Source organism: Pseudonaja textilis, chromosome 3, assembly GCF_049901715.1.
Source record: "Pseudonaja textilis isolate UNSWEBS1 chromosome 3, rPseTex1.2, whole genome shotgun sequence".
NCBI classification, from domain to species: Eukaryota; Metazoa; Chordata; class Lepidosauria; order Squamata; family Elapidae; genus Pseudonaja; species Pseudonaja textilis.
In genome coordinates, this window is record NC_141992.1 from 155,949,859 (window position 1) to 156,094,037 (window position 144,179).

The 144,179-nt window shown below is 37.2% G+C and overlaps 1 protein-coding gene across 12 annotated transcripts; it reads right to left on the reverse strand.

Moving 5' to 3' along the window:
* Positions 1-2,935: 2,935 nt before the first annotated feature.
* On the reverse strand, positions 2,936-94,470 carry KCTD1 (potassium channel tetramerization domain containing 1). Of its 12 annotated transcripts, none has more exons than XM_087931190.1 (6): positions 75,726-75,743; positions 36,267-36,364; positions 35,621-35,799; positions 11,447-11,591; positions 8,284-8,589; positions 2,936-7,276 (listed from the first exon to the last, which is right to left on the reverse strand). In XM_087931190.1, the coding sequence occupies exons 1-6, from the start codon at positions 75,733-75,735 to the stop codon at positions 7,118-7,120; spliced, it is 897 nt and encodes a 298-aa protein (XP_087787316.1). In that variant the 5' UTR covers positions 75,736-75,743; the 3' UTR covers positions 2,936-7,117. The 12 variants fall into 12 exon arrangements, with proteins under 12 accessions (XP_087787316.1, XP_026555050.1, XP_087787319.1 ...); XM_026699265.2 differs by lacking the exon at positions 75,726-75,743 and adding an exon at positions 59,772-60,229; XM_087931193.1 differs by lacking the exon at positions 75,726-75,743 and adding an exon at positions 59,772-60,229 and having other exon boundaries at positions 36,267-36,389.
* Positions 94,471-144,179: the final 49,709 nt, after the last annotated feature.

Here is a 144,179-nt window from a genome sequence, read left to right on the forward strand (position 1 = left end):
AAAAACAGCAAATATTGTTTTTAATAGTAAACACAATTTGAAAGGGCTGTTTTAGCAGTGGCCACACTAAGTTTACTCACAAATCTATGATACAAAATGATAGTGAAAATGTAGTGATTTTGATACCATATGTAAAATATTTCTGCCCCCTTTAATGATTCCTTAAGAGCAGCAAGGATATCCCATTACAAACTTTTTTCTGTTCCTAAGCCTAAATGTCCATGATATAGTTATTGCATTTCCATCTACTGTACACATTTCAAATATAATTTCATATATATAATCTATATATAGATTAATATAAAATTAATCCAGATTACATGAAAAATGTTGACCTTGTTCTTTATATTAAATACTTTTCTACCGATTTACCTACAAAATACTGAGAATCCACTATTCATGCATAGCTTCAGGCAAATACATGGCAGGAAAAATAAGTGCTTGAGGTCTTGAATCACAAGTACCCTCAACATCCATACTTTCCCAGTTGAAAGTATGTCAGCAATACAATCTGAATTATATGTTCACTTTCAACCCTCCCCTCTCATAGTTACCTTAGGACAAAATTATACTCTTCCAATTACAGGGGCAGTTCAAATCGATACAAAGGTGGGAGAAAACAGATCATTTTTCTTATGGAACTGTTTTCATTAATTTTTCATTAGACCTGCTTCGGTTTTACTATCCATCACTAGCAGAGCTGCTGTGCAGTAGATTACATTTCAGTTATCTTCCATGCTTCCAGGATTTAGTAGATATTGCTTGATAATGCTGCAAGCATTGTGGCTTTAACTTTTAATGATCAATAATGTTCCAGGAAAAGTTACAGTACTATTTTTCTAGTAGCACCAGTTAGAATTGTCTCACTTCTCTAAGTCAAAATGGTTTGTCGTCTGAGTAATTCTGGAATAGACTTTGAACATGGATTACATAAACTGCTCCTTCACATACTTTTAAAAAATAAACTTATGAAAATTAACTGAGGATGTTAGTTAAGCTTGTTGCTGTATAAACCAATGAGAGAAGTAGGTTTTTTTTTCAGTCATCAGAGCAAGAGTGATTATTTTAAACAAGGATTAAGATAGTTATTAAAATATATGGATTCTATTGCCACAACAAAAGCATTATGCTTTGAACATCTACAGTATACATAATATTAAGCCACATAATTACTACCTTGTAACTATAGGGCTTAATATTAGTCAAACTTAACAAGAAAGTTTAATGCAACTGTACATCACACAATCCATCTAATAAAAAATATTCAACTTTGTAACTATGTGTTTGAAATAATTACTTGTTTCATATTTATTGATAATATCCAATGAAAATACAAAATATTCATTGAAACTAATCTTTGCAAACTACTACCAGATGTCCAGTCTCATCAAATAAACTAATTAGCCTCACAAACAAATCTTCCTAAAAGATATGGCTCACTCCTGAAAGTACTAATAATTAGAATAGCTGTATCAATAAACAAGATGGGAAAAACTACCAAGTCAAGCTAGCTTAATGCTAATGCTAAACACATGTGAAGTGTGTTAGACTTAAATTAACTTAAACTTAACTTAAACTTCTGTATAGCTATAAATCATAGGCTGCTGGAACCAAAAACTAGGCCAAGCCAGAGATCTCATAAGGAGTATTTTCCCCTGGAAAGGCAACACTGACAAAATAAAACCTCGTTATATATTTGAATTATGAAGGTATGCAGTTGTTGTGATCAACTGCAGCTCAAGCCAGAGACAGTAGTACCATGCCTCCCATTCCACTCTCCACCCATAAATTAAGATAAAATCTTAACTGTAGTTACCCATTGGTTGGTATTTCCAGCCAATATGGTAATTGGCATTAATAAAGCTTCAAGATTAAATTTTTATTACTGTATGATTCCCTCACTAGAAACATGCTCTCTTAGTAATTTAGCAATAACTCAGAGATCCTAAGCCCACTGAGATTCTTTTGGGACCTGTATGTTGATAAGTTTCTAATCAGATATTGACTTATGATTTTCCCCTTTTGGGGGATGCAATGAGGTTCAGATATCATACAGGACAAATTAATTGTATGGAAATCTCAAGAAAATATACAGTAGAACTAGAAATCATAAAGATTATGGGCTGCTAGCTGGAAAATGGCAATTCAATTTCCCTTTCTTCCTTTGATGTCTAGCACAATGTATTCTTTGTTTTAACATTAGTATAATTCCCTGACAGTTATAACCAGTAATAGAGAACAGAAACAGAAATAGGCCACTGTCAGTGTTTAGAAAAAGAGCCGTTTATAGATAGGAAAAGGGAAATTTACAGAGAGTAATTTTTCAGCATCAACTGGGACTTGTTTTTAAATGGTAGTTTATTTATAAGTTAGAAATGCTAAATTGGGCTCTTCATAATTCTTTAATGCTAAACTTAACAATCAATAATTCATGTCTATTGTATATGTGAGCTCAGATGAAATAAAGAAAATGCAAATTAAAATTATAACCTATATAGTTTGAGTTGTTTCACATTTCTGAACTACCATGTCTCTCAGAGGGACTCTGTTGCTCTTACCTTTTGTACCCATTTATAAAAATGACTGCAGATGTGTAATAGTTTTTATATTGAATGTCTATTGTTAAATTGGAAAGTGGTCAGTATGATATAAAAGAAAGGGATCAACACTTTTGTAGAGAGAAAAAAATCATTTTTTTCCTTTTAGAAATAAATTGATAAATAAAACAAAAATATCCAACTTTCCAATATAATTTTGAATTAAAAATACAAAATTGTGAGATAGAGAACATGTGATCTAACATGTCAATTTTTTCTTAGGTGTAGGTAATCAAATCAGTGAGGAAATAGCCAAAGATGACAAGAAACTTTAATGCAAAGTATTGATCTTACTCCTGGTGATCTCTTACTCTCGCAAGAAATAATAAAGCACTCACATTGAAGTCTGAAATATTTAAGTGGCCCGAGGGGCTTGGAGCTTTCTTGGTTTCATTTCCACTGTAAATAAACCTCAGGCTGCAGGAATGTCTGTATTCAAATGCCACTTGTCCAATGGAAGTATTTCCTAATAGAGAATTTTGAAGGACAAGAATGACAGAATAATTGGTTTTTAGTTTCTAAAGAAATAATTAAAAAAGAACAATGGTCAATATTATTGCAGAGTTTTAAAAAATCTATTTCCCTCCCTGATGTCAGTTTAGTTTATCCTTTCTCTTTGGCAAAATGGTGATCAAAGTAAGACAAGCATGTTGATAAAAAAAAATACAGAATTTAGGTAAGCATGCTCCTAAATATTTATTCTACTTGTAAAGTTCAAATTCAGATTCCAAAGCTTAAAGAAGAAGTGTAATTGGAATCCCTTTAATAGACAAACCTGCATTTGTTCTATTTGATAATACTTCAGTCATGCTCAACAGGAAGTTGCACTATGTGGAAAGTAAATTCCTTATTGCTATTTGTCCTATACATTGGACAAAAACCGGTGGTCTCTCTTACTTCTAGAGCTTTAAAACTAATATTAAAAATTGTATCATTCCCTTCATCTGTCTACTTTCAACTTGATTTTTCTGTTTCTGCGTCAAGCACTTGGAGCATTTCTCAATGAATGGTTCTATGGTATAAGCTGTTCTCCCTGGGGGCTGCAGCTATTTTGTATATTATGTGCTCTCTTGCTTTGTATACCAGTTTTGGAAACACTCTGTTCAGTTAAGATTATTAAATAAGAAACAAATCTCTACAAATTTTATTGATTAGACTCATTTCGAGTGGTCTAAGTACGTTTTAAAGAAATAATCAGATCAACCGTCAGAGAACCACAAAGAGGCATTTGTACTGGTTAAAAATGCATTCAAAATCAATATAAGCAACAATGATCAATTTGCCGTCAGAAATTTGTTTCATTCGCAACTCCAGCCACATTATTCTGAGGAAGTCATATTGTACGCTCTTTTCAGTATATGTACCCAGCAGACCCTTTGGTACCACTTAAATCATGTTGAAAGAATACATAATCTTGGCAGCTGATGTTCCATTTTTTATGAGTTACAGCAATATATAGCATCCACTGGTGAAATAAAATGTAGGTTTTTTTTTTAAAAAAAAGCTAAATTATAATCACGTTTCAGAAATTATTACCTTGTAAAAAGAGAGCTGCTCATTTTTTCTTATTTAATATATTTATTGCTCGTTATCTACCAATCTGATTTAACAAATGACATTTAACAGACTGTTCAAGATTCTGCTCCCTTTGTATATAGCTAATCAGGCTTACCAAGAAGTCTACATTTTGTTACCCCTGTATCATGTTCATTCAGCTCATAACCTCGGATTCCATGACTGATCTAGAATGTAATGTCATTGATATTCCAGTCCTCCAAAATCTGTAATTCAATTCATAACATTCAGTGAAGAAATGTTTATCTGACTAATAAAATTAGAAAGGAACGTGCTACAATGTCTATTTCAGACAACTGAACAAGAACAAATTGCCAACAAAGATTCCATATCCCATCGAACACAAAAAACACAGTAATTTCAGCTGCACCATTTGTAAGTGGGAAAAACAACTTTCAACAACACATATGTGCTGTCATTTTTCTATCAAATATCCTGTATAAGAGTTTTAACCATGTAAAGACTATTGGTTCCTATGAACGACAGTGTGCTACATATAGAATATGATAAAATTTCCCTATCATCTCATTCTTAAAATTCAGTGTCTGGACCATCTACTTTAAAAAAGGAGGGATTGTGTATAATGTTAAATGTAACTACAGACAGTGTTATTGAATTTTATTTTTCTTATACGTTTGTAGATTTTTCTGATTAAAAAGGAATATTTTTCCAACTTTTCTGTTCCTTCCATTTTACCATAGTGCAAAATAAGAAAAAAAATGCACATCCATTAAAACTAATTCCCATTAAAAATAAGCATATAACAATAATCCAAATACAGCAATGCAGTATTACTGCTATTGTCCAAATTTACAGATTTGGGAACACAAATTCAGTATACCTTCTCAAAGAAACTGTATGTTAATATTATTGCCATCCATCATTTTTACCTTAACTGCTTATGATACATATGACATTGGATAAATGAGAGTATATTAATTTTACAAGCTTTCACTTCTGGAATAGCACAAGATTACTTGTGTCCATCAACATATTTTAGGAATTTATTTGTTCAGTTGTGGAATGTAATTAGGTTATTTCAAATTAAAAAAAACCCTAACTGATAATGCTTTTAGCTTTTATTGTTTAGAGCTATGTTGGATGGATGTTAGATTGTATATAGATTCTTTGTGGGAAAGGATACTGTAATAGCGTTGAAGAGTTTGGGGCTTCTGCAGTATAATTTGTAATATCTTCCAAACCCACTTAGTTAATATAACTTGGACAAAAAAGGGGGAACTATGTCATTCCTTGAGAAGAGGAACTTTAAACATGTAACATAAAACTCTTATTCAGACCAACTTAAGCAATGTGCTATTTCTTAAATTTTTATAGATTCATGCTCCTATTTTTTCATTCTTTTTTAAAGTCATCAATTTTTTTCCAAACTTCACATTAAAAAACAGGTAAAGAAAAAAGATAAAACAACTGCAACTGCAATATATCCCAATATTATAAAGCAGTACAAATTTTGCCTACTAATAAAAGTTTTCTCAGTCAGTTTTCTACTCATATTGGGAAAAAAGAACTAATAGCCAATAATTATTCTTATGGGTCCAGACAATATGGTATTTCTCATTTTAATAAAAGTGTAGATTAAACATAGATGACTTCAGATACCAAAGTAACAAAGTAATGCATTATTTCTTTGTAACTCCCGGTAACTTCATGAATGTGTCCACATGTATCAAAGAGGTTTACTAATGGCTTCCTTTATTACTGAATTAGTACAAAGTGAATGAAATCCCAGTAACTGATGACGATAGTGGTAGGCAACCATCTTTCCTGTTTTGAGAAAGGCAAAACAATGCAGAATAGAAGCATACTTTGTAAAAAAAAATTAATGTAAGATTTAAGAGGACAAATCTAAAAACACTGATGAAGCTATACCGAGATGTTAGGTGTAAATCTCCAATTAACTGTTTTACCAAATCTTAAAAAAAAAAATCTATAAAATTCTAGGACTAACATTGGGATTTTATCATAAAGCCACCTTTTCAAACAAGGCTAAAATCAGTGAAGAGAAAGTAGCACCATAAAGCGCAATGGATTTTCTTTTGCTAGAATGGATTAGATACCTTTTTTTACTAACTTCTTCGTGCCTTCATATTTTTTCCAAACAGAATTCATTGTTTACAGTGCAGTTCTATACGTATCTCCTGAGATCAGTAAGACTGATTCTCAGACATTGTATATGGCATTGCACTCTATAAATGCATAAAATGCATAACAGTGAATTAAAGGTTATGTTTTAAAAAGATTGTCTTGTTATTTAATGCCAATTTTAATAGTTCCTTTTAAGTGAATTTATTGTACTTCATATATTATTAAGTTAAAAAAACACTTCTGAACTCATTACTCAAACCAGGGCAATTCTACTGTATAATAATAAATTCTAGATCCTTTTTAGAAAGAGAAAAATGTTCACATCTGTCAGGTGGGCAGAAGTATATGACTTCTGTACAAGCTACATTTTTAAATCCTTGCTTATGACCTTTTATTATGCAATGGATGAAGAAAACTCTTCTGGAGTTCTGTTCAGTCACTTCCAAAGCAGGCATCTGTAAACTTGATTCAAGGTGTATACACTGAAAAGCTGACTGCCATTTAATAATGGAAAACAGAAAAGAGATGTTAGCTTCCAGTAATGGCAATGGTTTCTTCATGGTCAATCAGGCCTTACTGAGGCCTAGGAGACTTAATGGCCATCACAGCACCAACCTCACTTACCCATTTTTATTTTCTTTTGCAAACATAATGTTTCACATATACATATTTTACACCTTGAAGTTATTATTACTATTCCAATGCTCTCATCTGAATACAGGCATGGTCTCTATATTTGATATAAACATATCTTTATTCAACTTTTCATTCTAAAGCTGTTTGGTGTCCCAACTGCACATGAAAAAGGTTCCCCTTGTGTTGCATAAGAAAAAGTGTCCTTAGTCCAGAGGTTCTTGTTTTATTCGAATGACTGAAGATGAACGAGATGTCCTTCTGAGTTCTCGCTTAAGTACGTATTCACTGAATTGGGAAGAGTCCACTCCTCCCCCACATGAGCCAACAATTTCAAATCCTCTTTGTTGCAATCTCTCAAGTACCTACGAAACATAAAAAGTACAAGCAGATGCCTAAGTGCAAAAAATGTCATTCAGAAATAATAAATTAATCCATTCCATCATTATTAAAATGTATCTCTGAAATGTTTCTCTGTAGCTGGTATTCAAAACATGATACAATTATTTATACAACTGCATAATAATTCTGAATGAGTTTTCTGAATTTTAACAGAAGGTAAGATAAAGTGATGATGCCGTTAGCCTTATTTTTAACTAAGTATTCACATATATCATTTTTAATTTTTTTAAACCTAAAACATAGAATCAAAGTAACAGAAATTCTGTTTTATAGAAATAAATACAATATGTAGAGATAAATGCAATACACCTGAGAAGAAAGGCAACTCAAATGGACAATACTGAGAATACATGGGCTTGGTAATGTTTCTGTAAAAACATTTTGTTTGATCAAGCACTACCTTATACAGTGCTCATTTCTGGGCTACTCACTTTAAGGAAATTCATGACTAGACAAGGTTAAGAGAAAGATGGTAAGGAAACAGGAAAGAAAGACCTATGAAGAAAGGTTAAAAGTACAGATACTTATATGAATACTTGAAAGAATGCCACATAACAATTCAGGACCTGTTTTCTCTTGTTCCCGAATGCAAAACTTGAAATAACGTATTTAAGTCACAAGAAATATGATTCTGATATATAGTTAAAAAACAAGAAAGGCCCTTTACCATGAAATTACTAGATGATAAGCTCTCCTTCATTGCATATATTCGAGAGGAGGTTATACAGCTGTCTGTCTGCAGTTCACTATTTTAATTCCTGTATTGCTTTTCTCTGTCCAAGTCTTTTCATCTATTGTTTCGAAGTCTCATCTCTTTTCATACAAACGGTATTCCAAATGCCTAAATCTGCCTTGCTCTGTATGTGTGATATAGAAGGCAACTATTCCTGCTTCCATCTAGTTAAACAGTATTATGAATATAGATTAAAATGGAAAAAAGAAAAAAAAAGCTAATACACTGATTACATACCTGAACTGAATTGAGGTGACAATATCCATTCAATGGAAATCTGATGACATGCGTCGAGTCATGATTCCAACCTGCATTGACTGAATTGCACATCACGTCACCAATTTCTGGGAAAACCTCTTCTATTAAAGATTTATCTCCACTCAAAGTAATTCTTTCTCCAAGATCCGGAGCAACACGTACAACCAAGCACTCACAAGATTTTGAAAACCGGCCTGTCTCTCGATCCTGTTTCCATCTTTCCATTTCCCCTAGCATGGGCTGAAGCTGAAAATACTTTGCTTCTTCATATAACAAACTGTAATCCTGAAAGATATATGATATTTAGTACCACAGTAAAAAAAATCTCATTAGGTAGTATCTGAATAGTTATTATTTAAGTATAGTAGGCTAAAGGCTAACAGCAATTTATGGAGAACTCTACATTAACGGAAGTCTCTTTTTTTCCCCACCTAATAAGACCTTACGGATATTTTCACATTAAGAGAGACAGGCTGCTGTGCTGTTTTGCATTTTTATTCTCTTCTATGTGTAAGACACATACTATGTTATTACTCACAACATTATGTTACATTATACATACATATACATTTACATATTTTATTGTGATTTATCACACAGCTTTACATTTTATCAAATGAAGAGAAAGAAAATATTGTAGATATTGGAATGAAGAGTCCAACAGTAGGATAATGCCGTTAATTACTATTGGGATTATTTTTACACGACTTCCATACAGTTCTGTTCATAATGCATATATGCAAAAGAGAATCAAGTGTAAGAAAATACATATAATAAATATTAATAAATGTTGACATACAATTATTATCCAGTTTAGAAACATTAATATGTGAAACCTTAGAAATAGATTGTGGACAGCAAGATTGTGAGACTCATTTTGAAATTATTAAAATGAAGCATATTAATTGAGAACAGGTGCCATAAATTGTTAAAAATAAGATTATGGTTGGAGAGAATTCCCTTGATGTGTTTTTTTTGTGTTTTTTTGTTGTGGTCTCAGTAAATATTTTTCTGTACCTGGTATGTAATGTGGTGCGATATTCTAAGCAAGCTAATCACAAACAAACATATTCAGGCCTACCTGGAAATAAAGTTAAGTGAGTTCAATGAAACCCACAAATAAAATTAAATAGGACCTGCATTAACAATTACAAAATATTAACACATATTTAATGTATCTAAAAAAAGGTTTCCAATATCAATCATTCAACTTGTTAAATGTTTATGGAGAATCTCAGTCATCCAGGTCAGGGATCTCCAACCTCGGCAACTTTAAGCCTGGAGGACTTCAACTCCCTGGTTGGGGAATTCTGGGAGTTGAAGTCCTCTAAGCTTAAAGTTGCTGAAGTTGGAGACCCCTGATCCAGGTAATGCTTGTCCTAAAGGTACTTTTTCAAAAGGCAACTGGACTTTCTTGGTTTTTTCTTGAAGATGTTTCGCTTCTCATCCAAGCTGAAGACATTCAACTTGTTCTATTTCTACTATTAAGACTTTTATTATAATAAATCTTTATTTTTTAATATAATAAACATTTACACATGTGTGGTTTCAAATTTTAAGTAGTTTAGTAATAGTGCTGTATTGGTGTCCCTATATACGCACATTAAACTTTATACATTTAACATGATGTGCTTTGGTATGTCACAACTGGAAAACTAAAAAGGATCTAAACCCAAAGTTAAGAACAATAGGAAGTGCTCTTCTGAGGCAGACTCATAGTGTTATAATAATCTGTAGATTATTGCTCAAGAATTTTTATTTATCAAAATTTGAAATATTTAAAAGTCTTAACTAGAAATAAAGCTAAATATTATTTTTTAAAAAAATATAAGCGGAAATTAACAGTAAATTACTAATTGAGCAGAATCAGTTTGGTGTAGTAGTTAAGGCACTAGGCTACAAAACAGGAGTTTTTGAGTTGTAGTTTTATCCTAGACACAAAGCTACCTGAGTGATCTTCAGCCACTCTCTGAACCCTAGGAAGGATAGTATCCAGGAGTCATTTTTTTTCATCTCCGTGTTTCAGAAGATGCTGGATAGTTCAATTTTATTTTAATTAATTACATGAAATATTGAGTTTAGGATTGGATTTGATAGCTTAAACATTCCCTTTCAACTCTAGGATTTTAAGTGTAAGATTGTGATTTGTACTTTAATAATTTTTTCTATCTTTGGAAGGACTTGAATCACGCATGTAGTTCCTTCAGATTAGATTCAAAATCTGAAGAACCTCCTGATCAGATCATAAGAATGTTGTGAAGATAAACTATGGAAGGGCAAAGAACATCATATGCCGATTTCACTATTTGAAGAAAAGTTGGGTAAAAATACATACATTTATGATTTCCTGAATCATGTTATAATATTGATTCAAATACAGTAAGTCACATTAATAAACAAGCCACATATATGGTTTAAATAAAGCACATATATTAAAATTGAATTACATGAAACATAAGTTGCATAAAAGGTTAACTGGTTCATATCAAGGACTCATTTTACTCTGCATTTTGTTTCCAGTAATACCCCCAAGAAGACTGTAAGGTGATAAATATGAAAACAGCAGCTTGTTTTTTCCATTAATGTCCACTAGAAGTTGGTTTTCAGAAGCAAGCTGATAATAAAAAGTATTAAGTTCCCAAAGCAAACATGGTTTAGCAAGAGATAATCCAGGCTGCATCTTCTTCAGCCTTTCCTCCTCCGCTGCCAGCACCCCTGCCCCTCAATGCTATCAGCAACTTGCCTTCCTTTGCTTATCCTTTCCTCCCCTCAGGTGCCAACACCTTGGATTTTTCTCTACCATCTTCAAGTGAATGTGCCCCAAAAGAAACAATCCCATCTTGTGCTACGTATAAAGAAAAACAGCCCTGTTTAAGGACAGACCAAGACTTCTGAAGCAGGCATGTTTGAGTTGAGGCACAGCTACCTAAAGGCAGCATACATTTGGCACTACCATACTTTTAAAATTAGAAGTGGAATATTGCTTTGCTAATTTCAAATAGCTATTTTAATCATCTATACTTTGCCAAAACCAATCAAAGAAATTATTCCCCAAGTGTTTTATAATTGTTAACTAGTGTTACTCAAACAATTGCTTCATAATCCTTCTGTTATTATGAAGATGACAATAAATATAATTCACCTTGAAATCATCTGGTATGAGTAGTTTTGAAGTTCGTAGAAAATTCAAAATATATCTGAACATTTGGCCATCTCTATCGATGAAGTAGTGCTGCTTCAGGCTATCCAAAACAATGGGCTCTGTGCCATCAAATAGCCTCCCAATTCTGAAAATAAAAGAGAAATCAAGACTAACATAAATTTGCCATCAGCACACATAGCCATTAGTAAGAAATAAATCCTATTATCCTAATGGCTTGATTTCAGTGTTTCAATGTCTAATCAGCTAGTTACAATGAAAACAGAGCAACAAGGGTATCATCTCTCTTTCTATAGTTTCTTAAAGCAGATCTGGGAATAAACCAATTGAGCTAAGTGAAGGTTTTGTTTGGCAAAATATGCATAGGATTGTACAATAAAACATTTGCTATTACTCGATGAAGACCTATCAATTTTAAGGACCTATAACCATTTCCTTTAGTTAAAGTATCTTACAACATAAATATCCAGGACAGAGATTACAATAGTCTTCTCTGTATCTCCTGAAATTATTTTTGTTATACTCAAAGTACCGTATATACTCGAGTATAAGTCGACCCGAATATAAGCCGAGGCACCTAATTTTGCCACAAAAAACTGGGAAAACTTATTGACTCAAGTATAAGCTGAGTTTTTCAGCACATTTTTTGTGCTGAAAAAAAACCCCTCGGCTTATACTCAAGTGAGATTCCCTCTGAAAAAAAAAATGGTGTGGAGCTCCAGAGTTAAATGGTGTGGGCAGCCGCTTCCCTGCTTCTGTGTTTCCTTTGCAACTTGTAAGCATGGGGGTAATCGGAAGCAGAAAAGTTCTTGCATGAGGATATATTGTTTTTTCTTTATTTAACTGTTTTTAAGGGGGGAAAAAAACCCACCATCATGTGAGAATGCTCAGACACGAAATCTATCCGCCTGAAAATAAGTGTGTGTGTGGGGGGGATTTTAACAGAGGGAAGACATAGGAAGAAGGCAAAAGCGACGGAAGTTCCTTCAGAGGAAACTGAGGGGGAGACTCACCCTTGGTCCAGATGAGCCCCCTTCCCCGCCCCTAAGGAAGCAGAGGCAGCCAGCAAGGGCAGGCAAGCCCCGCTTCGTGGACTCCGTCCGTCCTCGCTCCCTCACACCCACCCAAAGCCACGAAGTCCCCCAATCGCGCAGCCCAGAATCGCCCTCCCCTCAGGGGGCAGCAACGACACCCGGTGTTTCCTGAAACAAGAAGCTCCGCCGTGCAATGAAAGCGCCCTAGCTCTAGGCTCAGAAAACAACGCGAGCCGAGGTGGCTTCGTTTCCTCAGCCCTAGCTGCTTTCAGTCCACTCGGGAGGAGGAGGGGGAGGAGGAGGTGGTGGCAGCGGCTTGCGTTATTTTCTGAGCTCTAGGCTCGCGATCTCAGAAAGCAACGCGAGCTGAGGTGGCTTCGTTTCCTCAGCTCTAGCTGCTTTCAGTCAACTCGGGAGGAGGAGGGGGAGGAGGAGGTGGTGGCAGCGGCTCACGTTATTTTCTGAGCTCTAGGCTCGCGATCTCAGAAAGCAACGCGAACCGAGGTGGCTTCGTTTCCTCAGCCCTAGCTGCTTTCAGTCCGCTCGGGAGGAGGAGGGGGAGGAGGCGGCGGCGGCAGGCGTTGTTTTCCTTAGGGGCAGGGAAGGGGGCTCATCTGGACCAAGGGTGAGTCTCCCCCTCAGTTTCCCCTGAAGGATCTTCTGTCGCTTTTGCCTTCTCCCTATGTCTTCCCTCTGTTAAAATCCCCCCCACACACACACACTTATTTTCAGGCGGATAGATTTCGTATCTGAGCATTCTCACATGATGGTGGGACTTCGCCCCCTCTAAAAACAGTTAAATAAAGAAAAAACAATATATCCTCATGCAAGAACTTTTCTGCTTCCGATTACCCCCATGCTTACAAGTTGCAAAGGAAACACAGAAGCAGGGAAGCGGCTGCCCACACCATTTAACTCTGGAGCTCCACACCATTTTTTTTTTTTTCAGAGGGAATCTCACTTGAGTATAAGCCGAGGGGTTTTTTTTCAGCACAAAAAATGTGCTGAAAAACTCGGCTTATACTCAAGTCAATAAGTTTTCCCAGTTTTTTGTGGCAAAATTAGGTGCCTCAGCTTATATTCGGGTCGACTTATACTCGAGTATATACGGTACTTTGAGTATAACAAAAATAATTTCAGGAGATACAGAGAAGACTATTGTAATCTCTGTCCTGGATATTTATGTTGTAAGATACTTTAACTAAAGGAAATGGTTATAGGTCCTTAAAATTGATAGGTCTTCATCGAGTAATAGCAAATGTTTTATTGTACAATCCTATGCATATTTACAAGTTACAAGTTGCAAAGGAAACACGGAAGCAGGGAAACGGCTGCCCAGCTCTGGAGCTCCACACCATTTTTTTTTTTCAGAGGGAATCTGACTCGAGTATAAGCCGAGGGGGTTTTTTTCAGCACAAAAAATGTGCTGAAAAACTCGGCTTATACTCGAGTATATACGGTATTTATTTGTTCATTCTTAAAATGTCAGAAAACTTCAAAAGCTTAATTCAAAGACTCTAAATAAATTGCCATAAGATAAGATAGTTCCTTTTTTTGGTTACTAACCGCTAACAAAGAATAGGAATAAATAAGGAGAAAGTCTACCTATAAGGTTGCTAGAAGCAACCATGAGCTGTGGTGGCAGAGTGGCCAAAATGCAGTACTGCAGGCTAACTCTGCTCACATTGCCAGGAGTTCAATTCCTTCCATCCTAACCAGCTCCAGGTTGACTCAGCCTTCCATCCTTCCGAGGTCAGTAAAATGAGGACCCAGATTGTTGGGGGTAATATACTGACTCTGTAAACTGCTTAGAGAGGGCTGTAAAGCACTGTGAAGCGGTATATAGCGTATTTTTCAGAGTATAAGACACACCTAGTTTTGGGGGAGGAAAACAAGGGAAAAAAATCTGCCTCTGACTCCGTGCAATTTGCCTCCTTGCAGCAAACAGCCTGGTCAGCTTCAGCACAGCCTGATTAGCATAATCAGCTCATTGTTGGTTGGATCGACCTCCCGATGATCAGCTGTTTCAGGCTGCAGGGATTGCCATTGCTATTGCACGCTCCATTTTCAACCTCCGCACATCCCATTTTAAGTCTCTGTGCACCCCATTTTCCACCTGTTCAGGTCCCCCTGCCCAGAAAGGGCCGAAAATGGGGCCTGCGAAGGCCGAAAACAGGGCCTGTGGAAGCCAAAAATGGGATGTGGACCCTGAAAATGGGGCATGTGGAGGCACCAATAGGCGATGGCAATCCCTGCAGCCTGAAACAGCTGATCGCTGGGAGGCCAATCCAAGCGACAATCAGCTGCTTGTGCTAATCAGACTGTCCTGAAGCTGACCAGGCTGTTTGCTGCTAGGAGGCAAATTGCTGGGAGGTAGAGGCCGAAGGGTGGGGGCTGGCAGGTGAGCGGGGCTTCAGCAACATTCACTGTATAACACGCACAGACATTTCCACCCACTTTTGGGTGTGTGTGTGTGTTAGGAATGTAAGTCACCTAACAGCTATTTAGGTTGGACAATATATGTCAGGATAGACATTTTAATACTGCCTCTTTAAGGGAATGCTAAAAGTGTAATTGGGTGTCATTTCTCAAATGGCCATAAGATGGAGCCAGAAACCTGGGTTGTTTAATCTTAGTTTCAGAAGAGAGTGTGTCTCAGTGACTCTGTTTTCTTTCTGTTGGAGAGTATTGCCGTTCCTCCTAATTGACTGCTATTCTTGGATTTGATGTAAGTCTGTTACTGAACTGTTTTTGATACTGGACTTTGTTACTGGATTATCCCTGGACTGAAAACTGACTGATTTTACCTGTGAATGACTTTGGACTGCTTATTTTGAACTTTGCTTAAACGTTTAGGGAAGTAAAAACCTACATTTACTGTACAATGTATCTGTGTGCTGTGTGTGTATTATTCAAACACTACTCTCACTACGTCTCCCTGTATGTCCTCATTCTCCTAACGGAGAATTACCTCAACATATGGCCCAGGCCATACCAGGTTCAGATAACTGAGAGTTAGTGTGAATGCACAGTACTGTATACAGACAGCTGTTTACTGTTTAATTGTGGGTTACTATCTTGGTAAAGATGGCACAAGTCACTTCAACAAGTCTATCACTGATAACCCTGTTGGATGGAACAAACCTGGTCTATGAAGTGCAGTCTACTTCTGCGTAGAGAAGGTTTATGGAATGTAGTTCAAAACCCACCGGATGTAAATGCTTGGGATCCAAATGAGGATGATGCCAAGAAGCTTGCTGACTTTAAACAGAACAACGAACGAGCTCTTTGTATAATTGGACTAACACTGAGTGACCAGCAGTTAGTCCATATTTGTGGAGAAGAGTCTGCTGCTAGGTATTGGGGAGAATTTGAGGAAGATTTATGTTCATGACAGTGTAGGTGCACACATACATCTTACAAGTAAACTGTTTAGAGCACATCTTCTGAAACGTGGAGATATGTTAGTTCATTTAAACTTAATGAAAAGAACTTTTCAAGAGCTACATGAAAAGGAACTGATATTTTCAGAGCTGCATCAAGTTTACATCATTCTTTCCTCATTGGATGAAAGTTATGATGATTATGTATCTTCACTGGAAGTCCTGCCCAGAGATAAACTGACATTGACTGACATAACTGGAAGGTTGTTAGAAGAGGCAAAAAGATGGCTGGATAGGGACCAACTGAGGAAGGAACAACCACAAGAAGAGGATTTGTCTTCAACTGTCTATGCTGTTAGGAAATGTTTTTCTTGTGGGGCTAGGGGACATATAGCTAGATTCTGTAAGAAAGGAAAACAACAGAATACTGATAATCACCAGAAGACCAGGAGGAATGTTAGTTTAGCTATGTCTAGCAATTCAACTGTAAACCATGATTTGTGGGTTGTTAATAGTGGAGCATTGTAATGTATTACTAAAGATAGAAAAAGGTTTGTAAAGATATTTATGAGTAGGCAACATGTATCATTGGCAAACAGATGGAAGTTGAAAGGATCCGGTGAAGGTACTGCATATTGTTCTTGTATAAATGAACATTTAACTATGTTATATGTACCTAAACTGAAATTTAATTTGTTATCAGTAAAGGCTTTAGTTAATCTTGGTTATGTAGTAACCTTTAGGGGAGATAACTGTATAATAGAGAAAGAGGGTAAAAGTGTTACTCCTACTTTAGAGAACAATTTATACATGATACATGATGACCAGTTGAAGATGGCTAACTCAGTTTATAACAATGTTAAGCCACATGATGAATGTATACATTTATTACATAGATGTCTGGGGCACATTAATTTCAAAATGCTCAAACTGTTAAATTATCAGAGGGAGTAAAATTGAAACCCTGTAGCAAGTATTTAAACTGTAATGCTTGTAGCCAAGATAAAAGCAAGGTTATTTCAGCAAACAGACTTAACGGATTTAAGACCAAAGAACCTTTAGAGGTTGTGTTTGCTGACATATTTGGTCCTAAGAAACCTAATTTGGGAGGTGCCTGCTATATTTTGAGTATTATGGACCATTACTCACGATATGGTTTCTGCTAACAAAACAAAAACATTCCAACATTTATTTAACTGGCTAAGGTTTGCTGAGAGAAAAATGAAAAATAAAGTAATTACTTTAGTTACTGATAATGGGACTGAATTTGTTAACAAAAGATTCCAAACTATGTTGAAATTGGCTGGTGTTGAGCATAAACGTTCTGCACCATACAGACCACAACATAACTTGTTTGTAGAATGAAGAGGGCAAACATTACAAGCCATGGCTCGCACTATGTTATCTGATTCAGGTTTGCCTGAAACACTGTGGGGTGAGGCCATAATGTATAGTAACCATGTTTTAAACAATGTAGTTAACACAACAACTGGTGAATTGCCATTCACTTGTTGGCATGGCATAAAGCCAAATTTAAGTTACCTACACACATTTGGAGCTTCAGCATGGGTGCATATTTCCTCATAAGTAAGACTGAAAGGGCAACATAGAGCTAAGAAGTTATTTTTTGTAGGTTATGAGGCAACCATAGATCGTTTAGAATCTGGGATCAAGGCATAGCTCATGTTAATTGTAGTGCTAATGCAAAATTTCTTGAGCATATTGGGTGGAATAAACTGGAACAGGAATCCAGCAATGATATTATTATTGACACCAAAGTAGTCCCTAAAGATAAAATAAGTAAACCACAAATAGCCATTAAAGAGGAAGCACGGGAGGAAGTAGGAGAACAGGCACAGGAGGAGGTAGAAGAACAGGAGCAGGTGGCACAGGTGAGTCCACTAGTAAGCCCTGTATTACCAAGACATTCAACCCGTGTAACACAATCACCTGATAGATATCAGGCTAGTGTTGTATGCCAAGTGAATACAGTTCCAAGTAATTATAGTGAACTAAAACTGTATCCTGCTAAGGATCAGGCTGCTTGGCAGAAAGCAATGGATAAGGAACTGGAATCATTAAAAAAACTGGAGGTATATGAAAATGTTAGGTTACCACCAGGTAAACCTGCCATAGGATGTAAATGGATTTATAAACTGAAGACAGGTGTGGATGGGACTGTTACCCATAAAGCCAGGTTAGTAGTACAAGGGTTCAGACAGTAAATGACTACAATGAGATGTTTGCACCTAGTCTGAAGGCTACTACATTAAGGGCAGCATTAGTGTGGGCAGCTAAGGAAAAATACATTATAAATCATTTGGATGTAGAAATGGCATATCTACATGCACCGTTGCAACACACTATATATTTAAAGAAACCTTTAGGTATTAAAAATGATAACACAACTGATTGCTGGAGATTGAAAAAGAGTCTTTATGGTTTGAAGCAATCAGGATATGAGTGGAACCAATGTATAGTTAAAGAATTAACTAGGATAGGCTTTGGAGTTGGCATGGCTGATCCATGTTTGTTTAAAAAAGAAAGTAATGGTGTAATTTCATTGTTGCTATTATTTACTGATGACATAGCATTAATCACCAAAACTGAACAAGAAGCTACTAAAATAATCTCACTGTTAGAGAAGAAATTTAAGATAAAACAGTTAGGAGAAATCAAACAAAATCTTGGTTTAAAGATAGATAGAACTCGGGGAGGATATTAGATCTCACAGGCAGATAAAATTAACCAATTACTAAAAAGTTTTAAAATGGAACTTTGTACGCCGGCTAAGACATCAGTGAGCCAGGCGTTTAGCCATAGTGATGTTCAAAGTCCTATTTTTGATAAGAAAATTTATCAGTCTTTGATTGGTAGTATATCTTATCTCAGTAATTGGACAAGGCCAGATATCACATACAGTGTTAATCAATTAGCGAGATTTAACACAGAGCCAACTGAAAGGCACTGGCAAGCTGCTAAATGTGTGTGAAGATATCTAAAACAAACAATGCATTATGCATTGTATTTGGAGCCTAAAGATGAACTGAGTTTAATTGCATATGCTGATGCAAGTTTTGCTACAGACATAAATACACAAAAATCTACATCAGGAACTGTAATATTATTGGGAAAAGTGTTAATTGGATGGAGGTCTATTAGAAACATCCAAGTTTGTCAACAATGGAGGTTGAATTCTCATGTTTGTATTTACTATGTACAGATTTAGTTTTGTATAAACAATTACTAATTGACATGGGAATTGATGTAACAGATTCTATTGTTGTTTATGAAGACAACCAATCAGCAATACAGATGGCTTCAAATATTGCTGTTAAAACAAGAACGAAACACACAGATTTAAGATATTTAAATGTGAGACAATGTGTGCAAAGTAAGATAATTAAGCTGAAATACCCTATGTCAGAAAACAATATAGCAAATCATTTTACAAAGGCCCAAGGCTCTATAAAGCATAAGGCTTGCTGTGAAGATTATGGACTTAGAATGTAAGGTTGTATATACTGTCTTACCCAAAAGGGGAGAATGTTAGGAATGTAAGTCACCTAACAGCTATTTGGGTTGGACAATATATAAACCAGGATAGACATTTTAATACTGCCTCTTTAAGGGAATGCTAAAAGTGTAATTGGGTATGGTTTCTCAAATGGCCATAAGATGGAGCCTGAAACCTGGGTTGTTTAGTCTTTGTCTCAGAAGAGAGTGTGTCTCAGTGACTCTCTCTGTTTTCCTTCTGTTGGAAAGTACTGCCGTTCCTCCTAAATGACTGCTATTCTTGGATTTGATGTAAGTCTGTTACTGAACTGTTTTTGATACTGGACTTCATTATTGAATTATCCCTGGACTGAAAGCTGACTGATTTAACCTGTGAATGACTTTAGACTGCTTATTTTGAACTTTACTTAAACGTTTAGGGAAGCAAAAACCTATATTTACTGTACAGTGTATCTGTGTGCTGTGTGTGTGTATTATTCAAACACTACTCTCAATAAGTCTCCCTCTATACACTCATTCTCCTAACAGGGAATTACCTCAACAGGGAGTGCGTCTTATACATCAAAAACTACTGTAAGTCTAAGTGCTATTGCTACAAGGCATGGCATATAATCAAGCAATCAAATCTCAATGGAAAGGAATAAAAGGTTGAGTCCCCCAATTTATCGCTAATTTAACTTGTCATAAATGTCCTTGACTTGGGAATTAGTCAATTTGGTCAACTTTGTGTGATCTGACACTAATATTCAGGATGCTAAAGTACAAAAATAATTATGAAGGATACCGATATACTGGTGAACAATTTAGGAAATGATATAGTTCAATTTAAGTAAATATAAAATGATATACTCTGAGGCAAAAGAACTTAATTTCACATCTCAATTGCCAAGCTCTGATGTAACTGTAATTAACGAATAGATATTTTGGCTTAGTTTATGATAGCTATGAAAAAGGCAAAATATAATTGGGAAAAATAAATATTTTAATATTTTAAATATAGTAAATTAAATATTAAATTCAATATTTTTTAAAATCAACATTAGGAACAGGTTTAAAATTAAAATGAGCTCAGAGATATCTATGACACATTTGCAATCTTAATATTGTGTACTGTTCTAATTGCCAGATTTGAGAAAGGATATAACAGAACTGGTAAAAGTAAAGGCTTTCTGGACTTCATTTTCTATTATGTCTACCTAATCAGGTATAAAAACATAACTAGTAACTTGTAAAGGGGACATATTTTCCTGCACTAAAGGATTTTTATCCTCCCATGCCCAGAACCATCAATGACCTCTGCTTCATAAGAAAATGTTTAAAAATACATTAAACAATTTAGCCTAATTTATAATTTTAAGTTTCATGTTGTTTTTAGTCAACAAATTTGCTATTTTAAAAGAATGCAATATAATTCAAAGAAATTGACTGCCACGAATTATTGCATAATAATTATGCAATGGATATACCTTGATAAACCCATGTAACACTACTCCATAAACTTCACTGGCAGTTTCCAGGTAGAATTCAAAGATTTGATTGTCTCCTCTAAATTTGTCTTTCATATTACAAAATCAAACTGTTGATATTGTTCCCTGCTCTGTTCTCTAACATCAAGGATAGATTATCCCTGTATCTTTGCTAAGTGTATGAACACATTTATAAACATAAACAAACCTCCATTATTCCCCCCCCCCTCCAAAAATAGATATGTGAAACCTAGGAGAATTCTTGGAAATAAAGATGATTCTCAATCTAGTGATTTGCTACATGTCACTGTCACATTTTATTTTTTTAATTAAATATTTGAAAAAAGAGTGAAATGGGAAAATGTACAGGCATCTCAAAAGGTATCAGTTCAGTAGCATCCTTCTGCATGTTGAATGTAATTTGAACTGAGAATATAACAGTTTGGGCAAAAGTAAAATGTATGAATCTATTTGTTTTCTATACATATCAAACGGTTTTTTATATTTGTTTTTTTTACAAAAAGGTCATATACCATGTCTCTGTTGCTGCTGCTTCTCTTATAAACCACTCCCCCACTTTTAGAACATAACATTATCCAATGTCCTGACCCGTGTATGTGCTTCTTCAGGCAATATCTATGTATACTTCTCATTTAGGTCATTTTCAGTAGTAATCAACTAAAGTAAGGAGAAGTAGTAGAAAATGTAAAGTAAGTGACTATATTTTCAAACCATCTGTCTTTACTTTGTAAAATCACTGACCTTCTATTGAACTTCCTGAACATCTATTTTGATTTTATGCTAGAAAGGCTGCAACCAGAAAATACTAAATGGTAAGTAGAATGGATTTATTTAAAAGGTTCAATTTAATTATTTAAAATACAGCATAAAAACTTAGTAAGACTTTAGTAACTACTGTACTACTAATCGTAGTAAAAGTGCTTTTTTGGTTTGATTATAAAAAATAAATTTACTTCATTTTGTTTCATTTTTGAAGGCAATTACTGTATACATAAGAACTCTAGTCAGTGACCATGATAAATTCTGTCTATTATATAAGAAAATGTATTCTAGTTTTTAAAATGAATTTGAAGTCAACATTTGATCAACTTCAGTGTATATGTGTTATATAGAGCAGTACAGTAATATATTGTATATTACTGTTATTACTGAAATATATATACGTAATAGTATATTTAAAATTGACTATAATCCTTGACTTATGACCAAAATCGGGACAGCAATCTTGGTTGTTGATCTTAGAAGTTATTATGGGAGACTTCATGTAACTGCTCTGATTAATTACTACAGCCCCAGCACTCCAGTTGTGGTCATTAAATGATAACACAGGTTAAATGGATGAAACCCCAGGTAAGGAGCAGGGAGTTTCTCAGGGGGATTAGGAAGATCCAGGGGCTGAAAATCCTTCCTGCTGAAATCCAAGGATTTTCAGCCCCTAATCAAAAAGTGGCCTATGCTGGGGGTTCCAGGGGCTCCCCGACCTTTTTATGGACCCCCCACTCTTTGCCTTGTTGCCCTGACTTCCTACTTGGCTTTCGGCTGTCTCTCATCACTGGGGGTTAGCTGAAAGAGTTGCCTGCTGAAAGAGTTTGCTGTTCTCCAAGCACAGAAAAGAACACCTTCAGTGGATGCAGGAATGATGTGAATATCTTTAGACTTTAGTACCACATTGAAGGGGTTAACCACAGCAGCAAACAGGAACAAAGCTGAAATCTTCAGGATTTGGGTTCTGTTTTTACAAACTGCCAAAGGATTTCAGTTCCTCTCAGGAGGCAGTTCTTTCAGCCATCCTCAAGATGAGAGTTTTCTTAGCAAGGAACAGCAGCCTACAACTTTACCTGTTTGTTTCCCCATTTCTGAGAAAATTGCAAATGATCAACACAGAGTGCCCACGTCTGGTTGGAACTGGGCAGCCTGCCTCAAACCTACTGATTCTCCACTCTGCCTTGAGAAGAATTCAGAAATATGAGCCTTGCTCTCCAACTTTCTTGGAGCTTAATTAAAACACGTCGTTATGAGATCAAGACTGAGTCAAAAACTGGGGACCGTTGGAAAGGAGGCATGGCCACACAGGTTTTTGACAGATGCAGTCAACAAGCTATGAGATGGAGTTAACCCTTTCTTGGATTCTTGTAGCAGCACAATGGAGAACAGGCCCTTTGTCTCTCAAGCAAATCCCTCACAGAAAGAACTCATTAGCTTTGAGGAATTGGTCAGACCAGTATTGGAGATTGTAGTTCTTAAGTATCCTGATCCTAAGCCTTTTAAAAGCTTTAAATACCATCAACTTCAATTTGAACTGGGCCTGAAGTAAACTACCAGTCAGATCAGTGTAATAGGGTCCTGTTTTTCAATGTCAAAGCTGCTTTTTCAAGCATTATCTGAAGGTGCCCAGAAAGCAGTCCTACATAGAACATCCTGAATTAACTCCCCTCATAGTTACCAGGGAAAGGTCAAGTGGAAAAGGAGCTAATTTGGGCCAATAGTGAATATGGTCATCCATACTCTGTTCTCCACTTTCATGAAGCCTGTCTCTACCGGTAATCTCAGGGTGACATGAGAGACACATTTTGGAACCTGAAAGGCTGACCTTAGAAATTTGAACACATTTTAATGATGCAAAGTTGGAAAAGGAGCCCAGCTGGGCAATGTACTTAAGTTCTGCTATTGGCTTTGCTTCAAATAATTGGAGAGTGTTGTCTTGAGGAATTTGAGAATGGCAGTTGAGCTCCTCTGCATTTTCAGTAACATTGTCCCCATGGAGTTTCCTGCTGTTAGCAGAGTAAATGGCTACTAGAAAATAGTAGACCTGCTCAATCTTGTTGCCATTTATCCTCCAGGAGTGGCAAAGACCATGCTTTTGGTTTTCTGACAATTGAGTACTAGCTGGGCTTCTCTGTAGTACTGTGCTAATGTTCTCAATGCTCTTTTAAGGCCAACAGATGTTCCTGAAAATACTGTTGCATCATCTGCATAAAACAGAGATATGTCTTTTAGCATGTTTTGGTGAGGTAAAGGTTTGTGTTGAGGAAAAACCATCTGCACCCATTCCTGGATTGGGAGGCCCCACTTGCAGTCACTCATGTGCTGTATTTAGCACAAAACACACACACACACACTGTAGAAACATGCAACATTTTACCATACATCATAATGTCCAGCCTGTGTTATTTATCCAAGCCTATGCTAAACTGTAGAGAATAAAACTATCTATAATGGTGATAGCATTTGTTGATAACAAAGATATTTTATTCAATATTTTCACATATAGAAAATTGTTATTGTTAGGTTCAATTATGTTGTCCAACTTTTTCTACATTCCAGGACCATGTGAAAATAGTTCTTTCATTTATAAAGTCTCTTCATTCTTAAATTATGCTTTAATACTTCTTCCCCTCTTTGTACCTCATCCTCCTTTCTCAAAAGGTCACTTTCTCACACTTCCTCACATTTGTTTAACATTTGTTTCTGAACTTCTAAGCAGATACATGATGAAATTGATAATTTTTGTCAGCTTCACTGTGGCTCAAGGCAGAAAACAGCTATACAGTTATAGGAAAATAAACTATTCACAAAATTAACAAGATTGAAGATTAGAAAAGTTGTTTTTATAGCAAGCACATGAACAACTAATGAATTTAAAAATGAAATAAATGGATTGGTCCCACTGACATTCTTTTGCATCCTAGATGTTTCAAAACAAGGACACATTTTGCCCCAAATAATGATTTATATCAAATATGACTGAAAATATGAGTAATAATAGAAAAAATGTTGAATTCCACTATGAATTTCACTCTGAACCTACTGAATGGCTGTTTCTACTAAGCAATTTTTACAACTATCAACAAGTCATGGAGAAAGGTTATCAGATCAGCTGCTAATAGGACCCAAGAATAAGAACTAAGGAGATTATCATGCCTCTTAATCCAGAATTTTAAAGAAAGGGGCCTAGGGATAGAACATTCGAGCACTTTATTTTAGTTTTTTAGCATCTTCTTTTGGTCCACTGAAGTCATTCCAAAAACCTGAAACACACCTTAGAATAATATTTTAACTATTCAATTTTGTTGCACTGAATAAGAAGCATTCCAGACTTCACTATTAAATAATCTGCAAATCTCATTAGATCTAACAATCAGAACAATTCAGATTAGACAAGCATGTTTCACTTTTGTATTGAAACATATTTTTCTGAAATATATATATATATAGTATTCAGCTTTGTTCGGGTATTTTCCCACGTCATTATAGTTGTGCTTTTAAAGTTGTAGCAACGTTTCGGCAGAATCTCATCTGCCATCATCAGGCTTCATGGCAGATGAGATTCTGCCGAAACGTTGCTACAACTTTAAAAGCACAACTATAATGACGTGGGAAAATACCCGAACAAAGCTGAATACCATACATGTAAGTACCTGCGAAAACTTTGTCTAGTGACGGTTATCAAAACCACAATGTGGTGAAAGGAACCATAGCAGCAACACATGACTATCTGCTGTTTTTGTGACTGCTGTGCATTAAGATTAGTCTGATGCAGAAGCAAGTGAGTGTTTAAAAATGAAGTTTGAGAGAGATAAAAAATGTGACATAACAACAAAAAAATTACAGGGAAAGCACCTGTTAGATTACTGTTATCAGGCCTGCAGAAACAAAGTTCTCTCACCATTCTATGCTGCCTGGCCTGATTACCCAAGTAGAGAAAATGATTGGTTTCTCAAACTAGAAAGTTTTCCTCAGGAGGAAATAAAGAGAACCAGTGACTATACAGGTAAAAATCTACTTATATACCGACACCTGAGGCTGGAAACTGTTGCTTGAGAGCACTGGAGAGCAACTCCAAATTGCTGCTAAAGAAGAGTTTACCTCCTTGGTTATGTGTTTTATTTTGAATGTTATTTTGAGTTCATAATTTGGATTCCTGACCTCAAAGAATCTGCTTTTGCTTTCAAACGCTGCTCCTGAATGTTCAAGAGATTGGGGAGCATCAGCTTTCAGCAAGTTCTTTTCACTTTTGGAGAGTCCTGTATTTGATTTTTGTTACTCGCTAGCCAGATTTCTACTGTTCAGTTTACAAAGGTCTTCGATATGCATCTAAAGATGCAAGCAGCCTCTCATTCACAGAATTATCAGGCTTCCAGCTCCTTCCACTATAAAAACAAAATGAAAACAGAAAGAGAATTTTGCCCCTAAACATTGTCTATAAAAGATGCCTCATTTGAAAATAGATTATTTGCTAAACTTCTTGTGCTATCACTTTACTCTTTCTTCCAATAAATGTTATTCACGAGTTCATGGGATAATTTTTTTCCTGTCCATATTGCTAGAAGGAACTTCCAACAGATTTTTAAAGTTGCCTGTTTTCTACAGGTTTGTTTAAACTTTTTGATATATTAATAATGTCATAGCTGTAATGTCTGCGTTTCATTTTATAAAGCAAATGGACAGGAAAACAGAATTCTCATGATTCATGAAAGACTAAATCACTAACACTAAAAAGCCATATGATGGAGTGGTTATAACTCTGGATTAAATCTGGAGATACTAGACCTACTATAAACCATGAAAATTTTATTCAATCACTTTCTCAGCCCATCTTTTTGTGTTGAATTCTTGTGAAGCTATAATAAGCCATTATATACATTTCCTTGAACTTTGGAAGAAAGATGGCATGTAAGTGTCAAAAATGAATTAAATAAATAGCTAAGAAAAATAGTTTAACACTAATACAATCATGTTAAAATTAAAACAAAAAATACTATTTTGTTTAAATGTGCCCTTGGAATATCAAGGCATTCCTAATAAAAGGTAGGCAATTTAGGGACGGAAAGCATACCTGCAATTACCCATTCCTTCACTTCCTTTTCAGAAAATAACTGCTATGTAACCTTCTTTAACAGAAACCTATTTCCAAAAGAAATAGTTGACGTTTTCCTCCAAACAATATTTTTGTAAAATGTTTTATATTTTACTTATGAACACTTTATAAGGTTGCAACATAAAACTCTTTGCTTGTGTTTAAAATATGATGTATGCACAATCCCAAACATTTTAGTTTAGCGTGTACTCTGGCTAATGGTAGTTTACCCCAATGTTTGTAATTCTTTCCTTACAAAGCTAAGACTGAAATGGGAAGTTATCCAATTTTCACCTTATTTCTTTTTTCTGAAATGAATCATTAAGATAGTGATACTTTTGATGAATTATCTACCACAAGGGCCTGAAGAAAATAGATTCAATAGATATACTTAAAGGATCATTTGTCAATTTAGTATTGACTATTTGGGGTGCTCTAAGACAAGAAGAGAATTCATTTTTTTAATATAAGTTGTGAAGCCTGAAGCGTCATCTTAAGCTATTTAAAAAGAAATCAATTTTCAGATGGGTAAAAAAGCCTAGAAAAGTCTTGATGAACCTGAGTAAACCTGGATCTCATTCTAACTATATGGCCAGGAAAATTTAGAATCTACTTTTCAAGAGGCTTTGTAGGCGGAAAATGTTTGTTGCTACTATTTAGAATTTGTGGTTATAGCTCCTTAACTGAAGCCATAAATTACTGTCACTCAAAACATAATGTCTACTTGCACAAGAATATAAATTAATTACTACCTTTAATAAGAATAAGAAGAAAAGCAGTAGTGCAAATTAGATCTTTATGTTTATGTATGAGGGAGGAAAATATTGTATCTTGTGACCATGTATATATTGTCCCTATATTCGGATAACTTCACAAAACAGCCGTAACATTGTTCAGACTTTTTTCTTTTCAAATAATATTACAGCCTCTTTTAAATTATACCAGATGTGTACTTTGTGGCTATGGAAAGGGAGATTTTCCACTGACAGGAAAATCTGCCCAATATAAATGTCTTGAGGAAAACTGTAGCAGAAGGGACACAAATAACTTAAATGAACTCATGGCTCATCTCATATGGTGGATATAAATGAAGTCGAGGACCTTCTGCATCCGGGTTCCTAAATACATTTAAAGAAGCAATGCTTGGGCCACTTCTGAAGTAATCAAATCTGAACCACAACATTAGTTATGTTAATTTGCTATTGTTGAGTTTTTGTGTTTTTTTACCTTGGCTGCTGGTTTGTGTGTTGTTTTTTTATGTGACTCTGAATCATGAATAAGAGACAATAGCCATATAAATTGAATGAATAAACTAACTAAATAAATAAATAAACAGGCCTATAGCCAATATTTCCTTCTTTGGCAAGATACTTTAGTGGGTAGTGGTCATTCAAGGCCATTCTCTGTTGATAAAACTGATTTATTATTATTATTATTATCATCATCATCATCATCATTATTTAGATACGTCTCAGCACAATTTCAGGTTGGGATATGGGACAGAAACTGCCTTGGTCACGCTGTGAAAAGACCAAACATGACCCTGTTTGTCCATCTGCTTCTCTTAATGGCTTTCAATAAGATCAATCACAGTTTTCATCCTGGACAGGCTGTCAGAATGGGCACTGTATTACAGAGATTTAATTTCTATTTAGAAGATTGTTTCCAGAAACTGGTGCTAAAGTTTAAATTCTTCTTTATGACAGTTAGGTTATGGACTGGCCCAGGGCTCTGTTTATCCTCCATTCTTATACAAAATTACTGGGAGAAGTCATCCAACAATATGGATTGAGGTGCCATTAATATGCAGAGTACACCCAGCTTTGCCTTTTCTTTCATCTAACACGATTGAGACATTTAGTATTCTGAACTAGTGCTTGGACAGCAAATGGACTATATGTCGGCCAATAAATTGAGACACAATCCATGCAAGATGAAGCTACTATTTATGAGTGATGCATCTGTCCACTTGAGTCAAGCCTTGCCTGTCCTGGAGTGGTCCACACTCAACCTAAAGAAGCAGATTTGCAGTTTTTGGCAATGTTCCTAGATCCATCACTTGTAACAAGAGATCCAGATAGCCACAGTAACCTGAAGAGTCTTTTACTAGCTATGGTCAACTTACCAACTACAACCTTGCTAAGAAAGGGGTAGCTCCACAAGTTATTCATACCCTGGTAACTTTTTGGTTAGATTATTACATTGTGTTATAAGTGAGGCTGCCTTCAAAAGGTTCCAGAACTTCATTACTTCTAAAGAAAACAGTTTATAGCATAAGCTATTTCTTTACTATTTATACTGTCTGCTCAAGCCATTCAAGCTTACTATTAATAAACTACAGCCCATACTGGATAATGACGCTGTACTTTCTCAGGGACTGAGTGCCAGCTCCATACTTGCATATAGGCAATCACTCAACCTGAAGCTAGTTTTCACAAATAAAAAAGAAACAACATGCCAACATAGGAACCAGATCCTGCTACAAACCCAAACTCCTTATCTAATTCAAGAACATAATCACAGGCATCAATAGTACATACATACAGTATAAATGCTTTTCCTCAAAACAATCATCTGCAAGCAATGTCCTTCTGGATTCTACATAGGACAAAGGAAGCAAACTTTGCAAAAACAGCAATAACAATGGTCACAAGTTTAACATAGGGCTCAAAACTAGGAAGGAGAATGTTCGAACTTCCACAATGCTTCATTACAGATCTCAAAGTGACAAAAAATTTTTTAAAAAGAGACTTCAATAGCACAATTAAGCAAAGCATTGCTGCACTTACAAAGGTTTTGGACTATTTCAAAAGGTCTCAAGAAGCACAATGTTTTCTTATGGTGTTACAATTATTATAGATCCTATTTATAATCTGTCTCACATGTAATCTGCATATGGTCTTCCCTCAGCTTTCCCCGCAAGTCATCCCAATTTCAATTCTATGTCTATCATGCCACTCTATGCACCTGATGAAGTAAACAGCAGTTCACCAAAGCTTCTTCTTTCCAATAAAATTTGTTAATTGGAAAAAGGTGCTATTAGACTCCTCCTGATTTTTTGTAAAATCTTCAAGGAATTCAGTTCTTGTTTTCACAATTCATTCCTCAAATATAGATTTCAGAAAAACTTTAAAAAGTATTTGAATTGGTAAAAATATTTTCCTAGGATATTGAAACTGCAAGTTGAATTAAATTACATAAAGGAAGAAATTGTAGCACCAGGCTAGGAACTGGGAGGCGGGGAGTTCTATTCCTGCCTTAAGCACAAAACCAGGGGATGACCTTGGGCCAGTCACTCTCTCAGCCCTAGGAAGCAGGCAACAGCACAGCAGTCCTGAAATCTTGCCAAAAAAATAGCAGGACTTGTCCCAGCAATTGCTGGGAGGAAAAAATGACTAAAAGTTGAATAAAAATATAATGGATTGTTTACTAAATAAAATACGTTTTATGTGTCACACTTCAAAAGGCATATTTAATTGCATTATTAATATAGGGTTATAATATTTATCATCTTATCAGAGTTTTCAAAACGTTCTAACTTTTTCAAATGCCCTGCCGGCTCTTCTCTTCTAGTGACAATTTTTTTTCTTTTGATACAGCACCAAATCCACTCAGAGGATCTGGTTCAATTTCCTCCCTGTAATACAAAGGAAAGACTTATTTTATTCAATTGAAACAGTTCAGTTCCTTTATTATCCAAGAATATATCAGAGCTGAGAAGCTGAGATCAATAGGTAAATAATTTTCTGATTCACTGACTGCTAGACGGTTGACATCAGAAACTAAATATGACATTCAAATTACTTCCATTAGCAACTAACTTTCATTTACCACAGATTCTAGTTAATCAAACATTTAAGTAGGACTCCAAGATCTTTCATATAATCCAGTCTGCAATCAATTGCATTCAATTTTTAATCCAGTTTTTAAAAAATGCAATGCAGTTTTTCATTCTTTTTATTTCTTCTATTCTTTCTATTTTTTCCAACTAAACATTACTAAACTTCTGTCTACTTGCCTATTATTGGCTTGCTTTGTGACTAAAACTTTCCCTAATCAAGATATTCAATCTGACTTATCCCAATCTATGACATTTTTTCTCTTTTTAAAACTATCAGTAGAAAAGCATATATGTTCCAAGATCTATAGATGTTATCTCCCTAGCTTCTATTTTATTCTAAACTGAATACAGCAGCTTTTCCAAATCTGATGCTATATGGACCAACTCTCACATCCAAACTAGCATGGCCACTGCTAAAAACCCAAGGAATTAAATTTCATTTATTCTAAAGGTTATATTATTCATTAGTAGGAAAACTTGCCATGGCAATTAAAATTTTGATCACACTGAGTACTTTAAAAAAAACTTAACTCCTTCAGAATAATTGAGATGAAAATTTATATTAAATGGTGCTCTCAAAAATGCACTTATAGAATCTAGAGAATTGTGCTGTCCTGGACACATATATCGGCCTGCACCAGCAATCATATAAAAACCATGAAGGCCATAAAACAGTAGCAACAACAATAACAAAATCTTAAAAGAGGAGGTTACTGATATGTAATCATCAGCGCTACATATAATTAAATAAAGTTTTGATTGCTAAAATATCAGTTTGAAGAAAATGGCATTGAACCCAAAAGATCTTGATCTTTTCACAATCCACTTAACTAAGCACTTGTAAACAAATCTCTCAAAGGATAAACTTTTCCAAACACAAAGCAAACAAAAAGGTGGACTAGAGCCAGCCAGAAACATTCTGGAACTTGGCAGCTATATCCTGAAGCTTCAAACATGCCCTGTGGGTGGCCATGGGTGTTGGCTGCAAAGTTATGAATCTGTTTAATACTGCAATTATATAGACATTGTACATTAAATTACTTAGCAACTATATAGCAATTTAGGAAATACCTGCATAAGATTTTTCATTTTGAAATGTACTGGATGCAGTTTAGAAATATTTCTCAGAAGCAAATATTTAATTATTATGCTTCAAAATACTGAAGATTTATGGCCAAAATCTGTAAGTAGAAGGTATCCTGCTTATTGACAGTAGCCCTATAAATATCTGCTAGTCAATGCATAGGCCATATCTTTTATAGAAACTGCATTTTAAACGAAGCAGGAAAAAAGAAAAAGTATCCCACTTGTCCCAAAGGTCCTTTTTTTCAAGAGGCAACTGGACTTTCTGGTTTTTCTTCGACGATTTTTGCTTCTTATCCAAGAAGCTTCTGAAGAAGCGAAACATCTTCAAAGAAAAACCAGAAAGTCCAGTTGCTTCTTGAAAAAGCATCTTTAAGTTCTTTTAGTTATATCCTCTAAAATATTGGGATTGAAAGTCTGAGATACAGTGTATGTGCTGACTTCCTCACAATCAATGGCAAAGGAAGGGGAGAGCAGAATAATGAATGAGGAGCCATGAAGAAGCCAGAGTTGCCTTTTCTTCAGTTTTAAAAAAGCTCAGCATCTGAGGTAGAAGAATTGTGGGGACAAAACTGGAGATAAAAATATTATATAAATTGTTCTCAGCCTTTCTAAAGATCAAAAAATACAATAAATGAATAAATAATACATTGACAAAATAAAGTAAAATAATATTTGGAGCAGGAACAGGATAGAAACGTGATAACACATGATACCAAGTTCAGGAATATAAAAGTGAATACAATATGTAGCCAGGACACAACTCAATATGTCTTTATTCAGAAGCAACAGCATATGCCAGCTACAATTCAGAACTTTCACATATCATTAATATCTGAAAATACTCAGTCACTGCAATTCCCATCAGCAAAGCAGAACTTGTTATTTGAGTCAGTAATTGCTCTAGCCATTAGTTTCTGAGGAGGCATTATAACTAGTTCTTGGTTAATGACTACCTATTTTAGTAACCATTCAAATTTATGATGGCTCTGAAAAAGTAATCCTCAAACTTATGATGGTTGTAGCAATCCTGCCTCACTGTGTGAGTTTTACAACTGGCTTCCGACGGGCAAAGTCAACTGAGAAGCAGACAACAAATTTTAAGTCATGGTCACTATTCTATATAGTGTAAAGTAATTCACTTAACAACTGCAATAGAACAGATGTCATAAGTCTGCCATGTAATGATTTGCTTAACCATCTAAGCAACAGAATTGCTGATTCCAACAATTGCAGTTAAGTGAGAACTACCTGTATAATACTTACCCATTTTGCCATAGCTCTTCTCTATTAGTCATAGCTAAAATGACTTTTACAATAATTTAATGCTGAAGAATATAGAGCTAAAATCTTAAATTTCTCTGAAAAGGGCAGAGACCAATTGTGTAAACAGTGCAATAGCTTTTATTCCTGATTATAATAGTGATATTAATTTTAACAAGACAAATATAGATATTTCAAAGATCAAAAAAGAAATTTAAAACAAAATCACATTGTATAGTTTTTTTAATAAAAGTCATGTTAAATTGAATAATGCAACTAATGCTAGCAATTAAAATGTATGCTAACTACAAGAGGGCATATTTGATATACCCAGCTGGACTGTGAAGGTAAGATTAAATGAAAACAACTTATATTGTAAAGAACCCTTCCAAGATTTTGGTTGCAATAGGGTAGAAGAAATAGAAAACTAACATAGCAAAATAGCCAATAGGGTTTTCTTAGTGAGGAAAATCATTACATTTACCTTAACATTTATGCATATTTGTTAGTCAGAAAAAAGTCACTATATCCTTACATGTATTATTAAGCATTATATATTAGATTATGTAATCATATAATACATAGTATATATTCTGAATTTTTGTCAGACTGGATCACCCAAGAACGACATAATCCAGCTTGACAAAATTGGTGTTATTTTCAACTGTGTTATTTTCTGCTGTTGCTTTATTATGTCAAGTATTTCAGGGACTTTTACTATTTTTTGTTTCTTAATTATATTGTGCTCTCCCTACAAATTGTACAATTTTCATATTTTATAAAAGAAGTGGAAATAGTGAATTCCAAATCCAAATCCTAGAAATCTACAGTCCTTCCCCCAATCTGTCATCAACAGATTTAATAATGTTTTCTAAAAATAAACGATGCAATATTTCTGAAGAAAAGAAAACTGATGCAAGGAAATATATTAATATATTTGGTTACTTTACAATTTGCTTAAAGATTGCCTCATTTAGTGACTGCTTAGTTATGAAAATAATGAACTTTACACTATAGAACACTGCACACCAGAACAACTAGACACAAGTTCCCGAAAGCCATCACTCTGCTAAAGAAATAATTCCCTCAACCCTGTTCAACTATTACAAAATCTGCACTACTATTACTGTTAAATCTTGTCATCACTGCTTATCGCCCATCCCCTCCCACTTGTGACTGTATGACTGTAACTTTGTCACTTGTATACTTACAATTTATATTGTTTCCTAGTATTATTGATTGCTTATTGTAACCTATGACTATCATTAAGTGTCGTATCTTATGATTCTCGACTCCTGATGAGTGTATCTTTTCTTTTATGTATACTGAGAGTATTTACACCAAGACAAATTCCTTGTGTGTCCAATCACACTTGGCCAATAAAAGTATTCTATTCTATTCTACAACCAAACCTTGCATTTACGACCTTTGCAGATCTGTAAAGCAAAGGAAAACTGAAGTAAGTTTGTAAGCAATCACGGTTTCACTTAGCCATCAATTTGTGAGCTATTTGAGAATCTGATAAAATAAGCACTATTTAATTAATAATCTCTTTTGAATTATTATCTTTTGATTTTCAGAGACTATGAAAGTTTGTGCTGTTAGGCTAGAATAAGAGAGCTGTTCCTTTTTCTTTTTGCTATTTTTTCTTTTGCTGCATGATTGAATGATTTAAAAACTGTGTCCTGTTGGTATTACAAACTTGCTGCATACCAGATGCTTTTGTTTATTAATTTTATGGAGCTACACAGAAAAGTCTAGCAACTACCATAATTATTTTGAGGCAGCTTGGTCTAAGGAGCTTCCGGGATAAAATAGCTTCAAGGAAGTAACAGCATCTCTTTCTTGTTTTAACTGACTGGATACATTGATTTAGATAGTAAGAGGATGTTTTAGGGCAGACTCTTATTAATACATCTGTTGTCTGAAAAATGCAGACATCCATATGAAAAGAACAACAATGCAAAAGCCACTTTACTGTAAAGTATAATAATAAAATTATAGCAAATGACCAGATAGGTCATTTAGTCCAACCCATTGTTCAATGAAAAAATCCACTAGCATATCTGTAACAGATGATCATCCAGCCTTTGTCTGAAGACCTACTGTAAAAGAGAACTCACCATATCATGTGGCAGTCTGTTCCATTGACTGATAGCTTGTACAGTTGCAAAGTTCCTCCCAATGCCTAGTTGAGCTTACTTCCTTATAATTTTAATCCACTGGTTCTGGCACTGTCCTTTGAAAATGTGTCGACTCCCGCTTTTGTATATACACAGTGCTTAAGATATCTCCGTTTTTTTTTCAATACCCCAAAATACCATTTAGCTTTTTTAACAGTTGCATCATTAATTATGAAAAATATTAAGTAGTTTCCCATCAAAACATAATAGCGTAGAAACAACACAAGTTGTCAGGAGATGTGTTGAAAAATATAATACAAGATATCAACATGGAATGATGTAATTCAGGCATATGATGCAAATTAAGTGGCTCTTGAGCAAAGAAACATTGTTGGGTTTCCTTTAGTAAAAGGTTTTCTAACAACCAGTTTAAGGCACCCAGAAACTTGGGTCATACTTTTACATGAAAAGATTTAATACCAAATAAAGAGTTAGCATAAAAACTAAAAGAAAAAAGGGAGTAAGTTAACAGAGCTTCTGGAAAAATGCAATGTAGTCCTCAGAATTACCTTGATTCAGGATATTTAGTTAGTGTGGCCAAGCTGCTGGTGTACATGTGCCCACCCACGTCAATATGAACCGGTGCATTGGATTTTGTGAGTTGTGCTGGTGTGGGGATGCCTTGATTGTTCAAAGGAGATGCAGGGGACCTAGTGATCAGAGGTCTTGACATATTGGGCCGACTGTCCTGTAAAAAGACACAAAGCACGTTAGGAATCTGAGCTATTTTAGAAAAGCTAACAGTAATATAACAGTAATAATAACAGTAATGAATGAAAAGTAACAATAATTAAATACTAAACACTCACATTTAGGAGTGAATAAAGCAAAAAGATACCATTAATTTTTATATTTAAATATAATTTTAAGAATAATTTAGTTTTAAAAGCTGAAATTTAGTGTACTACAATTATAACGTCCAATAGATATTATGGTGTTTAAACCTACATGATGATGGTAAGGCAGTATTTTCAGACTTTTGGCTAAAAACAAAAACTGATCAATGCTTTATTTCAGAGGCTGGTTAAGTCATTAAAGTATACTGATTTAACACCTCAGTTCAAAAATATAGTTTCCAGGAAAGGGGAGAGGAAGCCGTTTGTTGTGCCCCAAACCCTTCTATCTCCTAAGCAGTTAGAATAGGTAAATACAAACCCTTAGCTCTTCCATTCTGCAACTCTTCTCTTGAATTTCCAAGTCACATATCACGCAAAGAGGAGAGGAAACACCTGGACTAGCCAACTGTTCATGTACTGTAAAACATGGGGCACCGAAAGCCTTTGAGAAAGACATTTTCCATGTAAATATTAAACAAGTTGTGACAGATGCCCCTCTCTGCCCAAGTGAGCCACTATTCCCAGCAGCTTCCCCAAGAAATCTCCAAAAAGGAGCACCACAAGCAAATGCAGATGAAACAAACACCTCAATCAAACTGGAAATGCAATGTCAGTAAAAAGCAAGCAGTAGACCTGTGCACAGTTAGGGTGGGGCAGAGCAAAAGGAAGCATTCTGCTGAAACCAGCAAGGCAGACCAGTTTCAAAATTATGGAATGTAAACAGATCTAAACCTGGTCACATTTATAAGACAGCTTTACTAACTCTTAACATGTATACTTAATGATGAACTTGGGATATGTTGACTGAGGATATCAGCTATACCCTAGAGTTTTCAGGAAAGAAAAGCACCATTTTACAGAAGGCATGCTGAAGTACAACATATTTTGTTCATGTTCCGATCCATTTAGTTTTACAAACCAATGTTAATAATTTAGTAACATTTAAGAGAAAAAAAATGAGTACTTCTTAAGTGATTTTGAGCATGTGGCTGTGTAGTCATATATGTATCCATTCAAAAATAGATTTACTGCATTCACAGTTAATTTAACTACTCCTGAAAGCAACTGTACATTTGTATTCATTCAGAGATCAGGATGAACACTATCTCAAAAGATTTACAGGAATTACAAAATGAGAATTATGAAACAGAACTTCTAGTTCTAAAAAGTGGAATATTAAAAGTAATTCAAAATCCTAAGATTTTTTTTTAAATGTCTCCCTCACAGCTGCAAATATTTTTTTTTGCTTAGAATTATGACGTATCACCTAAGTATATGATGTTGACCTGCATATTAGTTGGATCATTTCTGGTTAAAATAGACAAATCCTTCTATTGAACAAGTAATTTACTATAACTGATCATATAATACGATACTGCAAATAAGTAAATACATAAATAGAAAAAATACTTAATTTGTAACATTTTATATCATGTTCTTTGAAAACAAAAATAGCAATTTTATTCCATAACTGAATGTATGTTTAATGAGCCCAGATAAATAGCAATGTAACACTAAATCCAAATAATGAATTCCAAAGAGAGCAAACAAACAAATCTGTGTAAAGAAAAATATATTTTGTTATTTCTACTTATCCCTATTGACAGAGTACTATGAATACAGGATCTGGAAATGCTGGAAAAGTCTATCTGGAAATAAACTAGTTTATTTATCAAGCAATCATTGGTGTGGGAAGACTGTAACCAGCATGTAAGATGTGATTATATGCTTAGTATTAGGAATGGAAGATGACACTGATAAAGTGTAAAGTTTGACAATATTACAAAGTAAAATTAAATATATTTGGAGGAATTGAGAGATGATTTCATACAAAATGATCACTAGAAAAGAAAAAAATTGCCCTCTAGAATCAAAACATTATTTCCTTTATAAAACTTTTTTCTTCCAATAAACAGATCACAATTAAGCTTTGGATAACTACATCACAAAGTCTCCACTGTCATATTCCTCCATAACATATTTTCAATTTATCAGTAGAATATAAACCATGGTACAAATACCAGGGTTAAACTTATTCAGTTAGACAAAACTACCTAGTTGTAGTATATCCTTTTAATTAGTCATATAATATATCATTATCATTTTTATAAACCTTTATAAGAACTTAAAGCAAATTGTCACATGACCTGATCAAATTTTATGACAATTTGTAGCACAGTCTTTAAGATAGTCATGTGGATAAGTGAATCTTTTTTGGCACAGTTGTTAAGCAAATCACTGTTGTTAAGTGAATCACATGATTGTTAAGTGAATCTGGCTTCCCCCATTGACCTTGCCTGTCAAAAATCTGCTGAGGTTACAAATGGTGATCACAGTGCTGTGGATCTTCTGTATGGTCCCTCTGCAGTTGTGCTGTATGCTTCCACAAAATTCAATATTGTCCCCCATGCTATTTAATACTCCTATGAAACCACTGGGAAAAATCATTTAGAGGCTGAAGTGAAGTACCATTATTAAGGTGGTGACATACACTCTCTCAGATTACAGATTAACAGAGTTGGAAGGGACCTTATAGGTCAGGGATGTCTAACTCTTTTTACAGAAACTTTTATAGAAGACAATGTTGAAAAAGCACTACACAATCTAAAACCATCTCTATCTATTGGACCGGACAGAATATGTGCCTACTTCTTAAAAAAGCTATCCACTGCCATAACCAAACCTCTAAGCATAATCTTTAAAAAATCTTTCAGGACCAGCTCCTTGCCAAACCTATGGTCACTAGGCACGGTCATCCCCATCTTCAAAAAGGGAGACCCCAGCCTAGTGGAAAATTACAGACCAATCTCTTTATGCTGCGTCACCTATAAAGTCATGGAATCAATTATTAACCATCCATTATCTTCCACTTAGAGACAAACAACCTACTCTCTAGCAAACATTTTGGTTTCAGAAAAAAACTATCCTGTAATCTGCAATTCTTACACTGCAAAAACATATGGACTACACAACTCAATCAGGGCAAAGCAATAGACGCAATCTACATAGACTTCTGTAAAGCCTTTGATTCAGTGGTACACAACAAACTACTCCTAAAACTAAAATATTATGGTATCTCTGGACAACTGCATAACTGGATAGAAACATTCCTGTCAAACAGACAACAAATGGTCAAAAATGGGAGCGTCCTATCAAATCCTGTACCTGTCAACAGTGGTGTCCCCCAAGACACCACTTGGGGGACCAACTCTCTTCATGCTCTACAAAAATGATCTCTGTGATCATACTAAGAGCAACTGAGTTCTTTTTGCTAATGATGTAAAGCTATTCTGATGTAAAGCTAATACTGTAAAGCTAATGATGTAAAGCTAATACTGCTACCCTTCAAAAAGACCTTGACTATGTATCAGAATGGTCAACTTCAAATCTCAACAAATAAATGCTCTGTCTTACATATTGGCAAAAAAAAAATTTCAGAAAATAAAATACAAGCTGAATAGTCAAGACCTTGTTGATGACCCAAACTTTGTCAAGGACCTTGGAGTACTCATCTCAAATTATCAAAGTACTAGAGCTGTACTGTAACTACATAGCCAAAAAGGCATTAAGTGTTGTAAACCTATTCCTGCATAGCTTTTTCTCTGGTAATATCACTCTACTAACTAGAGCATACAAAACATTTGCTAGCCCAATACTTGAATATAGCTCATCAGTCTGGAACCCACATTACATATCTGATATTAATACAATTGAGAAAGTCCAGAAATATTAGAGGAGCTCTCTACTCCTCTATTCATAGCAGAATACCTTATGCCACCAGACTTGAAATTTTAGACCTAGACAACCTAGAACTACGCCACCTTCGATTCAATCTAAGTATAGTGCATAAAATTATATATTGCAATGTCCTACCTGTCAATGAATACTACAGCTTCAACCAAAACAATACAAGAGCACACAATAGAGATAAACTCAAGGTAAACCGCACCAAAGCTGATTGCAGGAAATACGACTTCAGCAACAGAGTGGTCAACGTCTGGAATACTCTACCTGACTGTGTTGTTTCTTCCCCAAACCCAAAAAACTTTAACCTTAAGACTGTCTACTATTGACCTCACCCCTTTGCTAAGAGGTCTGTAGGGGGCATGCATAAGCGCACCAATGTGCCTACCGTCCCTGTCCTATTGTTTCTTTTTTTTTCTTATTCATATCCATTTCATATATGTTTATACTTAGACCTGTTATCTAATAATAATTATTTATATAAAATAAATAAATAAAATAAATAAAACTCATGACCCATGGGCCAAATATGTCACACACTGGCCCCAGCCCTGCCCAGTTTAGCAAAGGGGGGGGGGAGTCCTGATACATCACGTAATGCCGCTGTGATGATGCGAGTTTGATACCCCTGTTGTAGATCATCTCGTCTCACTCCCTGTCCAAGCTGGAGATCCCATACCATTTCTGATAACTGGCAGTCCAATCTCTTCTTGAAAGACTCAAGTGATGAAGCTCCCGCAACTTCTGAAGGCAAGCTGTTCCATAGGTTGACTGTTCTCACTATCAGAAAATTTCTCCTTATTTCCAGGTTAAATCTCTTCTTGTTCAGTTTCCATCCATTATTCCTTGTCTGGCCTACAGGCGCCTTAGAAAATAGCTTGACCCCTTCCTCCCTGTGGCAGCCCTTCAAATATTGGAAGACCGCTATGTCTCCCCTGATCCTTCTCCTTACTAGACTAGCCAAGCCCAGTTCCTGCAACCATTCGTTGTATGTTTTAGCCTCCAGTCCCCTAATCATCCTGGTTGCTCTTCTCTGTACTTTTTCTAGAGTCTCAACATCTTTTTTATAATGTGGTGACCAAAACTGAATGCAATACTCTAGGTATGGTCTTACTAAGGCTTTATAAAATGGCATTAGTACTTCATTTGATCTTGATTGTATCCCTCTGTTATGCAACTTAGGACTGCATTGGCTTTTTTTGGCTGCTGCTGCACACTGCTGGCTCATATTTATCTGGTTGTCCACTAAGACTCCAAGATCTCAGTTACTGCTATTAAGCCTGGTGTCACCCAGTCTATAAATGTATTTTTGGTTTTTCTTGCCTAAGTGTAGGACTTTACTTCTCTCTACATTGAATTTCATTCATTAGATAGAGCCCAGTGTTCAAGTGTGTCAAGATCGATCTTGATCCTATGTTTTAGGGTGTTACCTATTCCTTCTAGCTTACTCTCATCTGCAAATTTGGTAAGTTCCCCTTCTATTCCCTCATCTAAGCTGTTTATGAAAATACTGAAGAGTATTGTGCCTAAGATGAAACCTTGTGGCACCCCACTGCTTATTTCCCTACATGTAGACTTAGATTCATTAAAGACTATTTGTTGAGTACAGTTTGTCAGCCAGTTGCAAATCCAACTGATAGTGATGCTACCCTATTTCCCCATGTATAAGCCACCCCTTTTTTCCAAAATTTTCCAGCCCAAAAAGTAGGGGGGTGGCATATACAAAGCAGGTACACTTTTTATACGTGAAAAATGCATAAAATAATAAAGTAGGAATAAACTGGTTTTCCAGCAGTATGCTATACTTTTTTGTAAAAATTGTACGTGATGATACGATTACGAGTGCGAGTACGCGATAGAAATGCATACGCTAGGCATCGGCCTGAATGCTTCGTTCCTACTCTCGTTCCGATGCGTAGATTGCTAGCGTTGCCCGCACCGCTTTCGGCGTCGTGACTGAAGTTGTAGATCTAGACGTCAAATTTTGTTTCTTTGTAAATTTTCTTTCTTCATAACTTGTTTCTCTAATAAAATATTTTTTTCAAAACTTCACAGTCCAAAAATTGGGGGGGGTGGCTTATACAAAGGGGGTGCTTATACATGGGGAAATACGGTATTTATCCCACTTTTTTTCTAGCTTACCAAGTAGATTGTGGTCTACTTTGTTGAATGCCTCACTGAAGTCTAAGTATATTATGTCCACAATATTTCACTGGTCTACAAATTTAGTCACTATGCTGAAGAATGAAATAAGGTGGTTTGGCATGATCTGTTTTTAACAAACCCGTGCTTGCTGCTAGGGCCCACCTGCCTGCCCAGGCTGTCGGCTGTGCTTTATATTCTGTTTTTCAAGCTCAGCTGATTCACATTGCACAGCAGATTGCCATGCATCAGCTGTTTAACACACAGGGATTGCTGGAGAAGGTCAGTAGCAAATGCTCTGCATGCATGCATGCATACTTTACTTGTTTCTAGATGTTGGCAGATGTTTTTTTATTATCTGAGTGACAGGAAACTGCCAAGATTGGCTTAATGACATTCAACACAGGAAGGCTGAATCCCTGCATTATGGATAAACATTTGGTTGAACAATATTCATATCCATAAACTGGCCAATCGTATTATTGAATAGATTGGCATTCCCTCTTCAGGACTAAGTATGGAGTTTGGGGGTGTTCTTGGATGTCAAATTATCATTCAATATAGAGAAAAGTAAAGTCCTACACTTAAGCAAGGAAAAGTACACATATAGACTGGGTTAAACCAGGCTCAATAGCAGTAACTGTGAGAGGGATCTTGGAGTCTTAGTGGACAACCAGCTAAATATGAGCCAGCACTGTGCAGCCGCTGCCCAAAAAGCTAATGTAATCCTAAATTGTATTAACAGAGGGATACAGTCAAGATCAAGGGAAGTACTAATACCACTCTATAAAGCCTTAGTAAGACCACACCTAGAGTACTGCATCCAGTTTTGGTCACCACAATATAAAAAAGATGTTGAGACTCTAGAAATAGTACAGAGAAGAGCAACCAGGATGATTGGGGGACTGGAGGCTAAAACATACAGTGAACGGACCAGGGGAGACATGATAGCGGTCTTCCAATATTTGAGGAGCTGCCACAGGGAGGAAGGGGTCAAGCTATTTTCTAAAGCTCCTATAGGCCAGACAAGGAATAATGGATGGAAACTGAACAAAGAGAGATTTAACCTGGAAATGAGGAGAAACTTTCTGACAGTGGGAACAATCAACCAATGGAACAGCTTGTCCTCAGAAGTTGTGGGAGCGCCATCACTTGAGACTTTCAAGAAAAGACTAGACTGCCATTTGTCAGAAATGGTGTAGGGTCTCCTGCTTGGGTGGGGGGGTTGGACTAGATGACCTACAAGGTCCCTTCCAACTCTGATTATCTGTAAATCTGTAAATTTAAGACCTCAGTGATCAAAAGCAGTTCTATACTTCTGCCTAGTATAGGTCTGTAGTGTATGAAGTAAGGTCAAATATCAAAGGGTTACTATATTTACACTGTCAAAACAAATTTAATAGAATTTAATTGTTATAATCATTTTTCTAATGATTAGTTATGCCTAAAAAGGTTGCCTAACAGCACGACAAATTACTTTACCTGAATTAAGAAAAAAAGTCTGAATTACTGCAAAGTGATGTAAAAATTCAGTAGTAAGAAGTCTATGGGAAAGCAGGAAAATGATGCAATAATCTTTTTTAATTTTGCAAGTTGATTTCTCTTTATAGTCATGCATGTGAAAAATGACTTAGCAAGTTTATTATTGTCCAGATCATGTAAATCAGCTTCCAATCAACAAATTCATACAATTCACACCAGTATTGGTTTCTAAAGATTAATATCACTGTGGTTTAAAAGTTGATTTAATAAGTCTTCCACTGAGAAAGAATGAAAAACCTATTATAAGGTCACCTAAAATTGATAAAGAGAGGTTATCATATAACACATTTGTGCAGCACTTTGGATTTGAAGACAAAAGATACTTCTGAGAGCACATTGGTTCCTCTTTTCTCTGAGCAGCTAGGGTACAATCCTGGGGAAAAAACACTCAGAATTTGACACTTAGTTTATTCTCCAACTTGGCTTAGTTCCAGATTTACTAAACTAATCAATATTTTGTTTAATAATTTACCTAAAAAATAACATAGATGAATCATGTTTTTATCTAAAGATATTAAGAAAAAATATTTTTGAGTAATACAAAAACCCATTTTTTCTGTAATATTGTCACTATTTTTTACTGTTTGTGTTCACTGTTTTCCTCCCTTTAACATGATTAATAATTTTAAAAGAAAATAAATTGTTTTCATTATTTAATTCAACCAATTAATGGCTACTTCTAATGTTTTAGTTACCTAAAATCTAAAATCAAATTATGTCACTGACAATTGGGGGAATTTTTTTATTTTTTATATAAAAGCAAATCCAACAGGCATCAAGACAAGTTGGTATCACATTTTACTGACATAAACTAATTTCACTGCCACAATGCAGGAAAGAGTGTTTGAGCCGAGGTACTTGTATACTGTCTTGAACTGTATTTCCAAAATATTTAGAGAAGATAAAATAGTCATGAAAATTAATTCCAGAATATTGCACAGCTCTCTAAGAAAAAGAGTGTGTTTGGTTATTATCCTAGATCAAATAGTTAATCCTGAAAGAGAATCTGGGTGATCAAGCTAAAAGACTTTAACTCAAATACACTTTTCCAGGGCAAGTAAGTTCAGTCATAAAACATTTAGACAGCTAAGGAATGCTGATAAGCTGAGGAAAAAAATAAGGCAGCTACCTCCCTAGAAATAATGTTCATGAAATACTGCCTCTTTGTTCTTTCAAAACCTCATTCTCTTTGTAGTGTTACTCCATTACCTCACAATTATATCTTAATTGCTTCTTTGACCTCACTAGACAATCTATTGTATCCAAATACTTGTCTACGTCCAATCAAATATCTTGCTGCTGTATAAAATTGCATAGCATAATTTGTTTACTTCTATAAAGGGATTGTAGATCCTCCTCTCAAGGCTTTGTTATCAATAAAACCAATTTGTTTCTCAATGTGATGTATCCTTTCAGTTTCCAGATACATTACTATGTATTGTGCTTTAAAATTCAAGATAAAATTTAATATAACATTTCACAACGTCTTCATAGATTTATAAATGGTGTGTTCTAGTCACTTGTTCTGTGTATATATTAGAAAGTACTGTAAAAGCTACAAAAAAACGGGCTAGGTTACCAAATTTGGGGGAATTTTATACTTCAGCAATTAGCTTTCCTTTATCCTGTTTTGAGTAATATTAAGCAGAAAATAATCTGTGATTGTGCAGAAATAATGACTGATGTTGGCCAGGCAAAGGTCTGTGTAAATGGAAAATTATTGTAACTGCCAGAATGAAAAGTTGGTCAAGTGAACTCTATGGCACCCAACAGGAATCAGCAGCTCTATTCTTTAGCCTGAATTGTAACAGCAGTGGATCTGCTACTGCAAACAAGTGTACTGTAAGAAGCACATTTGAAAAAGGATTTTTATTACAGTAGAAAACTTCATTTGGAATCTTGATCATGTTGTTTACCATAAACTGTTAAGGTTAAAGAATTGTGAAATGCTATTCTCTTAGCACTGAAGAAATATTGCTTCATTCTCAAGGACATTACAAAGAATATAAAATTATTGCTACTTTGTATTTTACATCCTGGAAACTGTTAGGTTTATACAAAACAGCACAAAATCTGCTATCACTGAGGCTAGGTTTACAACATTTAATTAAACCCAGAATAAACACATTACATTTTAAACAAGTATGTTGCCTAATATCAGCTATGGTCATTTACGAACTTTGTTTTACAGTTTGAACTCTTTTACCAATCATGGTTGAATAAACCATAGATGTGTGATATCTATTTTTGAGTTTACCTAGCCTCACTGCCAAATACACCCACTTTGTAATATTACATTGCCTGCTGTATACATTTAGATTTGCCTTAGGAGAAAGAAATTGCTGGATGAACCTTACTGCTTTGGAAGGCAAAGTAGTCTGTCTTAGGTAGCAGATAGGAACCTTTCCCTCCAGCCAAAATCAACTATCAATGCACCTTTTAAACAAAAAGCATAGTACTGGGTTGTACCTAATCTATTAAACACAATAAAAAATAATTCTAAACTATCCCAACCCACTGATCTCCCACCATTTATGCCCTTTTGGCCCCCTGCATCCTTCAGTCTATATCACCCTAACTGACCTTTGACATTTTCTTGCTCCTTCTATTGACCAAGAATGCCTGGCTTGACCATTTGTGAAGCGGCTGCTGACCATACAAGGCTTTCTTTGCCAAGGCTGTACATGGAATTTTCTTCATGAAGCAAATGAAGGGCCAGGGCAAATCAGGGCAGGCGTACCTCACCAACAGTGGGAGCAAGAAGAGAGTGAAGGTCAAATAGCGTGCAGCATAGGGTTGCAGGGGCCATGGAGTGCACTGTGGAGAGTAACTGTGATTGGGACTAGACTGGGGTGCCTGGGGCTTCCTGGCCATTACTGAGATAGTTGAGTCTTCCTGGGCTGTACAAAAGCAACCTGAGTCACGAGCTGCCAGCAACTATTGATTGCATTCAGCTCTTAGGTGTGCTCACTCCCTGTCCTTCTTAACCTACCCTTTTCTGATCTCTCAGCAGTCTAGCTGATTCCAAATTCTAAACCAATCAGTGGGGGCTCCTTTCTAGTGCTATGTGTCTGGAAAAGCAATAGGATTGCTCATTACATCAAGTATTTAAAGTGTGTACTTTTTATGTTTACTAAATAGTTGGAAGACGATTGTGTAAAATAAAGTTCAATAAATAAATCTCTCAAGACCATTTATGTTCCCTGGGAAACTTTCCTGAGTCAGGCAGCCAACACATACATGAGCTTCTACTTTGTAACACACCAAACTGAAACTACTTAATAGCCTTTGGATTATGGCCTATCAGGTACTTGAAAATTTCTCTATTTTTTCCAGTTCTACGCAAGTAGCAAGAGCATATGATTGCTGCATAATGGCATCCTACATAACTCATAGATTATGCTCAGTTAAGTAAATAATTTGTGTGGGCCCGAATTACAGCTTTTATTGGAATATATATCAGTAATTGGGTGTCTACAAGTCTGTTCAAGATACTTTGGGGAATTACTGCAGTCCTGGAAGACAGCTAAAGATGAGATGCAAAGGCATACCCACAATATATATTGAACCAATTTGCAAGTAGTCTTGAAATTCTCAAAAAGGTTTCTCTTGCTTCACTTAACAAGGAATGTAGCTTATCAAAAAACAAAAAATAGTTACTCAGAAGCTATTATTTTTCTCTAAACAACTCAACCAGCTTAATTCATCTTGCCTGATCAACACAATTCTATAAAATAAATTATAGTAATTACAGGTAAAAGTAGATGAATCTTCCCTGAAAGATATTTCTGTGCACTGTTTGTATCTGGAGTTATTTTTTTGGAACTCTGAACCTAGATCACAAATACCCCCAAACTAGGTCCATCAGAGCTTTGAATAATCACCAAGCGACTGATTGTAGGTTGAAGACTATCTGTATAGGAAGCTGCAGGATTTGGCCATTTTCTTCCTTGTTATTCAGCATCCACATAAAGCAGCTAAAAGAAGTCATTCACTGAGGATTATATCAGCAATTTGCAGAAGATGCCCATACCAGATTGAGTAGGAAATGCAGAAGAAATCCTGGCTTGATGCACAGAGACTGTTAGGATGTGGACATGGAAAAACTTAATCCCAGCAAATGGAGTGGCAATGGATTTGAAAGCTAACTAATTCCAACTTACATTTCCTGCTTCCCGTAAGGTTTTGCACAAACTACACGTTGTGTGCCAATTGTAGTAATTTGCAAAATAGGATACTCTGCCCTTATCACCTTGCATGTGGATTACTGCAAAGCATTTTACATGGCTTTGAAGGCTACCTGGAAGCTTTTGCTGGTAGAGTATGCAATGATCTGAATCATTATGGTGTGACTTGATTTGCCTATGTAACTTTACTACAGAAAGAACTGTACTATCTGCCAAATTAGCTGCAATTCAAGGTATCGTTTTGCGCTTTTAAAATCTAACATGACTCACTGACTCTAGGATTGTTTCTCTGGGTTGATTCTGCCAGTTGAGTGGCAGACTTGACTTACTGAGACGTGTGAGATCGAACCTTCTGATAACTTCCGTCCCCCTTGGACTATCTGGAGCACTCCCCTTTTATGATGTTTCTGAACAGCTATAAAAATATGGCTATTCAAGAGGACTTTGTGGAATACATGAAGACTTTCCTACCCTTAAAATGTGATGCACTTATATTGGATATGTTATGTAACTGCTTTTAACTGTGATTTGCTGACTCTTTACATTGTGTAGAATAGATTTGTTGTTACCAAGCAGAGCCATTATCATTGAGGGTCAGATAAACCAGAGCAAGCAAAGGAATGTATGTATGTTACACAATGGCATAAACATCCAATAATCACTAAGGTATAACTTCATTTGGACCAAATAATACAATAAAGTTGGCATCAAATACAAAGGTTATGTTAGATAAAGTATGCAGAATTATATACAGTGACAAGATGACATTATATGTGTAATAACCATTACATGTTACTTTTTCATGATTAAATATATAAAATATCCTCTTTTTTCTCATCAATAACTGAATATTAGCAATGAGAGATCTAACACTACAATGCCAACTCCATAATTTGTATACACACACAAGTTGCACGTGCACATACAAATGCATGCAAATGTCATCAATTAAATAATAAATAAATGACGTATTTGTTGTACCCAATAGCTTTCGTTCAAAAACTAATAATCAGATGCCAACTTTTTTCACACACATATGCACAAGAACAATGCACACATTTTCCTGTACAAAGGAAATAATATTGGAGCAGTCCAATCACACCTTTAAACATTTTTGCCACATTAGTATTTGCCAACTGTCCATGGAATCATTTTATTTATTATACAGAATATACCCAAGCATGCATGAAATCAAGAATTACATAAAATGTGCATCTATTGTACATTTATACAATATTTATGCAAATATTATACAAAATGTACATTTATAAAATGTACATATATTTAAACATTTAACACATTTTAAACCATATTATATATGTTTTACTGCTGTACATAGCTATCCAAGACACTGGAAAAACTAATTATGGAAGAGCAGAGGCATTCAAGCAATTTCACCCAATATTCATAATATGTACTAGAATAAAGTTCTAGTTATGCCAAGATATTAACTGTATACATTATCTGGATTCAAGGTTTGGGCTAAGATTTTATTAATGATTTGTGGAACAGGTCACAATTCCAAATACTGGCATTATGCTAAATCCAAACCAGACAAACTGCATTGTGTCACAATGCAATAAGAACATTTATTTATAAAATTTCCATAGTGCTTCAATATAGTAGACACTAATTTAGTTAAGATGTGATGGTCATTCCTCAAAGTCAAAAGAAGTAGAAATCATTTTACATAATATCCCACAAACACAAAAGCTAAGGATAACGTAGTTAAATCTATATTTAAGAGAGATCCATTTCTGTAAAAGTTTTGAGTCACTGGTCTTCTTGAACATTAGCAGAAATAGAATAGGCAGGATTTTTTTTTACTGTTAACAATTTAATTTTTCTCTGAACTAAAAAAAAAATGCTGGACAATATGATACATACCATTCACACTTGGCTACCAATATATGCTACATGATTTACTTCAAACAGTAAATAAAAACATGTTTCAATTATACTTGCATAATGAAACATAATATGACCTAATGAATCACCACAGTCTCTCTCTGCTAGCTACTATGATTTGTAATGGAATTTTTAATCAATTAAAGGCTAAAAGCCAGGGGCTTCTCAGAACAGACAAATGCATAGAGGTTTGGAAATAAGAAAAACATGGCAATTAATTACTAATTAATACAAAAAAACTAATTAAATTTGTAATACTTATTTTATATTGATATTTTTAAATGGATTTCTTCTAAATCTTGAGTCACAACTTCATTATATCCAATTTGGGAGAAATTTCAACATGACTGAGTGATAAGATTAGTGAGAAGAACCAATGGCCTAGGTATAGACTGAGTTAATGTAATATGCTTATTCATGGTTAATTATCTCTACTGAATGTTTTGGGTTCACCCACAGGGAACCATAGATAAACATTAAGGCCAGTACATTAAGCACATTTTACTGTCATAATATCATCTCTTTTAATTCAGAGCTGATCCTGTTAGAGAACTAGAGCGTAAGATCTCAGCCCTAATATTTGATATTGCTATAAATTGCAACAAATGCTAATTCTGGAAAATTCCAGTATCCAGACAATATGATTCAATCAAAAGTAGAATTGCAATCTCATCAGCGTTAAAAGCAATTTAATCCGAAACCTACTTACATATGTCATTACTTTCTCTTGCATGCCTTCCTTCACTACAAAATCTATCTCCCAAAGTATGATCAGTGAAGATGTGCAGGACCTGTACAAGTGCATTCTGGATGCCAAATTCTTTTACTGCCGGGGTGGGCAATTTCCCAAAGGGCCACATGAGAAAGTGGGATTGTTGTGGAGGGCTGCCACTGCCCCGGCCCTGCCACTGTCCCCCATCGCCACCACTGCAGGCTGGATAGGGACAACTGAATGTCCAGATCTGTTTTACTAATAAAAGCATCTATGAGCAGAAGATATTGTTGTCAGTGACAAAAAGAGGACAATTTTAGTTGACAGCCTTTGCCCATCTCTGTTGAAAGGCTTGGAGTATTCCTCCAGTTAGTGAATCTGCATGAAGATATGGCAAAAACTGTCTACATCCTTTTCTCAGTTTTAGATCAAATATATTCATGAGAGTTTCTGTTCACAAAAGGGGCTTCAAGATTTATGACAATTCCATGTGTACAGGAGTAATGCACCAAAGCACTGGGCATGCCATGTGAGTTAGGTATTTCAAACATCTGAATAGCCGCCCATCTTATATCCAACACTGAGCAGCTCCCACTCCTCTAATTGCATGACTATTTTTTTCTTGTAACATTATATTTCCTACTATAATGAAATTGGTTGGGAAGAAAGGTTTTCTTTCAAATGTACTCATGTCATCAATGCTACCACCCCATTTAAAGAAACAGTCTTACAAAACTGCTACTGCATTACACAAATAATAAATGCAGGAAAGTTCTACTATTTTACAAAACCAGTATTCAAACATCACAACCTCCTTCAAGTACCGGTATAAGTTCCTTCAAATGACACAGAATCCAAACTGAACTGACATCACTTCCACAGAATTAACAACATATGGTCCATTAAACATTAACTGGCATACTACTATTTCAGAGCCATGTTCACTGCCCTCTTCCCTTTTGAAAAAGACTAGAATACCATATTTCTGATATTACAAAAAGCAAGAAAAAAGAATAAAAAGTAAAAAAGGCAAGTCTTCCAAAGTGATTGAAAACTGCATAACTAATTACGTACCAACTTCTAACACAATACTTGCTATTCTAGGGTTTGTTATCAAGTTTATAGCTCAAGGCAAGCAGACAATATAACCCTGCATTCAATTTAATTACAGCTCATGGCTTTTTCAGCAGTTGGCACATTTCAAAGAGTTTAGCCACTCATTTATTTCTAGACCATACATAAAATAAGGCATCTTACTGTCATAGAAATTCACCAATTAAAACTGAACATTTTCTGATCTCTTGGCCTCTGTGAAAAGAACTGAGCAAAAGAGAGTATTTTTCTACAGCAGAAGCAGAGAATCTTCATTTAATAGGCAAATGCTTTCAGGCACCTAGCGTGCTAGTCTGTGAAGTTTTAATGTTTGTATACTGGGGTAGTAAATTATTTAACTATTTGAAAAAGTGTAATTTATGAAATGTCACTGCAGCACACCTGATAAGTTCCACAGATTGTCTCAGTTTAAAACAATACAAAATTAAGTTTTATCCGTTTTTAAAGAGAAATGCTGAACTATTATGACTGAAGTTGCAAATAAATTATTTTAAAAGAAATACAAGTGAAAAGATTCAAATAATAACACACTAGAATGGTTCACATACCACTATACTGCTGAACTTCATCATCACAAATACTCTTAAAAGAGAATATAAAAGAATATCACCTCTGCCCCTTTAGATAATATTTTTAAAAACTCCACATATAGCTGATTAATTTACTATAATATACTCAATGTGTGGTTGCCTTTCATAATCACCTGTAAGTTTCAATTAGTCAAAATACATTACAGTACCAAAACTTCAGAGTTATTCATAGACCAAAATACATTAACTCTTAACATTTACTAGCTCGCTATTTCTTTCTAAAATTCATTGAGGTGTTAGCTCTACTCTTCATTCGCTGAAAGATTTAGAACAAGTATATCTTTAAGGTAAGAAAATGTTTTCTTGCACAATTCAGTCTGTCAGGGTTAGTGATCTTGAAATTCCTCCAACTGCATCTATTGGGACTCCAGAAGTGTACACTCTTTGTCACAGTGTTTGCTTCTGGACGGAGTCTCCCCGCCCACCCCCTGGAGATATGAATGGCCTTTGCCATGGTGGTATTTTGAGGGGGCCTCAAAATCTGAAGAAGGAGCCCAAGATTAGGCCTTTGTGGAGATGACTGAAGCCTCCTTTTAATTTAGGTTGTTTTCTTTTGTTTCTAACCCTGCCGTGACCACCCTTTTTTGCTTGTTTTGTCATGTTTTTCATGTTTTAAATTATTTGTAACTACCATTATCACTGGAAGTTGAGCATGTTATAAATTTAATAAATAGCTATGTCAATTGCAAAAAGCAGTTTTACTTGGAAAAGCTTTTTGCGACAATACCCCAGGTGTTTGGGGAGGACTTGATAGGTTGATGGAGGTTCCATATCTAGTCTAAACATCTGGTTGACTGTGTAACAAATCATAGTAATGACTGTGACAAAAGAAAGTACATTCTGCAATGATACATTTAATACCATCAAACATCCACATTTGCCTGTCCCAGGTCCTTGGGAAGTACCAGGAAGGTAGATAAAAATGCCAAATCTAAACATCTAGCTGTCTGTGTGATGAACCATAATAATCAGTAAATAAGTAAGAAGACTAGGACAATTTATAAAATGGTACCATGAAATAGAACTACAAATGAAGTTTTTCGAGCTCACATTTAGCATTTCTTTTCATAGAAATTTAAGAGTTTTTGGTTTTCTAAATAGTTACAAAACTATTATAGTATTATATATGTTACTTAAAATTATTAAATTTTTCTTTTAATACTGATCTTGTCTTCAACATCCTTCAGGTACATAAAGCTGGACAAATATTGTAAAATGGTTAATGTAAAATATTCATGACCGTGGGCAAACTTTCTTTCCTTATATGCAGATCCCAACATGATAAAGCATTATTGGAATATTCTAGCAAAACAACTTGTCTGCTACTTCTGAACCAGCAAGAAAAACATTTATGGCAAATAAGATGAAATAGCATGCTCTCTCCTTTCATTTGCGGGCCAAATAGTGGAGCAATCATTTATAACAATCATAAGAGCACATGGAAGATGTAACATCACTCTAATGGATTTCTATACCTAGCAATGCTTTTAACTCAAGATCTTCTCCAATTTACGATTTTTAATAATTAAAATGTTAGAATTTTTTTGTGCTTATCTAAAATTAAAGTAAACATTTTAATATGCCTTTTCAAAATTCAGCTGCTGTCATGTGATATTTCCATCTCACCCTTCGTGCATGAAAGAATAAGGGAAAATGCTCTATTAAGGTCAGAACACATGACTTCTGAACTTTCAGTACTTTCTTATTGAGAAGTTTGTAATTATGTTTTGCAATAAAAGTTCTGTTTTAAAAACTATGGTATAACCATCCTTTATTTTATGCTAGTCTCCCAAATGTTTGAACAAAGCAGATTTCATAAAGCAAGGAAGTGAACCAGGAGTTAAAAATAGATTGCAGGGTATGAGATCAATTTTGTAACCCAAATGCATTAAAATAAGCTAACAAATATGCTTTAAAAAGGTTTATTCTTAAGTATTATGTTACTCAAATATATTTTCATGCTTAGTTATATATAATGAAAAACATTCTCTCCATCTTTCTACAGCTTGATTTTTAATATGAATGATTACGGCAGATAAAGAGATAAGAATGGGTCATGGCACTACAAATATTAGCATTATTTGTTATCACACATGGTAGATTCACCTGTATTAATATATTGTCTGAATGCTTGATACCACTTATTACATTCAACTTTTAATACTGTAAGCAACCCAGAGTTGCTTTCAGGCGAGATGGGCAGCAAACAAATTTAATAACAAATAATAACTTTGTTTCTATTTTTATAAAAAAACCTTTCCCTTTGGGGCATGGGGGTTGGACAAAATGTTCATGGCCACTCTGACTTCATAGCAATAGTACAGTAGTGGCTATTACAGGTATAAAAATAAGTCAGAAACAGGACATCATTAGAACAACTCAAACCAAATGGTAGAAGTGTGAGACTAAGGGCACAAAGGGATGTGGAGCCTGGTATTGGAAATTATTCAAGTGTTTTTGGCAGGAAGATGTCTTGGCAAATTTCCAGACCTTTGATGCAAATTAACTTTGCTGGTGTAAATTGCATAACAGTGTTTTTTTCTGAAATAAAGTGAATTCTTGGGCAAAAATGATCAACTACATAATAGCAAATTTGCATAAATCTACAAAATCTTGTACATTTTGGCCATGCTTCTCTGTGCAGGTATAATTGCAGTGACTACTAAATCTAATTGCAAATGGTGACTATTTCATAAATCTACATTACATATGTGGAAGACATTGTAATGCATGAAACCACTGCATTTTCCCAGAAACTATAGCATTATCTTTACTTAGTGGTAATGCGAAAGAATCCAGTAAACGTGCCCATATGCTTTTTCTTCTTTGCTCTGAAATGCCCAATACAGTTAAATCATGATGGTTTGATTACCATTCACAAATCAGGGCCATCATTTCTATATAAGAACTATTGGCATAATGATTAATGCATAAACATAGTATAAAGTCATCAAATTCAGTATAATGTATTTGATTGAATGTATCATAGCATAGGTACGTTAGAATTAAATACCAATACCAATATTATAATAAATTAGACAATTATTAAATTATTCAAGTACCTCTGGGTGAAGTTTACCTTTACTGGTTTCAGATCAATTTACTCTTTTAATTCTGTTTTTGATTAAACCTAGGTAGCATGATAAGCAGCAGTAAGTATATCTTCATAGTACTGTCAGTCAATAAAGCTTTCATTCTATGACCTTCAATATCTCAAAGCTATCATGAGAGCAGCAACGTGTGTCAATCAGGGAATTCAGTGGCATGATACTTGATGAAGTCAATTCAGTTATGACCTAAAAACGAAGCAGTTTACAATTAAGGATAACAATTATGGGCAAGGTCATTACTTTCTGTTAATGACCTGTTGCTGGCCTTTGGCTATACTTCAAGGCTATTAACCGAACCAGTCTATTTCTTTTAATGCTCAATGAAAAGATCATTGTCTTGTTGAAATTAAAAGGGAGAACATGTATCTATTATTACTGTTTCTATTATTGTTTTTATTTTTTGTACTCAAATTATTAAGGCTATATATAAATGTAACAGATTTTGCAGTTATTTAGGCAAATTAATTGTGGGTAATTAGCATTTTAAATGAGACCTCATTGCCATGCCCTAAACTAAGCATTTGTTAATCTTGCCAAACAGTTTTCTATAGGAATGGGCAAATAAGCAAATCACCTTCATCCCTAAAGATTATAGTATTATTAAGCAATCTCTATAAATCTCATTAAATGTTGAATTGTTGCAGATTGGGGCAGGGGGCAGTTACTAATACAGTACAACATATGCTTTTATTCTATTTGAAATTACTGGTTTAAATTGTTAGCATATTAACACCGACTAAACTTCACTTTAAACATCACTCACTTTAGACAAGTTAGCTATAGTTATGGAATGTAATTATAAATTATTAGTTTAAAATCTATACAAATTATCTGGCAAAAATTATTCTCTGTTAAAAAAACCTCTTGCTAATATCAGTGGTTTAAAATAAGGAGCTAAACTTTTATTTCAATATACTTGTTTGAAACAGATTTCCTTTGCATTATTAGCAGATATGCAACACAAGAACAAAAATCTGAGAAAAAATATTTTCAGTTGTCCACAACTTCATTAATTGAAATACTTTTATGCAGAAAAACAGAATATTTCATATACCAAATTTACCCACATATCAGTGGATTTCTAATAATGTATGCTGCAAACCAGGAGGCCAAAGTACAATACTCTACTTAAGTGGCCCCAAACTGAACAGAGAGGTCACATGTATTTCACAGACAGATGCTGATGCAGCCATTCACAAAAAGGCTTTCTTCAGTCAGCCTTCAGGCTAGCTGATTAGCTGGCAAACTCCTCTGAAAGGATCAGTTTGTACAAAACTGGTATTTCTACTCTGCAAATTGTTCTGACATGTTATATACCTGTATCCACAGAGCACAGCTCTTTTAAAGCTCAGTTGAATTTGATTAACAATGAAGCCCAGATCATTGATAATTGGAAGAATCAACTGCAATGATTCTGATTTTTTAAAGTTACTTTATGGGTCTACAAAGAACTGTGCAACTTGATCCTACAAGAACTAATTTGATTAAAATCAAATTACTTAACATAATTCTTCAAAGTAACTTGTATACTCCATTTATAAAAAACTAACAATGACTCTTGACAAATTAACTAAGGGGTTTCAAAATTTGAAATCATATTACCAGCTACTACAAGTGGAGAACTAACCAGTTTGCTCAATTTCATAGCTTGAAATAGCTTGTTGACATTTTGACAAGGCTCTGTACAGATCCAGTAAGATCTTCAAATTTTCTGAAATATTTCCCATTTCTGAAATTTATAAAAAAAAGTAAATTTTCTAATAGCTACCACTTCCATAACTTTCTCATAATGTACACAAAGTTGGATGATTCTTTCTGGCAAAGATTCCAGACTTCCCAAGTCTTTTCTTCATCATCAGATGGGCCATATATAATAATAAAAAAAAGTTTCATGATACCTAATGCTAAAAGCAGTGAATCAATACTGCCATCACAAGAGATGAAGGAAACTAGTAAAGTTCCCAAAGTTGCTTTAGCGGATACTCCAAAAAGCCTGCTTGAAATCAAGGGCAAACTCAAGAGCCAGCTACTGTGGGGGGAAAAAAATTCGTGAAACCAACTGGCGAACCTAAGGAGAAAAAAGGTGTGAATTATGGGTGGGGGGGAGGAAGAGGCATTTTCTTTTTGGTTACCTGTGTAGGGGAAATCATTGCAGGTGAAATGACTGTGGGAGAGCTAGTGCTTCTCGGCCCGCTGGCTTCAGGTATGAGAGGCAAAGGGTCATGTTTCACCGAGACCACCACCACGGCGGCTGTGTCGAGGGGCTCCGCAGGCCTGAGACAAAGTCTTTTGGGGGACGAGGAAAGGCCGCAGGCATCTCCCACTACCGCGGCCCCGCCCCCGGCATCGTACATGGCCTCATGGGAGCGCTTAGTCGGCACCAGAACAGCCGCCGCTTCGGCCTTCACGCTTGGGTGGTTGTCGCCGTCCTTGGGCAGAACGTAAGTGTTGTTGGCGGGAACGGGCGGGAGGCGGGCTCTGCCGTTGAGACCTCCTCCGCCGGCGGCCCCTGAGGACAGCTTGGTGCCGATGCCTGCAATACTGTTGAGGGTGGCGATAGAGACTGCGCCGATGCAGTGGTTAGTATAAGTCTTGGAAAGCTTGGCCGCCTTGGAGAGCATCTGCATGCGGGTGCCCAGCAGATTCTTGCCGATGGCCTTGTTCTCGTACCAGGTGACGTCGCCCTCGCTGCAGTGGTCCCGCGGTCGCTGAAAAAAGGCCTTGCAGAGCGGGTTCCGCTTCGCCAAGTATTTCACAAAACTGGCGTAAGGACAGAACTCCGTGCCGGTTTCGTACATGCGCGGCAAATTCTCCTCGTCGCTGTTCTCGGCGCGCTTTTTGCTCCAAGACGACGAGCGCGACTTATGATACGGCCCCAGGGCCTTAAAGTAGACAAACTTGCGCCCGTCCTCGTCCATGGCCAATCCGAAGGAGTCCTCCTCGAGCTCGCGCTGGTTCTCGCGGCCCCGCGTGCAGAAGTACATGCACGTCTCGAACCAGACCTTGTTCAGGAGCCCGAAGGGGCTCTGCGTGCTGAACACGTTGCACGTGTAGAGCTTCCGAAGGTCAGCGCGCGTAATGGCTTGCTTCTGCACCACCGGCCCGGCGCCCTGCTCCTCCAGCTTCCGGATGACGGCGGCCAGAGTCAGATTAGCGGCGCGCAGCTCCGGGTCCTTGGTGAGGTCGAGGGTGCGGCAATAAGGAGGTTCATTGAGGTAGCGGTTGAGGGAGCTGCGGATGCTGATGAGCGACGACTTGGAGTAGAGCTGCCCGCTCTTGGAGCGCGCCTCGGCGTAGAAGGAGCGTAACACGCGGCACAGCGCCCCCTTGTCCATGGTCTCGAAGTGGGGGCTTTGGGCTTTCTCGCTCAGGTACTCGCGGAAGATGCGCACCGCGTAGCGGGTGGCCAAGCGCGTGTTCTCGCTCAGCCGAGCCCGCTCGGGGCGCTGCAGGAGCAACTCCGCCTCCGGGTCAGAGTCCTCGGCGGCAAGTGGTGCCACCGCTTTGCTAACGATCGAAGTGGCCATACCGCGGGCGCTCACCGGCACTGAGGGGGCGCCACCTGCAGCGGCCCCGATGGCCCCTGTGCCCCCTCTCCTGACCCCTCCGAGGCGGCCCCTGACGCTGCAAACAGCAGCCGCAGCTTTATCCAGCAGAGCCCTGGAGCCTTGGTCCATACGAATCATATGGCCCGGCTCCTCCTCAGGGTCCCATGCAAGTCCCATCATCACGTCTTCTTCTTCCTCGTCGTCGTCCAGCAGCAGGATTCCCCCATCGGCGCCCTCCTCGTCCCCCGTTATCTGCACCTCCTGTATCTCATCTTCGTCCTCCCCGTCCTCGTCCTCTCCGGCGCTGCAATAGTGGAGAAGCCGGTGGGGGCCACCCCGGCTGGGCTGCCGGTCCCCCGCATTGTGCTCACCACCTGCACCGCCACCACCGCTACCGCCCCCGGTGCTCCAATCTCCGCTGGCGCCGCCGCTGCCAGGCATTCTCGCCATATTGCCGTCTCCCTGCCAGTCCTCGGGCAGGGCGCATGCGCTATATTGGACCGCAGCGCTGGAGAGCTTTTGTGTTTAATGACCTTCAGCTACCGGGAGGCAAAGCTGGGCTCTTAAAGGGGCCGCGCGCTCCCAGTGGCGGTGGCTGCTGTGTGATGAATGGGGTGGGGAAACAGAAGGGAGAACTGGGAAGGAAGCGTGGAATGGCGGTGCGGAAAGACCTCACCAAAATAGGTACAGCTGCTTCATCGTATTGTAGTGCATGGGGTTACTTTATATTGGCCCGTGCAAGCACCCGCTTCAAAGAGACTGACATTCACTTACCCCAGCCTCGGTACGGTGCCAGCTGCCGTCCGTTAAGTGATGCCCGAAGAGCAGCACGGCAACCCCGGCACGCTCATTGCTTAGGGACGCAGGGAAGAAGGGCTCCCCACTCCACTTCCACCGGCGACCGAAGCAAAGGGATGGGTTGGGAAGAGAGCAGCTGTAGTAACGGCGGCGGCAGCAGCAGGTGAGACCCACCAGGAGAGCGGGAGAAGAAAGGGGGCAGGTAGCTACACTGAACAAGGCAGCTCCTCCCTTTTGAATTCTGGCAGCCGGGCGCGGAAACACGGCATATTTCGCAGCCCCCAAATCAGCGGTTCGGAGTTGTAGCCAGCAAAGGAGAAACTTCTCGGATCACCATCACTTCGGAACGACTCTCCTACCGCCCCCTCCCTCCGACCATCCCACCAACCCTCCGCCCTCCCCAAAAAAGAGGATTACTCCGACTGCATACCAGGCGCGCCGATCTCGCTCCTCCTCGAGTTCACGGCGAAGGCATCGAGCGGTCTTCGAAGAGCAGCCAGACGCGGCAGGCTGCAGCTGGGAGTCGAAGGCGGCAGATCACGCAAGACAGCGGCTGGTTCGTCCGAAAAGAGAAGCCAAAGGGGAGAGTCGATCAAGATCCCCAGAGGTTTCTCCGTCGCACCCCGAGCGGCCGCCGTTGCTGCAGATCGGGAGGGAACCGAAGCCTGCGAGTAAACCCGGGCTCTCTACAAAAGAAGCAAAACCTGCCCGTTTCCTAGCTGGCGATGGTAAGCCGAAGGAAGCCAGCAACGAATAACATAGGACTAGCAAAGCCCACACAGCCCGCAGCCAAAAGGCAAATCTACAGCTATTCCCCAGCCTGCGGGGACAAGCAGCTGCAACACGCGCGCACACACATAGGCTGTCTCACACACACTCACAAACGCGCGCGCACACACACACACACACACACGTGGCACAGTCTAGCCCTGCAGAACATAGCTATCTACATGTCTCGTTCTCACAGACGCTCGCATTTGCCTCTTCTCCCGGTTCCCGCCTCACTTTCCACAACCCTCAAAACCAATTCTAGCATTTCCCTCGGGCCAGGCGGGGCTCGGCAAGCCCTCGCGTTGCCGACAGCCTCCCTCAAGTTAGTACCTGCTTGAAGCCCTGTGACCGAACCCCCCGTCAATTCCCCGCTAGCCCCAAATTCTCTTCGCCTTGCATTTCCAGGTGATGCCGCCAATCCTTCCTTGCCCAACTTTCAGCAAGAGGGGCGTGCCGGCCGGCCTGCTCTCCTTCCATTTGACTCCTTTCGCTGTTTTACGACAACGGAGGATGGTGCCCTTGGGCAGTGGGCTTCTCGACAAAAGCAACAAAGCAAGCCTGTGTGTAGAGGCGTCCTGGCGGGCTCCCTGCTCTGAGAGCACGGGAAGCGAGGCTGAATTTGGGCGCTCGCTCTTTTTTCCAAATACACAGAAGAGTACACATTACAGTATTTCCCACCACTCCAGCATAAACACGCACCGCTCACAAACTTGGCGGTATCAAACTGACGCCACAGTGTCGTTGCGCTTTTTGGATGGAGCAAAATCCCTTTACACACTCTCTCTCTCTCTCTCTCTCTCTCTCTGATACCCGCCACCCGACGATGTGCTTCAGAGAACAAAATTGTGGGGAAATCTTGCTTAGCAGGAGGCAAGTCACAACAAGCCTGCGCAACACCCCAGATATGATTCACAGATAAGGACCGATATGACAGTTTATTGCTATTCTAAGCCTTAAAATAGGCTGGATATAATTTTAACAATACTTGAGTACAATTTCCATGTGTGTGTGCGTGCGTGTGAAGGAGCGTGCGTTTGAAAAAGTTAAATAGAACCGAGTATTTTGGAAAAAGCTAGATGACAACGGTTCAAGAAGTTAATTCAAAACACAAATTTAAAAATGCTTGAGTTGATTTTCAAAGTTCAAGCAAAAATGATATTATCGTATAAGAAACACTCATTTTCTTCCACAAGGAAGAATCCCATTTTGCAAAGCAATAATAGCATTGGAAGGCTTCTGGTAAGGTGAGAAAAGCTGTTTTCAAATTTGGAACAACTGTTTCAAGCTTAGATAACACATGTTGGGCTCAAAATATTTTCTACTGAGAATGCTTTGCATATGATTCAATATTTATGTATTTTAACTAGATCACCTTTTTCTCAGCAGACATTTGAACATGTAGCAAAACATGGGCCTAATTATATTTGGTAACTGCAATGAGCTTAATCAGTCAGCAAGCTTACTTCTAATGAAGATGTTCCTATCTTAAAAAGATAAAAATATAAAATATTTATAGGAGAAGACTGTATTACAATAGGATTTTGCTATTTATAATTATTTCGGTTTTAAAAAATTGTATAGGAATATTCTATCAACTCTCAATCATTACATATATGTCTTAAAAAGTTATAACAACATTGTAATGCCAGCAAATTATATAGATAAGAGTAGAATGAAGTTTATTTATTCATAAGTGACCTTGTTTTTTATGGGTTATTAAGCCTGTATTAATATAGGCATAATACACATACAATTCATATGTAAAATAAAGAGCCAAAAGAAGGTTGGATGAGAAATATGTGATGCATGTAACTTGGTGGCATATAGTTTGCTTTCATGAATATTGGCTAAAGCCAATGGAAAGTTCCTGTCAGTAGGAAATCTGTCTGAATTACACTTTTACTCCATGGAGTCAAACTGATGTTCAAATACAGTAAACAGATATTTAGTTTAAGCTTCCACAAATGACCTTAATAAACCTGCAAGTTCCCAGGACATGCTAAAATCTTGTATTAAAACAACTGAATACAGGGAGAATAGCAGCATTGTGTCAGCATGTTCTTGTCTTTGCTCTCCAGCAAAGGCAAAATGATAGAGACAGGTTTATTTTCCTACCACTTTCCCTGAGACAGATTATATTAAGCTTTAAAAAAAAACATTAAAAACCAGATGTTTCGAATAGGTCATGTGCTGGAGTATGTTGTAATCCTCTGCCATGTCATGACTGAAACTGGTTATTTAAAAAAAAAAAAAGTTCCCCAAAGCATCACTTCATTTGCATATCATCAGTATCATCATCACCCAGCATCATCCCAGAAGGAACTCTTGGTTGGGTCTCCCTTACTGCTAAGGTCATAAAGGAACAGGGACTATAAGTACAATTGACAGAATGAGAGCAGGTGAGGCATTGAAGGCATGAAGGAAGCCAATTCACTTAAAGGGAACTCTAAACTGAAATCTGGAGGAACTCAAAAGGCAAATAGAGATGTTTTGACAGCTTTTGTACTGTTGTCAACCCCCTCCCCGCATACACCCCATATAGACAGGGCTGAAAATATATAGAAACTTTTGGTGCCAGATGATTATCTCTCCATGTCAAAAGATAGAAAAACTGAATTTTTATAAATAGGCCTGGAAGCAATAGTCCAGATCACTAAAAAGGCTGGTCATTGATACTGTCTACACTAAAAGAAGAGTTCCTTTGCAGTTGAAGCATGGAATATGGAAGCACAAACCAAAGAAGTATATACCTGTAAAATATGGTGCTTTGGGAATGTGAGAGTAAGTGTACCAAGGGAGGGGAGGCATTTACATATATATATATATTGCAAGAACTAGAATATGAAACTTAAAATTGGAGTGGCAATGATATTTTAAAATGATATAACTAAATATGTGCCTTGCTTATATATCCCTGTGAACAACAGGTAATCATTATTAGAATTAGTGGATATAGAGAGAACAATAATCTTTTTGCTAAGCATTTTGGAGTACAATCATCATATTTACTCAATTGGACAGGCCTGAAGGCCAAAGAGATAATGCGGTTGGTATCTTTAATGTTTTCTGGGATTCGTGTGAGTCTATAGATCTTGATGAAGTGAATAAGGAAGAGATGAGGAGCTAGGTTTGTTGAATGCCTCTTTGACTGGAATGAATGTCACCAGGCTTAAAGATGCAATGGCACACCTCTTTCTCATGGATGCTTCTTCAACTTATTTCTAGACATCTATCATTCTACAGAACTACCACTATTTAAATTATCACTTTTGGGGAGAAAATTATTAAATGGTAGGGCTGTAGCCACAGGAGTTCTTGGATGAAGAGAGACCCTTTTCAGTCTGGATTGAGGCTTGGGTGTCAGATGAAAACTATATTGGTTATTCTTGTTGATCACAGTAGGACTTAGATTGCACTTTGTCTTGTTGGCCTTTTCACATTGTGATATATAGATGCTATGTTGTACTATACAAGGATTTAGAAAGGAGCACCATTTTTCAGTGGCTGATCACTCTTGAGCAACTGTTGCCAGAATTAGGGAAGAAAGAAAAGTTGAGCCCTTGGTGATTCCTTTATTGAATGCCCTATTGCTCTGCCCTTTCTGTCATTTGTTGTTAGTTGCTAAGTCGTGTCCAACCCATCACAATCCCATGGACAATGTTCCTCCAGGCCTTCCTGTCCTCTACCATCCTCTGGAGTCCATTTAAGCTCATGCCTACTGCTTCAGTGACTCCATCCAGCCACCTCATTCTCTGTCGTCCCCTTCTTCTTTTGCCCTCAATCATTCCCAGCATTAGGCTCTTTCCAGTGCGTCCTTCCTTCTCATTGGGTGGCCAAAGTATTTGAGTTTCATCTTCAGGATCTGGCCTTCTAAATAGCAGTCAGGATTGATCTCCTCTAGGACTGACTGGATTGATTGTCTTGCATTCCAAAGGACTTGCAGAAATCTTCTCCAGCACCATAATTCAAAGGCCTCAATTCTTTGGCACTCAGCCTTTCTTATGGTCCATCTTTCACAGTCATACATTGTAACTGGGAAAACCATAGCCTTGACTATACGCACTTTTGTTGGCAGGGGGATCTCTCTGCTTTTTAGTATGCTGTCTAGATTTACTGTAGCTTTCCTCCCCAGCAACAAGTGACTTTTAATTTCTTGGCTGTAGTCCCCATCTGTGGTGATCTTGGAGCCCAGGAAAATAAAATTTGTCATTACCACCATTTTCCCCCATCTATTTGCCAGGAATTGAGAGGACCGGATGCCATGATCTTAGTTTTCTTAATGTTGAGTTTCAAGTCAACTTTTGTACTCCTTCTTCACCTGCATCAAGAGGCTCTTTAGTTCCTCTTCAGTTTCTGCCATTAGAGTGGTGTCATCTGCATATCTGATGTTGTTGATATTTTTCCTGGCAATCTTAAAATCCCAACTTTCGATTCATCTAGCTCCGTCTTTCTCATGATGTGCTCTGCATAGAAATAGGCAGGGCAACAGTATACAGCCTTGCCAGATTCCTTTCCAATTTTGAACCAATCAGTGGTTCCATGTCCAGTTCTCACTGCTGCTTCTTGACCCGCATATAGGTTTCTCAAGAGACAAATAAGATGGTCTGGTACTCCCATCTCTTTAAGGACTTGCTACAATTTGTTGTGATCCACACAATCAAAGGCTTTAGCATAGTCAATAAAGCAGATGTTTTTCTGGAATTCTCTAGCTTTCTCCATGATATGGCATGGCTGTCATACTATTTCACATCTACCTGAAGCTGCTGAAAGAAGTCATCCATTAACATGGGATGAGGTATCAGGAGGCTGCTGATACCCAGTAGTATGGTAAAGGAAGACTAAACCGAATATATGAAAACAGTAAGCGTTTGGAAGAGAAGAAACAAACACAAGCCTGATAATAATAAGATGAAGTGACTGTTGATTCAGAAGCTAGATTGATTCCTGTTTTGGGTTGCATTCCTCCTGAAAGAATAGGTATTCTTAATTCCCTTGGTTTGGCAGCGTTAACATTTGTTCATGCTTTTCATATTTATTTTGTATCCAAGGAGCCTTCATAATGAACTAGAAGCTAGTGTAAGCAGAATGGTTCAGGAAAGTTCAGGAAAGGGTAAGATAAAACTGCATATCATCTAATTAACTTAGAAAGCAATATAAGAATAAGAATATAAGACTGTATTGAGCTTAAATTAATTGTGCAGTAGAAGGATATTTCTCTGACAACCAAAGATCAAAATAGTTAAAGCAGTGGGTTTTTCCAGTTGTAAAGTACTGTGAAAGTTGAACATCAAGAGAGAAAAAGAAAACATGCCTCTTCAAATTCGGGAATCTGGAAATCTTTACTAAGAGTCTTATAGATTGCAAAAAGAACTATTCTGTTCATTGTCCAACGAAAACGAAGACTAATTGCTTCCCAGACACAACAGTCCATTAAGTAGATACTTTGCATGTACAATGTGGGTTTATGATAGGCTAGAAAAAAAATAATGATTGGTAAGACTGACAAAAATAGAAGGAAAGATAACTGCCAAGGTAGATAAGATGGATGGATGGATCAGAAATGTCCTTGGAACATAATTATAATTGTTACAGATAGTCACTGGGAAAATTGAAATATTGGGCAATTGTCCATATAGTTAGCAGACCTCATAGCACCTAAATTACAAGCTTCCTCAAAAAAAAAAGTACCCTGGAACTTAGTGATAAGAAAAATAACACTGAAACCTCATTAGGGGCTTTCTATTATCGATGTCAAGGAATTTTCCTAGATGATTTCCTCGATAATCTTTACAGGAGTCAGTGTGGGGAGGAGGTGAGCCAAAACTCTCTACAACAAAAAGTTTTAAAATAAAGGACATGGTTTATGGCCAAACAAAACGAACTCATGTTCTTTACAGTATAGAGTTTCACCCAAGTTTCTAAGATGAAACATAAAATAAGTTATTTCTTCAGGTTTAAAAACTGACTCAATTAATAAATGAAGCAACAGAATGGAATATGAATGCTGTAAATTTTATCTGCCAAAGCAGTGGTGAATAATATTGCAACACATTTTTGTGGATGAATGGGTGATAATTGCTTGTTTGCTTAACAGTATGCCTGGAACTCATATGAGCTAAAGATTTACAATTGGTTAATTCACTTCACCTTCCGATCTAGAGCAACAAAGCTTATGATTCACTTATATTTATATTTTGTAAACCTAGCTTTATTTTTTGTTATTGCTTGCTATTTATTTTATATTTCACACAATCACATTAAAATTATCATACATTCATAATTGCCCTAATGTGCAGTTTATAGAATTGCAACAGGAAAAGTACACTTGATCTATCTCAGATCTAAAGTTCATTTCAGATTTGAATCTGAAGCAGGAGAGGATAAAAAGCAAATATCCAATATATGAAGCCAAGCTGTGAACTTCAGAATTGAACATGAAGTACACATCTTGACTTTGTATATTGAATATTTGATTTTTCTCTCCTCAGACTTCACAGTCTATAATTAATTCTAGGCTTTTCGGCTACTTTCCTGTTCCTCCCTTTATCTCCATCCCCAGTTTTATTTTTCATTTTTTCCAATGGAAAGGATTCAAAAGATTTGTTTGTTTGTTTATTTGTTCATTTAATATCACATTTTATTAATAACTCAAGAGAGTGAACATACTTAGTTCTCTTTGCTTCTCCTATTTTCTTCACAACAACATACCTATAAGATAGACTGGGCTGAGAGAGAGTGATCGGTCCAAAGTCAACCAGTTGGATTCAGATTAACCGCTAGACCAGTGGCCCCCAGCCTTTTCGGCGCTAGGGACCAGTTCCATGGAGATAAGTTTTTCCATGGGCTGGAGGGACTGTGGTTTTGTGTGCTGCCTGCATTCCATGGATGGGGCTTCACTTGTTTGCGCAGCCCAGTTTCTGGCGGTTTATGGACCCGGGGGGCTGCACTAGACCAAACTGGCTTTTTTGTTTTTGCTTTTTTAACTGTAGTCTTTATATTAGTCTAATAAAAGTATTCCTGTACAATAGTGCAAATTTTTGGAAAGTTACTGTTGAAATTATGAAGAACATAAGAAGGTCTGATAGATTCAATCAAAGATACGTTTAGCCCAGCACTGTATTCCCCATGGTGGTTAACTGAATGCATACTTTCTCAGCAGTACTGGTGTTTAAGGTATATTGCCTATGATGCACTGAAAGCCCAAGTTTCCATGAATTTAACCAATCTTCATTATAACTGTATGAATTGATGGCCAGCACCTTATTTGATGCCAGTGAATGCTACATATTGATTATAAATTAGATAAAGAAATACCAAAATAATTTATTTGATGTTGGGCATAGAATGAATGTTATATCCACTATTATTTTTGTATTTTATGATGTTATATACCTGCTTTGTGAATTGTGTACAGTATCAATTACAGTTAAATATTTTATTCTTTTTTTAAAATAAATTTTGATGATCTGATCTTATAACATTGAACAGTAAGAAACTGATCTGTTTCATTGCTATGAGTTGACAATTATATAGACTGAAATAGTTATAGAACCTTTTTCATTGCAAGTTCCGAGTTAATAGGAGCTGCTTGTTAAGCAATTATTATTCTCCAAGAAAAACACAATGTTGCAATTAAAATTTGCAGCTTTATCCATGAATACATCTTGGGAGAAGATGTATTAAATTATGTAAAATTATTTATTTCAGTCTATTGAAACATTTAAGACATTGTGTATGGGGTTATTTCTATAATTCAGCTAATTATAGAGGAAATTATCTGATATAAAGCCAGACCTCTAGCTTATCTATTATTATTAAGCATGGAATAGCATATACAAGGGCTGTTATTTTAATATATCTTTTTAACATGGGCCTTGTTGTTTTTAACTGTAACAGGTCATTAGTTGCTTCCTATTAAAAAGCCTTAAAAGTATTATTTCTTTTAAATTATTTTCCCATGCACTCTTTGGATGTTGGTTCAAGAAGCAAAGGTTAACAGGACTTACATACCATTTATAAATGTATTATAAAAAGGGAATTAGTTTTTTAAATACTGCATGATAAGTAACAAAAAACATACCTTTTCTACGCACAACTATTTAGGCTGCAGAGTTCCGCCAATTTATATTGGCAATATTAACAGAATTTCAGTATTTGTCATATTGCTGTACATAGCATTTTTCAGTTTAGAACTACTTCTTTTAACAGGTCACAATATTAAGAATATGTGATGAATAATGTAGTTTGAAAATAAATCACTGCACAACATAAGAAATAAGCATATTTGCCACAATATTTTCATACTATGATAGATAAAACCTGTTCAGCCCTAAAACTTTCCACTATAATGCATTATTACAGTAACTAAAGAATGTGTCAAATAGCCAGATGTTTTTCTTTTTAGGAATCACTGTAAATAATGCATCAACACCTGCCGTCATATAGAAAATTTTGCTTAAGAAACAAACCAATAATGTATACAAACTGAAACTTTAAGGATACCGTAGTCTCAATCCAAACAAAATGGTGATGTGAAAAACATTTCAAATGAAACATACTTAAAATTTAGAATGAGAAGTAATCAAAACATCTGTTTCAAACTTGGGAAAGAGCATTTCAAACTTAAAACATTTTGAATTTCAATCGCTTTCTATTAAGAATGTAGCCTTTTAAAGTCTGGGGTTTTTTAAAGTTTAAGACAGTTTTTGCAACTATTTAAATAATGTTCCAAGGTTAATGTAACCATGTTTTGAGCTCAGTATAATCAAAACATTTCCAGAATCTTTAAAATGTAGGGCTTTGAACTTGAAACATTTTGAATTTGAAATATTTTGCATACTTCTAAGAAAAGTTTTTTCTTGATTCACGTATCTACAAAGCACAGTTATGTGGTTGATCGTCTATAAAAATACCACGAAGTCCTGGAAAAGTAAATGGAACTGGATTCATTCCTAAGGAAAATCCTGAAAAGGAACTAGATTAGTTCATCCATAAACTTCTAACCTTCTTCCTATGAATGGCATTTTAGGAATATATAGTATTAATCAAACAAGACACTGAAAGCCTATAGAAATTATTTAAAGTTAAGTCCTTTTTTAGTGTGCTATGAAATATATGAACCATTACAAATGTCTGGCAACGTCTGCAGCACAAATTCTCATGAGGAAATAGAATTCACAAAGCACTAAGCACTATTTGGGTAGTCACACCAAAATTACAAGCAATAAAAAATGTTTAAAAAAGATGTTAAGCCATTGAAATCTATTATCTAAGACATGTATTTTTCTCTTAAGACCCTAGAGAGTGGGGAGGAGGAGATGACGGGATTTTGTCTTTCGAACAGCTATTGACCTACAAACTGCTTAGGGGTATAGAGGTGAATAACATTTCAGGGGCAAGACATTTATATGGGGGAGGATCTAAATATTTTTATGCCTGAAATAAGCTATTCAAATGGATAATATGAAGTGGTCTTTCACCAAATCAACACTGAAGACATATAATTCTTCAGTTTGATGTACTGTACATAATATTGCTTATTTTAATGTGAAGACGAACAAGAAAGATGCTGTTAATTGCTGTTTCAATTCCAGAACTACTGTTTTGTTCTAAATTTGGAATTCTATATCGTCTGATATGAAATCCATGGTTTAATAACAAAAATTAAAAGACGCAAACCTTTATAATTAGTGATACTAAGATCTACCAAACACATAATTCACTGCAGCTTCATTGCAATAGTTCCTAAATCTCACATTTCACTTCTGGCTCAAACTGACTATGTGCAGGATCCCAAACAAAAAGGAAATAAGCTTATAGCATGAAAATTAGCTTTAGAATCACATTTCATCGAAATGTAAACTAACGATGTAAACGTGTGGTGTGTGTGTGTATGTGTGCGTGTGTATATATATATATATATATATGGTTATTTGGGTTTTCTCCCGCGTAAGATTGGCAGTATCTAGGCAACGTTTCGATGAAGTCTCATTCATCATCTTCAGGCTTGTGTCTTCGGCTCTCTGCTTCTCAGAGTCAGAGAACCTCAGAGAACCTCAGAAAACAAATATATGTATGTATGTATGTATGTATATGTATGTGTATGTGTGTGTGTATCTATATCTATAGATATAGATATAGATAGAATATAAATATAGATATAATTCAGCTTTGTTCAGGTATTTTCCCATGTCATAGTTGTGCTTTTAAAGTTGTAGCAACATTTCGGCAGAATCTCATCTGCCATCATCAGGCTTGTGTATTGGGTTTGTCTGTGTGTATATATATTCATATTTAAGAATAAACATGTATTTCTTTACAGGCAGTCCTTGACTTACAACTATAATCAGAACATAACTTCTGTCCCTAAGCAATGGGGTCCTTAATGAGTCATTATGTGACCTTACATTTGCTGCAAGAACTATTTTCATTGACACGTAAAGAGACTAAGATTCTGGATTCATACATCATGCTTGGATTGTTTAAATATTGTCTGTTAGCACTGAGCCAGGATTCAGGCTGATGGACTCACCTGAAATTTTGAAAAGAGCTTTTGAAAACAGCTTCTCAAGGTCCCTGTTCATTCATGAAATAGCTCTCATGAAGATTATAACCAGTTTAGAGCACTATTTTGCCAGAATGTTACCTATTACTCTCATCATATGTGCATTCTTTGTTTTGTCTTGTTTTCTACAGAACTAGCAGAGTTACAAACAATGTATTGAGCCAAGCTTATGGGGATACTTTTTCAGAAGCATTCCAGAATTTAAAAGTTTCTAATTAAAACAAAAATTAAAAGTCATGCATTCCAAGAAATTTGAGAGTATATCAAGAGGGATTATATGAGCACCTTCTTCCAACATGTTGATAAGTGTTAATCCAAAAACCACGGTTTTCCAGTCCTAGCAACAGGATTCACACAACACACAAAAGTCCAATTCAGGCAAACCACATTTGGCTTAGCAGTACGCATGAACTCAACCAGAGCATTACTTTAATGTTGCCCTATTCAAATAATCTCACAGCCACACTGTGGGAGAATGAAGTTGGGGTTGCTGTTTATTTCTGGGGAAAGTAGCTGCAATCGCGCAGAAATACTTCCCACTCCCACTTATCCAGATATAACTCATCTTCTTTCTTTATTGCCCAAAGGCAGTAAATGTTTACAAATCCAGAAACCTGCAAAGAGATGGGCTCATTCATTTATTCCCCCATTCACAGTTTGCTCACAAGCATCCATATCAGTATTCCAGGTATCTGGCTAATTGAGCATTTCAGGAACTTGCCGATATCCATACGTACAGTAGCTTCAGCATCCCAGGTCCTTAGCATACAAAAATGCAGTGTGTAACAGAAAAAGAACAAGCAGATAAGGAAGCAGGAAGCGATGTCTTGAATGTATGGTTTATTCCAGGCAAGAGACCTATCATTCAACTACCAGGTCCACAAGCTATTTGGTAAGCAGCCAGTTGCGGTACAGATATGGAATGTGGTATGATTCCTGCTTGGAACTTGGCCTAGAGCTTTGTAGCAACCAGAAGAGGGGTAACCACACTGAGGTCACACCCAATACCAACAAGCACATAACTTCTGGAGGAAGACAACTGTTAGATGTCACTTTACATATTTTAAGACTTTTACTTACTATAAGGAGGGCGGAGCTGGCATCGCGACAATACGGCATGCGATCTTGGAGGTCTGAGATCACTGCCAATATCTTTGCTCCTGGACGGTCCTATCGGATCTAAACCATCCTGAAGAGATGGTGAAAGTGAAGAGCGCATCCTGTCGATCCCAGGGATACCGCAAAGTCCCTGGTAAATCCAGGAGAAGCTCTTCTTGCCAGCAGCAAAGAGGCAGCCATTAAAGCTGCTGAAGTTGGGACAGCTCCGAAACGGAAGAGAGCAGAAAGAGAGTATGCCGGTTTGGTGAGAACTTTTTTTTTTTTTTTTTTAAGATCTGAAAGGACACCCTAAGGAAAAGAAAGAATCTGTAAAAGTTTTGACAGAAGTGCTTAAGCGGTGATTTTAAACAGGAATGTCAAAGTAATGTTTTGTTTTTCTCATTGCTGGATTTTCTATATATGATCTTGTATTTTGAAACTGGACTGGTTTTTTTGTTTATATCTATTTTTTTCTTCTCCTTTTTGATTTTGTAATACTTTAGGCTAGAGGCTCCCTTTAGTTATTTCATCTTTTTTAAATATCTTTTTCTTTTTTTATTAATTCTTATTATATCCTGCTCGGAAAAGGAGGGGGAAAGTGAGAGCAAAGAAACTTTGTAACACTGCCAACTAGAGGCTTGAAAATATTCTATTTCCCTGTGACCAGACAAAGCTGAGAAAGAAAGAACTGAGACTCTTTTTCAAGGACATTGCTATTTGATAAGATAGAGGGAAGAGCATGGGAGAGTATTATTGCAGGTGCTCTTCTGGGTTTCTATCAACAGCTGTAGTCTGGTGTTGAAACGTAGGGTGGGGAAAGTTTTGGGAGAAGAGAGTTATAATAAGAGCCTTGGATAATCAAACAAAGTGCAGTGTGCCCTTTTTGCTTTTCCTAAGTTGTGCTATCCCTCCTCACCAGCTTTATTGTATGTTTTTTATCTTTTTTTTTTGTAATAACTATTTGGGTTTTTGGCTTTGTTGGAGCTTGTCTTTCTTTTTCTTTTTTTTTGGAAGTCCAATCTCTACGTTTGTTTTTTATTTTAAAGGGAAAGCTTAAAAGCCCTTTTTTTCCTTTCCTGGTATTTTTGTTTTTTTCATCCACCTTTCTGGTTTATTTTTATGCACTTTTTTCTATTTGAGATCTTTCAATTGGATTAAGATGTTGAAGAACCTGAAGAATTTTCCTTTTCCATTTTTTCTTTCTTTTTCTTAACTCTTTTTCTTTATCCAACTATTGATTGGATTAAGGTATACAAGAACCTGAAGAAATTTTGTCCTCCCTTTTTTTTCTTTTTTTTATTATTATTATTGGGCTTCTTTTTTCTACTATTTTTATTTTGACCTATAATTGGTTACTTTACAATTGGATTAAGGTTTAGAAGAACCTAAAGATTTTGAATTGCTTAAAATGAGTAGGAAATTTTTAGCTCCTGGTTCTTCAACTTCTATTTCTTCCTCTCCACCATCTGGAGGACAACATTTAATACAGACAATGTTAAAGCCAGAAAAAGAACAAGAAAAGGTGACTCTGCAGATGATTATGCAAGGAATTCAAAATATTCAAGCAAGATCAGAGAATATTGAAAAGAGAATAAAGAACATCGAACAGAGAACATCGAACAAAGAACAGAGAACATTGAACAAAGAACAGAGAACACTGAAAAAAGAACAGGGAAAACCGATGAAAAAGTGGAGAACATCCAACAAATGATGTTGAAGTATGATGAGAGATTCCAAAAAATTGAAGAAGATAAAGAGACAAGAATATTGGAGATATTGATAATAGATTAATGGTGGTTGAACAAGATAAAAGTGGTATGTTGAGATGGGAGATGGATAGATACTAAGGTATTTAATTTTTGATTGACAATATGAGATTATATGTAATGTAATTGTAATTGAAGACTACGAAATGGAAGCACAAAACAATTTGTAAACCAACTGGCACACTGTATGTACACCTATGGAAGATAGCTTGGTGTTTTTATGTTTTGTTTGTTTATGTTTGTTTTTAAAAACCAATAAAATTAAAAAAAAGACTTTTACTTACTATAAGGACGAACCATCAAATACTTACTTATGTAGATACAACAAACTGCAACCTAGGAGAGTGCAGTTAACCCAAGGCAGTATGTGGTACAATAAAATACTTTGAACAGTAATTTTCTGTCCTTAATATGACTAGTCCTTGAAAAACAACACACAGAGTTTCAAAGTAAGACATCTTTCACAAACACTAAGCAGCTAAATTATAAATGTATAGACATGTAAAATAAAGGTAATCTTGTAGGCGCCTGACAAATCTGGTAGATTAGACAATAGAAGCAACTATTAAAAGAATAAGAAGACAAAAGAGGGAATAAAAATAAAAAGCAAACCTTACAGTGACTCCTTCATTTTCCCTTCCTACCTTCCAGTTTCAGAGAGAAAGGTCATCTGAACAATTATATGTGGACAAGGAGTCAAATGATTGCATTGTTTCCACTGAGAGAAAATTAGGTTATCTTGGAGCTTGAGGGCAAGAAAACCGAGAGTTTTAAGTATAGCTCAGACCTGGCATCAGTGCTTCTATTGCCATCGCTTGTCAGAGATCAGAAGACAAACAACACAGGTACACTTGATCTAAACAGGTCACAAACCATAGGTGAAGAAATCAGTAGAATTTCAGCTACAAAGAATAAAAATCAAATGTATGCTCTATAAATGCCTTTCCCATAAAAACACAGGAACTTGCAAATAAGCTTTTGTAGACATTATTAGAACACACATAGGAAAAGAGAGTCTTTATGCTTGGTTCAAAGTATGTCCACTAAGCCAATATAAGATGTAAATTTAATGTAAGAAACAAACCATGAAGTAACAGTGTGAGACCTAAGAGAATTAGAATGCCATAAAAAAAGCTGCCTTCAATATAAACTGGAGCAGTAATCAATTCCTAATTTTGTCTGCTGCAGGGTCACTTACATATATATCAGATTAAGACACCTATCTTATTTCAACATAGCCTCTACAGATAGTCCTCAACTTATGACTGGTTGTTTAACTAGCGTTCAAAATTATAACGCAGTTTAGAAAAGCAGCTTTGATCATCCTTTAAGATCATCCTTTAAGAAAAGCAGCTTTGATCATCCTTTAAGTTACAACTGCCCCTCCCCCTGCAATCATGCAATCACATTTGGGGCACTTGGCAAATGGATTTTTAAAAAATATTTTAAATAAAAACCTATCCTTCACCAACATCATTAACATAATTTAGAATTTTGCATTGGATTTCCATTATTTAATCTAGGATATAAAACAATAGAAACTCTACTGATATAATTATGGACATGAAGCAGTATAAGTAAATAGAGTGTTTTGATATGGCCTATAGGCTAATCAATAAACTAAAGTAAATATAGTGCTAAGGTGACAATACCTACATGTATCTGAACATCCATTGTGTATTCCAATGTCTTAGATCAGGGGTGTCAAACTTAATTACATTGAGGGCAGCATCAGGGCTGTGGTTGATCTCGGGAGGTGGGAGCTGGGGGGGGGGCATGGCCAGCTTGATGCCATTCCCCAAACTGCTGGCATGTTTCTTCTTCGCATTCGGTAGACTGGTCCAAAACCATGCTGGCCTGATCTTTCCTCTTCTCACTGGGTAGACCGGGCTGAAGCTATGTTGGCTTGATCTTTTCTCTTCGCACTGGGTAGACCAGGCTGAAGCCATGTTGGCCCAATCTTTCCTCTTCACATTGGGTATACTAGGATGGCCCCATGGAACGGATTCAACCACATCACGGACCATATCCGGCTCGCCAGCCTTGAGTTTGATACCCATCTTAGATCAATCACATAATCAACAGCCAAGGAAGCTCCACCTTCTACTTCCTAGATATCATCACAAGTGGAGCATGATTTTCTCCATTATCCAGAAGAATATATCGATTTAGCTGTTCAACTTACAAATAAACATACACTGGGCATACAACTCTCTTTCTCTGATGGATTTCTCTTGGCTGGTGCATTCAAAAGAACCTGTGAATAAATGAACTAGGATTCACCCATCCATATCAATTGTTGTAGTCTCTATGTATGTATCTGCTTATGAGCCACTGCTATATAGTTTGGCGGACAGAATTATCAGAATTAGTCTGCCTGACTGGTTCCAACCTGCCCCAAGTTAAAAATAGCACAATGACTATGTTTTCTTAATACTTCAAGTTCAGCAATAAGCTTAGTATAAAATCTAAGGGTAGAACGAATATCTGGCTGGTTGATTGGTTATTCATTTATCTGTATATATTTTCTTTATCATAACTTTCCCTCTCTCAACACCGTTGTTAGGTAGTCTGAGGTAAGATAAAATGATTGTCTCAAAGCTACTCAATGAATGAATGAATGACATGTTCTGAAATAGCTGAACATGTCCTGAAATAGCTTTACAAGAATAATGAGTGTTCTGGTAATTCCTGTTTCATTGTCACAATGAGTTCTCTATTGTCTTTGAAAACAAACAAACAATGCCAAATGATCCAAGAGTATGTGATAGAATACTCTTACATCAACAGTTTACCTCAAAGATTTGGCATTGGTTTTATTCCTGTTATCACTACAAATTATTTCTGCTATAGTATTCACGTTCAGCTTTCTGTTAAGAACATGAGCATGCAAATAAGTTATATATGCAATCAAATCATAGATTCTTGCCAATTCGTTTATTGTAATGAAGTAAACTTCCAGTTAAGATGTTGTTAATATTAAGATCATTATAAACAAATCATCTTGGCTAGCTTGGAAAAATACTTTTCTTCTTTAATGTTTAACAAAATTATTTCAGTGACTTTTAGGCCACTTCAGTCTGACTGCTCTCCTTTCTGCTTTGCTACAGCTATTGAAGAAGGTGCCAGGAACTGTACTTCTTTTTCTTCAGGTTGAACATGCTCAACGGTTTCAAAAAGCTTATAAAAACTACATTGGAGAAATTCTGGGTACTGAGATTATATGGCTGACATATCCATGGATATTTTAATGCCATTGCAGAAATAAATGCAAAAGCCACACATGGTAAAGTCCTATTTTAAACATTTATATGCTTTTTATGACATAACTAAAATTAAAGAAAAGTTTCTAATTTCAGAAGTATTGTTTCACCAGTATGTAAAATGTAAAATGTAAGTTATATTAAAATATACAAATGCACACAGTTTAATAAACCAAGTGGTTTATTTGTAGTTCCACCTGGATATTTGTAACTATTTTTTAAAGTTTCTGATTTAACTAAATACTGATCATTTTACCTTTGAATTGAGTTGCATCCACTTATTTGATATAAACATGTGACTTGTTAAGCAGAAAAGCCATAAAGGGTAGATTCATTTCATGTAAAGAGAAATATGTGCGTAAAAGATTTCCATCTTTCTCATAGCTACAATTCAAAACATGCAACATACTTAGATAAATCACAATTTAATGCTTACTCTCATATAAATGAATATAAAATAAGGCCACATATTTTTCAGTAAATGTCCAATTCAACTGATAGATCACAAAACAAAGCCACACAGAATTATAATATCTCACAACTTGGCATTCTTCAAGAGACTATTTGCATTATTTTCAAAACTGAACTACATTGCTAGAACATACCTACATTCAGTTCTTATTACTTAACCACTCCCCACAGATGTCCATTACCAACTACAAGGACAGAATGCAAAACATTTGTTACAATATTGCCATGGGCACTGACAGAGTAGGACAAATTATGAAATACCCATTGTGACATCCAAATACAAACTCCCATTCTTTTGTTTTTATATTGCAATGTTGCACACAAGTACTGCAAGTAAATGCTGAACAGGATATTATCTGTACAATCACATCCTATCATTATCCTAAGTTAATCACTTCAGAGGTTTTAGATGGTAATGTGCAGGAGATAAACAAAGTCTTGACTAACTTTAAAGCAATTGCCAGAGACAGAAAAATAGGCTCCCGTATTACCTTCCTGAATCAATCATCCCAGAGATCCAACCTAGTGTTGATGATGTCAACAAATCGCTGAGAAGACAAGCAAACCAAACATGTTGTAATCCCATATCCCTCTTTCAGCATGTCATCCAACTTTGTTGACTTTGTTTCAAATTTAGGTTTGATTCCAGATTAAAATAGATCCAGAAAATAAATTTCATCCAAGTGAGCCTGCAGTTATTAATGACTATTTACTTAAGCAGCTTACCAGGAAGATGAAGGTGGCAATCAATTATAATTGCTTTCCTTTTTTATTTCTTTTTTTTTAGATTGTTAATCTGATCAAGGTTTCTAATCTGACCAGTCCCTTATTCAAAGAAGTTGACACTGCTTCTTTTTCAAAGGTACATAACTGCCAGGAGATTCAAGGTCAAGACTGCAAATGATTAATCCAACTTAACTAAGTATCTTATCATTATCTGCAGTGGCCCAAAAATCAGCTGTGAGGTACGCGCATGCGCAGTGAGTTAAATTTGCCTGGGGCTCATGTGCCCACACAAATGGCTCTGCATGGCACCTGTGGCACGCGTGCCATAGGCTCACCATCACGGGGCTAAATGATCTCCAATATCCCTCACATTTTATTATTCTATTATATGCTTCTCGTCCCTGGACCAAAGCATGGATGCTTAAATGTTTTCCACAGTTTGTTAAACTGAATCTCCTAGCTAGGGCTACTTGCAATTTAACAACATCTGGATTTTATATTGTGCACTAATAAACTAGGATGTTTTAATACCACTCTGTAATCCCTTGGTACAACCACACTTGGAATATTGCATCTAGTTTTGGTCACCACGATGTAAAAAATTTTTTTGAGACTCTAGAAAGAGTATAGAGAAGGGGCGTTGGTTCTTACCTGATACGCTTCTTTTCATGGAGCTGTCGAGAGCGTCCAGGTTGGGAGGAGCTCCAGTCTCGGCTCTCACAGGCTGAGCTTGAAATTGAGGAACGCCCCTCACCATCACGTGGTCCTCGGGCGCTCCCCAGGTTTTGCGCAGACGAGAAGGAAGGTCCTGTTCTCATCACACTCAGGAAAAAAATATATTAGATTGCTCGGTCGAACAGCAAGGTTTCCCACCAGGCGGCCTACGGGTGGGGCTGGCGCTCTCGACAGCTCCATGAAAAGAAGCGTATCAGGTAAGAACCAACGCCCCTTTTCCATAGAGCTGTCTCGGCGTCCAGGTTGGGACATACCAAAGCTTGGCTAGTCCTGCGGGTGGGCCCCGTCTGGTATAGAATCTCTCCTGGAACCCTGATGACCCGCTGGAAGGCATGCCCAACAGGAGAACCCCTGGAGATTGGAATGTCTCAACAAAGGGGCCTAAGAGGAGGCGGAGCTGTCCAGAAGGCAGTCCCGCCAGGGAGGCCAACAGATGTGTACTGGAACCGTGATTCAAGAGACTGGGAAGATCGACCCGTGTTGGGAATTCCCCTGGGAGAACCCTAGGACAGAGAGGTGGAGGAGCGCAGAGGAGCCCTAAAACTAGAGACCGGGGAACACGGCAATGGGCTACCTCCATGACCGGGAGAGAAGGAGGGGCCCCTCTGCTAGGATCAGGAAGGCCCCGGGGAAGCAAATGCCTGGACGTAGCGAGTTCCCAAACAGCGGCCTGTCCTGGGGGGAGCCAGATTCGGTTCCGCCCAACGGCGAGGCGGACGACTTTGCTCAAGGACCCAGCTGGCCGAGGGCCGCCTTGTCTAGGGATAAAAGTAGTAGCGAAGGCTAGAGATCTGTGTGAGGACCGGGAGTGCAAGGAGAAACCCCAGCTAGCATTGGATGGGGGTAGATGTGTTGCCGACCAGTTGCCCAGGGCAGGGTGAGGAGGACAAGAGTGCTCCTGGGGTAGGAGCCTGTTGCAAGCAGGGGTTAAAGGTCGGAGTAGAGATTGGCCTTCTCGCACTCCTTCCTCTCTCTCTTTTTTTTTTTTAAAGGCAAGCGCCTGGGGGACGACTGCATTATCGGGAGCAGCGGAGCAGGCCTCTCCCGGATCCCGGGAGGGCTTCCTGGAAGAGCTACCTCCGGACCCATCCGGCTCCGATCGGTAGGGAGATCTGTAGGGAGAAGATCGGTAGTATCTGGAAAAGGAGGAGGAGCAGGAAGAACCCTGGCGAGGAGAGGGAGAGGAATCTCTGAAGTCAGACCTCCTAGAAAGGGAAGGGAGGTACTTGCGCTTGTTCGGGTCTCGGCCAGGAATGGGTCGAGAACCGGTCCAAATAGCTTCCCCCAGAGATGGGGGCTGATGCTAGCTTAGCCTTGTTTTTAACGTCCGCTTGCCAGTGGCGGAGCCAGAGTAGACGGCGGGCGGTGACCTGGGACGAAATGGCCCTGGTGGAAAACTTTGCCGCCTGGAAGGTGGCGTCTGCAGCTTCGGCGCGGCCAGGATCTTGGCAATGTCCTGGTGCGCCCTGAGATTAGCTGCGGGAACATGCTGCTTGAGCTGCTGGAGCCACTTGATGGAAGACCTGGTGAAAAAGACGCGGCAATGGAAGCCCTGACTGCCCAGGCGTCAGAGAGGTGAGCGCGGCACAGGGCCAGTTCAGCTCGTTTGTCCTCGGGCTGGAGAGCCTCGAGTGAGTCGCTGGGAGTAGAGCGGGAAGCCAGGCCTACCACGGGCTCGTCCACGGGGAGGGGATCGAGCAAGGTGGAGAACTGCGGTTCCAGGTTAAAAAACCGCTTGTCCTGGGCGTTGGGGGGAGGAGGGGGCCCCGAGGAGGCCAACTGCCTAGAGACCATGTCTGAGAATATGGGCGGGACAGGGATCACCTCAGTTTCCACCACGGGCTGAGAGAAAAGAGAGTCGGGAGGAACCCCTGCCGCTGGGTTGGGTGGGGGAGGGGTTCAGGCCCGAGGTAGTCCTGGCTTTGAACAGGAGGGACCTAAATAGGTGCGGTTTAAAGAGCCCTAAAAACGCGGGCTGGCCTGGAGAGAGGCCCTCGTCCTCCGACATGTCCCCCTCTAGGGGGCCTGTTCCCGAAAAGAGTTCGCTGCCTATGAGGGACCCCATGTCGAGGTCCTGCTCGTCCCCAAAGAGGGTAGGGTCCCCGGGTTCTTGGGCCTCCATCCCCTCCATCTCCAAAGGTAAGGTTAAGTCCCCTTGGGGAGTTGCCTGACCATGCGAGGCCGCTGATCCTAAGGCCTCGGGGGCCGCAGGCCGAGGAGCCAGACCGGCCAACTGCTGCATCTGTTGCGCTACCCTTTGCCGGATGGCCAGCTCCGTAGCCTGCATCAGGTTTTCGGGTATTTCCACCATGGGGGGTGGGTGAAACTCCTCCGGGTGCGGATCTACAGCAGTGGTGGGCAAGGTGACCTCAGGGGTCTGTCCAGGCTGTGAGGAAGAAGCAGAAGCAGCAGAGGAGGGGAGAGGAGAATGGGTGGAGGTTGATGGAGCGGAAGGGTCCCGGGACACAGAGCTTGACTCATGAGAGCGTCTGTCAATCTCCCTTTCGAGGGCCCTGTGTCGCCTGAGGGCATCCCTTTGGGAAGCTTTGGATGGTTCCTGTGCCTGTTTGCACAGGTGGTGGGATTTAGCCTTGGCCTTCAGAGAAGTGCCACGAGAGGTATTGTCGTCTGACATCTGGAGAGGAGAGAAAAAAGGAAAAAAATTTCTGGTTAATGCGAGGCGGTTAGCGGGTCTGGGTACGGCCTAAGCAGAGGCTGGAACTCCCAGTGCTCGTATCGCACCCCCTTTTTGTCAAGGCAACAGAGTTGTTCTGTAACGTGTTGGGAAGTAGGGCCTAGCCCGGGGGCCAGTCAGCCAGAATAAACGCCAAGCTGTCCCTGCCGGGCGAACCGGGGAAGGGACATGGCAAGCAACTAACTCCTTTGTTGGGGAGAGAGTATGAGCCAGAGACCAAGGCAGGCTTGCAAGGTATTTGAGCAGTCCCAGGATCTGCCCAGGAGTCAGGGAAACAATGCGGCCTACTGGTAGGCCTCTGACAAGAGCCAATGATCCTGGGGCCGCAGGCAGAAGGAAATAATGTAAGCTGTAACCGGGTCTGGATGCAGCCTACGTGGAGGCCGGGAATCCCAGCGCACGTTCCGCGCCCCCCTTTTAGTCAAAAAAATTTTCTGTTTAAAAAAAGAGGTTTGGTACGAACCAGGGCCTAGCCCAGAGACCAATCAGCCAAAAGGTGAACGCCAGGCAGCTACCCCTGCCGGACGGACCAGGGAAGGGGTGGGGGGGGCAGAGCTGCTACCTCGCCTGCTGGGGAAAAGGCTGCAGGGCCAACGGGCCCTATTTCTGCAGGAGGCCTGTCAGTAGAATGAAAGACAGGCTGAGGCGTGGGAGTCCCAGGCTGCCTAATGATCAGTTAAGGCTGCGGCCTGTAAAGGGCCTCTAGTAATGGCGGACGGCCATGCGGCCACTCACAAGATGGCAGCCGTTCCAGGGCACACCCAAGATGGCGGACGCCACAGGGGGCCCAAGATGGAGGCCGCAAGTAACGGAGGCAGCCCCAGCGGCGGTAAACTCCCAGGGAAAAAAAGGAGAAATAGACCCTTTGGGAGAACCAGGAAGCGTTCCCTGGGCTAGATGGCGTTCGCGGGGAACGGCGGCTAAAGCAGTAGAGGCAGGCAGAAGCGAAGCGGCCTCGCGCGGAGCGATTAGGCGGCAAACGAAGCGGTGGGGGGCAGCGCTCGAAGCGCTCGTTTTCTCCCCTTAAGGAAACGGTTCGGATATTAAAAACACTCCCTGGGGAGTTCAAACCTGAGTTCCTGCGCTGCCTGCTGGTGATCCACGTAGAAAGCGATGAGAAGAAGGCCTAGAATGCTGAACGACCGGAGCAAGAGAAAAACAGCCTGTCTGCCACGAGGCTGAGCAAAAAACTGGGGAGCGCCCGAGGACCACGTGATGGTGAGGGGCGTTCCTCAATTTCAAGCTCAGCCTGTGAGAGCCGAGACTGGAGCTCCTCCCAACCTGGACGCTCGAGACAGCTCTATGGAAAAACAAAGATTATTAGGGGACTAGTTTAATGAAAAGAAAGACTAGTGGTGACATTATAGCAGTGTTCCAATATCTAAGGGACCACCACAAGGGGGAGGGGGAGGTTAACCAATTTTCCAAAGCACCTGAAGGCAGAAGGAGCAGCAATGGATTGAAACTAATGAAGGATAGAAACAATCTGGAAGGAGACCCTTCCTGACAGTTAGAACAATTTATCAGTGAAACACCTTGTCTCTAGAAGTTGTGGATGCGCCAATACTGGAAGTGTTTAAGAAGAGCCTGGACAACAATTTGTCTGAAATTGTATATAATTTCCTGCCTGAGGAGGGGGTTTGACTCCAAGGTCCCTTCCAACTCTGATATTCTGTTATTAAAGCACACTATTCATTGGGTGAGCTTCACTACAGTCTTTGCAATTCTACCTTGGCTCTACTCACCTACATACCTTATGGCCATTGAAATACAGTAAGTTAATTTTTATTGAACTACATGACCTATGGTCCTTCCAATTTTATCTGCTCCTCTGCAAAAGGAGACAAACATTCATTTGCCAAGTTTTTTCAAGTTATGTATATATTGAAACCTTATAGGGTACACTCTATCCAAATGCGTAAAATGTTACCATCAGTTTATAGCACTTGTGCATGTAGCTGCTGAGGGGAAAAAGTATAAATAATCAAGTTAAATGGCAACTGAATGTAAAGAGACGTTAACAAAAATTCTGGACCAATTACATAACTGTGAATGGTCATTTAATTGATTTCTACAGATTATATTCTTTGGATTTCCTTGACTGTACTATTTATCTTTTTTTCTTTCTCTACACCCATATGAATTCATGTTTGATAACCCATGATAATACACATTTGATGGAGTAGATGCCAGTTTGTGTAATGTTGTGCTATAATGAATGTTTTTATTTTAGAATGTTTCACAATTCTTTGTTGTTTCCATAATTCAGACAATTCATGGAACAACTGCAATTTTAAGTATAGGATCATGTATTATATTCAATTTAAGGATTGTTTTCTTCAAAGGAGGCAACACAGCCAGCTATAAAAGGCAATGTTTGTCCAATACACATAATCATGGAGAAAAAAATGGGCCTATAGTATCCTATATAATTTATCTAAGACATTTTCTACTGTAGTAGGACAAGGAAACAAATGCCTCTAATAAATCACATTGTAATTTGTTTTTCAGTGACTACATACATAAATCAAGTTTATAACATGTTTTCTTTTTTATTATCATTTAATGGACAAAGATATTTAAATATACAGGATTTCTAAAAAGGAGAGATTAGCAAAATTATTAACAAAATAACTGAATTAAAAACTGCTAAGTCAGAATCTCTTTACGCATGAACATTCATTCATCCTTTTACACTCAGGGCCCTGCTGTTATCTCATAAGACTGCCTGGTATTCTTAACTTGCACTGTCTAGAAATAGCTCTACTATCTCACTGACTCCTTCCAGGCGCAAAGATTGAAATTTGGACTATTGAGAATATGTGCTGCCCATTAGATAATGCATTTACACAGAAAAGGAGCAAAAAAAGATATTTTCGTTTTGGTTCTCAGGATTGTTTCCTGAGCTGGTATATGATACACTAAATGTATCTGGATTTCTTTATACACATACATAATTTCATGTGTATACAGATTAAAAGGAAAGCATAGCAAAAGAAAATTGGATAAAAGTATATACTATCAGCATGGCTCAACTCACTTGTCCATTGGGCTATAGCCATTCATCTGAAATTGTTTCAACCAAAAAAAAAAAAGGTTTGAATCCTGTCCAAATAAAGTATATTTCCTTCATAACTTCAATAAGCAACTCTCCAAATTTGATTAATAACATTTTCAACATTTGGGGCTCATTCTGAGTGGGAAGCAATGAGATTTCTAATATTCAAATGGTGCTTTATAGACACATAGCACAGTGTAGTATCATTTTTAGGAAATGCACATAACTAAAAAAAATTAGGAAAGCACATAACTTGTAGAAAAAAAGAAATAAGGTTGCCAGCAAGGCCATGTATTTTTGGTAATGCTATTGGTTGCTGCAAAGTACACTTATTTTTAATAAAATATTCTATTTATGAATGTGCACTATTCTGTTCACTTTTCCTGTGTTTTTCATACTTTAAAAAAAAAATCGCTCCTTTCTGAATCAGCAATTCTTTGAACTGAGACTTTCCTTCCCATCTCTCTCTCATCTTAGCTGGTTGCCAAATTTCTAAAAGATTTCAGAAATTTATCTTAATAAAACTCTTTTTAATGTTTAAATTCTTTCTGATCAGCTTCAAAATACTTATAGTTATGGCCCATTCACTCCCTTAAATTGACATCCATACCCTAATTTAAGAATGAGTCAAACTCAGACACCCCTAAGCATAAACTGCAGCACCAGAGCATTGTGGTAATGCAACACCAAAACTTAGAAGGAAGGAAAAATTGATTGACTTTAAGCAGTATTTTTCAAGTTTTATATATTGTTAAGGGGAGGGGATCTAGAGTGAAAAATAGTTTGATTCTAAGCTTGCTACTTTGGTTCTTTTATTCAATATCTTCCTTTACAAAGCCTAAACTTTTTGCCTGGACTTTTTCCATCTTCTCCTTCTGACACTGGGAGAAATCCTTGCAAGTCACCTCAGGAAAAGGATGCTATTGGCAAAACATTATAGAAGGGCTGGAAGGCTAAACTGTTTAGGCTTATTGGGTGTTATATTTTATTCCCTGGGAAGCTGGGAAACTTCTTGAAGTTGCTTTGCTTCTGAGCAGAATGTGTATGCATTGTGTATATGCACTTCCTATTACTCTTGCTTATGAGATACTACAATCTCATGTGAACTGTTCTGTAAAATGCATTGCTTTTCTTCCAACAGGATGTGGTTTGCAGCTTAGTTTCCAGAGCAGTACAAAATAGAAACATCGTCAAGTAAGAAATCTTCCCATTCGTGTTTTTCTTTAGTTCATTTAATTTTCCTCTTTTATTTTAAGGGGGATACACCCATGATTTGGGTAAAAGAAAGATAATTATAATCTTTAACAAACAGTGAGGTCCATTTTTCCAGATTCATGCTTCTGAAATGGAAATGGCCAGTAAGAATAATCTCCTGGTGTCTGTAAGGTGGATCAGGCTATTTGAAAATTCTACATCAAATAATTGCATGTGTAAATATGCAACATGATAAAGAATATACAGAACGGAACTGCACTTAAAACACAGGAAAACACACCACACTTTTATGACAATATGATTCAGAATAAACTATGATTGACTACTTTTTTGAAAGAGCCCTAGTGACCAGATTTACCAATTTGCCAAGGGAGATCCAATAAACAAACTGGAACATGTGCACAAACAAAGAGAGGCAGGCAGGCACACATGATTTGTTAAAAAATTCAGTCAAATTGTGCCTTCCTTAGAGCAACCTCATTCTGCACACTCTAGATCAGTCATGGAGAACCTATGACACACATCACTAAAGTGACAAACTATGTTTTGGTAACACACAAGTGTTCACCAACACTCAACTACTATTCTTGAAAGTACACTTTGTTTTTGCATGATTTTTGGAGGCAGCAGAGGCTGTGTGAGAATGGATTGTGCTCTTGCATAGCCTCAGGAATCTCCCGAAGTTATTTGAGAGGGCCCTGCTTTCATGTGGCCTCTGAAATTGTGTGAGAACAGGGTGTGTTTCCTTGCAGTTTTTAGAGGTTGCAAAGGCTACAGAAAAACATTCTCTGAAACTGTTTCAAGAGTAAATGTCTTCTGCAACTTGGAGCAGCCTCAGGTAGCCAGCCACAAGAGCCTGTCAACAGAAAGAAAACACTGCCGGAAGTAAGGGGCATGCAGAAGATCCTGAAGACCACTGGTTTGCAGAGGCAACTGCACCATTCTCCTAGGCTTTATGTGCTTTATGATTAAAGGTGGCCTTTTTGCCTGGCAGCAGTGGTGTTAGGGCTGAATGTTATGCCCTTGTTGGGAGTCTGATTATGAGTGAGAGATTGAGGAGCTGACAGAGTGGGAATGTGGGTCCGGTGGCTGTGGAAGAAACGGGGGAAGGGCACAGTCCGGCTGGACATTCAGAGGAAGACCCAGGGCCACCCCCTCTTCATGCAGGGGCACGCAGGGAGGAATGGAGAAGGAAGCAACGTGGCTTACGGGAGAGAAAAAGGCCTTGATCACTTTCATTAGTTGCAGCTGGGAGAACAGGATATAAGAAGGGCTTTTGCACACAGAACCTTGCTGGAAGCAAAGCGTGCATTATCTTGTCGAGGCTTATCTGGGTTTTGGCATCCTCCCAACTGTGTGTGCTTCATTATCTTTTGGAAGTAAGTCTGCAATTTATTATCCTGGCCTGTCATGTTAATTACTTCAGTGTGGTTTGTTGGTTTTTTATTTCTAATTTATCTGTACTTTGGGTTCGGACTGCATTGCTTCCCCTTGTAGACTGTTTTTGGAAGAGTTTGATCTCCAGCTGAAGATAACTGGAGATTGGGGGCCAAGTTGGAGGTATTAAAGAGACTTTACCCATTTTTTGTGACTTTGTTGCTTTTGTGCCATGCCCCGGGTCATCACACTGAAGTCAAGGCCCAGGCCTCAACTTCAGGTCCAGCCTTGGCATTACCACTGAGTATTGTTGTTCAAGTGAGCTAGATTGAGCATTTTTGCTTTTTGTTCAAGGGTGGTGGTGACATGCCAGCAGTCAAGAAAAAAGCAGGGAGTTAAGGTCATGACCCCCAGTGTATTGCAAGTAAAGAGAAAGGACACAAACTACATTAGAATTTGCATTTTAAATGATTTTCTTTGAAGCAGAAAAAATAGATAACCTAGAAAAATAAGACAAAGAAATAAAGTGTAATGGAGTAGAGCAGAATAATTCTTACGTATTAGCAACTGTTATACTTAGGATGACTGAAGGTCCAAGAAAAACTAAGATGCTATCCTTTATAATGAAAGTAAGCACTTAAATAACTGTGTGTCTGTGCAAAAACAAGGACTTTCCCCTTCCTCTGGAAAATCCAATATGCCTCTATGTAGCAATGGCAAAATGAATGAATGAATGAAACAGGGATCAGATAATTTTTTTCTTGAGTTTGCTCTTCAAATTCAGAGCAAAGAGTTGAATAGCTACAAGAGCAGCATTGCTGGCAAGATGTGTGACAATCTTTTGATCATACTGTATTTCAGATCACGAAGGACAATCTACAAGCATTCAAAAGGGTCCCTCATTGTTGTCTTTTGTTGAATTGAACTACAGCAGGAGTCTGCCAGAGGGTGCAATGGCTGGATTTCACTCTCACCCAACTATAACTCTCAGCAACTTTAATATATGCCACGACAGCTGGAACTTTTTTAAATGGTACATTTAAGTAAGCGGATAAATCCCTCACCTACTACTGTATATAAATGATTATACTTTCATGAGCATAATTGTTGAAAAGACTTTGTTCATCCAATGATATAGGCAGGGGTTTCACAATGCAAAAATGCTTTCATTGCATAAATTCAATTAAGGAGGAAATATGCCATGGTAGTGGTGAAAGTTTGAGAAGAATACAGGATCAACATGCTAGGATTATGAGTTAGCTACAGGATCATGTGAGCCATCATTATAGGATGGTGTACTAGATGGATTTATGGCATTAGCCATCTTTTGCCTTTTCTTTATGCATGTTTTGTAACAGCAGAATAAAAATGCAAATAAACCTGGATGAAAATATCTGAACATGTGCAAAACACAAATACCTATTGTTGTTAATAGATCAGGGCAGAACAATATGCTTTCTCCTGCACCTTTAAGTAAACTTGTTGTGCAAAAATCAGCTATCATTTCCCATGGCATGGATTAGAGCTATTTTTCATAACACTATTCACAATATACTGAATGTAAGGCTCACGTTACCTTCCTATTACTATTGCACATATAACAGAAAATCAAATCAGTGATGGTGAAGTAGTCTATAAATATACGCACTGAATAGCTCTCAGTAAAACAGAAACATAAATTATGCAAGATTCTCACTGATGTAGAGCATCAAATCACATACAGCAGCACAGTCATATTGTAGCATCATGAATGTGGAACTAGTAGGTACTATTCTATTTACTTCGCTAAAATGGCTGTTAGTAAATGCAAGAAGCACAAGAACTACAATTAAACGTTAGTATCAGTTGCGATGATGTAATTTTGTAACTGTGTAATCAACTGAATTCAAATCCATGTTTGTGTCTCTTAAAGATGTGTTATCGATTTACTGCATCTTTTAAATCATCTACATACATTAATAAGTAACACTAAATAATTATTAATAAAGACTAAAACAATCATCCAACCACATGTAAACAAAACAATTAAATCTCCCTCTTAGTTTTACTGAACTTTATTGTAAACAAAATACATTTTATTTGTACAAAAGTATAAATGCTTGTTATGAGGTGGACTGGATGGAGCCTATTAACTTATTTCCATATATTCATGATATCGTTCATCAATTTACTAGATTCTGTAGCATTTTTTAAAATCAAGGCTAGTATCTTCATTTTAAAGGTGTAATATTTCCCAACTACTTTCATGGTTATACCCTGAATGTATATATCAGTGAATGTCTATAAACCTTCATTCTATGCAGTGCTATGTAAAAAGTACTGAAATAAATGTATGTGTTTTAAAATTAGAGCTCTAGTTGATATTATTCAAACTCAGATTAGAAATAACTGTAAACAAGACACATCTTAGCTATGAGAGACCTCTAGTGTGTGCTAGAACATCTTGTGTCATGCTTGAGGCATAATTAATACACCAAAACCACTGCAGTCATTTTGCATACATGATATTAAATTTCAATAAGTGTCTCTCAGAATGAATTGGTTTTAAATGTCCTCCTAAGTGCGCAGCTTAACTTAAATGGCATCAGACTAACACTGAATAAAAACTCAACCCTTCCTTCTGCACTATGTCTGATCAGTTTCAGTGATTGGATTTTTATAGCTGAATGATCAAAAGGTCACCAGCAGTATTCAGACCTTTGTATCCAGGATCAAAATACTTTGCCTAATAGTGTATTATATTCCTGCCAGACCAAAATGTCAAAAATAAAGCAATTTATAAATCTACAGTGTTTATCCCATTGAATGCTATAGGGTGGATTTAAAATAACTGGTCTCGATTTATTTATTGACCAGTAATCAGTATACATGTATAAAACTGAAGAAACTAGGATTTGAAATTAATGCCTGCTTTTAAATCTGACGTACTTTGGTGGGTAAGGTGGTAAATGTTAGAGAAGTATAATTAAACATAAAATTTCCAACAAACTACTACAAGTTATTAGGCCATAAAAATAATGAAAGAGGTTGCGCCTACAGAGGAATGTGGGTCTAAAATAAGGATAGCAATCTTGTAACATATAGGTCATAACTCTATTTTGTCCATTCTTAAATCTCTGGTCATCAGTTTCGCTATTATCAAAAGCACATAAAGTGGAAATGGTAAGAGGAAAATGAAAACATTAAAGTGACCAATCAAAGTTAAGGAAATATGGACAAATATTTGGGGGCCCTGATGGCACAGTGGTTAGAATGCAGTATTGCAGACGAACACTTCCCAAAGTCTGTAGTTCAATCCTGACCAGCTTAGTCTTCCATCTTTCTGAGGCCAGTAAAACGAGGACCCAGATTATTGTCTTAATGTTTTCTGGTGCATTTTATTCAAGCCTGTGAGCCGCCTGCCTTTGGCGAGATTGGCAGCATACAAGCTTGATTAATACTTAGTCACGTAAAACTAAAAGAAAAAAAAAACGCAAAAGAAGTCTACCTTGATTCTGATAAGTATAAGAGGGGGAAAGGAGACGCTTTGGAATAGCATTTCAAAATGTTATTATTATATCCTAACCTAGAACAATAAAGCATTGGAATCTTCATGAATTCTGTTTCCTGACCTGGCCTACCTCAAAAGACTCACTGGAAGCTTATGAGAAGCAGAAATTCCAATAAGTAGCTCATGGGAAGTGGCCAAAAGGAAACACAGAGCAGAGAAGCAAAATAGTCAACCATACCTTGGCCAAAAGGACATTAGAAGTTGCAAAAGCCTGTGCTCAGCATGCAAAATGGATGCCATGTGAGGTATGTATAATTAGGAAATGGATGCTGTAAGAGTATGTCCAGACATAAAATATCCATTTACCTGAACTCACTCCCATCCTATGCAAACATTATGGTATTCTTCTTGTAAAGAAATATGATCCCAGAGGCCTATGCTTTGTAGCAAACCGGTGTTCCTACTTATTATCTATTCATCCACCCATTGTTCTTTTTATTTCATTATTTCACTTTATTCATTCACTGACTCTCTTTAAGAAATGTGAAAAATAGTGGGTACTGAGAAGTTCTGTGGATTCACTCTACACATGACATGGAGTATCAGTCTCCTAACTCTCTTCTGGAGGTGAGGGATGTATTAACGTGGAACTGGGTTTTTGTGTTTGTGTCTTGTTCTTGCCATTATTAAACTGGGAAATTACATTAACAGAAAAGAAGGTTGGTAAATTAACTAAGGGAATTATTTCAGGCTCAGGTGCTTTAGTTAATCCCCATTTCTTTTTTAAGGTAGCAATCCTTTATGTATCCCCACTTGAACTGCCTAATTTATAGTCGAGTGCTATAATGCTAATTCTAGTGCCAATTTTTTTTTCTTCTTCTTTTGGTTTAATTGCTCTTTATTGAGAAAACAAAAACAAAAGTCACATTCATCCTCATTCAAAGGAGAATACAGAATCTCTCTCTCTCTGTAAGTGTAGATTATGGTAGGAAGCAACAGGAATTTGCTTTCTTTGGTAAGGCCACTCTAATGGCTATTTTGTGAGTGAATCCACAATACACTCTCAAAATTCCAAATGAGCATATTAGTCCAGAAAAGGTTTAAATTTTATGGAATAAAGTATGTCTTATGGGTGCATATACACACCTAACAGTCTAGACTCACCATAGTTTTGTGTTACGTAATTCTACAACAGCTTGTATCTCTGGATGTTTACCCGTCCCACTAAATTCAAAGGCCTTACTTCAAAGTAAGTTGTACAACTACACTCTTTAATTAACTGTGCATTTGAAATACTTATATAAACAAATCTGCTATATAAGTTATTTTAGGTATATTAGGAAATCCCCTTCTTTCCTCATTTTTTTGTTTGTTTTTCCATTTTCAAAGTAGGACTCCTTAGGAGTCTAACTGCTGAGAAGGTAAAAGCCATTTTCCTTATTTTTAATTTGCTCAAACAATCCAAGCATGCTTGGTGCCCAGAGGGTATGCTCAAATAAACTTGTATGTGTCTGCCAGTTTTGTTGATTGAAACCAGAAGGCGAACATTTCTGAGAATTGTGATGTTATAACTGTTTCCTTTATTTCAACAAAAAAGAAGGAATTAGAGGGGGGGAGGCGGGGAAACAAGCAAAGACTTATTTGAAGATAACTATTTGCATGCCTTCCAAAGAACATTAAGGCATTCCATTTGAACTAATTGTGTTTTATCCATTGAGCTGATGCCACTGAGACTGAAGAAAGCTTAAGCCACAGTGATACTGGATAGTATATCCACTTATAGTTACTTTCAAGCAGCGACTTTCATTGTTCCACCCAATCTTAAATATGTAGCTCACTTTGGGCCTGATCTGAAAGGTATCCTAAAGACCCAGTAAAATAACTTGCCTTCAAATGTATAGTTAGAAATACAGTATTTCTAAGCTGACTAATACTGAGCCTCAATTTTTCAACTTTCAAATCAAGAAATCAACCCACCACCATTTTTGCCTACCATGCATGGTTAATTTACAGATCAATATTCTGTTGATAGGAGTAAGATCGCGGTTAACTAAATTATGAGTCTCCTGCAAACGCAGCCACTATTACCGAGCAATTAATCTCTTTTGATAATTGTTTTTCATCTCCCTTTAACCCCGTATGCTTCCCAAACTCGTTTTGAATCGGGCAGCCGGACAAATTTAATAAACCAATCAGTCAAATCTTCCTCCCACTATTGTTGGGGGTGTTTGTAATTAGCAGAGAAATAGGTTGGGAAACACAAGCCTACGTTCAGGAACGCTGTGACCGACTTCGCAAGCGCGGCCAGCCTACCTACGACACGTGTTCGAGCATGTTTACACCGTAGGAAATCACCCACAAGTTATTTCCTTATTCACGTCCATGAAAAGCCACTCATTTCTATCTCCAGTGATGCCTCGCGAATGCGCTGCACACCCGACAGATTACCACCCACCACTTTCAGCGGCTAGTTTTTGAACAGGCTTTCTTCCCTCCCGCTCCATCGCAGTTCGTGGCGTACTATGCAACCGAATAAAACCTTCATCGATTCCTCAGTAGTTCCTTCCTGAGAGTTTTAAGCAGCCTTTGGTCTTCTCGTACAAGCCTAGTTCCCCCAAGGCAACGCTCTGGCCCTTTAAGATGCCCGGTATTATATAGGTCGGCAGGCAGCGCTAGCCTCGCCAGGATCCCGCGGCTCGATGAGCCCGTCCTCCGAGGAACCCGCCAGAAGGGGGCAGCCGCGAGCGGCGCACTAAAGGGGAGACGAAAGGACGCTGCAGGAGGACCGGGCTCTCCCAAGAAAGCTCGGGTCGCCGTCGGCCTGCAGAAGGGCGAGCCTTACCCTTTCGCCTCAACCTGAACCGGGGCAAGGGGAGGAATCGTCCGAAGCTGGGGAAAAGGGGCGGGGTCGACGGGGGCGCGGGAAAGAGCGCGCCCCCGCCAGCCCGCCTAGTGGGGAAGGTGCCTCCTGTTATAACACAGAAAGCGGAGAGAGCCCCGGGGCAAGAGCTGAACGCACGCACGCGCTTTTCGCCCATAATGGCGTCTCTCGTGCAGCCGGCTGAGGCGCTTGAGGGCGGAGGGAGACGCCGAACAATACTACTCTAAGGCTCCGCTTGCGGCCCGTCGCTCCCCGCTTGTTACTCCGACGCTCTTCGGAAAGAGGGGCGGCGGTTGCTTGCCTGCGTTTGTGTAGAAGAGGAGAAGGAGAGCTAGCAGAAACAAGCCGCCTCAGCCCCGCCGGGGGAAAAAGCAACCGCGATAGGCTGGCGCGCGCGCGCGCGCGGTAGCCCGGGCTACTTGCAAAAGCAGCCGCTTATGGCGGCGCCACGCAACGGGATGGATTGGCTGCACCCTTTTGGAAGAGGGCGGCGAGGTGGGACGAGCGTTGGGAGAACCGGAGAAGCGGCGGGGTGGGGGTGAGGGTGGGAAGAGAGAGAAAAAGTCATCGCTTCCAAATCGGTAGCCGCTCGGGCCAGGCGAGCTCGGCGGGCGAAAAGACTGCGCGAGAAGCCGCTGGGAGAGATGCCAGAAGGAGCGTTCCAGTCGCAGCCCAGCCCGCCCTCGCAAACTCGCAGCGCCCCAGTTCCAGTGAACCGGGAGGCTGGAGATTTGCCAGTCCGGTGTCTCTCCTCGTCTATTTCTAGGAATGTGCGGCGCTCACCCATTGCCTGGCACATGCGTAAAAGCGAGTTGCGCCCAGAGTCCCAAGCAGACCCTTCTTAGCAAATAATAACAAACCCATCCAGATCTTACCTGAAACATTGAAGCCGCGAAGTGTGTATGTCTCTTTTTCGAAGTCCTTTTTCCCCCCTCTCTTTTTTTTCTTCCTTCCGATATTTCTCTCTCCCGGCAGCGATCTGCTCTCTTCGCTATACCAGAGAGAAATGCAATAGCTTGGCTAAGGTAGACAGAACAAAATACAAAGAATAGTTGCTCCAGGGGTTTTGAAACCCCTCAAGGCAAGGATCAGGATACAATTAGCTCATGTCTCTACCTCCAGTCTAAATCAATCTCCAAAATAAAAGTTAAATTAAATTAACTGATCACACGGGCATTGAATTGATCTCTTTCAAAATGCACACGCACATGTATGTATTTTTTCCAGATATTTCTTTTTTTGTTGTTGTTTGGAAAAAGCAGGCTCATTCCAGCCTCCAACTTGCTTTTTACTTTCCTCTTGCACAGAAAAGCTGATTTTAATCGTTGTGATTAGTTTTGATGTAACGTTTCCGCGGGCGATTTCTGCAAATGGATGGCGTGTTTCTTTGCCAGAAGAGGGAAAAGCAGCAGATGATGATAATTATAAGGATTGTTGGTTCTTTCTTTTTCTTTTTCTAAAAGGGCATTTAGATCGGTACCTCCGCTTTTCCCAGTTGACCTAATGTTACTACTGCATTGAGGTCGCCTAACTTGTTGATTAAGATGCCCTTCTAATTTGAACAAAGGATAGGTAACGATTTGGCAAGGGAGCCAGGCATTTTCTGATCCTTTGGCTGTATGACTTCCCAAATGACGTATATAAAAAATAAAACAAGCACATGGAGTCTGCTTTGCCCCAATCAAGTCTGAATCAGTGCCTGGGGGTGATACACAAACTCATTTTGAATGTTCAACCATGCAGAATTGCAAAAAGATTGAAGGAGTTCCACTGAATTTTGAGTCCAAAACAGCAGAATTGAAACAAAATCTCTGTAAGCCTTCTCAGGAATTCACCATGACCCTGTCATAGATTGTGGCTAACTTTCCCCAATTATCTAATTAAACTGGAAGAGTTCTCCAAATATTCTGGGCTGGTAACTTCCGGAAGAACCTGCAGTTAACTACTTTAGTTATATTGATTGTAGCGGGACTACTCCAATATTGACTGTTTCACTTGTAAAGTTTTTTTTACCCATACTAAAAGTTATATTTGTCTAAAATCTACAGTAACTGGAATATTTAATTTAAAAATAACTGAGTTGTATCTGGGTTTATAATATGAAAAGCACTGAAATGTGACAAAAATTGCAGGATAAACACGACCATGGCCTTGGTCCTGCTTTATAGCCACTACAAGGTGAAATAAATCAAAAGAATTTTTTCCCCACAGTTTTTTAACCAGAATATTTATTGCTGTATTCAAAATGTATATATGTCATTATGAAAACTTTGAAGCACTACTTGGTTGCAACACTTAAATGCACAGTTCCAACATATTTGTACAATCAGGTAACATTTATTATGATTAAAATCAAATGCAATTGGATTTTTCCTATTAATTCAATGTCACCTCCCATCTCTTCTATTCTTCAACAGTATTATTGTACCTGATTGGTCAGAGTTTGAGTTTCTTGTAAGACAACTTTTCAAGCTAAGGATAATAGCTAACCTAATAAATAGTCTTGGATAGGATTAGATAACCCAATCTCATTAAAAAATGATCGATATTAAATTATATTGTAGCCCCTAGAAGCGTACATCCAAAACCACTGTAAGTAGTACTTAATGTTAGACCCTATTTCCTCAAACATTTAAATGACAGATTTTAGACTATGAAAAGGAACAAAATGGAGTGAAATTAATGATTTTAAGACACACTTCATGTTAGCCAATGTTATTTACAAGTTATTTGCAATGTTATTTAATAAATCAGATTATTTTCCATGTAAATAAGTGAAAATTTAAATACATGCTTTACAGTAGCAGGTTTATCTACAGTAAGTTAATAACTTAAAGGGAAAAAGGGAAAAATTAAAATATTAAAATGCTGCTTTTATTTTTGTGGCTAGTCAAATACTGATACAAAAATCAATTTAACAGTTTATTAATTTCTTCTCATTAAAACACAAATATATAATTGTTACATATTTTCTAAAGAAACTTGAAAAGTGGGAGGATAAAACAGAAGATGGATTGGGACTGAAAGGCAAAAGTGGAAGCAGTATGCTCCATCCCATAATAGGGTAGATCAGGTTGCACCAGGGGGGGAAAAAACCACATAAAACAAAATTTGTCTTTCTGATCCAACATTTTGCATCCAAAAATAACAGCATACATCATGTATCTTTTCTGTCTTGAACAAGTGAATCAAACTTCAGTAAAATTACATTAACTGGAATCTTACCAGGAAAAGTACGTCTGAGGAAAATTGCCTCCCAATTTTGTCCCTGACACCTCATCCATTTTTGCCTGGAATTCATCACACAGACTATACCAGATCTGGTGTCACCGATCAATACCTTGTACAAAGATATCTGGTCCTTGCTGAGAAATGGCTTCTTGAATAAATTCCTTTTGTCCTTTCTTTTCTGCAGGTATTTCTTCTGCCGGCATTGATGGGTATTTTCTGCACTATTTTAAGTATACCACTTTAACATATTTGCTATCCTATATACATTCTCTCTTGCAGGTTCACTATTTGCTTTCCATATTTACCAATATTCACATACATTTCTCCAAGACATATTTTTTAAGAAAGGTTTTCACTGGAAAGGCTGAAAATGTACTTTTAAGACTGGCTAAGAACAGAAGAAATTTGCCCTGCATGCCATTTTCTTTGGGGTTCCAGTCTGGTCCCTGAGAGATCATCCTGTTGCTCCTACTATTTCCACCACATCCTGCTTTTCTTCCAAGGAACCAAAACCTCCATGAAACTATCTCCATTTACAGAGTTATTTATACAGCAGTCAATGTGTATTATAAGAAAATTAGTATTGGAGTTCAGTGGGAAAGCATACATTTGCATACAGAATATCCACTTATCACTCCTTGGTATCCCTAGAAATGAAGTTTTTCTTGAAAGCTTAAAGAGTCATTGCCAATCAATTTCAATAATGTTGGGTGAGAGGACCAGTGATCCAATTCTAATTTCCATATGTATTTTGACAGAAGTCTCCTTGGTTGAACCCAAACAACCAGAAGAATGTGGCTAACCATTGGTATTCTTCAAAAAGAAGTAAAATTGGACTCTTGGTACTCATATGGGAGATAGCCTGCAAATCCCAAGGCTTAGGCTAAATTAGGGGGTTGGATAAACGTCCTGGAAAAAGTTATGACAAATAGCTTCTACATGTGGACAAATATGCTATCTGGCTGTATTCATATAATACTCAGGATCATGCTTGAGTTAAAGGGGTTATTTCTTTACTCAAGAGCAATGTACTTCTGATTCTGACATGCTTGTTTTTCTGGAGATTGAAGAGCCTATAGTAGCCTAGTGTGTCAAGAGAAAGCATGGGGATGTTTTTACAGATATGTGAAATTAATAAGATGGCTTCTGCATTTTGAATAGGCAAACATTGTTGAAGAAAAACTCATTACTAAGGCCAGCTTAGTTATTCTAGAAATAATTTGCTCTGTTATTCAAGAGTTAATTTTGTTCTTGACAGCAACTGCCATAGCTCTGTGTTTCCATAGCTCTGTGTTTTTTAGATACTATTTAGTTGTTGAATATAATTTTATTGAAAAACTATGTTCAATTTTATTCTATCTGGCATTAACTTTGAAGGGAAATTCCTCCTATAGATTTTACATAAATCTGGAACATGTTTGTGAAACAATCTGTGAACTCAAACTGAGAGAGGTATTTGGGTTTTGAGTTTTTACTAAAAAGTCTCATCTGGTTATAATTATTTCATGGAAAACTAATATCCTCCATCCCTCATGTTATCATCAATATTAACCCTCAACAAAATGGAAACTTTTTCAAAGAGAAAATTTTCTTAGCCTTCTACTAGAACTTACAACATTCAAATATTAGGGGGTTTGACTAACTCTGAAAGTTGTAGCCCTAATGCGTTTGGAGAACACCAGATTAGAATAAGGCTGTTCTAAAAGATACAGACAATATTCACTCGTGCATTTTAATTTGGCCCTCTTTATAGAAAACAAATATCAGAACTAGCTTTGTGAGTATGTCAGTATGGTTTTTATATTACCATGTCAAACTGATCCTAATCTCAGAAATATATAACACTTAAGCAGAAAACATACACACAAATAAATGCAAACATCTCTATGTCCAAAGTGTACTTTAAAGTTTAAGAACTTCTTATAAAATAGTCGTGTTTCTTTTCAATTTCCTCTCCAAATTCATCTTCAAATTTCTGGAGGCAGCATCTTCCCTCAGTTAGCATGAGGTAGTAGATCCTTTTTTACTCCTTACCTTTTGCTATTATTCACTTCCAGCTTTTCATGTGTACTCAAGAAGATAAAGTATGAGATCAGACTTTACAGTTGCATGCTTTCTCACTATTACACAAAGGGAATTTGAATAATGTCACTTATCTTTTGGAGAAAGAATATCCATATTGGATTGTTCACTTTAGTAGAAATCAGTAGTTAGTACTGACCACCTCCAAGCAGAAAGAAGGATAATACATTGATGGAATAGAAGGTGGCAGACTGGTCACAAATATGGGATTTAACAGCCTCCTTTGTTATTAACCTTAACATATTTCATATCATGTTATTTTACAAGCAAAGGAATTGTAACAGGCTGTAACCAAACCAATATTTCCCTAGAACTTTTCAATTGTATATAACTTGTGTGGCCATTTCGACTAAGGGCCAAGCAATTGTTATCTTAATGATATAATTCTGAGTTTCAATGTAACTTTTTCCCTCTCCCACACAACTCCATTGTGTCTCTCTCTATATATCATCACATCACATCATATATCATATCATGTCTTTATAAATGACAAAGAACTATTCTTTAAACTGATCCTTAATGAAACTGTAATCTCCAAGTGTGCAAAAGCTTAGTGTGTGTCTCAGGTTCAGTTCAAACACTTGTACATAGCTTGGATTTATGTGACAGATGGTTCTAATTAGAGACTGCAATCAGGACTGGCCCTCACTAAGTTGGCACTATAGACAACATAAATTTTCCTGCTACCCTCAGGCTTCTCAGGGAGCAATATAGAAACTCCATGGCTTTTCCTGGCAGTCGGATCTCCTGTATTCAGTGTCTTTACTTAACAAGTTACTCCCCCAAAATAATCATCAACAGATACTGTTCTTGTTTTTTTAAATATTATACAATGGACAAATTGGAAGAGGAGAATATTCTGATGTAAAGTAAGACTTATTTCATGAAAAAAGTGGGAATTCTGAAGGAGGTTTTGAATCAGGGGGGGTGGGATGGAAATTACAGTCGGCTTAGTCTAAAAATTATGCAATCATGGAAATCACAACATGTAAAATAACTTAGAACCAGCTGTATCTACAGTAATTCACAACTTGGGGGTAGTGTAAATGATATATTTTATCTAGCACTTTAAAGATACTATGGAGTATCTGAAGGCAGTTCTGTTTGTAGCACAATCTGTCTTGTTTGCAGTTCATCTGGTATAGAACCACTTAGTTTTGCTTCATTGTCCTATTGCCTGAACCAGAACTGTTCATGAGATACCTAACAATGCAACAGAGTTGCCTTGAAGGCACTATATAAATTTATGTAAGTGTATCTCTTTGTGCATCCTTTGGATGTTAGAAATTGTCAGTTTAGCTAACCATGAAAATAACTGTCATGTAATTCCAATATATGTGTGTGTGTGTGTGTGTGTGTGTGTGTGTGTGTGTGTGTTTTCTTAAGTTTTCACGGGTATTTATATGTATGGTATTCAGCTTTGTTCAGGTATTTTCCCACGTCATTATAGTTGTGCTTTTAAAGTTGTAGCAATGTTTCGGCAGAATCTCATCTGCCATCATCAGGTTTCTGTATAGTGTTCATCTATACAGAATATATACACTATACAGAAGCCTGATGATGGCAGATGAGATTCTGCCGAAAAGTTGCTACAACTTTAAAAGCACAACTATAATGACGTGGGAAAATACCTGAACAAAGCTGAATACCATATATATATATATATATATATATATATATATATATATATATATATATATATATATATATATATATATATATATATTTATTTTCTGAGGTTCTCGCGGGTATTTGTATGTGGATCTTTGGTTGTTCGGGTTTTCTCCCGCGTAAGATTCGAAGTATCTAGGCAATGTTTTGATGAAGTCTCATTCATCATCTTCAGGCTTCTGTCTTCAGCTCTGTGCTTCTCAGAGTGATGTGAGATTGCAGCTGCTTCTTCCTTTTAACTGCTAGTGGGGGTGGGACTTGATTGGGTGGGGGCTTGGCTGTGTTCTGATTGGGTGGGGGGTTGGTCGTGTTCTGATTGGCTGGAGGCGTGTTCTGTTCAGGTGGGGGCTTGGTTGTGCTCAGGTTAGTCTTAGTTGCTGGGGGATTTGAGTTGGTGAGCTGCGGTCTTGCTGTTTGGCTTGAGAGTAGCCTGAGGGTAGCAAGATCACAGCTCACCAACTCAAATCCCCAGCAACTAAGACTAACCTGAGCACAACCAAGCCCCCACCTGAACAGAACACGCTCCAGCCAATCAGAACACGACCAACCCCCACCCAATCAGAACACAGCCAAGCCCCCACCCAATCAAGTCCCACCCCCACTAGCAGTTAAAAGGAAGAAGCAGCTGCAATCTCACATCACTCTGAGAAGCACAGAGCTGAAGACAGAAGCCTGAAGATGATGAATGAGACTTCATCGAAACATTGCCTAGATACTTCGAATCTTACGCGGGAGAAAACCCGAACAACCAAAGATCCACATACAAATACCCGCGAGAACCTCAGAAAACAAATATATATATATATGTAGATCTTTGGTTGTTACTATATTCTATCTATCTATCACTTACCTACGCTTCAACAAGATTAAATATACTGTCCCAATTTTCTAGTATTTTGTACTCTTAATCTTCTGAAACATCATAACAGTTAAAGAAATAGCAAACATGAAAGTTCTCCTTTATTTTTCAGCTAACATAAAAATATCAGAACAATTAGAAAGTAGAATTACAATAGACAACCCTTTTATTACTGAGATAACAGGTACAATAGAATAATAAAGAATGACTAAGCTTCAAAAGACTTTTTGATAGTCTAGCTGATGTTTTTCCTACAGACATCATACAGTGGATGGTGTTTGATATCTTGCATTAAGGAGGACGCAGTTTGAAAAATATGATTGTTTATTATCATGTAATAATAGAAGCACATCTTTATTATGGAACAGAAAAGCTGAAGGTATATCATAGTAATGGTCTAATATATTACATGAATGAAAGCTTGTGAAAGACAAAATCAGCAAAGTAAGGAAGTTATTTAAGGCAGCATATTTGGAAATCTCTCTAAAATTACTGTTTATTTAATATATTAGTGTGTAATTCTGAAAGAACAAATCTACTTGGGACAAACCCTATTTAACATATCCAAGCAAACAACAATTGTACTTGGATAAATAAAATGGACTTTTTCTCTGCCACAAGGGACCGAAAGAGGGGAAAAATTTCCACTGTATGCAGGATTAGAGAACTTGTTACCATCCAGATATTGCTGAATCACAAATTCCAGCAGCTCTACTGACATGTTGAGCAATGAAAAATGCTGAGAGGTCTAGTTCAGCAACATCATAACTGAAAAACCATTGAATCTCCACTTGTGCCCTATAGGAATAGAAATACTACATTAGGTAGCTCCAAAGTCTAATCCAATGTTTTTTGTCAAGGACCACAGTATACAAGTATTCATACTGAGTGGGTAAGTACATAGTAGATTTGCCCCATATAGTATTTTACACTTCTGATGCAATCATGCTGGACCCTTTCTTCTCAGTGGTTTCCTCTCTATGTATGTGTATATATCTCCCCACATACATCTAATTGCTCGTGTTATGCACCCTATTACAGGATACTTAATAGCCAGTATGTTCTGGTGGTTAAAAAGCTAGAAGGCAGGAGACCATGAATTCATGTCCCGCCTTAGCCATGAAAGCCAGTTGGGTGACTTTGGCCTAATTGTTCTCAGCCCACCTCACCTCACAGGATTATTGTTGGGGAGGGGGGAATAGGAAGAGAAAGGTGTGTAGGATATATTGGCCACATGTATTATTTGTAAAAATAATAAAAGCGGGGTACAAATAAATGAATAAAATAAAATAGAAATAAATTATGCTTTTTCTTAATACAAGTCATCCTGACCTTTCCTAGTTTATTGTTCAAAATCCTTTAAGTGGAGGTGCTACACACCGATTCTTAAAAATAGTGTGTACAAAACATGTTTTGTAGCTCTTTTTTGCTAGTGAGTTCCAATCTTTCTTGTGTGTTTTTTGTTTAAGACTAAAAAATGTCAAAGCCCACTAACCTTATTTTTCATAAGTATGTTTTTCTTGCTTAACAGCCTGGGATTCTTCTTTAGTTATATTTTATTTTATTTTGTGCAAAACTATATCAACCATCTGTTTCTTTAATATGATATTCTAAAATAGCTCAGGGCAGAATTTGTAGATTTAATTCCTTTTTAAAAACGTTGCCCTTGAGATTGTTAATTTCTTTCTATTGCTTGATGTTACTTGATGCATTTGCGCAACATGTTTATTTTGGGTAAGTTCAATATCTAGTATACTGTGAGAATTCAAAAAGTATCAATTCAGAATTAAAAGAAGAGCCATTTTATTTTCAAAGTATTCGGGTTACTCAGTAGTCAAAGCTTTTCCTTTTATTATATTCTATTGTAAAATAAAAATCTAGTACTTTTTCCAAGAAAGTTCAGAAAATGAAATGGAAATGTGGAACAACTGAAAACACAACATACTCCATAAAAATTGCTGTTATATACACTTTGACTTGTTTGGTTTCTGAATCATATTTTAGCAGTAACTCAATGCAAATTTAAACCAAATTAGTGATGTGAAACAATGGAAATAAAATATGGAGGAGAAACGTCACATTTACAGTAAGTATAACACTTAAGATAAAACTGGTATTTGCTGGTATTACTCCAGTCTTAATTGCCAAAGTAAGTAATATAAAGAAAATTGCTGGAAATATAATAGTAAAGTTGGATCATTCTTTAATATATGATGGCACTGTCACAAAGCTCAGCAATTCTGGAAGACAATTGATACAAATTGGAAGATACAAATTCTGGAAGACAATTGATACAAATGATACAAACTCTAAATACAGAAATTATGTTCTTCTCAGGAACATTTCTATTCACCAATACTTACAGTATGTTACCACAAAGTGTGCAAATTGGCATTTCAACAGCTGCTACATCTGCTCCTTAAAAACTACATTCAATTCCGTCATTGGTATATAAAATTTTGCAGTATGTATCAGTGTCAGAAATGCCTTCATATAAAAAAAATAAAAATAAGCATATGCCATTTAATAAAATTTGTTAGTCAGACAAGGTGCTGCCAGACTCCTGGTGTTTTGTCTCCTGATATGATGTAGTTAGCTATGCATGAGGCTTTATCAGTTCCTATAATGTACTACTTGTAAATATTTATTTAGAAAAATGTAAAACATTTATTTATTTAGAAAATTTATATGGCCACCCATCTATCATATGAACTCAAGGGGGTCTAACAACAGTGAACAAAAATAATATAATAAAACTTCTGCCCGCCAAATAGAAAACAAGATTAAAATGACCAATAAACTAAAACAAGTCCAATAACCAAGCCGGCCTGATTCCTGAGGGAAAAGCCAAGTCTTCATGGCCTTTCAAAGACCTAAGACGGCTCAAGCCTTCTAGTTTCAGGACCAACACTGTGACAGAGAACACATAGCTCCTTGGACATGCAAATTGGCATTGCTTAGTAAAGGGGACCTGGAGCATAGTCACCTGGCCATAGCTGGAGACAAGTAATTCGGTAAATTACCTGGTCCTATGCCATACCAGGCTTTTAAAGATGACAACTAGACATTTGAATTTTACTTGGAAGCCCACTGGGAACCAGTGCAGCTTGCACAACAGTGATGAAACCTGGTTGAACCTAAGTATGCTTAGAACTGTGCGCATTGCTGTATTCTGGATCAATTCAAATGCTTTTCAAGAGCATCCCCAAGCAGAATACATTGCAATAATCCAATCAGAAGATGACTAAGGCATGAATTACAGTGAACACAGCCTCAGACAAAGTTTGTGCAAAAGTTTTCCTAGCCATGGCTGTCACCAGATCTTTGAGCAGGAACTCTGAACCCATGAAGTCTCCCAAGTTCTATCTGGGGAATGCTACCTGCCGATAGTTGATATATGAAGGATCTCCTAATATGGTTGGCTGGGAGTGGGGAATCCAAAACCACTACATCTTGTTAGGGTTGGATGCCTGCTTTTTTCTACTTTTAAGATCTCAGTCAGTTTTGATTCTTGCTTTCAGGAATGCTGAAATGGATGTATAGAAGATTCTTCCAATACATTAAGATCTATGTTGAAAACTTTACATGGGCATATCTGGTTCCTTATTTGTCAAAGGAATAACTTGATCTGAAAGGCAGGGAACATCCTGACTTTGTGCCATTGGTAAGCTGATTTCTATTCTGTATCTTTTTCAAATTTTCCATTGAGTATTCAGTCACCTAAAGTCACCCTGAAGATCCCTTTTTCAGTGCAGCTAATACTTCCTTATCCAATATAGAGACTCAGCTGTAGTCTCTAGTAGTTATATCTTTTACTGCCATTTACACTGACTGTAATCTTCTAAGGAAGATTTGCCCAGCAGTACCATTAGAAATACTGTATTCGGGGTTCATCATTCTTTGCTTGTTGGGTGATTATTTTCATCAGGGGAGGCAAGAATAGTGAACTGCACCCTTATTTGTGTATTCTACATATGCGATATGGAGACATTTTATTCATTACTTTGGATAAATTCAGATAGTGTTAACTTTCATAGGAATATCTCCTGTATGTCATGTCTCCAGGGCATGAGACATCAACTTTTTCCATCTCTTTTTCTTTCATCCTTTTTCTTACCATAGAAAAATACCATTAACACAATTCTTCCACATAGACTAGTGTCTAAACTTCTGGACCTTGGGCTTTCTAATTCAATCTGCCTTTAGATTATGGATTTCCTGTCTGGCCGCTTACAGAGGATCAGATTAGGTTATCATACCTCTTCAGCCCTTATTCTTAATACTGGTACACCACAGGGTTGTGTGTTGAGTCCCTTACTCAACACTCTTTATGTGCATGACTGCACTCCCACTTACACTAGTAATACTATTGCTAAATTTTCAGATGATACAACTGGTGGGACTTATCTTTGGGGTGGGGGAGAATGAGTCTGCCTATTGAGATGAGGTGGACCAGTTGCTTTTGTGTTGTGGAGACAATAACTTGGTCCTCAACACCAATAAGACCAAGGAGCTTATAGTGGATTATAGAAGGAACAGATCAAACATCCAGCCCTTGATTACCTATGGAGACCAAGTGGAGCAAGTGGCCAGTTTTAAGTTTCTGGGTGTTACCCTAAAAGAGGACCTGACCTGGGGTGCCCACATTGCAGCCCAGGTCAAAAGGGCCCAGCAGAGATTATACTACCTGATACTTTTCAGAAAACAACAACTGAATGAAAAACTGCTGGTGATCTTCTACCGCTGCACCATAGAGCCATGAAAATTTTGTGGTAGGCCGCAGAGAAATCTCACCCCCAGAACCCCCTCCCAAAGCAATTAATCCAGGCTGCGCAGGAACACAAAGCTGCATCGCCCACATGGCCTGTGGGAACCCTTCCCGCCCACTCACTCCTTACCCAGCAAACTTGCCTGCTAAATTGCTATTTTTCTTTTTTCTGACCATCATCTGTTCTGCTGTGCTGGGAGATTAAGATTAGCTAGGAAGCAGGAAATGGTTGGATTTCTTGCTTTCTAGCTAGTCTTTAGATCTTCAGCTCTGCTTTTAAGTACAGCCGACTGAAGTTTTGATTGCAAGCAAATTCAGTGCAGACTCACCGCAAACAAATTTGAGAGACTGAGCTAGCTAATGGCAGATAGATAGATCACTGAATGATTCTGTGAGCAACTCAATCTGCCTGCTTTGCCTGATTTGGGGTAAAAGTTGCTCTTTTTTTAAAAAAAATGCAATATTTACATGCATGGTGTGTTGTGAGTTAATCTTGTGAGTTTGCATGCTAGCAAATTTTATGTGACAGACTGAGCTGACCGATGGCAGATAGATTTCTGAATGAATCTGTGATTCTCAACTCAATCTGCCTGCCTGCTTTGCAACTCAATCTGCCTGCCTGCTTTGCCTGATTTTGGTTAAAATTTGCTCTTTTTTAATAAAAAAATCAATATTTATATAAATATTTATAATATTTACGTACAAGCCATGCACAGCCAGTCACATGACCACCAAGTCACACCCACAAATTAGGCCATGCCCACAGAAGTTAGTGGTCCCTGGGAACTAGAATTATTAGTTTGGTGGTCCCTGAGGTCCAAAACGTTGGCAACCCCTGCCATAGAGAGCATTTTAACATACTGCACCTCTGTATGGTTTGCCAACTGCACAGTGGCAGATAGAAAAGCACTCCAGAGGGTTAATGTCATTGCCCAGAAGATCATTGGTTGCCATCTCCCCTCTTTGGAAGAGCTTTATAGCTCCCGCTGCCTTAAGAAAGTTCAAAACATTCTCAAAGATCCATCTCATCCTGGGAATCCTTTTGTTTTTAAACTACTGGCAGACGGTACAGAAAAACAAGGACAAATAGGCTGGAAAACAGCTTCTATCCCAGGGCAGTAGCTCTTTTAAATTCTGCTATATAGTGAAGTGTTGGTGTGGTGTTGGAGGTTTCCGGTCCAATGTGTGAAAGGTGAAGGATGTGTGTTTGTGTTTATTTTCATGGTCATGATGTGCACTGAAGATGGTGTTTGATTTTGTTGTACAAGGTGCAATGACAATAAAGTAAAATAAGTAAGCTGAACTAAAAGCAATTAAGGAAAGGAAGTAAAAGCTGTCAGCCTGGAAGAACCCCAAAGGAGCTTTATTTACCCAATAAAGAGTTTAAATATATCTCCTTTATAGATTTAAATTATCTCCTTGATGCACTACTTTCCCTTAGACTTTGTTAATTGTAGATATTTAAACTTATACAGAATTTTATTTTTGGTCTTTGATAATTGCTGCATGCATTCTATTTGTGAAAAGGCCATCTTTCCATGCAGGTGAGCTATATTTGCTGCTAGTATAGTAAGAAGCCTCTCTATAAAAGTCATTTACTGTTGAAAATATTTCAGCATATCTGGGGTTTTCTTCTTTGGTTACTGTTAGGAATCTGTCCACCAATTAGTTGGGTTGGCGTATATAAACCAACAATGTATGTTTGTAGCTTTAAGACAAAATCAAGTACTATGTTCCGATTGGTTGATTGTACTGTGAATTGCCATAAGAGGGAGCTAGAGATCATAGCTTGCTCTCTCTGACATTCTGTCTCTCTGACATTCTGTATCTCTAACATTCTGTTGCCATCTAAGGTTTATGCTGTGCTTATACTTTGATATTTTTGTTTACTGAAAATGACAGGCAAACGGTAAGAAGATTTTGTAATTGGATATTTTTTTGACTGTTAAACATATATGACCTGGACTATTTATTGGATTGTGCTATTTCTTAAAATAAACTTTAACTCAATTCAGTGTAGCTGTGTGTGGCTGAATAATTATTCATAACTACTCTCATAAACATTTCCATGTGCATATCCTGTTACTCAAGAGTTATTCTGTACATATCATAACAGTTACTAATAGAATTGCCATGTTCTAACCCAGGGGTGTCAAACATGCAGCCCGTGGGCCAGATCTGTCCTGCAATAGGCTAGAGTTGTCCCGCGGGGCCATCCCAGAGATGGTGATGGATCGGGTCGTGCCACCCCCACCCTGGCCCAACCTATCCAGTTGTCCATGACGACCAGGCCACACACACCCAGCCCCCCAAGGGCAAACAAAATCCTGATACCGCTCATGATGGGATCGAGTTTGACACCTCTGTTCTAGTCCAATGCTTTCACACTTGGCAACTTTAAGACGTGTGGACTTGAAATCCCAGAATTCCATAACAGTAATAGAATCATAGGAAAAACATACAATTAGTCATAGAAAATGATTAAAATATCTTTTAAAATGCAATTAGAGTTCTGCTTTGGAAAGTATTGACATCCAACTTGAACTTGTTTTAATATAGTTACATGAGAAGTATATAAAGAACAATTGATAGCTTCAAAAAGGAAAGGTTTATGTTTTCTACCCTTCCTGTCTTGATCTCCTGCATGACTTGCCCTCTAGAAAACACACACACCCCCTCCAGATCTCTTATGCTTGCCTCCCAGGCTGTCACTACCATCTCTAATGCTGCTGTCTCTCTTGGCCACATACATGCCTCTCCATGCATTTTTCAACCGGAGGCTGCTTGTCGTCACTCCCCACACTCTTGCAGACCTTGACTGCTCACTTATTTGCTCTCTTCACTCCCCTCCTCCTCCTTGCTCACACGCCTATCGTCCTGGCTAGACACTTTCCTCTGACACCCCCACCACCACCACCATTTCTTTCTTGTGCAGTATGTTGTACTGCACTGATGGAAGATAAACACGAAGGTTATGTGAAAAGAGCCAAATTCATGCCCCACCTAGAGTTACGTGTTTGATTTTGAAGAAAATTTTAAAATTTATTTTATTTATTTATTTAAATTTCCAATTTCTAAGGTGCCCCTGTCCCTCAGAGTGGGATCCTTTCTATAGCCTTTCTATCTGCAGGTTGTGTGTCCATATCTTGCTCTTGCAAGGGAATTTACTGTTTTCCTGTGTCATCTCTCTGGTGTTTGTGTTATATCTTGACATAAGGAAGGTTTGTATCTCCTCTGCTTTTGCTGGAATTCTGTTGTGATTCAGTTTCTGCATGTGCTTCTTATTCAGGTTTAGTGGCTGGATTAAAGTTTATAATGCATTTCTCATTCCTGTTTTCCTATGGATTTGACAACAATGCCCTTCATTTTTGCCTGCCTCTAAAACAATGTTTGTCAACCTTGGCAACTATATTCTTCAACTCCAGAATTTCCTAACCAGTCATGCAAGCCAGCCATGCCACAGCCAGCATCCCAATTCTGGAATTTGACAACTCGACATCTTAAAGTTGCCAAAGTTGAGAAACACTGCTTTAAACCATCACTAGAAGCAAAGCTGAATTGTTCATCACATTTGGAAGGTGTGTGCTGTGTGTGTTGGGGATAGGGGTGAGGGGAAGCAGAAGTGGTACTTTTACCAAAGATTGATTGCATATATAAGTGAAAAATATTTTAAAGGATAGTGGCAACCTGATAATGTTTTGCATAATATTTTTTGTAGGACTAACATTCATTTAACAATGAGTAACATGAAGAATCAATTCTGCCCATTAAATGCCATAAATAATCATTTTCTGAAATTGAAATGTTGAACAAATTAGCAAGAAACAAAATATTTTGGAATTCAGGTCAGTGCAGAGTTTGGATTTGAAGGGCAAAATGAGATTTTTGGATCATGCATCTGCTGGTGAGGGCAGCTGGCTGCTTGAATGTGTTCCCAACAGGTGCAACATGCATGCCTAGATATTCTGTGAATCACAGTTTGCAATCAGATATCTTGCAAACCATATGCTGACCAGAACATCCTTAGTATCATTTAAAACATTAAATGGCAGCCATAACCATATAATAGAAACATTGCTCCCCTTTTTTACATATATTGTACACATGGCACCCCCAAAAGGGTGAGATTTCAGTTTCAGGATCACTTGTGTGATGAAGGCCTCTATCCTAATACTGCTTCACAGTGTTTTACAGCCCTCTTTAAGTGGTTTACAGAATAAGCATATTGCCCCCAACAATCTGAGTTCTCATTTTACCAACCTAGGAATAATGGAAGTCTGTGTCAACCTTGAGTTGGTCAGGATCGAACTGCTTGCAGTCAGCAGAGTTAGCCTGCAATAGTGCATTCTAACCACTGTGCCTCCACTGCTCTCTAGGCTTAGTAAACCTATGATTCTTTCATACAGTACCATAGATGAAAAAAAACAAAGTTGAAAAGGTTTTGAATCTCTTGTGTTGTAATGTAATATCCTAGTACATGATCATCTCCAGTTTATAACTGATCTCTGAACAAGAACTAATGAGAACTCAAAAATCAACTATCATTAGACAAGTAAGATAACTTTCTCAGGAGAGAAATGCTGAAGAAGATGTTAGGGAATAAAACTATCTTTGCTATATGACATTTCCTCCACTGCTTGTGTCAGATATACTGGCCTGAACTACAGTGAAAAAACTAGGTTATTGATAATCTTGAAATCAGATTAAATTGGAAAATCTCTTGGTAGGTTGGTAAGTAGGGGAAGGGGAAGTGTCACCTATTATGTTTATCTTAAGCTGCAAAAAGTCTTGGTCTAGAGGTGCCATTTACGTTTTCAAGTTCTTTTTCAGATGGATTTGATAGAGAATCTTAGAAGAATACTAGAAGTAGAAGACTTTCTACTTTTCTCAGGTTAAGCTCAAAAGGACGATTGTTTCTGAAACGTTAGACTGATTTACACTTGGTTCTGAAAAAGCACCTTTCTATCATTAACATGAAATTAAAGGATGATATTAGTTCAGACAGCACTAAGTTCATACTAAGTTCACATGTCTATAGCCAGAGAAGTGAATATGGCCTGTAGGCATTTTCTCCCTAAAACTATTATAGATATTTTTTTATAATGGGGATAGAAGCAATGGAAATAGAAGAAAACAACCCTTAAATCTTTAAAGAACAATATATACTGCACATTTTTGCATTGGGGTGAGGAAGACAGTTTGTGTTCAATTGTTCCTCTATATCGGGGTGGGGAACTATGCTTCCCTTATGACCTGTGGATCTCAACGTGACTGGCTCAGGAATTCTGGGAGTTGAAGTTCATAGGTGATAGAGGGGCCATAGTTCTACACCCCTGCTCTATGTATTCTTAATTTTTTTCCCAAATAATTTGCTTGCTGAAATATGACAAAAGCCCCCAATGATCACCTGAACCCCAGTAATAGAGCAGAAGAATGTTAAGAAGCCCATCTGTTGAGTGCCCTGGTTAGAAATCCTGGGAGCTGACAGTTCTAACATTTTTAAAAGGTACCAAGTGGGAGAAGGTTGCTTTAATAAATGAATGTACTCTTGAGTACTCAATGCTGTTAAAATGAGCCAAAGGATCCCTCTTATTTACTGATGACCCCAAAGAGTCTGTGCGAATACTCTTTTATTTACTCTCAAGCTGAATTTACCATGTTACTTCTATAGAGTTCTACAGCAAAATCTGCAAATGTGATCAAAATTCATTCTTGTTTAGCCCAAGCTATAGGCTAGGAAGATTGCTCGCAGTAATAACTTCTTTTGTTTGGTACATCAGAGCCCAGATTGCCATGGCGGCAGCTCATGTTTTTGTTCAAGTCTATACATATGTATGTATTTCTACTTTCCACTATTTTCATTTCTTTGAGCACTGAGGCTTATGTGTTTGCTTGTTTGAAATTTTGGCAGCAAGGGACCTGAGGTGTTTTTTCTTTTTTTAATCCCTCGCCGTTTCTCCTTCTCCTTCTCCTCCTTCTGTTTTGTATCCTCGGCTCTTTGGAGGTGGGAGGGTAGGGAGAGGGCAGCTTAACAAGTCAAATATAAAGCACATGGCAGAAGGGGGAGAGAATAAACCCATTAAATAGACATTGTATGTGATATTCCATCACTGATTCGATATACTGCATTGAAATAACATACAGTCTGGGACTAAGGTGAAAAAATGCAGTTGCCTGAAGCTCTGAGCTTTCAAATTAGGCTAAGAGGCTCCCTTGATAACCAGCAGCACTGAAGCTTTCAATATTATTTAACTACTCTCATATCAGTGACACTGTAAGGCAAGGACCTGGAGGAGACCCACATCACACCAGTAAGGTAATCCACCTGCCCCTTCCATTCTTCATAGGCCAAACACAAATACTTTCAGTTTACCGAAATGGCAGTTGAGAGCAAATGCCTCTTTCTCATCTTCAACACTATCTCTCTCACTCCATGCAGCCTATTTTACATCAAAAGATACATTTGAAAGTGGAGATCCCTTTGAGCTAAATAATTCTAAACTGGCAGAAGAATTTCTAGTGGCACACCAGCCTGGAGCCATATTTTTATGAGGACATCACTTTATATTTCGAAGCTTCAGTAGGCACTCATGTTTCCTCATTGCTAGGAGCCATGCCACATCAAGTTGTCTCTCACTCCCCCTTCCTCTGCTTTTATGCTTTTTTAATGGAGTCCAGTTTTCTACCTAAGTTATGGCTAGCTTTTTGATAACTCCTCAGACACCTATGTAGCTTATAACAAAAGGCTTCTTTTCTGAATCTGCTAGGAAGAAGAAGAAAAAAAGGAAAAGGAGCTTGTTGTCATTTATGTACTACTAAACAAAGACCCTCCCTCCTATGATAATTTCTCATTAAATCAAATATTTACCTATCTTAATTTGTCAAAAGCTTAATTATCTATCATCTATCTATCTATCATATCTATCATCCCCCTCTCTCTTTCTCTCTCATCTCCTATCTGTATCTCTCTGACACAGTTCATTCCTAATAGGAAAATTGCAAAGCAAAGTCATGATAATTAATTTTCAAAGTACTTGTGCCTAATGTTCCAGTTTCTTCACGGATATGCTGATCAGTTTTATCACTGCCTGATAGACCCTTGACCATCTCCAGTACATCAGGATGAGTGACAGAACTGAATGAAGCATAATTTTCCTAAGGCTACTCAGGCAGCTCACAGCAGAAATGAAATCCAAACCAAGAACTTTCTTGCAGCTTTTGCTGCCAGACAATATGCTGCCACACATCTTTGGAACTGAAAATATAGCTCCAGTGATTAATGCCACATATTGCTTGCATTCCCAGTTGAAAGCTGCTGACCACCAAAGAGAATGAAGGAGGAAATATGACGTGGGTTTGGTCACAGCTCCACCTGTCAACGTAGCCAATTAGTGCAGCCTTGAGAACTTGTGTAGTTCCTCTATTCATACCCCCATGTCTTTGTTGCTTTTTTGCATTTTGTAAATTACTAGCCAATTTGATGGAACAAACTGGTGTTATTTATTTGTAGTGCAAGGGTGGGAAACATGGAAAGGATTTATTAAACGCAAAAAAGGTTGGTGATAATATCATGCTATGGGTATGTACAATCAGGTTTGGGACTTAACATGCATTTCAATAATTAGCAAGATTGTTGCTTTTGGAAATAGTAATGAAAACAATCCCTCCAGGTAAATGAAGGGACACAATAGTATAAGAAAATAAACAGGTCACTTTAGTGCTGAAAACAACATTCAGCACTAAAGGAAAGCCAGGTGCAGTGAACTTGAAACAATATAAAGTCTGGATTAATCTTGAGTTAAAATCTATAAATACATTGGTGCTCTATGCATGGAAGCAAACAAGTTACAGAATTGATATCTTGAACTCTAAAACAATTATAGCCTTCCAAGCAAAGAATACACAATGTCTCTAAGTCTGTGTTCAAGACTGAGCAGGAGAAGGGGTGAACGGTTTTGTTGAGATATAAAAGAAAAGTTGTCTATGAATCTGAGTCAGATCTGTTTGGGAAAAAAAAAGTACTTTGCTAAAGCAAATGGGCATCAGTTTGTAGAAATAAAACTACTAAAAATCAGAGGTGGTATTCAGCAGGTTCTGACCAGTTCTGGTAGCGGAAATTTTGAGTAGCTTGGAGAACCGGCAAATGCCACCTCTGCCTGGCCCTGCCTTCATCTATACTCTGCCTCCCAAGTCCCAGCTGAGCAGCTGGCTCTTCTTTTGTTGCCTTGCACAGGAGAAGGGGGCTGGAAAGCAGGTTAGTGGGGTGGGGAGGGAATGAGGATTTTGCAGTATCCTTCCCCTGCCACGCCCACCAAGCCATGCCCACAGAACTGGTAGTAAAAAAATTCGAATGCCATCACTGCTAAAAATCTTTCTTGGTATTATCAAACATAAGACGGGACTGACTAATTTTCTAGTACCCTTGTTGAACAATTAACTGATGGTGCCCTGGGCATAATATGGAATTTATCCTCATCAACACTTTTTTAAGAAATAGTTTTCTTTAAGTAAAAATTAAAGAAAATTCTTTCTCAGTGGAGGCAAGAAGCATAGCTCTCTGCAAATTAATCGAAATAGGAAGTTCAGAATATTTCTGCCACTCTTAACAATGTACACTTATTCCTAGCTGTCACCAAAGTGACTGGATTTGAAGTTGTTTCCAAAAAGAATTGAATTTTTGAAGGGGGAGGGGGAAATAAGGTGTCACACAGCCAGGCAGGCAACACATCTGAATTCTTGTGCAACAAAATCTGTAGTTTCAAAGCTCTTTTTTCTCTCTTTTAAAAATCAAGTCATTCTCAGTCCATATTTTATTTCTTCCATGTTCTGGGAGGTTATATATTTCAATAATGTAAATAATAGAAGAAATAAAATAAGGTGCTTGTCTGTGGTAACATCTGCATATAATTTTGTACAGAGATGGTGCCTGTCAACATTTAATAGCGGGTCATCTTTCTTTCGCTTTTTAAATAATGAATCATAAAGATGCTTAAGTGCAACATTCCTCAAATCAAAGCTTATCTTTAAAATGAAAATACTTTGTTATTTTTCCCACTGCTAAAATTCTCAGAAGTACTGGAATCAAACAAGATAGTGGTATTCCTTTTTCTGTATTGAATTTTAGAGATCCTTAAAATATGAGAAATACTGAAGTAACAAAAAGAAACACACATTGTGGCAAGCCAGCAAGTTCATTGCTTTTATCTTTGTAGCCTGCAAGACATCTGCAGAATATTCAGCAATTAAATATGCCCCCAGCTGAACAATAATAATGTTGCTAGGCCTGCATATGAATGAGATGAAGTTAAAGGTAGCTTTCTAAGCTAGTCTTGACTATTGTCTCTCTTTGCTTATGCATTACTGTACTGCAGCACCTACTAAAACTCTCAGTCAGCTAAATGGCATTTGTGTTGCAGAAAGCAGGTTCGGATCCCTAAGCTTTTTGTTATTATATAATGCATTAGAGTCATCTTCAAATTTTGAGAAAATATATGCATTTTAAAAATTAAAAAATTCAGGCTGAGGAATATCAAACACATGTGTGTTCGAACTTAGTATAGAATTCTAAAAGAATTCTCCAGTCATTTGATGCAATCCATATTATTTAGGAGAAATAATGACTGCCCTTGCTAAGATAACCAGCATCTAGCTGACCTTGGTTGACATTGAGAAGTATTTCTATTGGAGTTTACAAGAAAGTAGTAGTAGTAGTTGTACTAAGACTATAAACAAGTCTGAAAGCAAAACAAAAGAGGGTAGTTGTATTTCACATCAGTGTTATTGGTAAGAAAAACAACAACATGAATTTGTCTATGAAACCCACTATCAATCAAATGTAATTTAAAAGAGATTTCACCTTCAGTCATGATCAGGATTGGTTTACCCAATTGTCCCTTAGTAATTAACTATATGCCTTTATTTAACGATATGCTTTTCTTGACTCAGTCTCTCGCCCCTGACAATATCTTTGTTGTCTATATAAACTTGATGTAGCAATAAATGTATTAGTACTTAATGTACCGTAGGTTTTTGACAACAACAAAAGTTGTTGCAGATGGCTTCATAATAGCACATGGCACTATGAATTACAAGGTACCTACAAGATAATTTCCTTATCATGGAATGCTTTTAATTTGTACAAGTTGGTTGGGTATATGGTATGGTTCAAACACCAATTCACAAATTGGTTTTGTAGATTGTATGATTCAAACACCAATTCAAGTAACTAAATTAAAAATGGCACTTAAGAAATAGACTACCCTAAATTTATATTACTTTATATCATACCTTATATTTTTAAAACTACAATAGATACAACAAATAATCTATTAGAAGTAAATCCATATATCAAACTTTTTTAAAAAAAATATTTAATTTACTATTTGAAAGCATTGTTTATAGCAGTGCAGTATAGTAATGTGATATTTCTGTTCCGTTCTGGAAATTCTCTTGAAAAAGTTAGATGGATATTTCTACACATATTTATTGTGTAATAAACAAAAATATAAAGTATTTTCCATGGAAATAAATGTATTTTCTCTCTTAGATTCCTGTTTGGATGTGTACTTCAGTATGATAAATCTAAAAATAGAGGGAGGAGGGAGGGAGAGAGAGAGAGAGCATGCGCAAGGTAAAGAAACAAAGCAGGGGTATTTGTTCACTGGAAGCCAGCCAGAATTCAATATAAGATGGGCGGCTATATAAATGAATAAATAAATATCAACAGGATTACAACCTTTAAAATGTTCAAAGACTAGCAGATACGTTCATATTTGTCAGTAAAACCAAGGAATCAAATTCAATCCAGTAATCCAAAAATCCTCATAGGAGTTCTTGCAATCTTGGAGATAGAAAATTTCTTCCAATAGCAATGGTACAGCATGCAGCAATCAGATATTCTTACAAAAAGAATCTTTCACCATTGCAATATGGTGTTATGTATCCTTATCTTTGGAAATCTATGTACTTATTTGGAGTTATGGTCAATTCTTAGTCCTAGTTGCTGTGGCATTAGCATTTTTCAACATGTGTGTTCGAACTTAATAGAGTAACACAGCATTCTCTTTCAGATAGCTGATACAGGAGATGTTGCAATAGATAAGACCAAATCTTAACCATACCCTAGGTTTCAGTAAAGAAACTAAATTATATACATGCTTGGTCATTACAATGATACTAAAAGCATAAATTGATTTGGGATATTTAAGATCAAATTACATTTATATGCTTGTAATGTTTCCAATATGCTTGTTTCTCAAGATAAATAATGGAAGCTACTACCCTCAAAGAGCTATTTTGGCTTATATATCCTGTAGTTATGTAGTACATTTTTATGCTTTAGTGTTGATGACAATGAATACAATTCAGATATTGTTTCAAAATCTTTGTAGTCTAGATATATGGGGGATACATCATAAACTTATGATAAACATCTATGTAGGTAAGACGTTAACAATAGTTACCAAACAAAATATGAGAAAACCAATCATATTCTAACAAGTGCAGAAAATGTAATAATATAATATCATTTCTTACTTTTCCTATGGTAAATGTATATTAGCTGACATTGGGAATGAAATGCAATATTAATAGAACATTTGTTGCTTTGAGTCATAGGATACATCTATACTGTGATAAAAAATGTAAACCTGCCTCCTGCATTTGATTAGGAACAATGAAAGCCTTAAAATTAATAATCACAATTGATTAATCTTCTGCTCTCTTTTCTTTTTACTTTGAGGTATTGTTAAGAAAATATAGGTCTGTCATGCCAAACTGCATATTTTTTAATTGTGCACAAACCTTCAAAGAATTGCAGTATAAGCTTTAGATACACGTGCAATATTATATTATATTATATTACTATCTGTGAATGTTATATTTATTTTTCAGGGAATTCCTCTAGTTTTCTAAATTACATCAAGAAGAGGACCCCAAAGTTAGAAATATGAATTGAGTTGAAAGAACCATTTGTTATTGTATGTCTTGTCGGCATATCTTGTGAACAGAAAGACCTTTCTATTATCTCATCTTTATGCTACCATTCTACAATATGGATAGGTAGAATAACTCATATGACTATTGAAGTAAATATAACAAAAAGTGTTATGTCACCTTATATTGAAAGTTGGTTTTACTTCACAAGGACGTGAAATCTTGTCACCTTTAAACATGCATGTAGATGCATCTACTATGGAATTTTGATAAATAGCTAGCAATATGTAAAGGCATTTATATTTTACAGTTTTTATGACAATTTGATGACACTCTTGAAATTCCTCCAAATTGGAAGCATTTCCTTTTTATCTTCAAAGCTCTTCTGGGATAATAATGGGTAACAAATGGATGAGAGTATTAATTGTATGGTGAGTCACATAAAAAAGCCATAATCAATTGCTCCAATGTCACAAATGTTACAGTCTGTTGATTTGATGTCATAATTTAGCGATAGATTATGACTTAAAATGCTTCAGATATAAACAGGAGGAGGAGGAGGAGGAGGAGGAGGAGGAGGAGGAGGAGGAGGAGGAGGAGGAGGAGGAGAAAGGAAGATGCTATAAAATTATGACTTGACTCATTCAACTCTCAGAAACAAGGGGGGGGATAGGGAAGCATGATGTATGTTTTTTCATAAGGTTATTTATTTATTAGATTTTTATCTCACCTTTATTACTTTATAAGTAACTCAAGACAACAAACATTCATAACATCCTTTTCTCCTCCTATTTTCCCCACAATAATAACAACGCTGAGGATGGATTGGGATAAGAGAGAGTAACTGACCCAAGGTCATCCAGCTGGCTTTGTGCCTAAGGCAGGACTGGAAGTCACAGTCTCCTGGTAACCACTAAACACCACCATTACACCAAACTGGAGAATTTCAAAGACTCTTTCAGGATAGGTTAAATGAGTGAAGAAAAAACTAAGCTCCGATCCTGTGCACTGACTTCCCTCCATATGCCTGACTTTCTGGTTTGTGTTTTTTTTTTTTAAAAAAAAACTATTCTGTCATGCTCCAAAGCAGAAATTAGCTTAGCTGAGGAAAAACTAGCTAGTTTTAGCTAAGGAAGTTTTTGCAGGACTCAAATCTACAAGTATAAAAAGAGCTGCAAACTCACTATTCTGCCCTGTCAAAGGCTTCTGTGTCTAATTTTTCATCAAGATATCCCACTTTCCCTCTAATAAGGCAGCCTTGGATCAGATTGTCCGTCATAAAATAGGTGCCTACAAAATAGTCTTTTGATGGCTCCTCAAATACAGCCCTGTATTCTGTAAAATCAGATATATTTTAAGAATAAAAATGTTATAGATGCACAGCTAGAGGTGGTTGATTGATGGATATATTGGGACAGCTGCCTGACATGTATGTAAGATAAAATGGTCGTTTCCTGAAACTTTTCTCCATTGCTATTCCATTTCTTCTAAGATTTTTTAAAAACTGGATTGGTCATTTGAGTCAAGTTTTGCTTTTGGACCATGTTTGTCTTCTGTCATACTTGTTGCTCAAGTCTCTGCCTTTATGTTGCATAATGGTCAGTCTTCTGGGTTTCCAAATAAAAAACTCCTCCTCCTGACTTCCTGACTTGAGCTTCTTCAGCAACAGACCGAAACCTCATCTCTGCGAGGCTTCGATCCGTGCTTGCCGCTGGAATGCCCCCAGCCGGCTGGTTTTGGGGCTAAGCCACCCCGTAGAGGTGGTCAAGAGGAGGGAGACTGCCTGCAGGGTTGAGGAGAGCCGCATCTCTCCTCCCCAGCTGGCCATTACTTCCTTTCCTGAAGGCGGTTGTAGCGGTGGTCAGAAATGGCCACCACAAAGAAGAACTCGACCAGAAAAGAATGTGCAGGAGGAAGATAAGAAGAGAAAGTTTTGGTTGACCGGGTCAAACAGCAAAAGTAACAAATAAGGTACCCTGGAATTGAAACTATTAAAAAAACCAATAACATTGTTCCCTAAGAAGATTTTTAAGCTGCAAAGGAGAGAGAAAAGGGAAAAGATTTGGTGTTTTTTTTCTCCTTTTCCTATACTGACAGCTAAGAGACTTAAGCAAGAAATTAGAAAAAAATACACTTTGACATTAATAGGCATTTAATGCTGAAAATAACAAGTCAAAGGGATAATAAAGATTTCTGGATAATCAAAAGCTTTTGAAAATAGGAAAGGAGAGAAAAATAATAAAAGGGCAGGATCTGGAAGGGAGGAGACTGCCTGGAATTAAAAAGAACTTACAGCAAAATCTCAACAAGACTTCCAAAAGATACATTCTAACTGAAACATCGCAATAAAAACCCCAGGAAGAGAAAGTCAAAAAAAAAAAAATAAGGTATAACTCGGGACTATCTGGATTACTTGATGATTTCTGGATTCTTGTTTTGAATCCAGTTATTGTTTTGAATGACTAAAATCAATCGGGTGGTTGTTTAAAATTGTTTAAAATGGCTCCACTTTTAGAAGAACTGAAAATGGAACTTAAAAAGTACAAAGAAGATGCGCAAGAAGGGAGAGGTTCTTTTGGCTTCGTATTTCAGTTTTTAGAAATGGAGATTTGGAACTATGAGAAACAACAAGAAATGCCTGCAGAACAAGAAGATTGTGACAAAGAAGAAGCCATCTTTAATGAACAAGTAATCTTAGGTGGGGGGAAAAAAGGAAAGGGGGGAAAGAGAATGGAAAGTTTAAGATTGGGAAAAACAACTCCAAAAAAATAGAGTGAAAAATAAGTATAAAATCAGAAAGCAACAGAAGAGAGAAATGCAGAAGAGAAAATTAGAACTAGAGAGACAAGGGGGTAAAAGGGGAGGGAGAAGATGAGAGGGAAGAAAGAAAGGAAAAGAAGTTATAAAGGATAGAAACAAAATATAGAGAAACAGGGCCTATTTAGAGATAACGGGTGAAAATTTAATGGAAAAAGGGATTCTGCAAAGGTACATAAGATAGTATTGTTATATTAGAAACAGAAATAATTTTAGAAAATATGAAATAATGTATGATTAAAATCTTTGATAAAATAGCTATCGTAATTCAGTGGAATGCTTGTCAATAAATAAATGTAACAAAATGAATATTTAATGATTTACAAAACATATGTGAAGAGAAATAAGGGAAAAATTAATTATGGAGATTATATGTGTTTTTAATTAATTATGGAGATTATATGTGTTTTTAAGGAAGTATGATATTTAATTGAAAAGAAGTGTTAAAGATGTTACGATTTTACAGCAAAATCTCAACAAGACTTCCAAAAGATAGATTCTAACTGATTATTAATGATAGAACTGAACTGGAATGGAAAGAGGGTTTATAATTACATATATTTATAATCTTTTTTTAAAAGAATATAGTGTGTATTATAAGAATGTACCAAGCAGAATTCAATTGGAAGTTATGTATTATGTATTATATTGAAGGTCATAACCTTAAGGTATATATTGAAGTTTAAATAAGAGTTGAATGGATGTAATTAAAAGATATAAAGGTGTCATACTCCAATTAGTAACTACAGGAGAAAATTTGTTTAATGAGAAAAGATAATATGAAACTGAAACAGAACAGACAAAAGTATAAATATAATGATTTCAATTGAGATGAGATAATCAAAATAAAATTGAGAAAATTAAAAGAGGGGGAAAAACTATATAGAAAATGTAGAATAGTATAAGATATGAAATAGAACACAAAAAAGAGCATGAAATTGAGTTTTGTTTCTGTATAACGAAGTTCAACCCTGGACCATGCTATTTTCAAAAAAGATGTTTTACTTGTATTTTTTATGTGTGAAAACCCAAATAAAACTTTATTAAAAAATAAATAAACTCCTCCTCCTCCTCTTCCTCCTCCTCCCCCCTTTCAGCACTCTAGTTTTCACTCTGACCCTTAGGCCTCATACAATACAATAGAAATGCTGTGGCTGCAGAGAAGCTAAGCAAAAGCTTCTCATGAGAATAGAAAGCTCTTGCCAGAATGCCTGGAAACTGCAGGGGGAAAAATTGCAACAGAATAATACCTGAAGCCCAATACATCATGGTAGCAAAGCACAATCCCTTTCATTTCAGGCTCCTTCAAGTCTGAAAGCAGAGTGAAAGAATATGATTCCTGTAAACATTTCAGTCAGTAGTCCATTGGACCTTAAATGTGTCCAAGGGAGTGAACAAAATCCACCTTATTTTTGGATTGTAAGGAGGGTTTAAAGCTCTGAGATTAAACCCCTTCCCTATGGATTTACTTTACTTATGAAAACTAAATGATGATAATGATTCCAGAATAGGAAATCAAAATTCAGATTGATTTAAGAATAAATCCTCACACTATTATATAATGTGAATTGTTCAGAATCATTTAAAACGGGGGACACAATAAATATTTATTTTCACCTTTCCAGCTATTGAAAGAAAGTAAACTAAAAATAAATCAGCATTTTAAAGGAGATCTGTGGTGGAAATAAAAAGAAATGAACAAGAATAAATATTACCTAGTGAGTTTCCTGGGGAGGAGATGGGGAGGAAGTCAGAATTAAAAATTGGCACAGGATTTTCTGGTCTTTTTATTTGCAACAAATCTAAAAAGCTTACATTCTCTTCCTTCTCTGCCTACTTCTGATATCAATGAACATCAGCTAAAGGTGGCTGAAGAACCAATTTCATGCATCTACTGTGGAAGGAAATGAACTGAGCCATGGGCAAAAATAAAATTATCCAAATGTTATTATAGAGTAGCCTGCTTCTGTCCTAGTTTAATTCAAATTTCACTGCTGCAAGCTTAGCTGTTGGCAATAGCCTTGCTGAATAAATCAATATTTGCTTACATCTAAATTATTAGAGAACATATGACTTGGTTTATTGTATAAATTATATACAAGCATTAACTGTTCAGATGGCTTTATGTAACAACAATGTCTCCCTTTAGCTTCTCTACATCCTAAAAAGAAAAGAAAAAGCCTCCAAGACAAACTACACTGGACAATAACTGTAGGCCTTGCCTGTTATATTATTTCTTTTAATGGATCTACCCCAAGGCAGAATTGGTGAATGTTATTACAGCTTGCCTTGGGGATAGTTATTTACTTCTGTACAAAAGGAAGTAAATTTTGTTGACTTTGTATCCCTCATATATCCACAGAATAGAATTACAAATAAATAAATCCATACCTATCTGAGTTCAACTGAAAGACTTCATTTATTGAATGCTTGTCAAGGATCCATCTGCAGGATAAGCTGTATTTATTTATTCTTCCATAAAGATGATGGATGCTGTGGTCCTTTGTCTATAGGTCAAGGGTCTGACTTCAATGGGTTGAGAACTATTGTCCAGCAACTGAATACCTCATCTATTGTGATAATATAATGGCTTGGCTTGAGATGTCCCCCAGCTCCTTGCAGTACATTGGGGTTAGCTACTGAGTTTTTATAGACCAGCTTTAGGGCTAAGCATCTGTGCTAAGATAGCCTAAGGGAAGCTTTAGAATTTGAGCTACAGAAAATCAACCTTATAGCCCAAAGGCAATGAGGTTTTCTCTTCTTCTTCAGTAGGCACAGTAGTTCAGCATTTGGAAAACCTTGCAATGAACAGTCTTGGCAGCACTGTTCCAACAGACAATCTGATTTCCACGATCCATTGGTTTGGAGTGCAGCCAAATTTTGAAATGTGGGAAGAAATGACATTGCAGACATTTGGTGATCTTTTCAACATTTGGCATAATACTAAGTTGTAGCGAAGCACTCTGAATTGAATTTGTGTATTTATTTAATACATGTATGAATGCGCCCCCCCCCCTTTTTTAAAAGTGCCTGAACCAATATAGAAACTCAAACATCATCAAGTCATGCTAGGAAAAAAGGAGGGAAAATGAGGGAATGACATGAAACTTACCCAATTCAGTAAGAGGGATGGTTTGAAAATTCTCCCACTGCTACAAGCTTAGCTATCTGATATATGGCAGAGGGTCTTTTCCTGTGTCACCCTTCATATTAAAGCATGCACTCTTCAAGAAGGCACATTTGATGCCCACTCTCTCAGTATTTATGAAAATGATAAAAACTTATTATTTCATCAAGCTTTTCCTTGCTGTTTGGGGTTGATTTTGATTTTAATATTTGTATTTTAATATTGCCTTGACATTTTATAATTTGTATTTGTAATTGCTGTAAGCCACTTGCATGTTTTATACCAAAAGGTGGCATACAGATGGGGATGTGAATGATAATAAGTAGAAGATAATAGTAACAATTCTGGAGTGATTTCATACACCTTTGAAAGTTTAACAATAGCAGCAATAATAACAAAAACACATCTACCTGGGTTTTCTTTTTTCTTTTTGAAAGCACAGTACACTTAAGTGAGTAAGGACTTATAAGTCCAGATTCAGAGATCTTCATTGTAAAGGTCCTGTTCTGAATCGTTATAGCTTCTGTAGGTGGTGGAACAGATAAGGACATCCAGTACATTTATATGCCACTCATCTCCCTGATAGGGCAACTTAAATAGCTCTGATACTGAGAACCCTTTGTACTAGTTTCTCCACGTGTGACTATTGTTAATATATGATTATTATTGAAAAGAACTGTTTGTACACTGTATATATAACACTATCATATGCCTTGAATTTTCATTGACGGCATACAAAATGCAAATAGGTGAGGACTGTGAAGCAGAATTAATTGTAAACAAAATAGAGAGTTCTCCAAGCCCTAAAGAAAAATTAACTCGCTAGCTTGCTATGTTTTGGGGGAAAAATCCTTTATTGTGGATTTGAATAGTTTTGTAAGTTAGCTATAATTGCTTGTGCTAAGTTAAGAAAAGTAAAAATGAACAATTATACTTGTTCAAGAGAACTTTTCCTATACACAGTGGAATCTTAGCCTTTTTTAAAATTACCGAGACTTCCTTCTGAATATGTCTCCTTAAAATTGATAGACACATACATTTCTTTTGCTGAACAGTTTTTCTGTAAATAACGATAAATCAAAATTATATATAAAGTCACAGACAACAGTTTCAATATACTGTATATGTCATACATATGCCCTTTGGAGCCATACTAGTCTTGAAATAAAAAGAGTGTGCCTTTTAATGCCTGATCTTTTTCTGATTTTTATACTTGCTTATTAAAAACATGTTTAGTGTTTTGCTACTGTTGCTGTTTCCATCATGCTTTGCTCTTTAATTTTTTTATTTCTTACTAGAAAACTACAGTGTACATTAATAAAATCTACTTAATCTAAACAATGTAATGCATTGATTATATTTATGTTGCACAGAAGAATAAAGGAAGTTGATAGATAAAAACAACAAAAGACCACGAGACCTACTTAATAGTTCTCTTACTACAAATCACTTTTGTTAGAGTGCTGAACATATTAATGGTTATAGTGTATTTTATTTTCTAAAGATCATTGCCTAGAAGTTACCCATTATCCCAGTTGAAGCCCTCAAAATCACAGTCAGGTTGTTAGTAAATGTCAATCCAGCAGTTACAATTTGTCACCAGAGTGACTCCCACCATTTTGGCAAAATTATGTACATTTAATATAACCCTTGCTTAGTCTACAGACTTCAGAGAATTGTAGTATCATACTATATCTTTGTCTAATTTTAATTCCTCCATTTTCTTATGCGGAGAACAACCTTTCACTGCTGCTTGTAAGTTCCTAAACGCAAAGAGTCTTAAGGCAGCCTTCTTTTTGTAATTCCTTGCCTTTTCTTGGTTCTGGCTAGGCACTGCAGACAAGAAGATGCTACTTAAATGAACCAGTGGCCTGACACACTCTTTGGTAGCTCTAAAGTGTTCAACAACCCAAGGGATAGCCTGAAGATAGGTATACAGCCTAACAAATAATGGGATTCATATATCAAGTTCTCAGGTATGCCTTTGAAAAATGGGTTGCCTCCGAGAGCCTCTCACACATTTTTTTCTTCATTGTATACATTGCTATGGTTTTGTAGGAAAGTCTACATCATTATGAAACAGGAAGGATATCTACAAAGAAGCCTATGGATTTGTAACTCTCTGGTGCATAAGAAGATTGCTGCAGATCAGCAAAGTCCTTGGTGCATTTGATGCATTTTTGATGTAGTCTGATTTGCAAGTCTAGAGATCCTCAAAGGTCAACTCCATGAGATGTTTCATTAATGCAGTTATTGTCATAATTATGCGTGCAGTTTTCAGTTAAAAAAGAAACTCTCTTATTCCTTAATGTAAGAATCAAATCCCATCATGATGCTTTCCTCTGATTTTTTTTTTTTTTATCGAAACAGTAACCATAGAAGACTGACATACCAAGGCCTTCAAATTCTATATCATCTACTCTGAGATGCAATGGCTTCCAGACATGCAGGCAAAGCAGTCCATGCAACCTACCGTGAAATTTGAAGACAGCAGCATGGTTCCATATTGTTCACTGAGAAGCTGAGCAAGCATGGGTTGAAATGGACTGCCTTCTGGGAAGGAAGGAGAACTCTCTACTTTCATCCCATCTTTCTCACAACCAACAGCATGAAGGACACAAATATTAAGAAGTATATTTGAAAGTATATAAAAGTTATGCATATGAGGAGATATACAAAAGGATATCTACTGTATTCTAGATAGAGATTTAAATTTTGGTTTTATACCATGCCCAGTGCAATTCAAGTAAATTTGTTTGTTATTTGGATTTTAAGTTCCTCTGGAGCAGCCTTTCCCCATTTGAAAATTGGGAGTTGTAATCTCAATATATTCAGAGGGCAACAAGTTAAGGAAGGCTAAATCAATAGCTGTGAAACGTGGATGACTCAAAATATTAGCGAAATACCATGATTTTGAAGCAGATTAAAGATCTTTAGCCTTTCTCCATGGAGAAACCTTGTATTTGCTTATCTGAATTTGCGCAGACTTTATGAAAAGTCAGTTGACTATAGAGCCAGAGGAGAATCTTAAAATGTAATACAGGCCAAAGCAATTCAATGCGAGATTTAAATAAAAATTCAAATGAAATTCACCTCCCCTGCTTCAAAATGTATATTAAGCCTGTGAAAGGCGTAAGTATGAATGTCAGTGTAAGAAAAGTAATTAATATTGAGGCATTTATAACTGCAACATGTGGCTGCCTTTAGCAGCTTTATTCTGTTTCATGCCTGTCTTGGGATCATGCAGCTCAAATGAAAAGAAAGCATCCAGAAAGCGCTGCTTCAATTTCTCTGCATGGATGTAACTGAGGGATTGAGCATTTCTTCATAAACTCTGAGTGGGTCCCTGAGGGCAGCAAAGGATAGTATTGGAAGTATATAGCATTAATGAAATAAAAAAGCCTACAGTCCATTCTGGACCAAATTCATATTTTGTATAACGATGCACCACTGTTGGCATTCTCTCTCAGTCAAAGAATCTGATTGACAAAAAGAGGCACTGCATGGGAAATCTACAAAAAAAAAAATTAAAAAAACATGGGAGGTGAATAGAGCAATCACTTCAGATGTCCTTGGTAGAACATTCTAATTAAAGGAAACTGCATTTCCTAACTGACCTCCAACAAGCTGTGCTTTTTTAAGGAAAGAAAAATGCCCATAGAACAGGGGTAGGATTCTACCAGTTCGCACCTGTTCACTAGAACCGGTTGTTAACACTCGAAGCAGTTTGAGAACCGGTTGTTAGAAGAAATTACTGGCCTAATCCTGTAAGGAAGGCAGGAAGGAAACATTCTGGTGTTGCTTACAGAAACTGCCTCTCCATTAACCCTTATTACATTCTTGGCAGGACTAGACTTCCTGTCTCAGGAATGTCTCTGGAGTTTTTTCCTCTCCTTTGCTGGTACTTTGCTTGTGTGGAGTGACCATTCAAAGTTACAATGGCACTGAAAAAAGTAACTTATGACCACTTTTCACACTTACGACTGTTGCAGCATTCCCACAGTCATGAGAGGCCAGGCGAGGAGATGCATGCCTTGATGTGAGTGATGTTGAATTGGCCACACCCAGCCAATAACATGACCACCAAGCCATGCCCGCCCAGTCATATGACCATCAAGCCACGCCCACCACCTAAGCCACGCCCATAGAACCAGTTGTTAAAAAATTTGAATCCCACCCCTGCCATAGAATACTATAAACTGAAATGGCTAAATAAAATCTCTTCAGAATTTTATTCCTCAGGGATACAATTAAGTAAAAGGTGCAGATGTCCAAAATATACGAAGTTGGTGATGGTGAAAAACAGTGGTGGTGATGGTGATTATGATGATACTGTAAACAATTTCTTCTGGGTCCCTGAAGGGAAATGAATATTCACTAGTAGCCTGAGGAAATGTTGAGAGATGAACCTTATTCTTAACTCCCAAGCCATGTTCCAAAGAAAGCAGTAAAATTGTTTTGCTAATACTAAAGTAATAATAGTTTTGAAAGCGATCTTTGCTAAACAGCACTTACTTGTCTACAGAAAAGGGCAATGCTGCATAATATAGCATGTTATTCACTGCTGCATGAAAATATTTTAAGTCTTTTTCCAACTCATTACAGAAAACCAATACTTCAGCATTACTAAAAGGTTATGATAGGGTTGTTTCTGTTTTTAATGATTGTGAAAGAATCTGGCCATAATTCATTGGCTGCTTGGCACAAGTTGCCAAACTTTGAGATGAATTCCAAATGCTCAATGTTGGTAATGTATTGATCAATCACATATTTATAGTAATTTAATTGTAAACTGCAGATTATTGTTGAATCTATCTTTTTATTAACTCAGCAGCTAAGTGTTCTTAAAAAAGATTTTTCAGTTTAAAAGATTGACTTTCAAATAATAGTAAGGAAAATACAACAACCATCCAAACTACTGTTTTGATTACATTTTTCAGGGATCTGCTTCATACAGGCTAGCTTTCAATGTACCTACAACATCTTTAATAAAGTGTAAAGGAAATGTGAAAGGAAAAAGATTCAGTATTGTAATTCTCCCCTGGGTACAAAAAAGCTGAATTTGCAGATGGCAGAAAGGAACTAAATTGGAAGGCTACCTACAAGTTCTTTAATAAGCTGTAGAGTATTATTTATTTATTTGATTTGTCAATCACTTACAAGATAATAAGTATAAGTATATACATAGTTATGAATATATGAAATGGGTACATATAAGAAAAATAAAAGAAACAATAGGACAGGGATGGTAGGCACATTGGTGCGCTTATGCACGCCCCCTACAGACCTCTTAGGAAAGGAGTGAGGTCAATAGTAGACAGTTTAAGGTTAAAGTTTTTGGGGTTTGAGGAAGAAACCACAGAGTCAGGTAGAGTATTCTAGACATTGACCACTTTGTTACTGAAGTCATATTTCCTGCAATCAAGTTTGGTGCAGTTAACCTTGAGTTTGTATCTATTGTGTGCTCTTGTATTGTTATGGTTGAATCTGAAGTATTCATTGACAGGTAAGTCATTGCAATGTATGATTTTATATACCATACTTAGATCAGACCGAAGATGATGTAATTCTAGGTTTTCTAGGTCTAGAAGTTCAAGTCTGGTGACATAAGGTATTCTACAATGAGTAGAGGAGTGGAGAACTCTTCTTATGAAATATTTCTGGACTTTCTTAACTTTGCTAATATCAGATACATAATGTGGGTTCCAGACTGATGAGCTGTATTCGAGTATTGGTCTAGCAAATGTTTTGTATGCTCTAGTTAGTAGAGTGATATTACCGGAGAAAAAGCTATGCAGGAATAGGTTTACAACACTTCATGCCTTTTTGACTATGTAGTTACAGTAGGCTCTAGAACTTAGATCATTAGGGATGAGTATTCCAAGGTCCTTTACAGAGCTTGGATCATCAACAAGGTCTTGACTATTCAGCTTGTATTTTATTTTCTGATTTTTTTTTGCCAATATGTAAGATAGAGCATTTATTTGTTGAGATTTGAAGTTGCCATTTGTTTGACCATTCTGATACATTGTCGAGGTCTTTTTGAAGGGTAGCAGTATTTTCTGTGGTGTTAAATAGCTTTACATCATCAACGAAGAGAACGCAGTTGCTCTTAATATGATCACAGAGGTCATTTATGTAGAGTATGAAGAGAGTTGGTTCTAGAACACTGCCTTGGGGGACACCGCTATTGACAGGTACAGAATTTGATAGGACACTCCCAATTTTGACCATTTGTTCTGTGTTTGACAGGAATGCTTCTATCTAGTTATGCAGTTGTCCAGAGATACCATAATATTTTAGTTTTAGGAGTAGTTTGTCATGTGCCACTAAATCAAAGGCTTTACAGAAGTCTATGTAGATTGCGTCTATTGTTTTGCCCTGATCGAGCTGTGTAGTCCATATGTTTTTGCAGTATAAGAGTTGCAGATTACAGAGTAGGTTCTTTTTCTGAAACCAGATTGTTTATTGGAGAGTAGGTTGTTTGTCTCTAAGTGGAGAATAATGGATTGGCTAATAATTGATTCCATGACTTTACAGGTGACGCAGCATAAGGAGATTGGTCTGTAATTTTCCACTAGGCTGGGGTCTCCCTTTTTGAAGATGGGGATGACCGTGGCTTGTGACCATAGGTTAGGCAAGGAACTGGTCCTGAAAGATTTTTCAAAGATTATGCTTAGAGGTTCTGCTATGGCAGTGGATAGCTTTTTAAAGAAATAAGCACATATTCCATCCGGTCCAATAGATAGAGATGGTTTTAGATTGTGTAGTGCTTTTTCAACATTGTCTTCTGTAAAATCGATATGTATTAGATCATTGTATTTTTCTGTGGTTTGGCTAGGAAATTCTGGGCATGATCCATTGCTGTTTACAAATACTGAGCCAAAAAATGCGTTAAAGAGGTTGGCTTTAATGGTGTTGTCATTGCAGTATTGACCATTAGGTCTTTACCATTATGTATTAGTTTTAGACTAATGTCTTTACCATTAGTCTTTACCATTATGGAAGTGCTACTCCATTGGCAGAGAGGATCTCTATAACAGGTAAGCCATCAGAGGAGCCTTACCAGGGGTGAAATTCAACCACCTCGTCCCACCTTAGGAGAGGTGGTAGGGACAGTTTGAATCGGTTAAAAAAAGTGGCCGTGGTTGCTATTACTATTATACCAAATATACCAAGCCAGCACGGAAAAATTTTGAATTTCACCCCGAGCCTTACCCATCTACAGAAATCTGCACGAATGTATTTGTGTTACTAAAGTAGTTCCAGCTGACATTAAAAAACAAAACAGAACATTTAATAAACATGTTAAGGGCAATTTTGGATCTTGACATTGTAGGTCCTCTTTCAACCTATCACCCCACAGAGTAGAAGTGCATTAGTCTGAATTTAAAGTTGTTAATTTACTTCAAATTAGTAGGAAGTTTTAAATGTTAGTTCAAGAAATGCAGAATACATTGCTTCATATTTCCAACCATCATGATGCTGGCTGAAGGGACCAGAGCAGGTAGCATTATCTTCAGCCCAGATACGCCCAAACCTGTCGCCTCTGTAACATGACTTCACTCATTGCCAAGAAAGCTGCTAATATGAAACCTTTGTTTTTCCATTCATAAATAAATGTTCCAGGTTTCAACCATATTATAGGTATATTATAGCTACACAATCCTAAAGCAATAACTAACATGTAACAAAAGGAACCTGTACTCTTGAATAGTTACCATGTGACTATAGCTGAAAGAGGCCCATTGTGGAAAATAATAAAAAAACTCTCCAAACTTCGGCCTCCCTTGAAGAAAAAAAAATCTTAGCAGGAATTCATGAGAGGTTTAAGTTCTAGAATGAATATTACTCCTGAAAAATTGCCAGATAAATAATAGAGATACAGCATTAACTATGACAATTTTTGTACATCCTAATTTATGTAAGCAATAAATAGTTTATCGAACCATGACTGACTTGGCAGCAGCCTCCAAAAACAAGCTAAATAAAAGACCCACCCCAAAGAAGAGACTTTCTACCTGATAATCTTATAGAAAAGTCAATCAGACTCAGAAACAAACTGAAAGAAATAAAACTAATACCTTCTGAAAATCCCCCTGGCCATCTCAGCTGGATAAAGTAGTCTTCAGTTCCTCTCCAACAGTTCTGCTATGTAATAATATTAACAGTTGCATTCCAGCCTACAGGCCAGTTCATTTCAGCAATGGGAGAAACGTTGATTTGGAAGAGACGGCATCATCTCAGCTTTCATTATTTTGTGCAAAACTATAGTGACAAACACATTTAAGTAACATTTTATGGCATACAATATTAAAATACCCAATATGATAATTGCAATATATATTAGACTAATTTAAATGTTCTCAATGAGACAAAAGAAAGATATATTCAGAAGCTTCAATGATCCTGCAGTGTTCTCCGATTAAGGAAAACAACTACTCTTATTATAATACTCCATTTAGTGTCCCATAAAAAAAATAGCATATCAATCAGCTCAACATGTTACATATAGGTAGTCCTCAACTTAACAACAATTCATTTAGTGACAGTTCAAAGTTACAAAGGCACTGAAGAAAGTGGCTTATGACCGTTTCTCACGCTTATGACCATTATAGCATCCCCATGGTCACATGATCAAAATTCAGATGCTTGGCAACTGACTCATATTTATGATCGTTTCACTGTCTTGGGGTCATATGATCTCTTTTTGTAATCTGTCAAGCAAATCAAATTCACTTTACAACAATCTCACTAATTTAACAACTGCAGTGATTCTCTTAATAACTGTGGCAAGAAAGGTTGTAAAATAAGGCAAAACTTGCTTAACAAATGTCTCACTTAGCAACAGAGACATTGTGCTCAATTATGATAATAAGTCAAAGACTACCTGTTCTGTCATATATGCTCCATTCACAAAGCCCATTCAATGTGAGCTCCACCATGGATATTATCTAAATCTAAACTTAAAATTAAATTAAACTCTAAGTTTATTCACATGATTTACAAATATAAAAGTGGAGTTAATTGTTTAGTAAGCCTAGAATCATCACAAGTAATTGTTTTCTTTAAACAGTGTTGGACAGAAACACCTAAAGAATGTGGACACTGTTTGATATAAGACAATGTTGTGAAAAATTTACTGATGTGTGCAACTTCTTTTCTAAATGAAGTTTATAGTTACAGTCCATGCTCTATTTTCTACTTAGAACTATAGAAAGAAAGGAAGGAAGGAAGGAAGGAAGGAAGGAAGGAAGGAAGGAAGGAAGGAAGGAAGGAAGGAAGAAAGAAAGAAAGAAAGAAAGAAAGAAAGAAAGAAAGAAAGAAAGAAAGAAAGAAAGAAAGAAAGAAAGAATCAATCTGCTTCCCGTGTCAAAATTTTGTAGCTCTCAAAAGGAAAAAAACAACAACCATGAAACACATATAGAGGAATTTGGATCTTTGCCATTCCAGGAAAAAAAATCAGCAGTTTGAGAGACTGATTTCTGCTTTTGGCATAAAAAAACCCAACTTTGGGACTTCGTGGCTGCAGAACTCCTCATATTGGTTTCACGTTGTTTCTTGTGAATGCTAAGTCTATTTGTAACAAAATCAATTTCCCAGGATTCAGTTATGGAGGGACAGGCCCTATAGAGCTTCAATACCAAGGCAGGAGAAGTGCAGGAACATTTAACTTCAGGAACATCTTCTTTACCAGACACTCTCTTGCCAAGCTAATGGGACACAAATACCTGCATATTAAGTTGGGCCACAACAATCCTTCTAGTATGCCAATTGTCTTGCTCTGTCCAGTTAAAGAGTATCCCTGGCCTGGTCTCCAATATTGGAGCTGCATCACCCTTTGGTGCTGAGAGACTTCTGCCTTGATGCTCTAACTCTAAGGTAAAGATAAAGGTTCCCCTTGCACATACGTACTAGTCATTTCCAGCTCTAGGGGGTGGTGCTCATCTCCATTACAAAGCCGAAGAGCCAGCACTGGTCATGTGGCTGGCATGATTAAACACCGAAGGCGCACAGAACGCTGTTATCTTGCCACCAAAGTGGTCCCTATTTTTCTACTTGCATTGTTATATGCTTTCAAACTGTTAGGTTGACAGAAGCTGGGACAATTATGGGAGCTCACTCCATTATGCGGTGCTTGGGATTCGAACTGCCGAAAGGCTGATCTTTCTGATCGACAAGCTCAGCGACTTAGCCATTGAGCCGCCATGTCCCCAGTTCTAATTCCTCTGGACAGAACTCTACACAAGGTTGTTTTGAAGGACAGTTAAACAGTGTAGTTGATTCAAAGCGCCACAACTCACTTTTTGGCTGAAGCTCATTGTCACAAATAAATCACATTTACACTGTAAACTCTGCATTGATTGTCAATAAGTTATCCTGTGCAATTCAGAATGCCTAATCCTATAAAGCTTTATGGCTTGGTACTAAGGTACATGTAGTATCACCTTCTCAAACCAGAGTCAACCTGTCTAAAATGTATCTTCCAGGAGAAAAAAACTTCATTTTTTAAAACTATAAGAGGCTGAGTCTAAACAATCTTATTCTTCAATGATTCCAATTCTGGCATTTCCTCTTTAAGTTAGATTAGTTGATTATTAATTTCAGGAAACTGATTAAAATAGAGTTTTCTGGAAGGCAGTTGAGAATCGATGAGGCAGTGCTCTTATAAGTTTATTTGCTTGGTGCTTACTCTTATTTGATGCATTTTTCTATGAACATTTTAATTTGTTCTGTAATTTGTTCTGTTATTATCTATCAGGAAGATATGATGATTTCAAAAGCATAGAAATCCAATTAATGAATGAATTTTGCTCAATAACTGAGCAACAGTTTTATAGGCTACAGAATGTGTGGTTTCTAAAACATATGTAGAAACTTATTGCACAACAAGGGGTTAAAATATCATAAGACTTTTAAACTGTCAATAACAAACCAATGAAATTGGAATTTGTCAGAACATAGGCAAATTCTGGAGAGGATTAAAAGAAGTATTGCTCATTGCCTCTCAGCATGAGATGTAAACTTTATTAGTAAAAGAGGAACTTTTTCAAAATGGAACATAGAGATTTTATTTTTTTAATCAGATAAAGGAAGTACTGGCCTCACCTGGGAGTTGGAATCCAGAATTGCACCCTGAAAGGACCCAAAGCATTCCGCACTCTTTTTGCTTGTTTGTTTATTCAGCTGAGTTTATGATATCAGCTGAATAAATGATTTAGGAGCCATGGTGGTAGAATGCATGGTAGAATGCAGTATGGCAGGCGAATCCTGCTGAGTGCCAGGGGTTCGATCCTCACTGGCTCAAGGTTGACTCAGCCTTCCATCCTTCTGAGGTCAGTAAAATGAGGACCCAGATTGTTGGGGACAATATGCTATCTCTATAAACCACTTAGAGAAGGCTGTAAAGCACTGTGAAGTGGTATAAAAGCCTAAGTGCTGTTATGGCTATCTGTCAACGAGTAGCAGAACTTACAATGTCTTTGATTTATTTAAAGTCCTATAACAAGGTCTGGTTCTGCAGATCTGTAACAAATCCAATAGAAGTGTAAGCTTTCTTTCTAGGATAGACTCAATCCATTAATAAATTCCCACACAGAGGCTCCCTGGGGATTACACCCAGAGCACTGTGCAATTTACCTGGAATGAAACTACTTTCAATGCATCTTTCACAATTGTGTATTGTTCCGGTACATTATACATTTTTCACTGAGTGGTATGTCCTGAGGATTATCTAGCTTTAAGAAAGCCATGATTAACAGTTTATGATTAGTTGTTTTAACTATGAAAATGACAGGACCAGCTATTTTTCATAAGGATTCAGGCAGATCATATTAGCTGATGCAGAGGACACCTTGTCTGAAGTTCTGTTTCAGTTCTGGTTAAATGTTTTTGGTTTCCAGATAGAAATGAGTATTTCATTAAAAAGGCAGTAATTTTGGCTATTGATGTGGATGGTAGGCATTCCCAGGGGTGGGATTCTACAGGTTCTCATCTATTCTCTAGAACTGGTTGTTAACATTCTAAGCAGTTCAGAGAACCAGTTGTTAGAAGAAATTACTGGCCTAATCCTGTAAGGAAGGCAGGAAGGTAACATTCTGGTGTTTTACAGAAACTGCCTCTCCGTTAACCCTTATTACGTTCTTGGCAGGACTAGACTTCCTATTTCAGAAACTTCTCTGGAGGTTGTTTTTCCCTCCTTTGCTGGTACTTTGCTTGTGTGGAGTGACCATTCAAAGTTACAATGGCACTGAAAAAAGTGACTTACAACCGTTTTTCACACTTATGACTGTTGCAGCATCCCCACAGTCATGAGAGGCCAGGCAAGGAGATGTGTGCCTCGATGTGAGTGATGTTGAGTTGGCCACGCCCAGCCAATCACATGACCACCAAGCCACGCCCATCAACTAAACCACACTCACAGAACCGATTGTTAAAAAAATTGAATCCCACCCCTGGGCATTCCCCAAATGTATTTCATAATCTTAGCCATTGTCCAGATGCCTTCTTTTTTAATTGATCTTTTTATGTTTATTACTTTGTTTCTTTGTATACATTTATTGTTATTCTAAACCAACAACCAGTGGGCTGCATGTAGTCTCCAGCAATGTTTCTTAAGTTTCCAAATCATCCCCAAACAAAGTAAATGAAAACTAGTAATGTTTATATTTTGGCAGGGCAATAAGGGGAACAGCATTTCCAAACCAGGCTGAACTATTTGGCTCAGTCCATCCACTGACATGTGACATCACCTATGACCTCTCAATAGAGTAATTGTTTTAAAGAAACAGAAAAAAACTGTGGCCTTAAAAAGATTGCTCATTATTGCAATTCATCATCTTAGGAGGGAAAAAATAGGTACTTATTGGGAGTATATTAAAGGTAGCGTAGTCTGTTGAGGGATAGGTCAACTGCATGCATTAAAAACTACAATAAAGATATGGATTTGAACTCACAGTGTCATATAAATTTAAGCATCAGTGTAGTACTTCAGAGTGCTGTGTTTGGAGAGAGAAAATCTTGACTGAGATTCATGCCGGAAGAACATCAGCTGGCTATTGGCAAGATTGGCAACACACGGTGTCTCTTAGTCTTATTTACTCAGCTGTTTAAGAGTATAATACAAATTTGGTTTTTCCAGACATGCAGAATTGCTTTATACTATCATTTTTCTCTCTCTTTACATACCATAACCTTAAAATGGGATGGAGAAAACTTTCAACTGTTAACTGACAAAAATTGTCAACATGGTTCTCATGTATAGGAGGCTAAAGATAACCCTTAACACCAGCTTCAGAGTTCTTTAAAAAAAAAATCAAACAAAGGATCTTCCTCCAAATCCAGGAAAAAGCAGAAAAACCACTCAGCTGGCCCTGCCCTTGGTTTGGCTGTTTCACTTCTTGCACTCTACAACTTCCTCCAGATTGATTCCTATCACCAGAAAGTGAAATACACCATCACAAAGGAAAAGAAATATTTGGGTGATTAAAAGGAACTCTTCCAAAACAGGCAAATGCATTGCAATGGGCACTGCAGTATTAAATAGAAATTATTAAGGATGTTTTCTCAGCAGACAGAGACTCCTTTATTGTTGCTGTTGAAAGATTGAAAGAGCATATCAGTTGAATCCTCATTATTGTGAGAGATGCTTAATTGATACCTGCAGGAGCATTAAACTGGTGGTCCATGGGCCCAATGCGTTACGCACAGGCCACGCCCACCCTGTCTCTGCAAAAGCAAAAAACATCACAATATGTAACGTGTCACATGAGATCAAGTTTGACACCCATGCCTTAAAGGGTCAATATATCAATATGTCCTTTAAAGTATTAACCAACTTCAGCAATGCTAATTATGACAGCAACTTATTTAGATGGTTGGCATTCTCTTAGCTAAGGATGTAGGGTGTGAATAATGTAATGTTCAGTTGAGAGAGTGGAGGAGAGAGACACACACACACACAGACAGAGACAGAGACAGACAGAGAGAACTTTTGTCTCAATGTGTAAGAAAAAATCTAGCATAGGTGTCACATCTCAGGCATTACCAAATGCACCAGTGAGACTGGACCAGTTCCATGATGCAGCAAGAAAAAAATGTTATCCCATCAGAAGACATGACATCTAATGAACCACGGAATCACATGCAAAAGGAAGTATTTGCCAAGGTAAGAGTTCATTCTTATTCACTTGCATTTTGCCTTCTTGGTGGATGGGAATAATTGAGATATTTTCCATTATAAGTTGGTTCATTTGATTTCTGAGATAAAAAATTGTTTCAACTTCCTATGGATTATCTTTTGAAAAAGGCTTTCCTCTTATTAATATATTTTAGCAGATAATTAGATTACAACCTAGCTGTTTTTGTTCCTTGCTTCAGCTGCTATTTCTAAGTTGTTTTTCATTCCAACTAGTTTGACATATCAGAAATATGATTTGGTTCTGACTCTGTTTTCAAATTTTTGAAAGAGCTATGATTGGGCCATTTTGGAGACTATTTACTTTGATTCAAATCTAAACATGAAACTTACTTCAAAAAATCTAAACTTTATTATCAAGTAAATAAATCCTTATTATTTTGATATTTGGGTTTTTTTGGAAAAATTGAGATATATTCAGATTTTGTTTTAGCTCTCAGCTCTTTTTAAACAAATATACACTATGAAGTTTCAAAACAAGGGAGCCATGAATTTTTATCTAGTTACATTTATGTGTATTTATAAAAACCTGACTTTTTGCTGCTCCATGATCTACAAAATTGCAGAATAAAATAGATATTGTCTTAAAAGTAATGTTGCTCCATTACTTCTTTATAACCCTCAAGATGAATTAATATAAACAAGTATAGTTCTCCAGAAATTTAACTGCTCTGAAGTTTAAATACAGGGATTTCAGCTTAACTGGTATTACTAACTTTATTCTGAGGCTGCATTTTAGAATAGAATAGGGTGGGGTAGGATAAGATAGGATAGGATAGAATAGAAAATAGAATGGGATGGGATGGGATGGGATGGGATGGAATGGAATAGAATAGAATAGAATAGAATAGAATAGAATAGAATAGAATAGAATAGAATAGAATAGAGATACAGATACAGATACAGATACAGATACAGATACAGATACAGATAATCAGAGTTGGAAGGGACCTTGTAGGTCATCTAGTCCAACCACCCACCCAAGCGGGAGACCCTACACCATTTCTGACAAATGGCAGTCCAATCTCTTCTTGGAAGTCTCAACTGATGGCACTCCCACAACTTCCGAGGGCAAGCGTTTCCATTGGTTGATTGTTCTCACTGTCAGAAAGTTTCTCCTTGTTTCCAAGTTAAATCTCTCCTTGTTCAGTTTCCATCCATTATTCCTTGTCTGGCCTACAGGAGCTTTAGAAAATAGCTTGACCCTTTCCTCCCTGTGGCAGCCCCTCAAATATTGGAAGACTGCTATCATGTCTCCCCTGGTCTTAGACTAGCCAAGCCCAGTTCCTGCAACCATTCGTTGTATGTTTTAGCCTCCAGTCCCCTAATCATCCTGGTTGCTCTTCTCTATACTTTTTCTAGAGTCTCAACATCTTTTTTATAATGTGGTGACCAAAACTAGATGCAGTACTCTAGGTGTGGTCTTACTAAGGCTTTAGAAATGGTATTAGTACCTCCCTTGATCTTGACTGTATCCCTCTGTTAATACAACTTAGGATTGCATTAGCTTTTTTGGTAGCTGCTGCATACTGCTGGCTCACATTTAGCTGGTTGTCCACTAAGACTCCAAGATCCCTCTCACAGTTACTGCTATTGAGCCTGGTTTCACCCAATCTATATGTGTACTTTTGGTTATTCTTGCCTAAGTGTAGAACTTTACTTTTCTCTATATTGAATTTCATTTTATTAGATATGGCCCAGTGTTCTAGTCTGTCAAGATTAATCTGGATCCTGAGCCAATCTTCTTGGGTGTTAGCTATTCCTGCCAGCTTAGTATCATCTGCAAATTTGGTAAGTTCCCCTTCTATTCCCTCATCTAAGTCGTTAATGAAGATATAAGAGTACTGGGCCTAAGACGGAACCTTGTGGCACCCCACTGCTTATTTCCTTCCATGTAGACTTAGACCAATTAAGGACTACTCGTTGAGTATGGTTTGCCAGCCATTTGCGAATCCATCTAGTGGTGGTGCTATCTATTCCACTTTTTTCTAGCTTACTAAGAAGTAGGTTGTAGTCTACTTTATTGAATGCCTTGCTGAAATCTAAATATATTATGTCCACAGTATTTTGCTGGTCTACTAATTTAGTCACAGTGTTGAAGAATGAAATAAGATTGGTTTGGCATGATCTGTTTTTAACAAACCCATGCGGACTGAATAGAATAGAATAGAATAGAATAGAATAGAATAGAATAGAATAGAATAGAATAGAATAGAATAGAATAGAATAGAATAGAATAGCTTTATTGGCCAAGTGTGATTGGACATACAAGGAATTTGACTCCGGTGCAGAAACTCTCTAACAAAATGTACAGTATTAGATTATGGTATACTTTCCTGTAATCAGACTGATGACTTTGAATGTAAACTCCAGGCACAGGAACTGCAGAACAGAATGCTTCTGAAAGTCAATGGGGAAGCAAATAATTCCACTTGATAGATTATGTGTCTTGATAGCTCCTAATCTTATAGAATTCAATGTTTTCTTGTCAGTGAAGGGGTTAGATCATGTGTAGGGAGGGGACACAAAAGAAATTCTAGTCCCTTGTGGGATGTAATGTTCTCTTAGTTGATATTACTAGCCTTCCTTTATCCTGTTGTGTGCCACAAAACCTGAACATGTGTTACAAGCCTTCAGGCATTTGCTGCTGAATCTACTTATGCAGAAGAAAGCAGCATATATAAAAACATATGACAGTGTACAACAAAACATAAATGCTCGGAATTATTTCTGCATATTATGTGGTGTTTCTATGATTATTATAGCAAAAATAGTTGAGAGAAGGGGAAATCACAATACATTATTTATCTGGAATTATGTCAGATAATTCCTGCCCTATTCTCTAATAGAAAATTAGACAGAAAAACATTCTTTATTCTGATGCTAGAGAATCTAAGAAGACACTCCTCTTTAGAAAATAAACTATTTGGCAAAAATTGCTTTTCTTTTCAAATAAATGTAGCATGAAAAATATTCCAATAAATGTAATACATATAAAAATAAATCCGAAACTAGTAAGAACCTAACTTAGTTAAACTATGATATGTCAATTTAGGCTAATTGAACTACAATTCACAATTAATAGAGAAAATATTATTTCTAAGTTCTTTGATGACCTTTGTGATAACAGTCAGATTATAAAATCAGTCCAGCCCTTTTAAAAAAATATAGATATCCCTTTTGGGTTATAAACTGTCCCTGTGTTTGATTGTTTCTGTTATTTATTGATTAACCAGAATAATGTTTAACAGATTTTCAGCTGCATTAGAAGAAAGACAAGACAGTACATTGTATACATTTATTGTGTGTGGTTTTTGTATGCTTACACAAATGTGTGCACACATGTATGTAATCTATGCAGTTTCTTCTGCTCCTCAACGCTCAATAGATGTACTCTTGGAAGGTAGGGATTCTCTGGAATAGCATAATAAATGATATAAATGGTTTGTTTATTTAGTTTACAATTTATACCCCTTATTTTGCCTATAGGCACTCAAGGTAGGTAGCAATTTAAAGAAAGCACCTACAATCCCTCCAAACTGTTAAAGTAATCATTAATGCAAATCTGATTGAAATGTCTGCCTGAAGAGAAAAGTCTTGATTACTACATAATAATATAAGCATGTCCCAGACTGATCAGTCCAAGGCCCATCTTGGCTCTGGTCCCCCCCGCTGAAAAAGCTACACTCATAAACAGGAGATGAAGATATACCCATCATCCATTGTTGGTCCCTTGCAGCTGATATTTGCAGGAAAGAAGCCCCAAGTCAGAGAAACATGGCATCTTAAAGAAAAGCCTTAACAGATTGTCCTCCATGCACTAAGTCTCTGAATTGGATAAATTTTCCTGAAGTTGGAAAAATGGGAGTTGACTACAATTTTCAAGAGAAATTACTTCATAGGTTTAATGCTTTACATTTAGACTTAGAAATTTAATTTCTAAGTAATTTAATTTAATATCCAATTCAGAGACTTAGAGAAGTGCATATTGTTCTGATTCTCTCTCTCTCACACACACACTCTCTCTCATACTCTCTCTCTCACTCTCTCTCATACTCTCTCTCTCTCTCTCTCATACTCTTTCTCTCTCTCCTCACCCCTCCTTCCCTCCCTCCTCATTATTGACTCCAGGTGAGTGGCTGACTAGGCCCTGCTTCTTAGGGCTGATAGAGGGAGTGACTGGTCCAAGGTCACCAAGGCTTTATGCCTACAGTGGGACTACAACATATGATGTCTTATTTTATGCTCTGGTGTCTTAACTCCTATACCAAAATTTAGTATCTGCAATCAGTAAAATAGTTATCACATATCTACCACTCAAAAATGAAGCAAAACATGTCCTTTCTTTATTCAACCAATCTTATTTTAAATTTTGTTTTGTGGAAATGAATCAAGAATACTCCTAAGTATGTTTTGGTTCACAGCTTGTTAGCTTTTCCACTGTTTGAATTGCAAAAATAATTTCATAGCTTAACTTTAAAATTAAGGCATAGAATTTATCTTTGATTCTGATATTGATTTGAAAGCTTTCCAGAAAAGCTTCACATTTTGAAGCAACGATTACCTGATCTCCAAAAGGAGTTTTGTTTGGCTGCTATAATTGGCATTCAGACTCTTTATAGTAAATGCTCAAGTCTTCTTTGGAAATGTAACTTGGAAAAAGAAGGGTGAAAATGACATTATTTTGTCTTTCTCTCTTCATTTTCATTTGTTATATTTTTACTGTTATTTTGAGACTGTGAGAAGTTCAGAGAACAATAACTCTGCTATTAATGCATACTTTAAATTTATAACATTCTACTAAATAATCCACAGATCACTTGTGCCTAATAGCTAATTTTAGATCCTTGAAGGTTATGACATGAAAAGCTGCTCTTTATTTTCAGTATTACCACTTACAAATTGTAGACCATCTTTTTAAAAAACCTACAGTGTTTGAAATGACAGCTTTAGGAAGCAGGCAATAATCGTCATTTTATTGCTCAGAACCAAGATGTAGAAAAAAAAACTAGTTAAACACTTTTATATTAATGGTCCTATAGCAGATATGGGGTGATGAGCTACTTCTTCCAGTTGCAGCTGTCTAATTGATTTGACAACAATGGATTCTGTTACTTTGAATTATTTATTTTTTAAAAATTATACTCTCTTCTTCCATCAAAATTGAAGTCCGAGACAGCTATTAATTGCAATTGAAATCAATAAGGTGTCTCTCTAAATGCATCTGGAATGGATATAGACATCCACACAATTGCTGAGTAACCCAGCTTAATGGATGTGATAATCATTGGGCTTCTATTTATTCTAGATTGCTTGGGTGAACTTTTTGTAGCAACATAAAACAAATTAATTGGTGACTAACATAGTATTTTGATTTCCAATTAGTCTTTACAAGTTGTGATTATCCTTAGTTAAATCATCATGTCTCCACTAAAGTACAGATTGATGCCCACTAGGATTTAGGGAAACTAATGGTTGACAGAAAAGGTAAAGGTTTCCCCTGCCCAGTTGTTTCTGACTCTAGGGCGTTGTGTTCATCTCTGTTTCTTAGCCAAGGGAACCAGTATTGTCCAAAAACACTTCCTGATCATGTGGCCAGCATGATTATATGCTAAAGTGCATGGAACATGCTGAGCTTTCCATTGAAGGGATACCTATTTATCTACTCTCATTGGCATGCTTTTGAACTGCTAGGTTGGCAGGAGCTGGGGCAAGTAACAGCGGCTCACCCTGTCACATGGCACTCAGATCTTGAACCCAGGCTGCCAGCTTTCCAGCTGACAAGCTCAGTGTCTTTAACTGCTGAGCCATTGTGCCTCCTTAATGGTTGACAGAACCAAGGCCCAAATGAGAGGGCACCAAGATTCACAATAGACAAAGCCACCTAAATGCAGTTCCCTTTCATCTTCCCATCAAGCATTTGTTTGCCATGTATTAGTTACATAGCACACTGAAAAATAGTATGTATATGTATAATTGAGTATATATTATATGCTTTGAGTTGGTATATTTGTGTGATGTTCAATTTGATTCCAATGTGGA

Bases quoted from the DNA above. Each gene is read 5' to 3' on its own strand.
- KCTD1 (XM_087931188.1), bottom strand. From the start codon at position 58,993: ATGGCGAGAATGCCTGGCAGCGGCGGCGCCAGCGGAGATTGGAGCACC. The intron at 11,592-35,620 runs GTAATTCTGAGG...TTTTATTTTCAG, and splicing joins ACTAAATATCCTGAATCAAG to AATTGGGAGGCTATTTGATG. The intron at 7,277-8,283 runs GTATGTAATCAG...TATGTTTCGTAG, and splicing joins GTCACCTCAATTCAGTTCAG to GTACTTGAGAGATTGCAACA.